The sequence below is a fragment of the Vigna unguiculata genome, chromosome 3 (assembly GCF_004118075.2).
Source record: "Vigna unguiculata cultivar IT97K-499-35 chromosome 3, ASM411807v1, whole genome shotgun sequence".
Taxonomy (NCBI): domain Eukaryota; kingdom Viridiplantae; phylum Streptophyta; class Magnoliopsida; order Fabales; family Fabaceae; genus Vigna; species Vigna unguiculata.
In genome coordinates, this window is record NC_040281.1 from 42,737,277 (window position 1) to 42,881,455 (window position 144,179).

The window sequence follows — 144,179 nt, forward strand, 5'->3', positions numbered from 1 at the left end:
ATTTCATTAACTTCATCGTTCATGTATATCTAGGGGTGGCTATGGACCTGTTCCGGCAGGCCGGTCTGCACGGCAGTTAAAGAAACATGTGACATTAAGCTCGTTGGACCACAAAGGTTCAGTCCGTATAATCCGTAATCTGTATGAGCGATCCACGATCTGCATTAAAAAGAAAAACTTATACTTGGATAATGATTATTTCCTTTATTGAGTGCTCATAAATGTTTTAAATATTTTTATAAGTGACTGTTTTAAATTTTTTATGACTGACAAAGACATTGTTACAGTGTTATGTATTTTTTTAATGCGTTGAGATTTGAATATTATGGAAATATTAAATTATTAATTTATTATTCAATTTTTTTTAAATTTTTGTTTGATTGTGTAAATTTGTTAAAAAATTTTAATTATTATATATTAAAAGTTTTATCATAAATTTTTTTTAAAAGTAAATAAATAAAAAAGCCTACAGACTTTCGTATCAGACTTTTCAATCCACGTCTTTAACATGAAACAGATTAGTCTTATCCGTGTTTTGTGGACCAAATATGAACTGGACTTAAACAAATCGGACCTAAAGAGACAGGACCAATTCGTATGATCACCCTATGTATATCACTTTAATTGTGTATTTTTAATTATAGGTTTTAAACATATAATTTCATTAAATGCTTTTATAAAGTATAATTCATATTGATTACTTATCACAATTTGAAAGTTTAACAAAATTACCTCTTTGTAGAATTTATTTAAACTTTTATGTAGAGTAAGAGCTGAGCGCGAATTTAAGGCATTTGATTTTTGACCATTTTTTTGTCTCTTTGTTTATAGAATGGAACTGCGACAGGTCATATATTAAATGCTTGGTCACTTAGGTCAAGCACTCCTCATAATTCTAATATGTTTGACATATTTTACAAATTTTCTTTTTTATAATTGTCACATATATTCCTATGCTTCTTTTTTCTTTTTACTATTTGTTTTATATTTTTTATCCAATAATTATTTTTTAGTGGTACGGTCTTCAGTATGTTAAATTAATATTATTAGATCAATGCGTTTAAAGTATTTTTATCGCTTTAAAACTTAGCTCTATTACAATTTTATTTTTAAAGAGCACATTAAGTTGAAGGAAAAAAGTTTATTTCAATTACTCAACGTATTAGTTATTTATTTATTTTATGACTGTCTTATGTTTCAGTAAGTATCTCTAGCGTTATCTTATTTAATTATTTTATATTATTTATAACTATAATTTTTTTTTTAATGTCCTTAAAACTCTTATCTTAATTTGTAGTTTATGGTATTTTTTATTATTATTATTATTGTTATTATTATTCCGTGTCCCTGACTTTACACCATCTAATCTTTTACTATTTATAATTATATTTAATTATCATATTTGGTTAAGATGTTTCTAATCTTATTTTATTTATTTAATTATTTTATGTTATGTGTAATTAAATGAAGTGTTTCTAACTTCATTTTGTTTGATTATTCATATTATTTAATAATTCTTAATTATATATATATTTCCTAATTTAATTTAGAATATAACTTGTTGGTTAGTGAATAATTAATTATAAACGATATGTGTATATATAGAAATGTAATAAAAATTAATTCTAAATTTCATGATAATCATATACGGTGATTGTTAATACACTAAAAAAAGTAATGAAAAAAAATTTCAGAAATAATAAAAAGAAATGAAGATTTGAAAGTAATTTATATTTGAAAGTTTTTGACTTGAGAATTTAAGTAAGTAAATATTAAGTAAGATAAGTAATCTTACATATTTTTTAACTATGGCAATGTTTATTTATTCTAATTAGCCAAACACAAATAATATTTTCAAGAATGAAATAAATAAATAAAAGGTTTAATTACTGGTAAGGTACCCAGTTTGGGTCAATGATGTCAATTTGGTACCCGGCAAAAAAAAAAGTTTCAATTTGGTACCCAAGTTATTTTAAGTGCATCAATCATGTACATTTTCATTGACGCCGTTAAAGTCATTAACGTTGATGAATGAACAGGTTGACACAAATATTTGACACGTGGTATGGCACTTATTATTGACGTGGTATTTTCAAAATAACTAATAAAATAATCTGCGTTTGAATTAAAAAATTAAGTTTGTGAGAGTGTTAAGTTTGGAAAGTCGAAAATGTGAGTGAGAAATGAGAAGGTCTGGAGGAAGAAGCGATCGGGGTTTCTGCAAAATCGAAGGGCGAATCGATCGGAGAAGGTGAAATCGTTCGGAGAAGGTGAAATCGTTCGGAGAAGGCGATCAAAGGTACGTTTTTTTGAGACCCCTGTTCCTCATTCTCTTTAGGGCATGGATTTAGGGTTTTTTTATTCGAATGCGTTTGCTTTGAAATTGGTGTGTTGGTATGCTTTAGGGTGTTGTTTTTATACGCGTTTGTCGGTTGAATGTGCTTTTTAAGTAATGCGGTTGGTTGTGTATTTGTTTAATCAATTTTGTGGTCCACCGTTTGTGTGAAAGTGACGGTGTTATAGTTGTGGTCCCCCATTTTAAATTATTTGTTGGTGTGTATGTGGTATTGACTGTAAATTTGGTATTATTGTTTGGGCAATTTTATAGATTACAGATGGACGACCACTTTGAAGTTGTCTTCCACCATGGGGGAAAGTTTATAAATGATGGGTCACTAAAATATGTGGGTGAGAGCAATACCCTTACATGTGACCCAGATAGGTGGAGCTACTTCGAAATATTGTCCATTCTGAAGGAAATGGGGTATGTGAACGTCAAAAAGATGTGGTATTCAGTGGGTGGAGGTTCAGTGTTGGAAGGAAGGTTAGAGTTGCTAAGTGATGACAAAGGAGCATGCCATATGGTGAATATTGCCATACTCAATGGCCAAGTGCATCTTTTTGTTGTGCACATGGTGTCTGAACCTCAGATAGTTCATTTGTTGGAGTATGGTGGTAATGAGGTTGCAGCTGATGAAGAAGTTGATGTGGAAGATGTTGCAGAGGTAGGAGAAGACGGTGGAGTTGGAGCTGTTGCAGTGGTAGGAGAAGATGTTGGAGTTGGAGCTTCTGTAGAGGTAGATGGTGGAGTTGGGATTGGAGCTGCTCTAGTTGTTGATGTGGATGTTGGGATAGGAGGTGGTGCAACTGTTGGAGAGGATGGTGGAATTGGAGCTGTTGCAGAGGTTGGAGAGGTTGATGGTGGAATTAGAGCTGCTGCAGAGGTGGGAGAGGATGATGGTGGAATTACAACTGCTACAAAGGTGGGAGAGGATAATGGTGGCGCAGAGGTTGGGGTTGAAGGTGAGGATAATTCTGCTATAGAAGTTGGGTTGGATGGTGTTGTAGAGGTTGATGGTGGTGCAGAGGTTGGGTAGAAGGTGCAAAGGTGTCTGAGGAGGAATCATCTGAGGGCAATAGTGAGAGCGATGAAGATTTTGATGTTCATAGTTGGAATGAATCTGAGGAGGAATTATTTGCTGCTGAAGGAGATGATGGTCTGTTTGATGTACCTATTGGAGGAGATGATGCATCTGAAGATGAACTTTTTGAAGTCAGAATTAAAGAAGGTAAGGTTGGTGAAGTGAGAGGGTCATCATCCCAAAAGCCCAACCCTAAACATGTGGACCAAAGAGGATTTTCTGATACAGAATGGCAATCTAAAACATTAGATAGTGATACAAGTGATGAAGATAGAGATAGATATGGGAGTTTTAGTATATTTTCTCAACCAAAAAATATGGATGACTATAACTGGGAGGTTGGGACTTACTTCACTGAAAAGGAACACTTCACTGATGCAATTAGAACTTATGGGGTGCATAGTGGGAGGAAGCTGAAAATATTTAGAAATGACAAAAGAAGAATTTGTGTTAAGTGTTTAGGTGCGAAGGGTAAGTGCAAGTGGTAGGCCTACTGTGCTTACAAGGCTGCCCAAAGCACTTGGCAATTGAGGAAAATAATAAACAAACACACTTGTAGTCGTGAATTCAATGTGAGACTAATGACTTCTAAATGGTTGAGTGGACGGTTGGAGAAGACATTAAGGGACAATCCAGGTGTTAAATTGACTGCCTTGAAAAACAAGATTGGAAGGAAATGGAATATAGGTGTTTCTAGGTCTATGACCTTTAGGGCAAGGACAATGGCATACACAAACATAGATGGATCATTTAGGGAACAATATAAACACATTTATGATTATGCAAATGAACTTTTAAGGTCTAATCCGAGGTCAACTGTAAAAGTTCATGTTGAAGAGAATGAGGGGAACCCAATATTCAAAAGACTTTATGTCTGTCTGAAGGCCTGCAAAGACAGCTTTGTGTCTTGTAGGCCCATAATTGGTGTAGATGGTTGTTTTTTGAAGGGCAAATATGGTGGTGAGTTGTTGACAATTGTAGGAAGAGATGGAAATGACCAGATGCTCCCTTTGGCATACGCAGTAGTTGAGGTTGAAAATAAGGAGACATGGAATTGGTTTTTGGAGACCTTGGTGGGCCTGAACTTTGCTGCACTTATACATTTATTTCAGATCAACAAAAAGTAAGTTTCTTGACCTTTTTTTGTCACTTTTCAGATTCTTATTCAACTGCTATTTTTTTAATAATGCACTACCTTACATTACTTTGACAAGGACTGCTCCCAACATTGCAAGAATTGTTACCTGGTGTGGACCAAAGGTTTTGCGTGAGGCACATCTATTCTAATTTCAGGAAGAAATTTCCTGGAAAAAATCTGAAGTTGTTGTTATGGAAAGCAACCTACTGCACACATCCTCAAGCATGAGAGGCAGTCATGAGGGAAACTAAAGAAGTTAATCTAGACGCATTCAAACACTTGTTAGCCATCCCCCAAGGTATGTTGTAATAAGATTCCTGTAGTGTATTGTATATAGTGTGAACTATTTTTAAAGTCAATTTTTTTTTTGCAAAGTAGGTTTTGGTCTAGGTCCAGATTTACAGCCAGACCTGCATGTATTACACTGGTGAATAATATGTCTAAGGGGTTCAACAGTACAATTCTGGATGCAAGGAGCAAACCAATTATCAGTATGATGGAAGAAATTCGGATTTATCTCATGAAGAGATGGGCAAGCAATAGAAAGAAGATTAGTACATTTGAAGGTACAATCTGCCCACGAATTAAGAAGAGAATGGAATAGGAGGCAAAAAAGACTAAATATTGGCTTCCAAGGTAATACACTTTATTTTTTGCCTCCTATTTTTGCAAACCACAATTCACTTTATTTTTTTGCACTCATAACAGCTGGTCAGGACAAAGATTGTTTGAGGTGAGTCATAGGTCAATGATTGGAGAACAATTTGTGGTTGACATTGACAAACAAGAATGCAGCTGTAGAAAGTGGACCATAACAGCAATCCCATGCTGCCATGCGCTGACTGCTATTAGATTTTTAAATCTGAATGCTGAAGACTTCCTTCCACATTGGTTTCTTGCATCTACTTATGAAAAGACATGTTTGTCACTTATATACCCTGTCAACGGACCTCATCTGTGGGAGATCACTACTGCAAATGATGTTTTGCCTCCAACAAAGAGGGTCTTGCCAGGAAGACCGAAAAAGAAAAGAAGATTGGAGGCTTGGGAATTGAGGAAAGATGACACTCAACTGAGACAAGGTGGTACCCGTAAAAAATGTGGGTTATGTAGAGAAATTGGCCACAAAAGAACAAGATGCCCACATGCTCCTCCTGCACCAGCAGAAACTGCTCCATCTGGAACATTACAAAACACAGATGCAGACCCTACTCAACCAAGCCAGAGCATTCTACAAACTGAGCATACTCAACCAAGTCAGCCCATTCCACCAACTCAATGTACTCAACCAAGTTAGACTACAGAAGTCTCAGCCACAGAATCACACTCTTCCAACACAAGCAAGTCAGACTTTACCAATACAAGCAAGTCAGACTACTGCAGTCCATCAAATGCAGTCTACTACAACAGCAACCTACAGAGAAAAAATGTCCTTCAGGAGGGGCCCAATAATGAATCCGTGATTGTGCAATACTATGTCAATTTAAATTTTATTTGCTGTTGTGTTTTGGAAGATCAAATTGGAAGAAACTTTTGTAATCTGGTGGTGTATTTTGGTTTATATTTTGAAAAGCATTATGTATTTTGAACATCCACTTGGTACGAACATCAATTACCATCTTTTGAGTTAGCAGAACAATATTCAATGAATGTGATATTGGGTTATTATGCACACATTGGCTTATTACTGGATGGCAATGTTTTTGGCTTATTATGCACAGGTTGCCTTATTATTGTTGGATGAATATGGTAATCCAGTTTGTGTGCTTTCATGGTGTAGTTTTTTGTGGTTTCATTACAAGGCTATATATGATTGCTGGATGAATATGATGCTCCGGTTTGTGTGCTTTCATTCAATAATCAAATATAGTTCAAATAAAGTGACAGGAAAATTTACTGCAAAGCTATTTTTATTCCATAATCTTAATCCATTACAATAACATAACGTAAATACAAACATTCCAACCCATGAAACTGCATCCACACCCACTGTACTCCATCCAGGTTACAACAAAATCAAAAAATTTTGCTCAACTTAGAAACCAATATTACGTTCACTAGTCCCAGAAAACATATTACCCATGTTCAAAACTTAATCCTTTTTTCAGACACCATAATTGATTTTTCAAGAGCATATATTTTTCTCCTTTGTCTTCCTATGGTTGCATCTCTTTCATTCCCATTGTCTTCGTTGAACCACTTGAAATAATTGCATCCTTTAGATTCTTCATTGCCACCACTTCACTGGTTACAGGAAATGAAACCCACAAAAATGCTTACCACCAACAAACATTATGGAAACCAAAAATTTAAACAATAATTCATACCTTGTAGTTAGAGCACCCAAGAAATTGTTTTCCAAAATTCTTAACTGTTTTAGCAACTCTCAACGCTGCAACCTCCCCACAATAGCACATTTGGGTTCCACCCGCACTCCTATACGAAACAATAGGGGAGGAGACACTATTTTTTTGTGATGCCCACGAAGAACACAGACAACCCTCACTACGAGACATTGAATAATTGATTGGAAGAAGAAGACACACAACAAGAAGCAACCTCTTCAGCTCTAAACCTGCAACCGAATGGAGAGGAAGAAGAAGATGAGACATTGACGAATTGATTGGAAGAAGAAGACACAAATCAAGAAGCCACCTCTTCAACTCTGAACCTACAACCGAATGGAAAGGAAGAAGAAGATGATATGGTACTATTAAGAGTTAGGGCAAATTTAGACTTCACCTTTCATTAAATCACCACTGCACACTGTACAATTATTTTTTTTACACGTCTTCTTCTTTCAATGACACATATCCGTTATCCATTTCAACGCCGTTCCTGACAATCTAACGGGATGTACCTGATTGATGCACTTAAAATAACTTGGGTACCAAATTGAAACTTTTTTTTCGCTGGGTACCAGATTGACACCCTTGACCCAAACTGGGTACCTTACGAGTAATTAAACTTAAATAAAATGTGTAAACGATATATATATATATATATATATATATATATATTATCTAATTTATTTTCACTTTATTTTTTTTATACGAAATGAAATGAAAACTCAAATTTAAGTACATGAACGTGCTAAAGTATCCAAATCTATTATTTACTACAATCATTTCAACAATATTTTCTACAATAGACTCATTTATCCCACAAATCTTATGAGTTAGGTTAAATTAGACCTTTTTTTTTTACCGAACATAAAGTGAGTTGATTCAGGCCTAATGACTTAACTTGTATTGGCAGTTCTTGTTAAACATATAGTCAACATAAACATCATTAAAGTTCAAATGAAGGGAAAAACTTTATTTGAACTTGATGAAAGAGAATCCAAAGAAAATGAAAAATATAAAAAGAAAGTTTAAAATTAAAAAGAAGAGTATGAAGATGCATTTATCTAGAGAAGCTTGATGTCCAAGAAGAGAATAAAATGAAGAAATGTTAGATCAAGTTATTCATTTAGGACTTACCAAAAGTTATATGTAATAATTAGAATGTAACTTTTTTTTCATAAGAACATAACAATCCAAATATTACGATTAGATTATAACTTAACTCTACTTTAGTTAGCAAAAATACGGATGTCACCTCCAACAAAAGAAATATTTACCTAATGACAATCATGAAAGGAAGTTTAATATTACTGTTATAGAATTAACAAAAGTTAAAGATGATAAAATATAAATATTTAGATGAATAAGATTAACTTTAATGAAGAGATGGTTCATGTAAAAAAGTAATGATAATAATTACAAGTAAAAGAAATAAAAATAATAATATGAGAAAGAAGATAATGCTATCCAAGTGGGATTTAAATAAATAAATAATGTTTCGGTGAATATTTAGTTCTCTTTACACAAGATTAGTTAGTTTTTTTGTTATTATGAGATTCTTGTGACTATTTTCTGGTCCTAAAAAACTTGAGAAAATTTTCGTTTAAATGGACACTAGACATAAGGGAAATAAACATTAAAATTTTATACCCTTAAATCCACTTTCTTAGTTTAGTCCAGCCCTAACTAGAACGAAAACTAAATTTCAAACTTCAAAATTAAACTAGGAGAGAATATTAAGAAAAATAGAAATGTTGCAAATATATGCTCAAATAACTGTAATTTTAATTAGAATAAGTTAGTTTTTAGAAGTTTTTATTTTCTTTTCAAATCTTGGATATTAATTGAAAAGGCAACGATAAGATCTTATCATTTATTTAGATTTAGAAAAATATTAATTTAAATTTACGATTAAGGTAATGTTAGTAGGTGAATTTGAGCTAAATTTAAATAACATCTTTAACTCTATGCAAGTGTTATCAGCATCCTTAATTCTTAAACTAGAAAAATGTACAATCTGTGAAAAAAATTTGAAGACAAATACCTAGTGACTCGATAGGACATTTTGGATATTTTGAATGGTTTCCTTGTGAAGGTGTTATCTCCAAAACGTAGAACATTAGAATGAGCTTTAAGAGCAATCCATCTCCGTTGAAATCGATGATACCTCAAACACCAAATAAGATTAACTTATGATCATACCTTCAGTTCCGCAAGCAAGCCATTCCTTACCTCTATGTAAAAAAAAAACAAAATGTCAAAATTAAGGGATAAAGATGTTTTATGATTGAAATTATAAATTTATTAAATCATTATTGAAGGTTCTATACAAAAACATAGAAAGCTTTTAACTAGAAAATAGTATGAAAAAAACTCATGGTAGGTTTTAATTAGGAAGCATAGACTTTTCTATACTTATAAACACCACCACGTACTTGTCATATGCAATTAAATCAAATTTAAGTTTTCTTAATTATTTTCTTATCTTGTTCTAACAACTTCGTCTCTACATCAAATTGCAGAGTCTAGAGAATACTTCATAGATTCTTCAAATGTGAAACTCGAGATATGTGAGAAAAGGTTTATAAAAACTAATTGTTCACTAGTTACTATGCATTCTTCTATGCACAGAAAGGGCAGTTCTCAATTATTAGGTAAGCACATTGTACAAAAGAACTCTGTAACTTGGAATTGCAAATCCTGATAAACTCTTTACAATCAAGCAGCAATTGAAGTTAGAAACATAAAAAAGAGATGAGATTGTTTTTAGAAGGTTGAAAAAAAAAAAGAAATGTCCTATGTTAAATGGAGCCAAAGGGGGAAATTTTACATGGCCAAATCAAACTTCCTATAGAATAATTTGCTTTGACAATCAAAGCTTACAAAATATTCTTCATACTAGTTGTCCAACCAAAAGATCTCCTTTTTGGGGTCCGGGGGGCAAAATTGAGCCCAAACATCTCCTTGAAAGCCTGATCTGGCTCTACTGAACCAACCAGCTTTGCAACAATGGTGGCACTCTCTCTAATGTGGTCCATGTCATCTGTTTTTGACCACAAGCGATGGGATAGCTGCAACCTTCTATACTTTGAACTTAGACTAACTCCCCATTTAATATACAAATTCTCTCTTTCAGATTTTGACAGCTTCTTCTCCATTTGTTTGCTCAACATCTGTCTCTCAGCTCTCAGATACCTATGGCTGTTTGCAAAAGAAAGGTATTGTAGGTTTTGTAATTACAGAAAACGTGAAACTTGTTTAAATACAAATTCATAAATCTTTTTAAAGAAGATTAATGCTTCAAGTCTTACCTTGTGTCAGCGTTAAGGATATATCCGTCTTCCACAGTCTGATTCCCTTTGGCAAAAGTTTGCTTGAGATAGAACAGCCTTCTGAGCTCTACTTCCATATAGATAGAATCTGATGGGTCTCCTTTGAATAGAAGGAAAAAGTAAGTCCTGTGAACCAATGAAACATGACAAGCATCCCAGAGTCCAATAATCTGTTTCTGCAGCCGCTTAAATTCTGAAGACCATTCCACCTGTTTTTCTTCCTCAGATTGCAATGGGTTCGAACCAACATCTTTGAACTTCTTTGGAGTATTATCGGACTGCAATTCATTCGCTGGAACCTGCCATGCAAAATGACTCAGAATCATTGGTTGAATTTTCATTTCAAAAAGGGTTAGGCATGCTACTACCATCATTTGCATGGTTGACCAAAATACAAAACGGAATCGGTATATTAGATTAGAAGCATTCATAGTTGGATCAATGGAAGACACATAGAAGCAAATTAAGGAAGAAAGATGAACAACTAGAAGCATACCTCGGGGTTCGCTTGCAGATTTGAACTTTCAAGATCATCTTTTTCCTTTTTTCCCGGTGGTAATGAATTATCGTCACAACTTTCGTTATCAATGTAGGTTTTCGTATTCTGAATATCTGCAGTACTTTCCTGGGAATTCTCGTGATCATCCCATGATAACCTCTCAGAATTGGCATTATAATTGGGTGTCGAAGTCTTCTTCTGAGGGTCCTCTGGTGCTCGAGTGAAGTCTTTTTCGGTTCCTATTGGGGTTGTGTTCTGAATCATTTCTTCTTGGTCAAACCAATCTGAAGATGTATCTCTCATGAGAGTCTCTTTACAACTTCTACTTCTGGTTAATTTCACGGTTTTAGAACTAGATGCACCACTTTGTGTCAGCGATCGAGATATTTTCTCTGAAGAGGGAACAACAAAACGTTCTTCTAAGCTGTTTATTTCTTTGTTATCCTTTAGCCCAGCTGACCACAAATCTGGTTTTTCTTTGTCTCTGTTATCAACTTCGGTTAATCCTGAGACGGTTGGAGATGATACAACAGACTCTCTGCATAAAATTTTACTTATATCTGCTGAATTTGAATGTTTATGGGTGTTTGTAATTATGTCCTTTAGCCCAGCTGACCACATATCTGGATTTCCTTTGTCTCTGTTACCAACTTCGGTTAATCCTGAGACGGTTGGAGATGATGCAACAGACTCTGTGTATAAAATTTTACTTCTATCTGCTGAATTTGAATGTTTACGGGTGTTTGTAATTGTGTCTTCTGACCCAATGCACGTAACTTCCCTGCAACCTTCCTCTAAATTATCTTGGTGCTGTTCTTCAACACTTTTCTGATCCAAATCATTCTCTGCATCATCAAGACTTTCAACAGAAAGCACAGGAGAAGAAATCCTTACGGGAAGACTCTTTTCCAAATCAGGGAGTTGGAAATAGTTCTCATCAGAACTATTGCTATGTCCATCCGAATATTGAGATGCATCAAAAGATCTGATACTCTCAATGCAGTCAAAACTTAACGAATTTGGTGGCTCGGTAGTTCGATTTTCAAAGTCAAATGAACTTCGCACACGTAATTTGGGATACTGATGACCCAAACTGTCCTGGATATTGGGTTTGAACATAAAATAAATTAAAAAAGAATGACAATCACTACTTTTAATGCTTTAGAGTAGCAAATACAGTACTCATACCAATTCACTTGAGGACGTATCGTCTCCAACCACTTGAAGCATATCCTTAATTTGAGAATTAGCAAGGTCCCGCTGCATCCTCAGATCCATTACCTCTCTCTTTAACTGCAAGAACAGAGGAACAGCAAGATTCATATTTACAGCTTAAAAGGGAACTTAAAAGGGAAACACAAGCTCAGACTTAAGGAAATTATTGTGCCCTCATTCACCATATATTCTAAAACTCATCTTCTGATTGGGCGTAAATGATCAGTAAATATACATAATAGTGGAAAACATTTGAAGTTATCTCACCAAAATGCATTTTTTTTGTACATAAAAAGACCAACTGAAACTGGCTGTTCTGTGAGCACTTCAGGGACCGTTGTTGTCTAAGAATAAAAAGTCTACAACAGGGAAGGTGTGGAATAAACCCTGAACTGCAGAACATTACAGGACTAGTAACAAATATTTTTAAGGAACCTACTACCTTATAAACAGCGCAATCTACTTTTACCTTTTAAGGAAATGCACTTACATGATGTAACATTATGGTGAATATATTTCACTAGCGTAAGAAATTCTACTTTGACAAACGTAACGAATCTTAGTTCTGAGAATGTTGATCCTTACCATCTCAATTAGGAGATCTTTTTCCTTCAGCAATGCTGACGAATCAGGTTTCGTTGGCCTTAAAATTTTCAACTCACTTTCCAGTCTAGCCAACTCTTTTTGCAGTTGCTTGACCAACAACTTATCAGACATCACTACGTTGACTCTTGCATTGGTTGTCACTTCTTTAGCACAACTAGCAAATAAAAGGGTGTTTCTGGTTTGTTCAACATGGCTCCTTGCAGGGCTCATGGTGCAGATGATTGCAGTTTTAGCATTGCCTGCTAATGAGGACTGCAGTATGCGGGTTAGCTTTGAATCTCTGAAAGGAATATGTCCATTTCTCCCCTTGCTGCCATCAAATTAATTGTTTTTAGGGTAAGGCAGTGTTTCTAAAAAATGAGTATAAAAGATTCTTAATATCTCAAATATTGATTATATTGACGCATTCGGTAAGTTCATGAAAAAAAAAGTCCGAAAAAGTTTCTTCTCTTCATAATTCCTAAAGTAATAATTGTAACAGAATCAGTTGGCATGATTATTGCATAATAATAATAATAATGTAAATTAACGATTAAGTAGTGCGCTATAGTTTTGGGCATTAAATGGTAAATATTTGTGTTTCTTTCATGTGTTTTCAATATTTACTATCTATAATCTTTTTGTACCACAAGTAGAGTATATCTTTAAAAACAGAGAAAAAGCTGATCCGTTAATCTATATGAAAATGCATAAAGGTGAACGGTGAAATGACAGATGATGGAGAAAAGAAAGGCGACAGAACCATTATGGTGGTTTCCTTTTTTTTATGTAATACAGTTTTGCAGGTTCTGCCGTTAGAAAGATCGGTAAAAAAAATCACCACAAATTTGAATTTTGAAGATGGGTTAAGAAATCACCATATTCCATTATAAGAAAAGTAAACCTCATATAGCCGAAAAAACTATATGTTTATAAAAATGAACACTCTTCCAACCTCTTTAAATCCAACACGTATCTCTGCTATTTAAAACTTGTGGTGCAAAGTTCTGGATACGGCAAAAAGTATGTGGAGACAGTATGCATTTAGTTGAGTAAAATAAATATTGAATGCAAACTTCATAAGCTAACCTCAGTTTGCGGATGACAGTTCCTAGAGTTAGTAAACTACGGTTTATGTGGCAACCCTCTTTCAACCTCGTACCAGCTGAATTAGTTTGGGATGCCCGTTCACTCCCAGCAAGATCGACGAAATTCTGTACCCGGGGAAAAGATTTTTAGTTTCAATTACTGTTCTTTCAACATAAAAAAAAAGTAATTCTTCTATATTTTTCTGTGATCTGAGTGAATCAGTCGTACCACAGAAGCGGCAAAGGAGTTCGTATTTCCCATAAATTCACTTGCAGAACTTTCAACTGTCTGAAGAATCACATTAGTTAAGGAATCTTAGCAATGAGGACCTACAAACTTCTCTTCCCTTGGACAAAAATATGAACATACGTACCAGTCTAAGAATCTGATGAGATCTGGAGCTCACTTCATTCAGTGCGGTCTCCCCTATTTGCCTTTGAGCTGAAATATCCAATCAATTTTATGATAACTTAGCAGTCAGCTCAGGCTGGGCAAAAGCTCAATTTGTAGTATGAGAAAAATTAAAAGAAAACAAAAATTGATAGAGAGTAAACCTCCTTAGTCCTTACCTTCACAGAAAAAAATGAGTTCTTGAAAATGGTTCCAGTTCCTTACAGTTTCCTCCGTGAGTCTCTCAACAACTGTCCCTTTCTGTTTAACTTACAAACTGTTAGTACAATGTAGAAGCACCAGCTTTTTTAAAAATCTGATGAAGATATTTACCTCTGGATCATCAAGAAGTCTGAGAGGTGTACTGTCAACGCTAAGGAGATCCCTGACAGATTCATTATAGATCTCCAATGCCGAAAACTTCAACACAAAATCCCTTTCCATGTGCTGTGAAAAATAAAAAATGCAATCAATATAGGGTTTTGACAATGAAAAGGCAATGCGTGATTAATCGAAGAGTTCATATTTCATTTACCTGTTCAATGTAGTTGAAAATATCTGCTACAGCGTACTCTGTTATACCACTCATGGTGTATGTTTTTCCGCTGCTTGTTTGTCCATATGCAAAAATGCTTGCTGATCAAATAGTTAATCAAAGACCAAATAAGCCAATATAGAAATTCCAAGGAAGTTTATTCTTATGAAGGAAGAAAGGCGATGAAGGGGAAACAAACTCACAGTTGATGCCACTGAGAACTGAAAGAGCAACTTCCTTAGCTGCTTCTTCATACACCTGCCTTGTATCGCTGTCAATACTAAATACTCGATCTACAGAAAAAAAGAAAAAAAAAAAAATCAAGGTGGATGAAGAGAGGGAGTCAACTTCAGCTTTTAACCCATGTTTATTTAATGGAATTAAAGCCATGAGTATGGTCTTAATAGAATTGTTTAAATGACAAAAACGATGAACCGCCTTCTATTTCAATGCATAGAAACGACCAGATTTATGACATTTTTATATAACTTTGACTAAACAAAGATCCGATAGAGCCTTTGATGGAAAACCCCGAAAAATTTCATCAACTAGCATCACCAACATCAATTATGATGGACTCCCACCACATTCTCCAAGTTAATTCATTTGGCCTTATCTTATAAATGAAAACCATTCAAAACACCCAACAATTTCACAACCCAGGTAGCCCTGTATGAAGCAAATTAAATTAAGCCGGTGCTTCCACTAACTTATTTTTCAATCAAAAATGTTTTCAGCCCTAAGCATTCTGCATCTCGATTATAAGCAATTCATACATAAACCTAACATCAGCAAATCTACGTATGGATTCGTAAGATTAGCCTCTTCGTACCAAATGTATAAGCTGTTGGATACAGGGACCTTTCTGTAGCTGAAAGGTTGCTCCTGTACATGATGGTTGTGTGATTAATGCATTCCCATTCAGACAGATCATTTCTTAAGAACTCCTTTTCATTCAAAGGTCTCACACGAACAGAAACAAGAATCCTCTCCTCACTGCCTGCTGAGCCTTGCATTGCCTCCTCTGCAATGGAACCCATTTCCTCTACTTTCTCTGTAAAACTTCAATGCCCCCAGTTTGACAATGAGATCATGTCCTGAATACAAAGCACCCCAAAAGGCCACTTCGACGTTCAGTTATTTTATTACTTTTTAAGTTGTTTTCTGAATTTTGTTTTGTACTATTGCTGGGATGGTATGGAACACAAGGGCCACCAAAGCTTTCAACCCCCAATCATTATCTGCGGCTACAAAATAATCAAAAGTTACAACTCCATAAAGAAGAAATAAAAATAAAAAGAATGATTTTGTTCTACGCAGTTTCAAATATAAAATTTTCCAGAGAGGGGCCAAAAGTAATAATTGACCAGCGTGACATGCTCCTATAATTTTACACAAAAATACGGTCTCTACGTATTCTAATGGAAAAATTGGAGTTTTCTGGGATGTTCCCCGAGACACAGAACAGACTGTCAAATTCTCCCTCACATGGAACATTGAACTTTTAGAATTAGTTTTAGAGAGTTACCAACGGCGACAAAGACTGGGGAGTCAAATTTTGCAGGAAATTCTTCACCAACTTGGTGTGCTGAGAAATATAGGAATAAAATATCCGAAATGGTATTGCCAGAAGAAAAGAAAATTTTGAATGGACGTAATTATCTTACTAAAATTCCCAGTTATTTCTCTTGTGTAGAATTGTCTTCTTGTTCTCCTAAATGTAGCATGTAAAAGATAATCCAAACAAAAATGACATAAATTAGAAACAATTTTATATTAAAAATAAAACCATAATGGCAAAGTGCCCTCATAGCTGAACCGTTAATCTGACGCGAATTTTGCCGTGTTTAAGAAGAAACGGTTAAAATTGGAACTAGATGTCCCGAATTAATATCCGAGCTTCATTCAGATAATAAACATTAATCTATTATTATGGATCAAACACAAAGAAATTCACATTTTCAGAACAAACAAAACTCTAGATCAAATTTAAAATAAATAAATAAATAATTATCATAAATACTAACAAATCAACAAAGACAACAATAATCTGAATGATGATGATAACATTCATAAGCCTTAAACAAACAACAACGGAGAAGGCTTTTAGCCTCGGTAGGGTGGAAAAAATACAATGCGGAAGTTGAAAGACAACTTCCGAAAAGAATCAATTGAAAAGCGAAATAAAATTGCAGGAAAAAATGAAAAAATAAAACGTCGAAGCAGCATTTCTTCACCTGCGCAAACGCAATCTGAAATCGAACAGCAAGAGAAGAGAAGGTGACGAAAGGAAAATCGAAGTTGAAAATTGTTGAGCTGCAGCAAGATGCGTAGTTAAAGAAGAGAAAGGAAAACGGTGAAAGCATGAAAATGGTGAGAATGTGCTTTTGAAACAATGAGGAGAAGATATAGCGTCTCCCTCTTAATTTGTTAGTTGCAGTTCACTCTACATTTTTCACCCTTTTTTTCAAACAAATTTAACGACCGCGCTATAAACAAACTCATCTCTCACACATCACAGTCGCAGGAAATTACCAACCTACCCATCACACTGTTCCACTGTACCTGATTCGCTCCTATAACGCGTTCACAATCTCAGAATAACACCCCAACTAAACTAAGTTGTTAATATAAAGATTAAAACTTTCTATAATAGATTACATTGTTAAGTTTGGTGGAAATTGTAAGTAACTTGTAATGACAACCCAAAAGGAAAAGAGTATATATGCATATTTAAATAAATGAATCGCAATGAATGCAGTCTGAATGAAAAGAAGAGCAGAAACAAATGGATGAAACACATGCACGTGGTACCTTCTTTTTCAAACTTTTGCAGGTTCAGTCGTTGACGTGTGTGTATGAAAAAAGATAACCAGTATACTACGGCACTACATTTACCACCAATACAATTTGAACTTCAACACATGCTTTTCGTACAAAATATTTTCGTCTTTTATTTTTACATTAATTTTCAAACATAACAAATTCTTATATTATCAATGCTCAGAAACCAAACTCCTGATGTTTTAGGTTTTTATCGTACGTGTTGATAATTACTCTGTCACAATTTATTTTAAGGAAAACCAATAGGAAACAGAGGAAGCTGTGATGTAATTTGGTTGTTGAGTCTAGGGTATTAGGTCGGAATAGTCAAAGTGTGAGTTAAAAAGTCCTATATTAGATAAAATAGATAAAATTAAATATTATATAAGAATAAAAATACATAATATCATTGTCTTAATATTTTGGTATAAAAGTGGTGTCAAATGTCTTATATATGTAAGACTAATATCATATAACCATATAGAATCACAAAGTTAAACACTATATAAGAATAAAAATTCATAACACCATATCAGTTTAAGGTTTTGGTGTAGAAGTAATGTCAAATGTCTTATATGTGTAAGATTAATGTCATATAACCATATAAAATCACAATCTCTGGAGACGTCTGCGCATCAAGCCTGAGAAAAGAAACTTGTATATTCTTTCATTAGACCACTTAATACTTTTAAAATTATTTTTAGTTACATTATTAGAAATATTATACAAATTATAATAACATTTTCAGGAAAATATTACTACAAATAATACATATATATATATATATATATATATATATATATATATTCGAGTGTTTTTTATTTATAACTCCTTTGCATTTTTTATATTTGTTTCAACATCTTATTTAATTGAATTCCATCCCTATATTACGGAAACACACACACATGAATAGTTTCATCCCTGTCTTAATGTTTTAATAGCTTACAGTAGTTGTACAAGTAATGGGTATTGCAGTTGGGTATTCATATCATGTTATGTTATGAATATGGTAGATAGTTAGTTATTATTAATGTTTCCATGCTACTCGGTTTCACCATAAATTCATGTTCCTGACATAGCTTATATTACTTGTAATGACATAGCGTAATAATGGAATGGTTATTTATTATATCATTACACCAAAATACTACTTATGCCCCTATGAATTTTGACTTTAATTCTCATATTCTTTATAATATTGACCTTCTGAAAAATTAAATAAAGATGATTATATATGAAAATTTATCATTTTGAATAATATATAGATATTAAAGATGATAATAATATTATGGTTTATGTTCTTACAAAAGGTCGATTTGTTCTTAAAAAACCCTTCTTTGTTTCTTTTGGTGTATGAGAAAATTCATTCTTCTTTAATCGAATTGTGAGATGGATACATACAAACACATTCTTACCTTCATGTCAATAATTTTTCAAATATAGTTAAAGATAATAATAAATGAGTGAACAATTTTCTAAGTCTTGTACCTTTTTATATCTATTTCATAAGTCTTTATAAGTGAGTAGATCTACGTCAAGTAAGTAAATCCATTAGGATTGATTAAGTTATCTTAACCTATATAATCATAATTATCTTATTGACATAATCTCAACCTATCTATCTGTATAGTTTTTAAATTATTTTTATAAATATACTAAATCTTAAAATAATTTGTTTTAGTTATATAAAAGTCAATATTATTAGACATATTATTTTGGTTTGTTAAACCAAAAAGTTTATTTTGTATAATTTATTAAAATAGTAATTTACTTTAAAATAAATAATTTAATTATTAGTAATGTTTTTATAATTTTTTTAAAGTTATATATTAGTAATATTTTTATAATGTTGTTTTCATTAAAACCAAATTTTCTCAAATTTTGTAGTAACATTTATGGAATGTTGTTTTCATTATAAAAACTTAAAAATTTTAAAATAAATTTTATAACGTCACGTTTTATTAAAAAGGTTATTTGCAAATTTTAACAATATTTTTAAAACTTTATTTTTCTATTAACAATTTTACTTAAAACTTTTAATAATACTTTTACAAATATTTTTATTAATATGTGTAAACTGTTACTCAAAATTATTAAGTTAGTTAGGTTAATGTCTGTCATATATGTAGTAGATTCCAAACTAATATTAATATAAGCCTCAAACATGTGTGAGGATGTACCAAAAATAAATTGTTAATTCTTTTCAAGAATCTAGCATGTCGTGTGGAATCCTTTCTCTTCATGTTTCTCTAATGTACGAATTCCGCAGCAATATTTCTTAGTGAGGCTAAGAAATTACTTATATATATATATATATATATATATATATATATATATATATATATATATATATATATATATATATTAAAATAGTTTTTTTTTTCAAATCACTAATTAATTACATATATCTATATGAAAAAAAAATAATGTTAACAAAAAATTATTCTTAATAAAAGGGTAACAATATAATTTTGGGTTATCTATATAAATTAATTAATGAGATTATTACAGAAATGAAATATATTTTTTAAATATTTAAAGTGAAATATTTTGACTAAAAGTAAGTAAAATAAAACATAAAACAAACCAGAAACTTGTCTGGATATGTTATAATTGTTATCTTACATGAATTTTATTTACTTTTATGTTTTCTTAAAACTTGAATAGGTTGAATGAGAAGATATCATCCATTTAGTAATTATATAAACACGTATCTGCAAACTCAAACACAGATTATGATCACTATTCAAATTAAAATTCTTTGGAATTGTTTCAATTTTTCACACTAAGAACAGATATGAAATTTTAAAGTGGAACCAAATATTGCTGAATGTGATGGATACTGCATTGCATGGTGTTTTTCACGTTATTCTGACAAACACCTTTTAAGTGTATATGAAAGATGTTCGTTTTGTTTTTCATTAGTGTGAATATTTTGATACTGATTATAAAATTATGTTAGTTGTTATCTCAAAATCTAAACTTTTTGAAAGCCAAAACATGACTTCAGTAATTAGTTAAATTGTTTCATTAACACTGATTTGTGGCCTAACTTATGATTACTATTGGCCCTTTGAGGCTATAGTTTATATAAACCTAAATGAACCTAAATCTCATGTCAATATGCATATACATTGACATTTGAATTGTATTTTATTTCACACTAACCGGGTGGTGCTGTTTTTCATTTCTTCAAAATTAATTTATTGTTAAAAAACAGTAAAAAGTATACTCTTATTTATATATATATATATATATATATATATATATATATATATATATATATATTTTGGATAAAGTAAACCATAAGATAAAAGATCGATATACCAACCAAAAAATACGCACGTCTTAGTCTCATGATTAAAAATATAACTTTTAACACAAAATACCATTAAAATTACAAACATCACTCTAAAACAAAATATTATTTTACATAATATTCAAATATATTCCAATGTACCAAATAAGGTACAGAACAAGGACACATGCTTCACTCTTTTAAGATAGGACTGTTCAAGGCCTGATATTTTTAACCTGCTAGGGATAGGGTTTAAAAAATATGAAGAAGAAAAAAATCACATGAATTTGACCTAAGTAGACCAGTGTGTTTTTTTTTTTTTTCTACTTTTTCACAAAATAAATAGTTAATGTATTTGTAAAATATTGGGATGTATCTTTTTTCTCTCACTATCTTTCTCTTCACTCTCTTTATAAATTATTCACAATTATAAATTCTTTTACATTTCCTATTCATTCCTACCTATCTCCTTTATCACTATAATTTTCATTTTATTTCATTTTTTTGTTTATATTTTATTTTTGTAAGATGGAAAGACCTTGTATGAGAAACTACTTTTAAATGAATTAAATATATTTTTTATCTACAAACTATTATAAAATACTGTGATTCACTCCTAAACTAAATTATAAAATATTTAGTTCTTACATTTTATAAAAGCCATGTAAAACATCCTTTTCAACAAACATATAGAAAGTTTTCCATGTAACAAATAACCTTCTGATGTTGTTTGTTGAGATAATTTTTTACATAAAATTTAATTTATACACAAAACACAATTTTATGAAGGAGGCTTTCCATCATGTAACAAATTACTTCAATTTTTTTTGTTTAGATAATGTTTTACATAATGAAATACTTTAAAATTTAATTTATAGACGAAACACATTTTTTTATAATAATTTATGAAAAAAAAAATATTTAATCATTTTTAATTTATTGTCATTAGCACCCACCAAACTAATGTAAATTAAATTAATATTAAAAATATATATTATTTTATGTCAACTTAGTTGATGCTAATGTACTTTCATTTTAAAAATCATTTAAATAGGATGGTCATTCAAAAGTTGACATATTATTGAATTAGTGCTTATGGTTTTCGAGCAAATTTGACACCATTAATAATATCAAGAGAGACTAGAGGAAGTTGATAATTTTAATAATTAAGCTATTTTATTTGTTTGTGCAAATTTGTGCATTTATGTTAACAGAACTGTAAACTTGGATAATAGTTTAGACGGTTATTATCAGTGATGGAGGGTGTACTTGAATTAGGGATGTCAAAAAAATCAGTACCCGTAAATATCCGCGGATAAAACCCGCAACGGATAGAAAATGGATACTAAAAATTGATACCTGCTACCTGTGGGTACGGGTATTTTTGATACCCGCATGTTAACGGGGCGGGTATGAATATCATAGTATCCGTACCCGTGGATACCCGTACCCGCTAAACTTACACCCCTTGACATTTTTCTTTTTTCTTTCTTTGAAATTGGGCATATACATCAAACCTTATATAGACAATGACGTTTATGGTATGCTTGTTGCCAAATGATGAAATCAAAATAAGAATACATGACACGTGGCAATTGATGTTTATTATTTGTTTATTTTTTAGAATCAATCAGAGAGAATGAATTTGTTGATCAAAACATTAATTAAAGAATTTCCATTGTGTTGAACGTCATTTTATATTTACTTATACAATTATTTGGACTTGTATCAACTTGAGTTTATTTGAACTTTATTTAAAATTTATGACAATGATGTATTTTATTTTATTTTATTTGAATTTATGATTAAATATTTATTTCTAAATAATTTTGCAAACACCCGCGGGTACCAGTGGATACCTGCGGATATGAAAAAAATAGGCGAATACCCGCATAACGGATACCCGACAAATATGGATACGGGTACGAAACATATATTTATCCAGCGAATAAGGTACGAGGAACTACTACCCGTACCCTACCCGCCCGTTGACATCCCTAACTTGAATAATAGTTTAAACAGTAAAAAGATAACTCTTGATCAGCCAGTTGTTGGATAGTCTTTTAATTTATCCATACAATTTTTTTATTAGTAACAGAAGTTTATATATATATATATATATATATATATATATATATATATATATATATATATATATATAATATATATATATATATATATATTAGTAAAAATACATAAGTTATTTACGTGTGTTATTTTTTTAATTTTTATAAAAATTTGAGTTAAAATCAATAAAAATAATAAGAAGTGTATAATTAATTTTTAAAATAATTTTTAAATATGAAATTAGATAAATAAAATATGTACAATAAACTTTTTTTAAAAAAGATAAAAGAAGTTTTTAGATTAATTGTTAAAATGTAAATTATTTATTTATAAAATAATTAATTTTTAAAATAATAATTAAGGATAAAATTGAGTTAAGTATATAGAAGTATAATCTTAAATAGTATAATTTAATGAAATTAATAGTATAGTAATTATTCATTATATATTATTATATATCGTATGTATGTTATGAATATTAAATACTGATTATAATATTAGGCATAATAATGTAATGAAAGATTTGAATGTTACGAGCTTATATTTTTTATGATTAATTAAAAACATTAATTAAATAAAATTTAATAGAAAAACAAAGTTTATGTTAGAACTTAGTATATACAGAAATTTCAGGACTAAAGTTATAAAGATTCATGTTCTTTGTTAGGAGGGTGTGGATTAATGTGTTAACTTATATGCTTCTTGGTTAGTATGTATTCTTAAGGCATGTTTTTTTTTAAAGATAAATATTAAGATAAAAAACTTTTATTTTGATGCATATTAGATAATACTAAATAAATGATAGGTAGATAATAATTATTGGTGATGTATATTTATAACAACATTTTAATCAATTAAATTTGTAAAAGTTGAATCATTATTTTTGTATATCGTAAATGTGTAAGAAAATAATTGTTTATTATGTCAAATAAATATATTCAGTTTGTTAATTATTATAGTTAAAAAAGATGTAAAGATTTGTTTGAAAATGGTTATGGATTTTAATTATGAAATTAGTCTTAATCATGAGTAATAGAAAGTACAATTATATCTAAGGTGACTTTCCCTTAAATATATTAAGTTTTTTTTTAATTATAAACTTTAAAATAGATGATAGATAAATCTAAATCAGTTAAGGTTTGAGATTACTCGATATATAGACATTATTGAAAAAATAAAAAGGAAATGGGATGTTGAAACTGCAATACTCAATCAGTTAAATTAACTTTTTTTTTGTTCACATATAAGTTAACAACCGAACTAATTTTAATATATTTTATATTACAAAACCAACCACACAAAAAAGAGTCTTATTAACTAAAATAGGATGATGGACAAAATATGAAATCAAACTAAAACAAAGTCATCTAACCTCTTGCTGAAATTCTACTGGACTCAACAATTTTATAGTCACCTTCAATGTGCCCGGAAGATATCTTTAAATATACTTCCATATCCACCTTGTCCATTCTTGAGCTAATAATCGAAAAGATAGACATTGTCGCGCATGCGTGCATGTGTGTTCGCAATTTTTAATTTTTACATAAATTTGAGTTAAGATCGATAAGAAATATTAATTACAATTTTTAAAATAATTGTTAAATATAACTTTGAAAAATAAAATATGTACGCAAAAAAAAAATTAAAATAATTATTAAAAGCAAAAGAGGTTTTTAGAATAACGGTTAAATATAAAATAAATATTTTTAAAATAATTATTAAGGGTAAAACTGAAATAATAAAATGTGAACACAAATATATATTATGTGCTCTTCCTTCTCAATATAAAGATGAGAAAAACTTCATAGCTCTAATTTCTTCCTTTTTTTTCTATTATTTCTTCTTTTCATTTCTTCCTTTTCAAAAAGATGTTCATATAAAGAGCATTAAACTAGGCGTAAAGGAAATCTTCCAAAAAAGGTGCTCAAGGAAGGGAACAGATTGAACACCTAAACTATCCAACAACATTATCTTCCACCTAATCATGATCAGCTAGTGTTTTCTTATTTGTTCACACCAATAATGGTGATCACTGCAAAAAGAAATACCAAGCAAACACAAAACACAAATAGAATGGTAAACTAGTGTATTTAAACATTCATACATAAATATAAATACTTAGGTACATCACCCGAGAAGTACATACATGGATAAAAGAAACATTAACTCACAAAATTATATTCAATTAAACATCCAACTGATTATTCACTCGATTATTCGGATTATGCACTTGATATAGAATTCTAAGGAAGTATGTACATGTGTTGATTTCTAAACTCTGTAGGATCTAGCCGCAAGGGGTTATCACCCAATCAATCACAAAATTTGTCCCAATGCGTCTCAGGCTCAAATACCTCCTGAGACTAGGACCTCTTATCTCTCTCACCACATAATCACGCTACTCTACATGAGTGTGAGTGATTATTAGAGTTCACAATATCTTCCTTATGTAGACATCTCATATATCAAGGCACACACTAACCACACTATCACCAAGCATTTCCCTTGAAACTCTTTTATCATCAACATTTCACATGTTATCTTTGAACAATTATCATTCCATGCTAAACACATCAAGTACATGTTTAAAAAAATGCCACATCATTCATGCATAGCTTCATACATCATATTTTTAACATTACCTTATTCAATCACAAGTTAAAATAAGGAATTAAAATTATGCAACAATTCTCGCTTAAGTTAGATGTCTCTCGCTTAGGAGGTTCTCGCATAAGCTGGATTTCTCTGGCTTGGACGAGACTGCTCTCACTCAAGTTACAAATTCTCTCTTAAGCTAAAACTTGAACAGAGAGCAAAGTGGAATTTTGCTATTCTCGCTTAAGCTAGATTTTTCTCGCTTGGATGAGACTAATATCGTTTAAGTTAGAAATTCTCGCTTAAATTAGAATAGCAGATTTTCACATACTCTCAACATGCAACACCAAAATATAAACAAACCACAATTCAACACACTCATCAATCCAACATACCAAGACACAATCAAAGTCCAAGATAAGCAATTTATTTCAAAATCTAATGAAAAACCTAGCTTCCCTTACCTTGGAACTGATACTACTCTTGACGGAAAGAAAGCCCTAAATGTAGATGAGCACCACAACCCCAAAGTAGCCTACGATGCTGAAATACAATAGTACATAGATGAAAATGAGGCTCCTACAAGATCCCAAGACGGAATGAAAGCTTCAGAATGGAAAAACGGGAATAGAACGAAGGTTGGAGATCAACTTACGTGAAGGAAAAGAATGTTCGGTTTGATCTCTAGAGAACTCTGCAACCGTCTCAGTTTCCAACCTTTGTTTTAAGGAGTAATAGTAAAAGAAATCAGAAAAGAGGAGAACAATGGCCGGGAAAAAGGAGACAAGTTGAGAGAAAATGGGTACAAAGGAGTTGAAGAGTCTTTAGGAGGAAAAGGATTGACTTTTTTTTTTTGTTCTGAAGCAACAATACAACTAGATTTTTGAATCCCTATAGTTATTTTGGAAAAATGATGATAACAATTATATTGTTTCACACATACAATAACAATGATAAAGGAATGATATACAACTATTAAAAATAAACTGTGAAAGTGAAAAGATTAATTAGTTTATAAAAATGAAATTACCTAAATTTAATCAAATAAAGTGATTAAGTGAGGTAGTGAACAGCATGTCAAAGTGCTTGAATTGATTTATCAATTATCAATCTTCACGTGTAGTGTTAACAATTCTTTCATAATCAATTTTTACTTGTAATTTGAAGTGTGAATATAACAGGAAGCAACAAGAAGATGAATTGACAAAATCTTCTTGCAAAAAAGAAGAATAAAGAGAATGAGAGAAGATGATTTCATGATAATTAACTAAGTCATTGAAAAGATGGAAAAAATATAAAATAAAGAATGAGCTTTATCTTATTTTAAAAATGAATGTTTTTAGTAATTTATATCAATAAAATTAATTTTGGTTTTGTAAATTTTTAGGCGTTAGAGAATTGTCTTTTTGTTTAATTAAATGTACCACATAATTATTACTATCATACATCAATTGATAAAATAGCATTGAAGTTTCAACTTAGATTATAATGTGTTATAATGTAAAATGTTATACTATTCAACTAAAGTTGAATTGTCAATCAATATAAAGTGTGATATTTTACACTAGTTATATAGTCCCAACTAGTGTTAAGTGTGATGTTTTTTCTCAAGATATGATTTTACCTTAAAATCTTATTGATCTGAACTAAATAATCTTTTTGAGAATTTAACATTTCTTACATCCGAATTCAATTAATAAAATGATAAGACTAATTAACTCCTCATAATCCAAGAGTGATTATGCCTCAAGAGTGTTTGAGTGAGTAGAGAGTTCCAATTAGATATATATAGCATAGAAGATTCGAGTAGGTGTGAAACAAAAAGTAAGTGTCAAAGAGATTTTAAGAGTAAATTATGTTTGAAACGTTAATCTTAAAAATGAAACTAAAAGAAAAGTGAGAAATCTAATCTTAAAATGAATGAATCAAAACTAGGCGATATTATGATCTAAGATTTTGAATTTTGTTGAAGAAAGACACAAATCAACAAAAATAATTAAAATTGAAAAATACAATTTTTCATCCGTGCAACAACAACAATAAAAAAAATACATATCAATGCATAAAAAAAAAAAGTTAAAATACTCCATTAATAACGTTTGTTCAAAAATCTGAATAAGGTCCTAAGATTTTTTTTTAGTCTCAATTAGGTCTATATTTTTTAAAATGCGTAACAATTAGGTTTATTATGTTAGTATGGTGGTAACGGTGTTAAGAATGTGCCACGTGTCAACTCCTTCTTTTTTAATTTTTTTTAATTTTTTTTTAATTATTCATGTCATATGTCACATCAATATTGTGTCACGTATCAAGTCAGTAAGGTGACACGTGTCAAGTTATTGTTTGAATCTCAATTTGGTCCATATATTTGTTATTTTGACAATGACTTTACACATGTTACCTTACTGACTTCACACGTGACACAATATCACACGTGACATGAACAATTTTTTTTTAAAATAATAAGAAAATTAAATAAATAAATAAATAAGGAGTTGACACGTGATACATCTTTAACATAGCTACCATCATACTAACATAATGGACCTAATTGTTACGCATTTTCAAAAATATGGACCTAACTAAAACTTTTGAGATTTTTGAAAAAAAAACAGAACCAATTGAATATTTTATCCTTAAAAAAAACATTCTATTAACACTTATTAGTTTGTCACATATGACACCTATTATTAGACAAAACAAGTATCATGAGTTTAGTATATATTTTGAATCTAATAGCATATTTAGTTTATGAACAGAAGTAAAAACAAAAAGAAAAGAAGAAAAAGTTCGATAGATTGTTAAACTGCTAACCAGAAACAGAAAATTAAAACATGTATAAAATGGAAAGAAAAGAATCCTAATAAAAAAAATGAGAAAATAAGAACTATTAAGAAATTACATGCAGAAAAGAAGTTGTTATAATTTATGTTTTACATAAGAGTATAAGCAAAGATTAAGAGTTTAAGCATAAATAAAGAGCATTAAATGGGTCCCACCCAGGTGCGATATGAGTCGGAGAATAATGCGAGAGGTGCTGTCAAAGCCACACAACACAACACCACACCACACCGAAACAGAGTGCCTTTCGATTTGTGGCTGAGAAGTAATCTCTGAGGCCAACAAAATTGACAAACACACATTTATTGTGTCACTTCTTATGAATTTTTAACAATAAATAAACAAACTCTCACTCTTGGATCATGCAAAACAACACACCTTCAAATTCAAAGCCTTCAACTTCAATTATGCGAACGCTCTGTGATGCTTGTGAGAGCGCCGCCGCTATCGTTTTCTGCGCCGCCGATGAGGCCGCGCTATGCCGTGCCTGTGATAAGAAGGTGCAATTCTCCACTCTTTTCTTTCTTGCTTCATTAACTATGCTTCTCTACTATATGCAAACTCTCATCATTCAACACTTTGTTTTTCTTATTCCTTCATGTTGCTCCCTCAATGCCTGTTATATACTATGTTCTTTTCTGAACCTGTCATGGTTTTTATAAATTCATTTTAGCAATTTTGTTACGTTTAGTGGAAATTTTTCTCTTTTTCATCCACGAAACTTTGACTGAGACTTAACAATGTTGAAATCATTGAACCTTAACCAAGTCGATGGTTCGATCCTCCCTTTAGTATGTAGTTGTAACATCTGGGGACAGTTTATTACTTAGTGGATCAATCTGCTGCGAAGGGAAATTGGTTAGGCCTGTGAATTTTGATACCACCTGGTTGATAACGTGTCTTTTGGTGTCGGAAAATTTCTCGTTGTCGAAAGTACGGAAAAGGGTCAACTATACTTCCGGATTATACACGACCTTATATTTTTCGAGGTAAAAGAGGTTGTTTCAAGATTTGAATCTATTGCGAATCGGTTACCGAGGCGCAACTCTTGTGTTGTGCCGATGCTTGCGTTCTGAATACCACTTGGTTATGTCAAAAAATGTTGGAATCATTGGCTGAACTTGGAGAAAGCAGAAGGTTCCTTGTTAAAAATAAGTACCTGTGAGCTGTTATCTGTAAGTGGTACTTCAAATTGAAGGACTTGAATTTGACTCACCTATTTTGTTATTGCTTCGTGATAGGTAAATGCTTTTGTCAAATTATCTTTCTTTGGACTTGGGTAGTTATGAAATCCAAGTTGGTTTACTTCAAGTCTTGGCTTTTCCTGGTAAAAATCTTTCAAGCAGTGGCTCAAAGTTTAAACTATGTTGGAATGGCAGGTTCACATGTGTAATAAGCTAGCAAGCCGGCATGTAAGGGTTGGTCTAGCAAGTCCAAGTGACGTGCCGCGCTGCGACATTTGTGAGAATGCACCTGGTAGATACTCTTCTTTCACTATCCTTGTTCTGATTCTCATATTTCTTTTTCCTCATTTGCTGTCTTCCTTTGAATCTGGATGCAGCTTTCTTCTATTGTGAGACAGATGGAAGTTCCCTCTGTTTGCAGTGTGATATGATAGTTCATGTTGGAGGTAAAAGGACACATGAAAGATATCTTCTATTTAGGCAGAGAGTTGAGGTATGTATTCCTCTCCTTGCAAACATGAATTGGCCACGGTTTAGGAGGGTCTTAGTGATGCCTTTTGTTTAAAAAAAAGTTTAATGTCTGCTTGCAACATAGTTTCCAGGAGATAAACCTGGTAAGTCAGAAAACCCAGCTTCACAACCTCTGGATCCAGGTGAGACTAAAAGAGGGCAAAATGCACTACCCAAAATAAAAATGGGAGAGAAACAGCAAAATCACAGGATGCCTCTGATTCTGACGCCAGAACCAAATGCTGATGAGCATGCCATGATGGGAACCAAAATGATTGATTTGAACATGAAGCCTCAGAGAATACATGAGCCAACATCAAATAATCAGGTTAGGATGCCTGGAAAGTAAATTTTGTCTGACTAGTTAGAAAGTATGATCTGTTACATAAATGGAATCATTCCAGATACTTGCATATATTGCAAGCTCATCTCCTCTTTCAAGTCTGACTAGATTAATGAATTTATGAAATTTTGGCTCAAATAGCAGAATTTCATCTTACTACAATTGAACCTGGATCATTGCCTCGTAATTGTTGTTGCATTCATCTCTAGTATTGTGTTGTTTTCAAGTAGTTATCGTGTCAACCGATTAACTAAACGGCATTTAAAGCATGGCTGTCATGGCTTCATTCAATCTAGTGTACCTAGTTGCTTAGTGAATAAGCAGTTTAGCAATCTTCAAGGACTATTAGTATGTTTTCCTAGCTGTGGGATGGAAAATCCTTCAGATATATATTGACGTAAAGAAAAGTTACACTGGTAAAAAGGAATTTTACGTACTTTTAGGAATTGCTTCTTCCTTCTGAAGCAGGGACTAGTAAATCCTGGCTAAACATAGAAATTGATTTCTCTATCTTGTAAGAACCTGTTGTAATGCTTGGTCAATGTTCTGCCAAACAACACTGAAATTTCTGCTCGTCTGTTGCTTAACCATTGTTTGCTTAGAGAGTAGAAGTAAATAATAATACAGAGAACAACTAAAAGACCCTTTTATGACTCTCATTCTATATCCTTGGTCTTTTCATCTGGAGTGCAGTCAACCAGTGACTATGAAAGTAAAGTAGAACCATATAACTTTTGTATGTTACAGTATGCATGACATGTAGTGGCATACACATTTCTCAGGAATGTTTGTCTATCTTGGCAGCCATAAATGCAGTTGCAACAGGATCATACACCAGATATCTTTAAAGAGGAAAGGCTTTATATATTTCTCATGCATTACTCTGTTCACAATCCTATTCTCTCAAATGTGCTGGATCATCAAGTCATTTGAGGAGTATGGTGGAGACCAATTCCTATTTTAACACATCATATGTGACTGCTTAGCATTGTTAACTGTAAATCTTTAATCCCCATGCAATGGATTGTGTGGTAACTTTTAAGGTTTGAAGGTCTTTTATGCCATTGAAAATGCCAACATGTTGAAATAATGCCAATTAATCTTTTTATTTATTCATATATCATTATTTCATGACAATTAATTAGATGTTAGTATCTTTTATATTTCTTACACAAACCACCTATGGTGTTAGAAATTGTCGCATCTGAAATCTCTTATTTTTTTTTTCTTAGTTCTCTGATTGACTGATTGAGACATTTGTTTCAAGGTTGGAAGTAGAAGTAGCCTTGATTTCCTGCTTTACTTGTCTATCTTTGCAAGACACTGTGATGGCTTATTACACATGTGGAAAATATTGAATTATTGAGCACTTGTCTATGTTTGAGAGGCACCATCATTTACTGCTATAATGATGACCCTCACAGTTGCAACTACTTATATATGTGTCTCTCAGCCATTCGGGGAACCGAAACATATTCAGTATCTAATTGTCTCTTCCATTTTTCTTTTCTTTTCATTCATTTACTTTCATGACCCTTATCTCTTTGCTTTGGAGCACATCTTTCTTGAAACTCAAGAAAGGGACATCCTAACAAAAGATGGTGCAAATTTTCTCTCGTTTTATTGTCATGGTCCAAAACACCAACTACAACAACGACTACACGTGGATGAAAAACGTGGAACTTGGTTGGCATTACTCCATTTGAGTCTGTGGCCCCTCCACTTTAAATCAGTGTCCAGTTCAGCAGGGATACTACCCTATGGTTAATATGCTTCGAAAGGTATATATAATGGAATGACAGAGAAACCAGTGTGTAAGCACCATACTTCTCTGTTTTCTTGTTAATGTGAGTTTAATTTTTTTTTTCTTATTTAATGAGAAAATTAATGGGGTCTAAAAAGTCAAGATAATAACAAGTCAAAACAAAACATGCAGAAAAGTCCATTTAGTTTGGTTCAGATACTGATAAAGTTTGAATCAATTACTTCATTCAGTCCTGACCAGAAAAAAAATGGTTTTAAACATATTTGATTTTTTGAATATATTTTGATTTAATGTTACATAATCTGGACATTAAAGAATGATTTTTTTAAATATTATTTTTAATGATAGAATTGTTATATTAACACCTTTAGAGTAATATTTTAATATTATATATTTGTTGGTCTATCTAAAGAATTAAGCTCTCTCTGTATATAAGTATATATAGGTCTATTTACATATTTAAAGAGAATTTTCTTATGTGTAAAAGTGTTACTCTTAAATATACTTTCAATTCTTTTAATGTAAAAGTCAAACCTTTAAGTGGACCTAAATTTTAAAATGCCTCGTAAAACGTATATCAAAACAACTTATTTCAACCTTTATGCTCAGCCAGTTTTTGAACCATAAATTATGTCCCTCTCTCCCTGTTGGATCCTCCCTCTCTATATTATTACTATTAATATTATATTCCAAAGTTTATTAAATTTTTCTTTGAATTTTTTTGAGTGTTTGCTATCTCAATTGAATAATTGATATGAAAATGTTGTTTAAGAAATATCAATGTGTAATTCTTTCTTATTGTCATTTTTATCAAATCATATTTTTCTATATTATTTACTTTTGCAATTTTTGTATTTATATTTCTTATATTTTTATGATTATATTGTTATACTTTATAGAATTTCAATTGAAAATATAAACTATAATATAAGAATTTGGTTTAAAAAAATCAAGCAAAGGATAAATGTTCAAAAAATTAACTCAATCTCAAAATCTCAATGTGGTGTTCTTGATAAAATTGTTACTCAGCGTGAAAGGAATTTAGGTTCAATTGATGAATAATTTAGCGAACAATTAATTATAGATAATATTGACAATACTAATCGGCTAAATTCTAATAAAAAACACAAAGTTTAAACAAATATAATTTATTAGAAAAGTATTAAGCAACATAACCTATCAACTGAAATTCTTGAAACTATATGATTCAAGGCATGGACAAACAGAAAAACTTTGAAGAATTAATTATTGTAAGATTCTAATTAAATATGACAATTTTAAGTTTCTGAAAGATAACAATTAATATTTTATTCATATTTTTGTGCAATGATATTGTCACATGAAGTAATGTATGACAAGAAAATAAATACATGATAAGAAAATAACAAATATTTTAGAGATTTAGATCATTGTATTGTGTTATTTTGAGCTATTTTTCCATGTTGGTTAACTAGTAAATTAAGGGACTAGAGATAAGAAAAATCTTGGTTACAAGTTCAAAAATCATGAACACACGGTCAAATGCATTGAAGTAGTGGAAATATTGAGAAAAAAAAGGACCATATCTGATAATTTGGAAGAATATATATAGTAATAAAGAAAAACAACATAATCAATAATATTTTTCTTCGAAATTCCGATTTTGTCAAACATCTTTCCAAGAAAGCACTTGTTTTCATGGATTGAATCGCTTCCAGGATTTGATCTGATTATTCAAAAATATTATAGGCACTTAAAAATGATGAAATTTCTATATATATATATATATATATATATATAATCAATAATAAAACTTAAAGATACAAGATATTATTATTCTTCGTAAAAACATCATAAAAAATGAATTTCACATTTGACTTAATCGGAATAAGCCAGCTTTTATAATATTCGTGAGTTATTTATTTTGATTTATTCCAAATAACTGCAAATATGTCAGTCAGTCATAACATTTATAAAAAAAAATGAAAATATTTTTTTTTATAAACAAGCCAATACTTTCCTGAAGTTAAGAAACCCATCAACAAGCCATTAAAAACTAACCTTACATTTCTTTTCAAAGAAAACTCATTCTCATACACATTTCATCACAACTCATCCACAACAAAATTTGAAATTTCAACACAAAACAATATCTACATTCTTACATCATATTTAGCAATAGCACAAAACTGAAAACCAGCGAGGAGAAGAGAAGGAAAAGAACAATACCTTAAAGAGAAGAAAACCTAATTGACATTATGTGTGAGGTGTTGTCGTGTCACAAACTTGAAGGAGGAGAAACCCTAAAACGAGGTGAGATGAGTTTTGTTGATGGGTGTTGTTATCTGTTGGTGCCTGAAGTTTAAAGAGTAAGTTTTCATCACCATAGTTGTGACATGCAAGCTTGAATGAAGAGCTTTTGAGTTTTTAATGATAAACTGATATAGGTAAACCTTCATTGATGAGTTAGCAAACCCTAAACCCTGCTAATTATTGTAACATCCTAGGAGGATTTATCCTTAGTATTATGACACATGGACCTTCGCAAAAACTATCTGAGATCAAGTAATTAAGACACAAAACGCTTTATAACACATAAAATATTATATATATCTAATGCATATTATTTGTCACTTAGTTTTCGCATAAAGAATCGTGAATACATTGTTTAATCACTAAGAACATAATATTTTTGACTCATTCAAATTTTCTTATAATTCAACGCTTAAAATATATATAACACATTATACTTGTTCCAAGGGATATATAATCAATGCTCAAAATAGTGAACAACATCGTTATCAAAGTAATGGATTCAAAACTCAAATAACATAAGTTACATTTTTGTTGAGAACACGATTTTTCTTGAGAAGGATTTTATTTCTGTCAAAAAGTAAAGTCGTGTTTAACTAACAATACGATTTCAGTGTATAATAATTATAAATGCTTTGTTATAATTTTGTTGTTTTTATTTTTAAGATTTTAATAATTGAAGGAAATGTAGTTATTTATATTCACGAAAAGTACTTGAAGGAAATTAAAAATAATAAGCATGACATAAAATATATATTGTCATTGTAATATACTGTAATAGAATAACAGAAAGAAAAAACCTTCTTCATTAACAAAGATCGTGTTTTCAGGCACGACTTTCATGAACAAATATATATATATATATATATATATATATATATATATATATATATATATATATATATATATATATATTTGATTTTGAACTAATTATGTATGTATATGGTTGTGTGAGTGTTGCAGATATGATTGTGAGATTATTGAGTTGTGGGATTGTATTTCGAAACATAATGGAAAAAACATATGTTTGAGTACACAAATGTAAGAAACAAAGTTAAATATGTTCAACCTTTGTCAAATATTTTGGTGTCGTGGTTTTGTGATAGTTGAGTTCGTTCTAGTATGATTAGATAATATTTATAATTGACGAAGATAATATTCATAGGAAAAACATATGTTTGAGTACACCAATGTAAGTAAAACAAAGTTAAATATTTTCAACCTTTGTCAAATATTTTGGTGTCGTGGTTTTGTGACAGTTGAGTCCGTTCTAGTATGATAATTGACGAAGACAATATTCATAGGAAAATGGTACTTCAGGTCTTAGATTTATTTGTTCCAATCTATTAATGTACATTGTTAATTATTAGAATATACTAATGTAAAAAGTATGGGAGGCAAATTGGACTAGGGTCAGTACGTCAATCTGAGGCAGATCAGGTTGAGGTTTTCAACCTACCAACCTGTTAAGCTCGACCCACTTAGGCCACCAAATTAGCGAGAGATTGATCCGTTTTTATTTACTTTATTAAAAATAATTTAATAAAATTAAAAATATGCATAAATTAGGTTTCAATTATTAGTTATAATAGAGTAATTTAACATTTAAATATGATAATTATTTTAGTTTATTCAATTGAAAATACTAATTGATCAATTAAAAACTTAGAAAATATTTATATGATTAAATATTTATATATATATATATAAACAAATTTTATAAATATAATTTTGGTTAAATTATGTTATTGGTTCCCTTTTTGTTAGAAAATATCAATTTGGTTTTTTTTTTCTTTATTTGTCTCAATTTTGTCCCTATTTAAGAGATTTGATGTAATCAGACCCTGAGTGTATTTAACAAGTTTTTTCTTAGTCATATCAATAAGGTCATGAAATTTCTATTTATTTTTTATTTTACATATGATGGATTTGTCTGAATCGCTACATGATTTTATTTTAATCTTTCTTGGATCAGGTCTCATATTAGGAAGTCTAGGAGTAGTATTCTTTACGAATTCGATTTTTTCTGCTTTTTCGTTGAAACTAGTTCTTGTTTGTGTATTTTTATTCTATATTTTTTCAAACTCTCGTTTAGTAGTTGCCTCATAGCTACTTATTATGTGGGCGCTATAAATGTTTTAATAATATTTGGTGTGATGTTTATGAATGGTTCGGATTATTACCAATATTTTTGTGGTTTATTTATTTATTTTTTATTTTTTAAGAGAATTAAAATTTTGCCACGTGTCAAGTTGATGTTGTGTTATGTGGCAGTGACAGTGTGATGTATGTTAAGACTTTGGCAAGTGTACCAAGTTGCGCAAGTAGTAACCGGTAAGACCGGGATATCGTTTCCCAAGAGAATCGTATATACTAAATAATTGTGTAATTAGTGACTAATTTAAACTAATGAATAAATTCATAATTTGGGCTTTTGTATGCAAGAAAGTAAATATTTCATAAACAAGTAAAATTGAACTTGGATATTTGAAGACTCTAGAAAATGGTAAAGACTAGAAATGCAATGGATTGATATTGTTGGAGTTAGACTTCACCTACTTCATTCTCATGATTCTCCATTAATTAATAATGTCAACCCACAAGTTTACTCAAACCCTAATCCCTTAGTTGAATGAGCTTAGGTTTCCTTATTTAGAGCCAATTCCTTGAATCCCTAAATAAACAAACCCGCTTTACAAATTAGGGTTTAAGACAACTAATGGATCAAGTTCCATTCCTAGATACAAGTTTCATTAGGTATTTTGTTCCAATTCTAGGTTTCAAGAGATATTTTCCAATACCTAATGACCCAAATATCATGGAATGAATAGTCAAAACAAAGCAAGCTTTAAGCACATCAACAAAGATACTAGCAATCAATGGAAAAAACATTTATATATTCAAATCATTCAAAAATACATGAAAGTTCAGTGGCTACATCTAACCCCAACAAAAATGAGTTTAGCTCTCCATTGTCATGGAGAGCTCAAGCTTACAAAATGGAAATGGAAGAGTTACAAAGAGGAAGAAAGGGTAGTTCCCACTAACCCTAGCAGACCTCCAAGTGCTCCAAATCGCGTTGCTCGAGCTCCAAAATGTCCAAGATTCGTTTTCTCTCGCGAAAACAGAAGAAAAAGGGCCAACTTGACACATCAGCGAAAACTGCTGCCTGGCGGAAGCCTCTCACCGCCAGGCACAAGCCACCAAACAGTGCTGAAACTTTGCGTGTACCGCCCGGCGGTGTCCAGTTGCCGCCAGGCGGTGAGTTGCTGGAAAGCTGATTTGCGCCTGGCTGGCGCCTGGCACTAGAAGAATGTGTCGCCTGGCGATGTCTTTGTGGCGTCAGGCGATTACTGTGTCTTCTACATTTAATGTCTTTTTGGCTTCTTCTTGCTACTCATGATCACTCACTTGTTTGGGTTTTTGGAACAAAGCTTCCCATCTACAAAAAGAACACTAAAATGGGGATTAGTGGTATATTTAGATCAATTTTAATCCAAAATGTACTTATTTACAAAAGTAAGGTAAAATTGAGGATTAAGTAGGTTAAAAGCTTTGGAAGAGATGATTTTGCTAATAAAATATAGCTTGAATAATGGTAAAAATTAACATTATCAATGTGATAGTGACAAGACCACGTGTCACTGTCACGCCATATGTCATTTTCTCAGTCCCAATTTGGTCTCTTCATTTTTATTTTGTTTCAATTTAGTCCTAATTTTTTTGAAAAATGGGCAATTTCTTCTCTCTTTAAATTGAAACAAAATTTATTTTTTATATAAATTTTATACAAATATGTTTATTATATTTTTATTCAAATTGATAGTGCTATTATATATTTTTTACCAAATTAAGGTTATTTAAATTTATACATCACATTCAACTTTATTTCAAATTATTTTCAAATTTTAAAGTTATTTGTTTTAAATGTTATAAAATTATTTAAATTTATTTTAAAATTTTATATTTGAATTTATATCATTGTTATTTTTAGGCTTAATTAGTGATTTAGTCCTCTAATTTGTTGGTTTGGTTTATTTTGGTCCTCTCATTATTTTCTTGTTCAATTTGGTCATTGAATTCTTGAAAAAGGTTCAATTTGATCATTTTTATTAAGTTGATGGTAATACCGTGTCCGTACATGTCACGTGTCATTTTGTGAAACTTTCAATTTTATTTTATTTTATTTTTTTATATATTTTTTAAATTAAACTGCCACGTGTCACATTATGATCGTGTCACATTATGATCGTGTCACGTATCAATTCATGAATTTTTTTTACTTTTGTTATTTTTGAATTTTTTTTAATTCATTCATGTGGCAAATCGTGATTATGTCATGTGTTAGAATAATTGTGGTTGTCTTCAATTTAGTCTCTCTATTTTTTAAAATAATTCAATTTTGTCATCTCCAATTTGTGACAAAATTAGTAATTAAGCTTAATTACAGTTTATATATTCATGTTAAAATAATTTTTTATGATTTATACTAAAATCCTTTCCTAAATACTCATTATTTTATTTCTTACATCTTTTCACTTGTAATTTTTTACTCTTGGAATTTTTTACACTTGTAAAAACCAAAATAATTTGAATATTAAGTGGAGTAATTTAATGTATAAATTATAAAAAGTTATTTTAACATGTATATATAAGCCGTAATTAAGCGTAATTACTAATTTGGTCTAAAATTGAAGAGGATAAAATTGAATCATTTTAAAAAATAGGGGGACTAAATTGAATCAAAAGGGTAAGTAAAGGAACTAAATTGAGAACAGACATCGTTAGCCTAACATGTGGCACATTTTTTAAATTAAAAGAAAAAAAAGGTTAAGTATGTGTTTGATCTCTTAACTTTCAATGAAAATTAGAATTAGTCTCTCTTCGAAACTTTTGACTAATTTAGTCTCCCATCTTTAAAAATGTGTGGATTTAGTACTTTTAACTAAATTTTGTTAAGTTAATTTGACGTTTCAAGCATATTTCATGATAGTATTTAAGTTATTTACATTGTTTGACACATATTCGCTTCAATGTTAATTCAAATACTATCATGAAACATGTATGAAATGTCAAATAAACTTAATAAATTTTGGTTAAAAAGACTAAATTCACACATTTCTAAAGTTTGAGGACTAAATTGGGTCAAAATTTCAAAAAGTGACTAAGACTAATTTAAATATTCACGAAAAGTTAAGAAATCAAAAATATATTTAACCCTTTAAAAAATAAAATCAAAATTAAAAACAATTAAAAATTTCACAAATTGACATGATGTGACATGTGACATTTTTTTTAAATTAAATTTTTTTAAAAAAATTAAAAAAATTTAAAAATGAAAATGTTACAAAATGACACGTGACATGTACAGTCGTTAACGTCAACTTAACAGAAAAGACCAAGTTGAACATTTCTAAAGAATTAAAAGACCAAATTGAACCAAAAAGTAAGATGACTAAAATGAACCAAACCAATAAATTAGAGGATTAAATCACTAATTAAGTCTTATTTTTAAACCAACTCAAATATTTGTATTAAATGAGGATCATTTTAAACATTTGGTAAAAATGAGGACCATCCACAACAAACATTACGAAAATGAGGACGAAAAAGATATTTAAACCTTTATTTTTTATTTTTGCAAAATAATCATCCTATGGATGCACTTAGGGTTGAGTTGTAATCACATTGGTGATAGATCAGAAGTACAACCCATTAATTTTTCAAAAAAGTTTCATTGAGAGAAAATTTAAAAAAATTGTATAAAAAGTCATACCATGTAGCCCAATTATTTGTATATTGTGCATTATCCCAATTATTTGTATATTGTGCATTATCCTATGGAAGTAATTAGGATTCATAGTTGTGAATTGTAATCACATTCATGGTAGATTAAATAAAATTTTAAGTCACATTAGTCATCCAAACAAAATTTACAAATCATTGGTGGACCACAAAAAGTTTACAAAATACACCGATATTATAGAACAAATACAACAAAATATACTGATAACCAACAACTTCATAACATCTACCAACTCGTCACCACACATAGAACCTCCGTCAAAGACAAGAGAAAATGTCGATTGAAGGAATGAGAATGATAATGATCGGAGAATGTTTCACTTCAGAAAAAAAGTAGGTTTGCTTTGTTCAGAAAAAAACAACAGAGAAATGAGAATGACGATGACAATTAAAAAAGCCACGTAAGCTCTGTGAAAAGCGTGTAAAAAATGTGTTCAAATATCATTTTGGCTTTCATTATTTATTCTCTTATGCACAGTGGATTTCAGTGTACCCCCACACGCTTAAATATCATCGCCTTCAACAATATTCTACTTTCACAGGGAAAGAACGAAAGTAGTAATGACGATGAAAGAACATAATTGGTTGATCACAACACCACTGTTAACGTTGTTGCTGTTTGTTTCATTTCCTGCTTTCAGTTACGGACTTGTTTCTCCTCCTACCCTGCTCAATAAACTGTCTCAGGGAACTTTTCTCACCACTCAGGACCTCTGGTTTCACCAAACCCTCGATCACTTCTCTCCCAATGTATCTCTCTCTCTCTCTCTCTCTCTCTCTCTCTATTTCTCTGCAAATGCAAAGTAGAATTGAATCTCTTAGCTTTAAGTTGTGATGAGATTTACACTGCAGGATCAGCGTGAGTTTCTGCAACGATACTATGAGTTTGTAGAGTATTTTGATGTTCCTGATGGACCAATTTTCTTGGTAATCGGCGGTGAAAGTGAATTGAGTGGGATAGAGAATGACTATGTTGCTGTAAGTTGCAAATCTTGGTCCACATCTTTATTGCATGCATTCATGACGCATTATTTAGTCACTGTTTTTTTATTCTAGCTACTTTATTTTTTAATATTTTTTATAATTTTAATATAATAGTTATATAGTTTTGTGTTGTATTATTTTTCTCTCTGTTTTTGGTTTCTTCCATTTTATATGTCTTTTAACATTATTTTGAGATTCTATTTATTTCTTTCTCTATCTAGTATAGTAAATAAATATATGTGAAAATTATTTAAATATTAATGCAAAAATTAAGAGCATAAATAGAAGGAAAATGTTATTAAAATTTTAAAAGTTAAATAAAAAATTCTGTTTTCAAAACTAGCTATTTCCGAGCATTTACTTCTTATGAGGTGGTAGATATACAAAATTCACATGGACTTTAGTAGGAAATAAATGGAGAACGATATTATGATTCAGTTTTAACTTGTCACTTTAATTATTTTTAAATGATTATATTATATTATTAAAAAAATCAAAATAAATAATTGAAAAGCGTATTAAAATAATAAATTAAAAATGAATTAAAAAAATAGGTGAAAGTATCATTGTTTATACCGTATTGTTGACTTATTTTCTCATTTTAGCATCAGGGTTGATTCCCAAAGGCTTTTCCCAATAAAATAGGAAAACTGGTAAAAATTATGAAATTGAGACTTATTAAATAGGCACTATGGAGGTACTGGCAAAGGGCATTACTTGTAAATTTGTGAACAATGGTGCGGCTTTTGCCATGAAAAGATAATATTATAAACAAATCTTCATACCTTATTTTGTTTTATGTATAGGTACTGGCAAAGAAGTTTGGAGCAGCAATAGTTTCTGTAGAACATCGCTACTATGGAAAGAGTTCACCATTTGACTCTTTGGAAACAGAAAATTTAAAATATCTTTCATCCAAGCAGACACTTTTTGATTTGGCTGTTTTTCGTCACTATTATCAGGCAAGTTTGAAGTTGTTTAGATCACTGCAAGAACACTATTCTTCATTATAGTTTCAAATTCTATAGTTTCCAGCGTGCTTGTTTGATTACTGCATATCTGGTAATTCTTCAAGCAATTTCTGTGTTAATATTTCTTCAATACTTTTTTAGCTGTCAGTTTAACATACATCTTTTGTTTGTTTTTTCTCTTCATTTTTATTTGATTTCTTACTGTGATTTCCACGTAGAATTCCTTCAATGCAAAGCTTAGTGGAAAAAAAATTGAAAACCCCTGGTTCGTTTTTGGTGGCTCATATGCTGGAGCACTCAGTGCATGGTTCCGTCTCAAGTTTCCCCATTTAACATGTGGAAGTCTTGCAAGTTCTGCAGTGCTTCATTCTGTTTATAACTACGCAGAATATGATCAGCAGGTGAAGAGGATAGTGATTTTTATTTGATGTCCAGTTTTTCTAGATGCTGAATGAATCATTTGAAGTTCCCTTTTATTTTATTTCAGTCCATTTTTTAGTTGTATCTTTAACATGCAGGTTGGTGCATCAGCAGGTGCTGAATGTAAAGCAGTATTACAAGAAACTACTCAACTCATTGAGCACAAACTTGCAACCAATGGAGAGGAACTGAAGGCATCATTTAATGCAGATGGTGTATGATATGTTCCTCAGTTACTTTTTTTTTTAATGAATCACGTTGCCGAGTAGACTATCTAGTATGATTTTCACGTTGCATTTTCACCTTTTCCCTGTTTTGAAGCTTGAAAGAGATGGAGACTTCATGTATTTAGTGGCTGATGCTGCTGCTTTAGCAGTAAGCTCTATGACTTTAGCTGTTACTCTTGGTCATTTCCCTTTCTTGTATTCAGATTCATTTTGATGTATTCTCCTTTTATGGATTTTTGAATGTTACAGATTCAAAATGGAACTCCTCAAGAATTATGCAATCCTATGGTTAAAGCAAAGAAGGCAAGAGAGGACTTGGTGGTAATTCACTTTGCTTAAAAGAAGTCTTACATCGACTACAAATAAAACTAATTTATAATATGCAAATTTTATTTTACAAGCTAGTTTGGTAGGATTAAGTTAGGTTTAAAGTCAATTTCTTAACATAGTATCACTGTCATGGATTAGAGTTTATCTTAATGAAATTTGTTGTTTGTTAAATCTATTATTATACTTGCTATTAGACTATCTATTAGGGATGACAATATGAGTCTGGTCCGTCGGGCCAGCCCGTAGGCCCGCGAAAAAAATGCAGGACGGGCTAGGATAGTGAACCCGTAGGCCCGCAGTAGTCCGACATAAGCCCGCGCGGGTTGGCCTGCGGCCCGTATAAAAAAAAAAAAACTTGTATTTGTGCATGTTAGTTACTTTTTTTATGAACTCTTGCATTAACGTTCCAACTTTTTGTATAACTAGAAAAGACAAGTATAATATATTTTGTAATGCGCTAAAATTTAAAGAATGCATTGTGTATGTCATAATATGAATATGAATATGATGAAAATGTTAATTATCAATTTATCATCAAACTTCCCAAAGTCTTTACTTAATTTTTTGAACTTAAACCTAAACCTGTGCTCGAGAGATAATTGTCCATATACTGATAAGGGATGTATGAATTCTCGAGAAGAGAGGAGCCGTAGTGGTCCCCCCGGATCGCCCGGATCCCACGAGTGAAGAGAAAGTTGGATCTACATTGGATCTCACCTGAATCGCCCCATCTATCCTCCTGAGGATAAGTTTGGTTTCAAACCCCGGTTCAAACTGGAGAAGTACGCCATGCTAATGTGCCTTGGATGATTCACATCTCAGGGTTAGGCGCCGATGAGCACATTAAACTATCCATGTGGCTGAAAAGTTTCCCAATTTTTAAACATAGAAATTTTTATCATAAGAATTAAAAAAAAAAAAGGGGGGGGGGGGTGAGTCCGCGGGTCCACGGACCAAGTGATGTGCGGGACGGACCTGTGATTGCAGCCCACATAAATTGTGTATTGCGGGACGAGCCAGCCCGGGATGTGCAGACCTTATGTGGTTTAGGCCTAAGTGGGCTGGATCGGCTCGCATGGCCACCTCTACTATCTATTAGTGGCTAATCCTACGTTCAAAATCTAAATGCTTCGACATGAAAATCATCTTACAAGCCTGCTATGTCTGTTGTGATGACATATATTCCTTCCCCTTCCTCTGTCACACTTTGGGGCTAGTTATGTGTTTTTAGTCTAACACATCTGATGGAAACTATATAATTCAATATGCAGGATGCTTATGCCAAGTATGTCAAAGAGTTCTTCTTTGGAACCTTTAGTTTTAATGTAAAGATTTATGACCAGGACTACTTAAAAAAAACTTCTACCAACGAAGACAGTTCCACTAGATTATGGTGGTTCCAAGTTTGCACTGAAGTTGCAAACTTTCAAGTGGCTCCATCAAATGATAGTATTCGCTCCTCAAAACTTGACACAAAGCAAGTTCTTTTATCCTCACTCTTCACTTCATATACTTCTCTAATGACACGATTCTTTGCTCTTATTTAACACATCTTAACATTGTGGTTGTGGGTTCTTTCCCCTTACATCACAGATACCACTTGGACCTTTGCAAACATGTCTTTGGAGAGGGCGTTTTCCCTGATGTGGATGCAACTAATTTATACTACGGAGGCACAAAAATTGCTGGTTCAGAAACTTGCTTATGCCTCGATGTTTATTCTCTTTTTTCCCTTCATTCAAATAATGCATGCAAAAATTTATAAAGAATATGCTTATATGACCCTCATGGTTCCATTATTTCTTGAATTTGACATGATCTCATCTTTGTGTACATAAACAGGTTCAAAGATAATATTTTCAAATGGCTCACAGGATCCTTGGCGTCATGCATCCAAACAAACTTCATCTACAGATCGTGGGTTAATAACACTCTTTATTATTCTTCTTGGCATCTTGATTTTTAAGAAGAGTGCTGAACCATCATCGCCTATTACAGTGATGGAATATATATAATGTTCTGTCTTCATTTTGCAATGGCCATTGAGCTTTTGATTTGTTCAGTGAATGCTATCTAATTGTTATTACACCTTTCAGTGCCTTCCTACACTATCGCATGTTCTAATTGTGCTCATTGCACTGATTTACGAGGATGTCCTCTGTTTCCTTTGTCCCTTGAAGGTATGCATAACATTTGTACTCCAATTGTTGTCATACATGGGTCAATTGTATGATGATAACGACTCTTTTATATTTTTCAGGTAATGAAAAGAACTGCTCCTCCCCTGATGCAGTCCACAGAGTGAGGCTACAGATTTCAAAACATATGGAGTTGTGGCTATCTGAGTGCGATGAAGGGAAGAATTTTATGTGATTGATTACAAGTATCTTCACCATGCACTCACCCAATGTGTTTGCGTATGTATGTACTCAAATGACTTATGACTTATAAATATGCTACCCAAATTCATATTCATCCATAGCTATTATATATTTACAAACATATATATATATATATATATATATATATAAACTTTAAGTGATCATCAAAAGTGATTTCTCTTCCAACGTGAATTTATTATTTTTAAATTGATTTTGTAAAACAACCAAACAACTGATCAACATGATTTTGATAATCACAAGTACATCACAATATTTTGAATGTCTCTTATGTGAAACTAAATATGCACAAAAATTATGAGTTTAAGCATAATTCATTTTCAAAAAATAAATCTTTTTGAAAATGAGAATTATTCTTATATATTATAAACTAATCTTATTTTTAATTAATATGAAATATTTAATTACGATTTATTTAAGAATTTATATTTTTATTATTCATTTATCATGCACATAATAATGTTCCATAAGAAAATGTAAGAAAAAAAATAACTAGTTTAATCCTTAGTATAATCATTACATTTAAATATTTATTAAAATCACTTTTTAGATATAAGGATGGATTATTAACATGGATAATTTTAAAGATAAATTTATAGGACATATATGATTGGGTTTCATTTATATCCAAATATAATTGTAATTTTAACGAGGTGAGTTTATGTAGATTTTGTGATATACAATAATTGTATGCAAATTTCGTTAAGGGTTTTCATTGAGTTATTAAATCTTATGAACTTTACATATAAGGGTAAATGATAGACTCTTTTATTTAATGTTGAAAGGTTCAAGATATTATTTATTACTATATCATAGTTATTTAATATTAGTATGGAAACATGTAAGAGTGTAAGAGTGTGATTACCTATTTGAATATTATATATTATTACATTCTGAAATAGTATAAATATCCTTAATTTAATATGCAAAATATATGGTTAGTTGTAAAACGGATTTAGTAATAATTTGTCATATTTAATTTCATATTTGTTATCACGTAATAACTTATCCTGATATTTTCTTAAATTATATTTTAAATGCAAGATATCATGCTTTGAATGGGTTTTGAGTTTCAAAGTTGTAATAATTCCTTACTCGTTTTTTTTTTTTTTTACATAATACTTCATGGTGTTATGATTTAGTTGAGGAATTAATTTGACTATGTTTTATAATTATGCGTCATATAAATTATCATTCACTTGTGCACATACTTTTTCTTTCTTGCTTGTTTTACTTCATGGTGTTTGACACTCCAACTCAAACTACTTCGGGTTGGTGGATTAGTGGGTTGACTCACTTATGAATATTTTTTTCTTATAATTTATTTTATATATTTATTGTATTATAATAAAAGTGAATTGACTTAATTTATATGTTATAATAGTAGAATCAAAATGTTTACCTAATTCTCGAAATATTATTATAAAGATAATAATCAAATATTAAAGTATCAACATATATAACTTGACAAATAAAACTAATTAAACATTAAACTATTTAAAAATATGAAACTATGAACCTATATAATTAAAAGTAATAAATAATTATAACAAAAAAGATTTTAAAAAATTGTAAAAAAATGTTGGTGGGTTAAGTTCAACCCACTGTTGAAATAACTGAATTTTTCTCAACCCAACTTGACTCGAACCTGTGATAAGCCGGATTGGCTCATAAGTTGGAACCAATTTTGACATCTCTACCTATAAAATAATATGAATTTATGTGTTAGCTATACAATAAATAAATAAATAATTATATATATATATATATAAATATATTATTAAATCAATAATAGTTATGTTATATTTATATATTGTTGTGAATGTGATTTTTTATTGTACAGTGTATTTTTTCTTTATTTATCTTAACCAATTTATCGTATGTTATCATCATTAGAATTTTGGTGATACAAGTTATACATAGTATATTGTAGTTGGTTAGGAATTTTTTTAAACAAAACTCTCTCTTGAAAGTAGATTGTGTTTTCTTATTGCTTCATTTTTTTTCTCTCGTCTTTGTCAAAATCTAACCAACTACAAGGACCAAAATTTGATATATTGTTTTTAAATTATAAAAATATGTCCAATTATGATATATTACGATAATTGAAATAAAAAAATGTCTTATTAAAAGCATTTTTTACATTAAATATCGGCTTATTGAAGTTAAATTTTCACACTATAAGGCAAAACACATTGAAACTAATAGTTAAGAAGTGAACTTTTATTTTAATTCAACTCTACAAAATCGACTTATAAGATGAGGTTTGTACCCACTTATAATATATATATATATATATATATATATATATATATATATATATATATATATATATATATATATATATATATATATATATATATATATATATATATATTCTAAATTGGTTTTATCTATAGTCAATGTGCGACTTCTAGCACATCCCTCACTCGGCGTGAGACTAAATATTAATGGGTGTTCCAATTACAATCCAATTAGAGGGTGAAACAATATGTCCAACAAACAATAAATCTTGTTAGGATATGCTCAGATACCATGTAAAGAAGTGAACTGTTAAACCTAATTCAATCCTACAAAATCGACTTGTAAAGTGAGATTTGCACCCACTTATATATTTTAAATTGACTTTCTCTTTAGTTGATATGAGACTTCCAATACTAATATGTTAGTAGATCTACTAAGATATTAAGTTTTTGAGCTTTTGTATGTGACTCATATGAGTTTGTTTAAGAATTTAGATATATTGAGTTAGTGAGAGCATTTTATTTTATTTTATTTAGATATGTAATTTCATTTACCATTATTTTGGAGCTCGGATTGCTCACATTGTTTAACATTTAATTCACTTGTAATTATTATTATTGTTTAACTATTCATATTTTGATTATTAATTATGTTGGACATATCAAATTGACTAACGAAATTATATAAAAGAGTGCAAACCTTATCTTATAAATCGGTTTTGTAAGGATGAGTTAGGTTTGGAATTTACCTCTTAATATAATATCATATTCCTGGGTTAGAGTTTATCAAAGAGAGATTTATTATTTGTTTGGTTTATTAAGTCACCTACTATCAAGAAATTGGGTTGTTTGTTAAACTTATTGTATCACCCGCTATCGAACCCATTAATGTTTAATTTTACGTTTTATATATATATATATATATATATATATATATATATATATATATATATATATATATATATATATATATATATATATATATATATATATATACCTTGTCAAAATATACAACCAAAATTCCCTCCCAACGATCAAGAAGAGCCTATTTCTAGTATTTTTGTTACACAATTAGTTGTTTCAGTTTAACTTAAGTTTTTTTTCTTTCTCTCTCTGTTTGTGCCTATATATGGCAATCCTTTCTCTTTGGAAAAATACCGATTATTCTTCATTCAATAATATTCGTTATCTCTCTTTCCTCTTTGCTCAAGATTTCCACTTATGTGCATTCACTCTCACGAGGTATTAATGATTTGTTCATACACAAATATCAGGTTTATTAAGATACCTCGAGGGTGTGTGCAAACCTTAATTTACATGTCAGTTTTGTAAGATTGAGTTAGACTTAAAGTTTATTTCTTAACAAATTAATACATGAGATAATATTATATTTAAATATATAATAATTTTATTATATTTTTATTATCATATAACAATTTGATATACGATTATTATCATAATATAATTAGAGATATTTGAATGAGATTATAATAAAATTGGCATATAGGTTTTGGGACTATCATTAAATAATCTGAATATATGAAGAATATAAATAATCATAATATATGAATAGTTATAAATTTGTCATGTAAATAATTTTTTAAAAAGTAAGGAAAAATTCTGAAAAAAGAAAACAGGTTTCATGGTGTTCGTCACCAAGTATTCTATGATTAACTATTTTCTATGTTGTGCGATGCATACACGAATATTGTATTGTAAATTTCTCTTGAATTATGAATACTTATATATTTAAAGGTTTCACAGTTACATAATTAATCTAAGATTTTAAATTTACATAATATAACTAATTTTCTCTTTGAAAATGGTTATTTATCGTAAAAAATGTATTATTTTTAACTTACATTTAAAATATCATTCTCTACCACATTTATTTTTCACCTTAACTCTTTCAAAATATTCCACTAAAATATTCAACAATGGTCTAAGTATTACTAGTTCTTTAAATTTGGTATTTTTCTTGTTAGTGTTCTAAGTAAAAAAAAAAGTCTTTAAAAGTTGTCTTATAATCTCTCATGAATACTGTTATAATAGACACTTGTGAAAACACATAGGTTAATGGGTCTCTGAATTCTTATTGTGTTATTTCATTTTATTGAATTTAAATTTAATTATATTAATATTTTTTGTATTTTACATATTGATGTGTATTTTAGTTTTAAATTTAATATATTTTAATACATTTTTTGTTAATTTTTAAGATATTGATTTAATATATTTAAATTTAAGATATAAAAAATTCAAAGTCATCGGTTGGAAAAAAAATTAAATATGTGAAAAAATACTCCTTTGTACATTGTTATAAATAAATAATTGACTGAACTCACATCACATCCATGTTAACCCTGTAATTAAATAACAACCAATACATTGACATTTTTATTTTATTTTTTCTAAAGCATTTTTCTTGTATTTCACGTTTAAATTCTATTTTACTTTTTCAAATTTAAAATGATTTTTGTCCTTAAAAGTAGAAGTGACCTTTTAGGAATGTTCATAAGTTAAATTTCAGCGAAGAAATTTCTGGTAACTTGAATACAAAGTTTGGATGAGACCTATGTTATTTATTTACTAAATCTGTAACCAACCCAATCAATAATGATTTGGATCAATGGATACCAAATAATAAATATTATTATATATTTTACAAATGCGTTGTTATATAAATTTTAAATGTATATTATATATGTTTTCTTATTAAATAATTTAAATTATATATATATATATATATATATATATATATATAATATGTGGGTGTGAATTAATTTTAAAATAGATGAATCGAGTTTATCCATGTTCTTAAATATCTAAGTCAAACTATTTGAATAGAGTTAAAATGATTTAGATCCATGAGATCTTATCCATAAATATCCTACCTCTTCTTAGCTTCTTAAATTTGAAAGTAATTTTTTCTTTTAATTTCAAAATTCAAAATTTAAAAGTAAATTGTTTAGTCTCTTCAAATTTAAATATGAATTTTTATTTTTTAAACTAATTTTAGCTCTACAAATGTTAAAAAAATTTCTGAAATACCTAATAATAAATTTTTTTATCAAGAACTTCAAACCTTCAAAATAAATCAAAATCAAAACTTCATTAATAAGCACCTTCAATGTGTGCAGAGATTAAGCAACATGCACCTTTTGGGCACGGGTCACACAATAGCACTGGACAAGGGTCACGCAATATGCACCTTCTACGAAGTTTTTTGTTATTTTTGATCTCATGTAACACGATGCATATATTTTAATATTTGAGGTTACAAGACTCTCCACATCATTCCATTCCCACAAGAAAACACAAACTGAAGCACGAGGAAGCAGAGTATCAATGGCGATGAAACAGAAAGATTGGGTGATTGCGACAGCGTTAACGTTGTTGCTGTTTGTTTCTTTTCCGGCGTTCAGTTACGGACTTGTTCCTCCTCGCACGCTGCTCAATAAGTTGTCGGAGGGCAAATATCTCACCAATCAGGAGCACTGGTTCGACCAAACCCTCGATCACTTCTCTCCCTATGTATGCCCCCTCTCTCTCACTGCTAAATTAGAAGCGAAATTTTTAGTGCATTATAGTTCTTTATATGTTTTTTTTTTTTTTAATTGTGTGCTAAAAAATTGGTTGTTTCCCTGTAGGATCACCGACAGTTCCGGCAGCGTTACTATGAGTTCCTAGACTATTTCCGGATTCCCGATGGACCAATATTTTTGTTAATCGGTGGTGAAGGCACAGCCAATGGCATAGCAAATGACTATCTAGCTGTAAGTCGAAATTCTTGGTCCAAATTTGCATTGCACTCTCCTTTTTTTTATTTATGAAATGCGGTTTCATTTTCCTAATACCCAATCTATAATTTCTGTTGCATTAATTGCTTTTAGACTAAAATAACCATAATTAAAAGAGAAAGAAATTGTACTGATTAAAATATAGAAAATAACAAGGGTGGTTTTAAATTATATATAAATTTATGACAGGTTTATTACATCCAACAATAAACCATTTTCTTTAATCTTGATAAATTAGGTAATTGAGTCTTGTAATTAGGCAGAGAGAGAGAGTATTTTCTTTTTTGTTGGAAAAGGGTACTCATCTGTACTAACAAATATTGGGTTGGCCGCTGTATTGGCTGTCTGAGGAGAGAGGTAAACACAGATTTTAAGCATGGCAGCGCTTTAAAAGTTAGGATCCACTCCCCAACAAGACTGATTTTTTCTTTTGTTCCAATAAATAATTATGTTTTTTTTTTGAAGAAACGTAATAATACAAACATATTTCCTTGTTTTTTTTCTGTCTTTAGGTACTGGCAAAGAAGTTTGGAGCAGCTTTGGTTTCTCTGGAACATCGCTACTATGGAAAGAGTTCTCCGTTTAATTCTTTGGAGACAGAAAATTTGAAATATCTTTCATCCAAGCAGGCACTCTCTGATTTGGCCACTTTTCGCCAGTATTATCAGGTAAGCTACATTGTTTTGCTGTTATAGTTGATAGCAATTTCGTAGAAGTGACGCAACTAAAATAGTAGGCCTAAGAAATTTTGGTGAAAAAAACGGTGGGTATTTCTTTGTTTGAAGTTTTTTAGATGACTAAAAGAGCATGAATCATGCAAGCCATTGTTCACATATAAGTTGCAAAGAACCAAATTTTAAAAAGCTATAAACGTTCATCAGAAAGGATTAGTGTGATTGATTGACATTTGGATATAGATTGATTAGTGTGATTGATTGACATTTGGATATAGATTAAGGCACCGGTCAGTGGCATTGAGATGATTCTTGAATGATGTTTTCTGTTACACAGATTACCTAACTTTCATCTATTTAAAATAAGTTGATTTGCATTGAATGCAGTATAAGATATCTTGGATATTCTTATTGTTTCAAAGAAGAAGTAATTGATTTTGCATGGTAAGAATCGGAAATCGGATTGCTCCTTGGCAATTTTTTGTTTTTGTACTTTACTTGCGCTCGGAATATATTGTGATTGTACTTGGAGTTTGAAAATTTGAGGTCAGAGGTGCGTCCTAGGATAATATATGAGAAAGGAAATATCGACTAGACTCTGCATGTCCAAAATAGTGAAGGGTACAAGGCCAAATATCATGATAGAATGATGGTCCATGTGCATAGACGTTCTAACAGACAATATTCAAACAGAATACCTAATAGAGTGCCATCTCAGCAACACAGAATCTACTCATAATAGATGCATACAATGCCTTTATTCTGTTCTCTAATCCTCTTGGGCCTACTAGTTTGGGATGCCTTGTTCTCCGTCATATCACCCTATCCACAACAACCCTGTCCTCAAGATTGTAAGCAGCTAGTAGCTCATCCCAAGTCCCCCCCATGGCATCATCAGGGGATAAGCTATGCCATTGGACAAGGCGAATTTGATAGGAGAGTCATGTGCAAAAGTAGTCTTGGCCCAATATTGCTTAAGGAAACACCACAGGATTGTTGTCAATGAAGAATGATGGAATCTGATCTACGTTAGTAGTAGGTGGACCTGCTGCACGTGCCTTCAAGTTGCAGAAGTAAAAAAAATGTGTATCTTTGTCTAATGTGGCAGTTCTAAGGGTTAGCCACAAGGCCTAGATGCCAAGCACGCTATAAGGACCATAAAAATGCTTAGAAAGATTATGGTTGAAGCTCCACATAAGCCCATAAATGAACCTCAAAAATAAGATAACATGATGCTTATTTGCTGCAGATTTCATATAGTGTTGAATCAATAGTATCATATAGTGTATCATGCAATACTAATTACCATGCTGCAATGAAAAGAACCAGGCTATGTAGTCATCTCGTGCAATCTTACATATTTGGTTATAACTGAGTGGATTTGTGCTAAAATTGGTATCACCCTTCAATTCCACATACGATGATGACCTTGGTAGTCTTCTAAGATAGGATCAAGCTGTTTCAAATATTTGACTCCTTGTACTACATCCAGGCTGCCCATTTCCAAGAGGTAGAGGTTCACAATTAATTGTTGACCTTGAATCAATACTTGTTCCATTTTACAAACTTGATTACATGTCAATTGTTCGCCATTCCCAACCATTGCACATAACAATGAAGTTGGGCTGTAAGTGAGGACCAGAGCATAGGTTGTTGCATCTTTAATGAAGTTATGGGTAGTCCAACCATCAACAAGGATCATTACTGGATGGTGGGGAATTTGTCCCGTTTGATTTGATGCAATTTTAGTGGACAAAACATTAAGGATCAATTGGGCCGATTGGGCTTCTATAGACAATTGAGGTGTAATGCCTTCTAGGTTAAGGCTCCTTGAAACAAGTCAACTTCTTCTGCCACCATATATCTCACTTGGCAACTGTGGCCTTATGCATATTTGTTTGTCACAATTGAAGCAAAGACCATGCTTACTTGGATTTGTTATTTCGACCTTAGTGAGATGCTTAAATCAAGCCTTTGGTGGAGGAGCCAAAAGTAGTGAAGGAGGTCATTGATATATGAGAGATAGTACGGGAGTGGCATGGTGAGTCATGAGGGTGAACATTCTTGTCAATCGCGGAGTTGTTATAGACGATGGTGGGCATTGGTGACCAAGGCAAAAATGATCTTGCAATTTATCTTAATGTGAACCTGTGAGGTGTGACAAGGGTAAGTTTGCTAGGCTGTTGCGTCGACACCTCATGTTTGATTTCTGTACATGAAACTCAACAAGAAGAGGTATTTAACCCCATGTGCGTATAGGCAATGAGGCTGCTGTGATTCAATCTTCTTCTGGAGTTCCATGATAATAGAAGAACTATGAAATCTTAAAGATCAAACCATGAGGGTTGTCACCATCAAATCAAGGGACATCAAGCTTCAAAAAATGCTTGTGTAAAAATTTTACTGAGTCATGCAAAGCAATAGGAGAACGCCCTTCGGAAGCCACAATTCAGTTGACCACCCTCTCCACCTTGTTGGAGATGAGTCAACAGTTAAACAATATCCTCCAACTTATTAGCTCAAGAGCTTGCATTCTTGGTCGAGTATGCCAACCATGGTCAGAATGGAGTGAGGTACTCCCGGTGAAAGCACCAAATGATAGAGTACATATTCCTGAGTTTGAGGTCAAAAGCAGTTCCTAGGATAAGATATGAGAAAAGAAGTATTGACTAGATTGTTCATATCCAAGGTATGAAAGGCTAAATAACGTGGTAGAAGGTTGGTCCATGTGCTAAGATATTTTAACTGAAAATATTCTAATATGCACCAACAGAATGCCATCTCAACAAAACAGAATGCCAATCCTACAAATAGATGTATACAACATCTTTATTCTGTTTACTAATCCTCCTGGGTCTACTGGTTTGGTCTGCCTCATTCTCCGTCATATTAGAGTTGTAGTTGCATGTACATTACTCCAACATCCAAGCCTCAATTTCTAGTTTTACAGTTTTCTGCAAACATGTTTGATTATAGCTCAGGTATTTTTTATTAAACCAATCAAGTAATTTGTGTTAATAATTTTTGGGATACTTTCTAGATATCAATTAATCATATTTCCCTCTTCTGTTTGATTTTTTTTTCACTGTACTTCAGGTTTGTCTATGGCATGAGTCAAATTTTTAAATAATCCATTCCTAGATATGGTGTTCATTGTTTATTAGATTGCAGATTTCCTGTCCTTTTTGTTTGATTTTTTTCTGTCATTTCATGCAGGAGTCCTTAAATGCCAAGCTTAATAGAACAAAAATTGAAAACCCCTGGTTCATTTTTGGTGGCTCATATTCTGGAGCACTCAGTGCATGGTTCCGTCTTAAATTTCCCCATTTAACATGTGGAAGTCTGGCAAGTTCAGCAGTTGTTCTTGCTGTTTATAACTTCACAGAATTTGATCAGCAGGTGAAGATATTTTGTTTCTTTTGTAGCATTGACTCCCTCCATTTCACTTTGTGTTGTTTAAGCTTTTTTATAATTTTTAAATTGATGGTCATTTTCAATGCAATTGTATTCCAATGTTAAAAGGGAGAGAGAGTATTGCTTACAGAAAGATGTAATGTAACCATTATATGTTTAAATGCTCAACAATTACCAGGAATGAAATGGAAAAGATAGTAAGAATATTTTAGCAAAAAGTTTCTCTTCATTTGTTGATCTATTGTTTTTCTTTTAACTATTGATAAAAGGAAATAAAGGGAGCATAAAGTTTTATCTTATTTAATTTCCACTAAATTTTGAGTTATTGGTTTTATTTTTCACGTGCAGATTGGTGTGTCAGCAGGTCCTGAATGTAAAGCTGTGCTGCAAGAAATTACTCAACTCGTTGAACAAAAGCTTGCAAGCAGTGGAAGCAAAGTGAAGGCCATTTTTGATGCAGATGATGTATGATTTGTTCCTTTGTTACACTTTCCTTGCAAAAGCATATTATTAATTTGCCACAGGACATTTTGCTCACTAGGCTTACCAGTTTGCTTGTCATGTTGTGCACTGATTATTTCCCTCTGTTTTGCAGCTTGAAATAGATGGAGACTTTTTTTATTATTTGGCTGATGCTGCTGTTACAGCAGTAAGTATTACGATTATGTTGGTTTTATTATTAATTGCATTTTCGTGTATTTAAATTTCATTAACAGTCTTCTCTTTTTCTGGATCTTTGAATCCTTCAGTTTCAATATGGAAATCCAGATAAAGTATGCGAACCTCTAGTTAAAGCTAAGAAGGACGGAGAGGACTTGGTGGTATGCTTTTCATCTTAGTTCCTTTTCCCAAATATTATGAAACTGGTTGATGGAGTTCTTCTCTCCTTATGTGTGTGTGTGTGTGTACTGGTGGGAGATTTAGTATAATTTACTGACAACCTGATGCTCTCACCCCGTCCAATTGTTAACCCTGTTTGCAAATGAATAGTTTATATAGTTCCTTTTTCCTTTGGCCTCTCTAAATTATAGTTTATAGTATGTAAGATTATTGGTCATTTTATACAACTCAGTCTAGATTTGTTCTATTCCTCACGTTGCATAAAAGGTGGGGTGTAAAGTCTAAATTTTGAATATGATGTACACTGTAATAAGGTGTGGTTCTTCGTTTATGCTGCCCCTTTTATCTGAAATATTTACTCTCAACATATCTACTTTACTAGTTTTCTCTGACTCCAATTACTTCGTTATGTTCGTTTATGCTGCCCCTTTTTACACATATCTATTTTATTAGTTTTCTTAACTACAATTACTTCGTTATGGCCACACTAGCTGATGTATTCAGCCCCTTAATCACAATCTTCATAACTAAACTGTAATTTGGCATTTTGTCACATAGGAATACTCTAGATTTTGAGTGTCTTGTCATTAGCTCCATCCACCTCTTTTCTTATCACATTGAAATGATTTTCTGTTTTGTTTTTCATTTTGTCACTTGTTGTTTTTCTTAAGTAATATGCAAGAGATAGTGCATTTAATCCGTCAGTGGTTGTCTTTATTCTATTTTACATTCATTTGTTGGAGGGCAAGTCTTGGCACAATAGCAAGGTTTCTTCTATCTTGTGAGTTAGGTTGTGCGCATGCACCCTCCCCTACCTGCACCTGGTGGCAGCCTTGTGCATGGGATCACCATTTTAAATTCATTAGAAAGTTGTCTTTGTGGTTTAATGCATCTGATGTAAACAATTATTTTAACTTGCAGGATGCTTATGCCAAATATGTTAAAGAGTACTACGCTGGAACTTTTGGTGTTAGTGTGCAGAGTTATGATCAGAAGTACTTGAAAAGAACAGATATTAATGAAGACAGTTCAGCTCGATTATGGTGGTTTCAAGTTTGCACTGAAGTTGCATACTTTCAGGTGGCTCCCTCAAATGATAGTATTCGCTCCTCAAAAGTTGACACAAAGCAAGTTCCTTATCCTTACTGTTGGCTTTACATACTTCTATTGACAGGATTCTGTCACCACTATACTTTTGATGTTTGTAGTTATTGAATTTTTTTCTTTATAATGTTGTTAATTTGTACTAAGTGGTCTCTCATACAATGCAGATACCACTTGGACCTTTGCGAAAATGTCTTTGGAAAGGGCACCTTTCCTGACGTTGATGCAACTAATTTATACTACGGTGGCACAAAAATTGCTGGTAAAGAAACTTGCCTATGCCTGAATTTTATGTTATTCTCCTCCCCTCAAACACCCCAGTCATTTTAACAACACTTGTACAAATTCATAAATAATATATTTACATGACTCTGACTTCTCGATTATATTATATATACGGTTGTTATTTATCCTTTATTTTTTCATAGATGTCCAGTGAACCTTGATGATTGTTATCCTGAACACGAGCTTAAGTAGTCATTTTGAAAAAAATTATATTCTCTGTTTTCATATTTGAAATTTATAAGTTAGTATGTTAAACAAATTCTTTAGTACAATCTTTTATGTCATCTTATGGTTTTGCTGTGCAAAATATTTCCTGAAGATGACCTGATTTTATGTATTCTATTCTGATGTACATGAACAGGTTCCAAAATAATATTTACAAACGGCTCCCAAGATCCTTGGCGCCATGCTTCCAAACAAACTTCATCTCCTGATAGTGAGTTGCCAGTTACATTTTTATGAATTTAGCCAGTAACTTTTGTTATCCTTGTTATTTCTGTAGGGGTATTCTTGAACCCTATTTCTCTAGAATTCTACATGCATTGTTATTCAATGGTTATCTAGGACAAATGAGTGGCTCATTTCCCATAAAAGTTACATTAAGTAATCTGTAATCTCCCCTGTTCAATTGCTTGAATGTTAGCAACATGATCTTAGCCTACAGCTCAAACATTATCTGGTATTATTTATTTGAGTAATAAAGGGGGAAAAGCAAATATTCCGAATCATGTAGCAACTTGGTAAAAGTAGATATTATTCTGCCTTGGTTGTTCAATGCAAACAATACTGTTATTAATTGAATGCTGACAATTGCTATTAAACCTTTCAGTGCCTTCCTACCTTGTTTCATGTTCTAACTGTGGCCACTGTTCTGACTATCGAGGATGTCCTCAAGCTCCTTTCGCCATTGAAGGTAACTGTCTCATTTCCTCTGCAACATATTGCTCACAATGTTTCTCATTTTCTATAGAAATATCTTGCTTATTAAAAGAGAAGTTGGATTTCTTTGCACAAAGTTTAATAATTTTTTATATAAGAAAAAAAGTTACACTTACCTCTCCTAAGTCATGTTAAATAATACTCATATATCTTTTAGTTTTTAAATAAACATTCACCTTTATTCTGTTTTTAATAAAATGATAGTCACATCTTCTCTAGCTTTCAAACAAACACAACTCTTATGTTTTTAATAAATGACTGAGTTTTTATAAACTGATAATTCATATCCAACTTGCATAGTCATGCTATAATATCAGCCAAATTTTAATTTTTTTATTTTTACAGGTAGCGAGAAAAACTGCACCTCTCCTGATGCAGTTCACAAAGTAAGGCAAAAGATTTCAGAAAATATGGACTTGTGGTTATCTGAGTGCGTGAACACAGGCAGAAGTTTTATATGATTATTTACATACACCAGTTTCACGATGCACTATAACTTTACATTACTTTTTGAATTTCTTTCCTTTAAAAAGATAATGTGTACACCCTGCAATATTTTGTTAAGTGACTTTGTACGACATGACCAAATATGAAGCAAAATATATGTATGCACTGTATGTTTATGTATTTATCTGTTACATGCATGCGAGATTTCAGATTACATTATATAACTAGGTGTAAAGTTTTCTTTACAAATTGGTTTGGGAACGTTGAATTAGATTTAAAATATATTTTTTGATATGGTATCAAATTATATCTTAATTTAAAGAGATTGAAATTCAGACTTCAATTTGAGTTTTGATTGTAAAAAAATTCAATTGAGGTACTTTTATTTCATTTACAACTGGACTGTGACCACAAAGGATTTGAGGAAAAATGTTTATATTGTATAAGGTCAAGGCCTGATACAAAACTCCATGCAATGAATAACCTTTTTAGCATTTTTAATTATGAAAATCCAATTTTGATATCCGAACTTATGTTTCAAATTAAAATCCATTTGACTATTTATTTAGAAAGTTCTCGTAAGATTTATTCACGTATACATTAAATCAAACTAAAAGCTATACCAGTGACGCAGTTTGTAACTAAGTTGATGACTTGACTAATTCTATTATCATAACTCTGAGATCTTTATCATTGCCTCACCTGAAGTGTCTTATCTTACCAATGAACCTTTTAAAGAAAAATTATAAGATTAACTGGAAGGTTTTAAAAGTAGAACAAAAAAACTACACACTAGTTTTGACTTTTAAAAATTAAAACTTACTTACATATTCTACCATTATAATTTCTTTATTTTTACTTGTGTAATGGTATCTTACGAAAATTAATTAAAAGAGGATAAAATTATGGAAATTTAAAATTTGATAATCAGATAAAGGCACAAAGTAAAAAAGTGATATAATTCAAAAAGATGAAAAGTTAAAATTTAAGAAACTGAAAATTATAAACACCAAACACGCCCTGAGATTAATATTATTTTTACTCTCAAGACTGAAATGACATTACTAGTGTATTTTAGGAAATGAACTTGCTTGGAGGGCATGATTGTGTTTGTAAGAATTTTGTTTTGTTTTTTATACGCAAGGAAACTTGTGATGAATTATATTAATGCTTACCCAGAAGACGATCCTTGTAGGGTATCAGAAATGCTTTGATCACACATTTCTGAGTAACAATGTAAACATTTTAGACCCTTGATCCCTAGAAATTACATTAGATCTCTAGTAATTCGAATCACGTTAGATAGACTCGTTCAAGGAGACAAAATTCCCTTTGAAAGAGATATGTCAATTTGAAAGCTAAAAATATCCATACTGAACAAAACTCACTCATTTCCCCTTCTAAAAGAACTTAAGTTCCTTTGCTCATTCAAATATTGAATCTAGAAAGTGAAACAACTGCTTACCAACAAATAAGGTATTTCATTTTTTTTTCTGAGCTATAATTCGAACACTGAATAAGGTAAGCGATAATATTTTGTGAACTTCAACTGCAAAAACTGGTCTTCTGCTTTAAAACCCTCTTCACCTAAGATAGGTCGATGAAACCCATAATAAAACATATGTAATCAATGATGAGATCACTTCAAATGCCCTTGGTCCCTTAAGTATGGTGATAGGAGGAATTACTGACACCATCAAGAAGGTTCCCAACAGCCACGAAATAGCAAAGCCTCCAAACCTGCATAAAAGCACCACGTTATATAAGAATAAATCCGAAGAGAAAACCACAGATCCATCAAATTCTAGAGATAGGCGCAATGATATCAACATCAGAATGTCACACCATGGGAATGTGATGCTTCTAAATGAAAAATAACATACCATGAGCTAACAGAATAACATATATGAAAGAACAAAACACATTTGTGCACTTACCCATATAGTACAGTTCGAATCTTGCTCTTTAGCCGCTCATGTATAAAGTACATTGTAGCGATCAGAGATATTGCCACCTGAAGAGTTGGTCCTTCCTCAGTTGGAAAGAGGACAGTTAAAACTCCAAGTACCAAGAACGTTAGTGATGTTTTTATAATGAATTTTGTGGATGGAGTTTGAAATCTGCCTCTGACTGCTTGAACAAATCGGGATTGATTAACTTCCCTCATTTTCTTCTTAATGTCAATTTTTGGGTTTTTCCGTTCATAGAACTTCTGCATGATTATTTTGTCATGCGCTGATTCAATAGCATCTACACTTGGCTTGTGTCCCGCATATTTTTGAATCAGGAAATTCCTTGCTCCTTGAATCTCATCTTCAGAAGCTTCCCTGCTTATTCCAAGTCGTTTATATGGGTCCTTCACATTAATTCTTGGAAAAACAGCTGCATTTGCAGCAAAGGATCAGAAAAATGATAAGCTATGCAATATATTACTGGTTTCATAGTTTCAAGTCCTGGATAGCTGATGACCTCAAAAAAAGATATAGCAAATACCACGTTCTATTACAGCAGAAGATTTCATTTTGGAAATTGAAATCCCAAAAATCCTAACTTATTTGTTCAAAGGGAGTTTCTACAATCAATAGTTTGCCACTGCAGCCACCTTGCTATGGGGCTGCTCCCAGTCCCAACTGCTCCACCACTAGAGCATGCTATAACCCTGATTGATTCTTTTGTAAGAGATTCAAGTTTCATATGCATTAGGAGAAAAATAATTAATGAAAGAATTAATTACAATGAAATCATCAAGACAAGCAACTAATATATATTTCAATTTTTAACAAGGTGGGGACGTGGGGAAGAAAGGAAATAGCCATTCTGGGTAAACAGTAAAGCATAATCCATTACCTAAAGCAACTAAAAAACTGAAAAAACAAAAAATAGGATTTTGTACCCTCAATCAAAAAATTAAAAACAGTTTTCCACCTTCAATCTCCTACAGTTAGTCAACCTAGCCTCCCAAGTTGGTAGGGTATCATAGCATTTATATATCACATTCCAGTTCTAGTTCTCAAAAATACCCCAAGAGCTATGAACAATGTGCTTAAATTCCTAGTCAACCATTATGAGAGGACCAAACATCCACGAAGATGAAATAATCATTTTCAATTTTAGTTTTATTTATACTAATTTTTTGCTCCAGGGAAAAGCACCATTTACCTAGTACCTAACATACCGGTTTTACATTATCAATGCGTTAACAGTAAAACTTTCTGTATCATATCATATAAGGATTGAGCTTCTTCAAGAAAGAAATGTTACCAGCAGAATCATTAGCCATATCACCATATGAAGCATCCATGGCACTTCTGACCAACTGAACTTGTCGTCTATTGCCTTTTAATATAGGAGAAAAAAAACGTGTTCTGTAAAGTGAAAAGGTGAGGAAACAATGAACTGTTTAACCATTTAACTTGCCATGAAGTTCCAAACTCATGAGGTAATGATTAATAGCGCATACCTTTCCACCTGGAGAAACTCTCTTCCTTGTTTAGATCTCCCAGCCACAGAGAAAGCCATAACCCTGACATGGCGTGATCCCAGGTGACTAAAAGGTAGCTGGGGACATCTTGAGGGACAGCTACTCAACCCAGACACAGTCATTGTTACTAAAATCCTCAGGCAATATGACCTACCTGTTTATGCTTTGTGAGAAATTGAGATCACAACTTGATATTTCAATGTACAAAGAAATAAAAAATAGATAAAAAAAAATCAACATCAATGGACAAAGATTGCAGTCTCAGATACAAAAAGACAACTAGGACAATTATAAGCATATTACAGATACAAACCAATTGCTATCATAATATCATTAATCCATCAATTCTTAGATTCCTAAAGTTAGTATCTAATTTACAAATTTCTGATTCTATATATAACCATTTCCCCCTTTTTCTTGACGGATACGTAGATCCAACTTAACTGTTATAAACTAAAAAATTAGCTCGAGTTATTCGATATAAACACCTGTAATCATCTTATCATCCACATTGCAACTTCAGCACGAATACCAAGGTAACAATTCCATACATCTATTACTACTACCATAAACCAACTTCAGCACATCTAGTAGTTAACCTCAAAAAGATAACATAATATACATACACACCTATTACTCCCATACAGCCCCTAACCACAATTCATGGTTTCAAAAATCTCCCCAATCGCAATTCCGGCCACATTTAATCATTTACCTTCAGTTTTTCACAATTTCAAGCTCAAATTAAAACATTCATGCAAATACAACCGGAGTTCATTATAACAAAAAGAACAATTATAAAAAAAAAAGTGCAGCCACGTGAGGGACTGTAAGGAGAAACAGAAAAAAATTGAACTATAATAGCGGCGCAACTGGGCACAGACTAGAACGTTGTAAGAACCGTTCAGAAAAGAAATAAGCATCATCAAATAGTATTCCAGAACAGCGAAATTAAGTTAATAAAACATCGAAGTATTGCATATACATTCAATTGAATCGAAAGAAGAAGTTGATACGCACGTTACCAGTGAAAGGTGTAAGAAAATGAAAGGGGCAAAAGGCGTTCAGATGGAGCTGGGTTCGTTGAGGTTTAACATGAGAGAGAGTGTGTGTGTATAACGGATAGCAATAGGAGCAAGAAGAGAAGAGAGGCTTATGAGAATACCAAAACCCTGCTCCACCCAATTTTGTGAATCAGTCACAGTGAGTGAAAAAAAAAAAAAAAAAAAACAATAACAACAACAACCTCTTTTGTCATTACACTCTTACAACAATTTTAAACAATAAAAGTAAAAATGTTAAGAAACCGAAAAAAAAAAGAAAAAACTCACCCCTACCTATAAACATTTCAGTAATTTTTAATATCATCTTTGTTTATATTTTTATTTATGACTTTATCTTTGCAGTGTAATTTATGGCTTTCAATAAGAATGTATTTAATTAAAACAATTTGCTAACAATTTGAGTAATGCAGGCATATAATTATTTGTTGTATAAAAAATGTACAGTGTATATATCTAGAAATGTATACTAATAATAGTTATATAATGACGTGTAAATGGAAATCTTTTGCATTTTAAAATATATTTATTATATTTATCATGCAACTTACTATCTATTGAATATTTAAAAGGAAAGAGTAAAATTGAAATAAAAATCAATTTCAATAAAGCCAATGTAAATTATATCTGATTGAAATAATTTTTTTATTAAACCAATTGAATGGGATTGTCATTTAAAAGAATCGAAATAATTAGATAAAATGGTTTTCTCTTCCAAATCAATGCAATAGTTATGAAGGTTACGATTTTCTTTTCAAAGGCATATTTTATAATTTACAACTATGGTAAGATTTATAGGTTAAAAGTGTCACTTTCTCCTTCTATTTTCTTTTTCTTTTTCATCTCATTGTTCTTTCTTTGTTTTTACATAAAGTAAAATGAGTCTTTTATGCTCTCTTTACGTTTTTAGTCTTAGATTTTGACTTTTAACATTTACCCCTTTTAAAACATTTTAGACTCTAACAAGGACACATTAATTTGATTGAATTTTGTAAATTTAATTTTTTTCATGTCTTTTATCTCCCGTTACTCTCGATAGGGATATTTCATAATCTTTCTCAATTTTAGTTGTTGAGAACATGGATTCTCTCAACTAATTCTTATAATTTCTTTAAATTTGTGTTTTGGTTGTTCTTCGTATTACAAGTTTAAAAAGTGAATAAATTTTGGAGTTTTAGATTTTAGGCAATTTTCAACAATATTAGACAAGGGAGTTGTTTTAGCTTCAAATCTATTTCATGTGTTGTTAAACTGAAAATTGAGTAAGTGTCTTTTTATTGCTTTTAAAGGTTAGGTTTTCAATGGCTACTTAATTATGGGTAGTCACGTTTTAATTAAGTTGAAATATATACAATTAGAATGAAAAACATATTAACATTAGAGTTTAAGACTTATTAATAGAGTTAGAATTAATTGTTTAAACAAAATATAATTAGATTGAATTGTGATTTTATGTGTAATTATTAACTTTTCACTTGAATCTAGGTTGTAATACCCTTTTGAATAATAATAATAATAGCCATTATATAAAATCTACATCTCTGATATTTGCTAAATTGATGTGAATGTGTAAAAAGACTTGAAATTAATTCTAGAAAATGTTATATAAGTGTTTTGTTTTGTATAATTTGTTTAGTGAGTGAATCTTGATTACATAGCAAAGTTTTTTCCAAACTAAATTCATCAAACAAATGATAAGCTATTGAACAAACATAAGTGAATCAACTCAATACAATTAAGTTCTACGTATAAATTCCTTAACTAAGGAGCTTGGTTGTGATTTTTCATGTATTGAATTAGTTGTTTGTGTTATGATGAGTTATAAATGGATGATAATATGATAGTTGTGATTTATATGTGGTATGATTATATTGGAATCAGATCGGTTGAGTCACACATGTAGATGACGTGTTTACCTTAGTTGTGTTTGTGATTATTAAATAATGGAATCTACAATATTACAAAAATCCTTTCAATTCATCGATGGTCTATATTATATAAATTATACATCCAGTGGAATAAGCTGAAGGAAAGTTATTACACACTTGTAGATATGTGTGAATATTAATTGTAATGAACTTATGTTAATCCTTGATTTTTGTTGATTCATTTGGATATCAAAGTGATAGATTAGATCAGATGTTGGTATTTGGTGAAACATACTTAATATAAGTCTTACTGAAGAGGTTTGCCTATTGTTGTTTGTCTTGTGTCTAACTATTTGTATATCAATTATAAATCTATAGTGTGCGAAAATGATTAAAATGTAGTTGATTGTTAATAAATGTGTTGGTTTGGAGTTTATTTTAATATGTTTAATTATTTTTAGTTGTAAATCATTTTAATGGTTAAGTAGTTGACCTACTTAATGATTGTTTGATTTTTTGTTGTGATGCCACTTAGTATTAATGCATGGTTTGAAGGCGGTACCAGATCAATATTTTCCATATCAACATCTTTTGTTGGATTATCTAAATATGCATATTTACATTTTTGTTGTTGTTGTTGTTATATGTATCCTAGAAAGATTATGTTTTACAAGCACTTTGTTGGGTAATACTATATAGTACATTAAAACTTTGCTATAGTTTATATAGTGTGTACATCTTTTGCTTCGTATGTGTATGTGTATCAAGTGTTATATTTATGGTATCATAGTTGGTTAACCAATGGGTCATGGATATAGAAAGGATATTTGAAGCTACTTTAAGCCTTAAAGACAAATAGTTAGTTTGCGCTATCTAATAAAGGAGATTGATTTTTGATGGATAGTAATGAGACAAATAATGGAAGGCTAAGGAAAGGCTATCACTTGGATAGTTTCAACACTAGGTTTTTGGAAACATAATTCCTTGACAATGTGAGATAAAAGAAAAAAAATATGAAGTTTATGTAGTTAGTGTAGTGAAATTCATATTTGACTAAGCATGGATTTCACACGTAAGCTATGTTTGAAGCTTGAATATGTAGAGAGTTTGAGTATGGTTTAAAGAAAAGTGATAAAAAAATGATAGTTCTCATGTCTATCAAGTAATATTCGCCTTCAAGTCAAAGACAAAGGTGGTGGAGAACTTGGAGAGTAGTAATAAAGTGCTCAAATTCCATGTTAGGAGATTTTTAATAAGCAAAGGCAAATATTATCAAAGGAAACCTTATGGTAGACTCTAAACATCTAGAAACGATGGATCTAACCTCATTGTCATGTACCATTAGAATGTTTTAGATGTGGAAAACTACATTTTTATAGACACTTTCTACAATCCATTCTTAATGTGATTTGTATTAGATTAGATGTCAATGCCATGACCATTACATGAGATATATATATATATATATATATATATATATATATATATATATATATATATATATATATATATATATATATATATATATATATATATATATTCACACACTCACACTCACACCCATCCACACATGTACACGTGCAACATAATATTTGAATGAATATAACTTAATCAATAAGAGTGTCTATATCATGTGATGTTATAAATGAAAGAAGATTTTTTGTGCATTATGTATTGCATCTTTTTTTTTTTAATTATATATATACTCTTAATGAACATAAGTGTTCATTAAGAGTGACTTATATACTTATATTTGTTGATAATAAGTTCATGTATTCATTTATAATCGAATTGTAATTAGTGAAACTGGTTAAGAATTTCATAAAAAAATTGAACCTAACACAAAAGTTAAGATGAACTAATATAAAATTGTGTCATTCTTAATATATATAAACAAATGACATGTAATTCAATTATTTAGGGTGTGTTTGTTTTCAAAGATGGATTTAAAATAAAATGAGTGAATGAATTTGAAGAAATATAGTGGAGAAAGTAATTTTATTTGAAGGGATGAAGAGGTCAAAGGTAAGGGGTTTGAAGATAAAGGTAATGAAAACTTTCAAAGAATTTGATAGATATTATAAATATAAAATAATATTTTAATAGATAAAATTGTTATATTACAATTTTATCCTCTGTTAAAATTAGTATAAAATAAAATATAATTATTATTATTAGTTTTGGTATTATTATTAATATTATTATAGTTAATACTATTATTATTATTATTATTATTATTATTATTATTAAGTAAAAGCATATTTTTTAAGTTGAAAATTTAAAAAAAAAAAAAAAATTAGGTAAATGCATATTGCTGAACTATTTCAAGCAAACAAAGTTTATCCGCCCTTATCCATCCTATTAAACAATAAATCCCTAAAACCAAACACAACATCACTCTTGATTGAAAAATAAAAATCATGTTTCACTCTATCCTTTAAAGATATGTTTATTTTAATATTTTTTTTAAAAATCCAAATCACTTTTTTATTTTTATTTAATATTGTGCTTACATATTTAACACTTCATTTTTTTAAATTTTGTTAGAAATAAATTTAGTCACAAAGTTCAATTAATTTGGAAGTTGCAATAAATTATTATTTTTTAACTCTAATTAAGTTTTATTTAACTTATTTTTTTTAACGAAACTCAATAAAAAACTTAATATTCACTATATTTCTTTAGAAGTGTTTATTTACATCTATATGTACAGTTTTGCTTTTCTTTCATAAACGACTCTTCAATTATTGTTCTTTTAGAGGGTCACCAATAATAACTTCTCAGAAGTGATTTAATAAGAGTTTAATACAGCCATTAGCAATGATTTTTTTTTTATCAGACTATTCAATGTTGTTACATATGTTTAAGATTCATTTAACTGAATATCTTTACATATATATATATATATATATTATCAAATCTTTTACCTATTTACAATAGAAAAATAGAACGATATATGTAAATTAAATCCTATGTTTTAATACACAAGCTTGACTTTCTATTTTTGGTGTGCTCTTGAATTTTCTTTTACTTTTTTTATTTATAATATTGAATTATTAACTTATAAAAACACTATATATTTGTCCGCCATTAAAATTCTTAAAAGGTCCGATTCGCCACGTCATCCCACACGCCCAACTTTAAAATGGAAACATATTAAAGGCTTTTTCCCTTCGCCTTCCGTTGAAGCGCGTTCCTAATTTCCACTTCCAAACGACGTCGATTCCTCTCCTCTCTCTCTCTGAGATTAGCCTTCGTAAGAAGGAAACAACACTTCATCTTCCCAATCATCGCATCGCACATGGCGGCACCCTCGACGACGCCGCCGTCGCTTTTGTCGCCGACGCAGAGGTATGCTGCCGGCGCATTGTTCGGCCTGGCCCTGCACGAGGCTCAACTCAACCAAACCAATCCGTTGCCGTTACCCGTTTCTGAGGATTCTATCTCCGAGGAGCGAACCAGTACTAGCTCCAGCAGCGACTCGGTTTCCGAGGACCCGGATCTTTGGGTCAACAACAATTCGGGTTTGCTCCGCCCCGTTTTTAAGTACGTGTTAGTTATAATTCAGGGCAAATCCTGATAGTTATTTTGAATCTCTGAATTTGAATCCGAATTTGAACAGGTTTCTTGAAATTGATTCCGCTTCGTGGCTTGGGCTAGAGGAAACCGCTGGTTCTTCTTCAGCTCTGAATCACGTGGGACCGGTACGTTTCACTAGTTCGTTGTCATGCGTAAGGAGATTACGCATTAATTTTGTTGATATTCAAATGGAAGAGTGTTAGCAATATATTCTTTTAACACACAAACACTTTCTTTTATTATATTGAAAACTGTACATTCACTAGTGGGCTTTCGTTATTTAAATAAGGAGTGAGACCTGCACAGTTTTTGTGATTTCTAACGAGTTTCAATTAACAGTTGAAGTTGTGGTGGAAATCGTTTGTTAGAGAGTGTGTAACTGGCAATTTATTTTTCTTCATTTTGATATATTGCTAATAGAGAATAATAATGCTCGTGATTGTTACAGTTCTTGAGATTACTTTCACAAGAATCGGACGGTGGTTCTTCTCAAACTTCAGATCAAGAACTTGCTTTGTCAGTTGCAGTTAATGGCATCACACGTGAAATGGAGAAAAAGTTGGAGTCTACTGAGTCTAAAAGGGAGAAGCTTCGCGAATATGAGCATCAATGTCGTGAGAAGTTCGCAATTGATGAGGTTCAGCCTCATGGTGAAGAGGTAGATGATCATTTGGAAGTTCAGGAGGTAATGGATATTGCTCCTTTAGTTGACTCTAAAGAGCCAGAACATGGGTCTGTTAATTGGAAGATTGATGAGAGACCAATTGAGGAAGTAATGATGCTGAGTGATCAGAGGAAGGTGACAGTTCTATATGAACTTCTGTCTGGTTGTTTGTCAAATTTAGGTGAAGATATAGGCCAGAGAAGGAAGGGCTATGATGCTCGACATCGTGTGGCTCTGCGGTTGCTCGCAACATGGCTTGATGTCAAGTGGACAAAAATGGTTTGTTTGATGAGATTTTTGAATGGAACTTTATATGATTGCCTGATTTCTAAATAACTTGTCATATATTGGAAATCGCTAGATGAGTGCCTTGTCTTGTGACTTACTATTATGAATTGTGGTGAACATTGCCTATATGTTTGCCTTGATTTCTAATCTACCGTAATTCAAGTTGAATGTGATTGCAAATGTTTGCATGTTATAAACTTGCTTTGTATTGTTAGTTATTAGAATCTCATATTTACTGGTCCTGTATCTTTAATGACTAAGATGAGTATTGGTTTTTGTAGGAGGCCATCGAGACCATGGTTGCTTGTTCTGCGATGGCTTTTATTCAGGCACAAGAGTCAAAGAAAGAAGAAACTCAATCAAAAGAAACTAAGTGGACTAAATTAAAGCGGGGTGGTATAATTGGTGCTGCTGCAATAACTGGTGGAGCTTTGTTGGCTATTACTGGTGGTATGGAGATCATGTTATCTTTTGTAACTGTTTATGAAATATAGAATTTCCACATGAACCAGCTCTTTATGATTGTTTTTATTTTGACCATTCAACAGGGTTAGCTGCACCTGCCATAGCTGCAGGTCTAGGTGCTTTGGCTCCAACGTTGGGTACTCTGATCCCTGTAATTGGAGCAAGTGGATTTGCTGCAGCTGCTAGCGCTGCAGGAACTGTTGCTGGTTCTGTTGCTGTTGCTGCATCATTTGGAGGTTTATATTTGCCAATAATATTATTAGATTTGCTAGAATTCAATCATGTCCCGTTTCTGTGGCTTCCTTTCTCTCATTTTATTTTTAAGTTTAGTTTGTAGTTTAAGACTTTTGTTGTTATAATTATCCATTTACATGCTTACACTAACTGCTTAAATAGGATAACTTCCTCTTAGATTGCCATAAGTACAAATGTTACATGAGAGTTTGTGTTTACTTTAGATTGTAACTAACTGGAGCCTGGAGGAGTCATGCGGGCCTATAGAATGTCTAATATGTCCTGTTTTGCGATGACAGTACATTCGATTCCTTCAAAGTACACAGTGGTTCTTATGTGTTAACAAATAATATTATTATTGTTATAAAAGTGGCAATCTGTAGGATGGTTGATTCCTTGATCTTGCATTTCTTTATTCTTTATTATGTCAGTCAAATTCTTTTTTAAACAATGAAAATTTTTATGTATCTCTTTGTTCTACTTCTTCCAGCTGCAGGAGCAGGACTTACTGGAAGCAAAATGGCTAGGAGAGTTGGGGGAGTTGATGAGTTTGAATTCAAGACTATTGGAGAAAACCATAACCAAGGCGTAGGTTTTTATATCTTTCATCTTCCTGTTTTCTTCTGACTTTGCTTGCTTAAATTGAGTTATGGACTTTGCTTCTGTGTGCATTTGTATGAACTCTGCCCCACCTTTCTTATAATACCAAAAAATACATCTGTACCGGGTTAATTTTTGAAATTAATTTCTTGTTGAACTTCTGCTTGCAGAGGCTAGGGGTTGAGATCTTAGTATCTGGATTTGTCTTTGAGAAGGAAGATTTTGTAAGGCCCTGGGAAGGTCATAATGACAACTTGGAGGGGTACATAGTGAATATTACCCTTCAATGGTCACGGATACCTTGGAAAGCTTGATGTTGATAGAAAGTTACACTCTTCTATTGAAATCAGCTTTTATTTGTAGTTCAGTTTATCTTGGAACTGTAGTGTTAATATTCTTATGATTGATGGTGATCATCCTTGCCAACAGAAATGACCTTTCTTGTTAGGTATGCGCTGCAGTGGGAGTCCAAGAATCTGATTGCTGTGAGCACTGCAATTCAAGACTGGCTTACTTCAAGTGGGTTTTGAGATTTGGGATTCTAATAAAACTAAGTTATTAGTACATAAGTATCTCTTTCAATGATGTTTATATTACTGTGACTTGCATCAGAACTTGCGATGGAGCTGATGAAACGAGGGGCTATGATGACTGTTTTGAGTTCACTCTTAACCGCTTTGGCTTGGCCAGCTGCATTGCTTTCAGCAACCGATTTTATAGACAGTAAATGGACAATTGCTATCGACAGGTGTGTTTTGTCTCCTGATTCTGTCTACAATAGAACGTTGCTTGGTAGTGTGGGAAGAAGCTTCTTCCTGTTTCTTTTGTTACGAATATCATGTATGCAATTCAAAGTGCTAAATGGTTAAAATTTCAGGAATTATGATTCTTATTGTTTGGGCTATGCTTGTACTATTTGGGCTATTAAAGTTACTGATCCTAGAGTGTTATTATAAATTGGTGGATAAGGTGAATTTTTAAAAAAACATATCACATGTAATATCAGTGTTCAGATTTTCAGTTCAAGGTTTCAACTGTTTTTGTTGGATTGTGGAATTAGTGAATTAATCTGACTTGAATAACCGAGTCCTGGTATCTGACTTAAATTTCTGAGGGATTTGAAGTTGCCCCCTTTTCACCACTAAAGATATTAGAAAATTATATTTGACGATTGTATTGTCATTTGATCATCATGTTCAAGTTTAGTTTGATTTTCTTTTAGCTTGGTAATTGTACAAGTTATTTGTAAAGTGTCAATTCAATTGATCATTAATATTAAGTGTATTAATATGCAAATCTGAAAGCTGATGTCAAGGTGGTTTGGATTTGGCATGTGAAGGAGCACCTAGTGTTTTTTTTTTCTTGATAAAAGGTGTTGTTCATGTGATGGCTTCACCAACTCTGAAAAATTTGTTATGATCAGTTTTGTTTCTTTGATTAGTTTTAGATCTACGTGCTGAGTTAGTCTTGATTTTCAGATCAAACAAAGCTGGTAAGCTGCTTGCTGACGTGTTGTTAAGAGGATTGCAGGGAAATAGGTATTTGACGAATTCCAGAGTTTCTTTTAGTCCCGCTCCAAGAAAATTGTAGATTAATGTATTCGTATTGATGTTTGAATTTCAGACCCGTGACACTTATAGGTTACTCACTAGGGGCGAGAGTTATTTTCAAGTGCTTACAGTTTTTGGCTAAAACTGAAAACAGTGGTAGGTATTTCAAGTTTCACCCCTTTCATTTGTTCATCCTTGATGTGTTTAAATTATTTGACTACACATCAGATAATTTCCTGTTCTTTTATTCATTTATTAATTCCAGTGGTGGTTGCATATAACTTATGTCCTTGGTACTCTAGCCATCTTTATTCATTGAATGATGTTACCTTATTACTTTTATTGTTTGCCCTGCTTATTGGCAGCTGAACTAGTAGAAAGAGTTATACTTCTTGGAGCACCCATTCCAATCATGGACGAGAACTGGGAAGCAGCTCGAAAGGTTTGCGGGGCATTTAATTTTCCTAGTACAACTTTCTTATCCGTATAATGAGAATAAATCTTTCTAACGTCACGGTATTGTGTAGATGGTATCAGGAAGATTTGTAAATGCTTATTCGAGGAATGACTGGATGCTTGGAGTGGCCTTCCGTGCCAGGTATCTTGAAGTATAATTGCAAAATATTCGTAAAGTTATGTATTTCAAGTTGACTCGCACTACCATGACCTCAGGACCTATAAACTTGATAAAAGAAGCCCATAGCATGAAATTGCATAATTTTGTTTTTACGTGAGAAGTTTCACACTACATTGCTCATCGGTAAATTTTTTGGTTTGTATTTTTATACGTGAAGTGGGAGTTGGTAAGTATGAGCAGATAACTGCGTTTCTTGTATATGATTATGTCGGGTGTGTCATTGCCTGCCTATAACGTATAAGGAGATAGATATATATTTAAAAATGTATACAAACTCTTATAACATGATAAATATATAATTGTAATTGTAATTGTGAGTATCCAAACTAAAATTATATTAGTTGGATATTGTCTAAATAAAAAAAATATAAAATATTTTATTATAAAAGTATATGTTTTGTTGATTAGATATTTCATTGCACTAGGACCGATGCTTTTGGAGATGAGGTGTTACAACTGTATCACGATAATTTTTCTACTTATTATGTGTGGCTAACCAGTACAGTTCGCAGTTGTTGTGATTATTTGCCTTGCCATTCTTTTAGGAAAATGTAAAAGGTTTGATCTTAATAGACAGAAATCAAAATAATTATTTAGCATTATATATATTTTTTAAATTTGTGCAGTCTACTTACGAAAGGATTAGCTGGAATCCAACCTGTCGATATTCCTGGGATCCAAAATGTAAGATGTTTCTTCATACAAAATGACGTACAAAACTAGTTTTCTAAGTTGCATTCTAAAGTTATGAATATTTATGTTTTAATAAGTGTTCTTGGTTTGCAGGTCGATGTGACAGATCAGATTGAAGGCCATTCGTCTTATCTGTGGGCTACCCCAAGGATCTTAGACCAACTTCAATTGGAAACATACTATCCTGTATATAACAGCATTTCTTGCATATAGGGTGAAGTTTTCATGACGGTGCTTTTCTTGCATACACTTAAATTTAAGTATGACACTATTCAGAAGTTATGCATCAAATTTATTAGCGATACTATAAGGATGTACTACTTTTTTAGTTTCAAATGTAAAAAATTGTATTTATGTTGTTTTTTCTTATAAATAAATTCGGTATATTTATTAATTGGATGGAGGTTTCTTTACCTATTAATGTTATTCTTCATCGCATAATCTCATTCGGGTCCTAATAGCATTAAAGGGCAATGCTCTTTGTTACTATAGAAAACAGCACGAAATGCATGAAGACACATTATAATTAAAAATTAAAAGGAGAAAAATAGGATTTAATAATGGATAACAAAAGGAACCCATTAAGATTGGCTTAACAGAGTTTAACAGGTTGTAAACTTAATTTTTGTTGTCATTATTATGTATACAATAAAATAATGAAATTCAAAAGCTTTGTGAAGTTTTCTGAAAGGTGTTTCTGATAGCAGTTTCATTACATGGAATTCCCTAAAAATGAAGCCAAATCTCGTATTATTTTTAATATACGACAAAGGCCTAAGGTTTTACTGACAAATAAAAATTAAGATATAAAATTAGCTGATATTGTGGTTCATATTACTTTTGGTGCATACGCAATTAACTAAAGCATGAAAGATTAAGAAAATGATCTTAAAATTCAATACACTAAACTCTAATAATATGAAATTCCAATTATTTATTTTTTAGAAACTGATAAATCAAAATCCACATTCGAAAATACAACGTGAAATTGTGATTGTCATAACCCGTACCGTTTTTGCACTTGAAGGATGGTGTCGTGAACCCCAAGACATTCGCTCCGTTATTTTGGTTCTCTTTGATAAGAGAAAAACAACTGCTTTTGTTTACGAACACCATTAGTATTAGTTTCTTCGATTTGATGACTCATCACAGCACCACCACTGATTAACGACGTGGAGCAGCTTCTCTCTCATCCTCCTCCTCCCATTGGTCATTGGTTGAGGTAACCGTCCATTTTACACTTCCCCAGGTCGATCAATCTTTACCTTTTCCTCTTTTTTAATATTATTTCTCACCCTTTCTATTCCCATCCCATTTCATTCATTACTCAAAATAAAAAGGATAAGAGAGAGAGAGACCAGAAACGTGGTTTTTTACGAACTTCTCTTCGTGCGATATAAATCTGTGGTTTCGTTAACTGTTCGATTTGTAGTTAACTTGCTGCCAAGGTTGAAAATTGTTGTGCGGCTTTTGGGGTTTGCTCGTGGAATCGGAAATGGCCGCGGTTCGTAAGCGGATGTGGCAGTTATCTGGAATCGGAGCTTTTGGGGCTTCCAAATCCAAAGTGTCGTCGTCGTTCGAAAGAGCAATATTCCATCCATTTCCTGTTTCGGGGACAAGGCATGTTTCTCAATTGGTGAAATCCAACGGAAAACACTTGTTTCTCGTTGACACTTTAGCCCTGGTAATAATTTACAGTTTTCCTCTCATTTGTTTCCCTTGTTTGGATTTCACTTTTATTTGCGATCCTAAACAAGGGTGAATGATTTGCGATGTTGCAAATTGTGTTCTTCAATTTATTGGCTTGATTTGCTTGTTTGATTTTTTGCGTACAGGTTAGAAAACTAGAGGGGGAAGGATTGCCCTCGAAACAAGCTGAGGCAATAACCGCTGCCATAACCGAAGTTTTGAATGACAGTCTCGAAAATGTGTCTCAATCGTTAGTATCTAAAGGAGAAATGCAGAGAGTAAGATCCTTTAGTGCCGACCATAATCTTTGTTTTTGTGGATTTAAAATTCGCCTTCACTTTATCCCTTGTCAGTTTTATAAATTTTATAACGATACAGTTGGTACTAATATTGTTTTGGTCAATTTTCTTTTTAAGACCGAGATGATGCAAGAATCCAATCTGTCCAAGTTTAAAGCAGAGGTGCAGAGCTCACAGGTATTTCTTAAATATGTGGAATGTTGTGTGTAAACTTTGACGGTTATGATTTTGGTGCATGTGGATGTCTTAGGGCCTGGTTCTACTGGTAGTTAACATGGTAGGATTGAAGAAAGGATTTTGTGTGGTGGTTATATTCATGCCGGCATCCTATTTTACTGCCATAAATTTGACTTCCGTGGATTATAATAACTCAGGATGAGAAATACCTTGCACATTTGCTTATTTATAAAGCGTCGAGCATGGATCCTCCAGAATATCTTGGTGAATATGTGCATCCTGCTTCTCCATTATTAGGATTGAGAAGTGGCCGTTGTTGACTTTGTTTCAAATGCAACAATAAAACATGCTTATGACATTGTTTGATCATGTCCTCTGAAGCTGAAAGTAGTTAGAATGAAGATATAAGATTAAGTTGATCACAAACTTTCTTGGTGAATATGTGCATCCTGCTTCTCCATTATTAGGATTGAGAAGTGGCCGTTGTTGACTTTGTTTCAAATGCAACAATAAAACATGCTTATGACATTGTTTGATCATGTCCTCTGAAGCTGAAAGTAGTTAGAATGAAGATATAAGATTAAGTTGATCACAAACTTTCTTCACTGTGCTTCTTTTCTTTTGGGCTAGCAGTTCACTTTCTTTTCTTTTCTTCCCCTTCTTTCCGTTCTATTCTTCTTTGTAGATGATCTTCTCAGTTGTGTCTAGCATCTGAAGCATAATGTACCTTCTTAGTAGTCCCTCTTGCAATTGGTGTGATCATGGTCAATGATTCATTGTTGGATTTCTAGAAGCACTTTGATTTTGGGATTTTATAGAAACTTATGATCTGGTAGTATGTTGTCACATTTCATAATGATATTATTTATGTAGTTATTAACTTCGCCGCATAAGATGGTCAGTCAGCGACATGTTCAACCTTCTGTGGGGAAGCTTGCTAACATGGTGTTTGTAAACCCTGTTACAAAATGTAAGGAATAAAAGCAAACACAAATTTTAATTTAGAGACAGAAAAGAAAGATGATATACTAATTATCCATTGTTTATTAAAATGGTTATTTTTTTAAGTTTCGACATCTGTTTTGTAGTGTTTTATTGTTTAAGATAAACTTATGAAGTCCCTTTGTCCGGTTAACCTATATGTTTGAAGATCTTTAAATTAAATGGGCTCTGTGTTTCTGAAATTATTCATGGTTTTCTAGCTGTGGTAGGATGCAAGGTTATCGAACTTAAGAGTGTATTAAACTGGTAAAGCTTCTAAAGACTTGAGTCATGCGGTTGAAAGATAACATAAAAACTTCTACTATTGACATATTTATAACATAATCCTTTTAACAATGCAAGAATTAAAAATTTCAACTCCATTATAAAGCAAATTACCAGCTTACAATAGTCTGTGATAGTAATAGCTACTACATAATATCAAACTACATAAATAATCACATCATCCACAGATTCACAAAACATATATTCTTTAAGTGAAAACATTTCAAAAGAGTTAATTTCTTCAAATCATTTGGGCCCTCGGAAAATGTTATATTTATGTTGGCTTCAAAAACAATGCATGAGCTATATAGAGCACTGTCACTTTGGAGTCAATATCGTGCAAAAATTGCATTTGATTTTGAAATCATTTACTTGTTTCTTGATTCAAGAATTTAAGTTTATATGAACTTATCCGAGTAAATCTGATAGCGATTTAATTCATTTTTCCTACTTAGAATCATAAATTTCTAAGAGTTTTGAGTTAACATGAGAGTTTGACAACGGTGATAGGATAATGATTGTCATCCTCCTCCAGTTTTATCTCATTTATTAATGGGAAACCATAAGGTTAATTTCTAAAATGTTTGGTTGAGAAATAATTATCTTTTTCATTTATTGTTTTCACTTTTAATTACAAAATCTCTACCTTATTTTAAATTTGTTTCTTGTTACCAAATATTCGTTTAGAGGATAGGAAACATGAGAACATTGCTTTCAAATGCAAATGTGGCATTTTTGTGATTGAAAGTGAAAACGAAAAAACTAATGGCCCTTAGTTTTTTTTCCAAATGGAAAGGTCCAACTCATGCTCCGTAAATTGTCGATACTGCTAATACTCAATAGATATGTGGAGAATGTCTTTTGGTTCTCCATTTGACCATAATTTTTAGGGGAATAATTGAAATGGTTGCATCATAATTCATGTGCTGGCAAATTACATGCAAAACATTTATGATTGTTTCTGTTGCATTTTGTTGAGACATTTATGCTGGGAGTGCATTAATTTTATATTAGAAACCTTTTTTCCTAGGTCTTAAAAATTTCACGTTTTCTTTATCCTTGTAACTTTATTTACCTCAAATTGTATGTTACATTGATTGATGCTGATGAGATTGGTTTTGTTTGACTGATGCTATAATATGCTGAAAAACTTGTAATTCAGGGACACCATTTCTCTCTTTTACAACATGAGACAGAGAAGCTTAGGAATGATATAGAGAAGATGCGTAGTGAGTTGAGGTATGGTTTTTATCACTTTTAGCAACTGGCCATGATCAAACTATTGTCGTCTTTTGTTTTGTTACGATTTTATGGTACAAGCACAAGTTTTGCGATGCAGGTATGAGATTGATAAAGTCACTGCTGGGCAGCGATTAGATTTGAACCTTGAAAGGGGGTAAGAGTTCAGAATAAATTGGTGATTGTTAAAGATTACAGAACTTTTATTAGATTGAAATTCCTATTACTCCTGACGAGTCACTGAAAATGCAGGAGAATAAGGGAGGAATTGTCTAACCAGAATGCTGAAACTAACAACCTGACAAACAAACTTGATAGAGTAAGCAATTATGTGACATTCAGAGGTTGCCATTTTCAACCAAAGCCAATTTAGCAATTTGCATTCTGAAAACCCTTTGCTCTAATTTATATGCAGGAGATCCATTCTTTAAGAGCACAGCTAGAAGCAGCCAAGTATGATGTCATAAAATACTGCATAGGAACACTGGTTTCGATCTCTGCCGTTGGTCTTGCAGTATTACGTATTTTGATGTAAACGAATTGTATTCCTATGAGATTAAAAAAGAGGTGGAAAAGAATCAAGGTACCTAGCTGCTTTGAAGATCTGTCTTCTCTCAGAAACAGTTGCATTACAATTCTGGTTCAACCTTTTTTTTTTCCATTATTTTTCTTTGGTCGGTACTAGTGGAGCAGAAAGGACCTAGCTCCAAGTAGGAACGAATTGGGCCTGTTTTTTAAGCCCCATTCCATATTCTTTCTGTTTATTTATTTGCCATGCCTTTGGGGATATTTGTGCATTTTGTGCATTTTGTGCGTGGCTGTGGTATCAATACAACACAAGCATCTTGGATTATAAATGCTTAAGCGGAAGAATTTAAATGCATGTTCTTATAGCATCTTCAAAGTTGTTTATGAATAAAAATATTACTTTAGTATAGGTTCCACGTATTTAGATTGGACCTAAATGTATAAAAGTTAGATTGAAATAATGCTTCTATTCGTAAATGACTCCTGTAAGGAGATCTCTAATTTGCTTTCAATTTGGGGATATTTTACAATCGGTTTTTAGGCATAGTTGTATACGTAATGTTATAAGCCAATGTGTTGTCACAAGAACTTCAAATATTTTGTTGATGTTTTTTCTAACTACAAACAAATGAAAATTGAGGATTAATTCTTATCGAGAGAATATTAATAAGAGTTCCTTGCAAGGGTTTAACTTCATAAAATGAAAGTTATAACAATATTTATTTCCTTTGCCTACTAATACAAATACCAAGACACGTAAAACATATAGTCCATACAATCCTAGGAATTATTATTTTTTCATTATCACACTAAAGGTAGTTCCTATTTTCCACAACACCGTATACAACTATAATCACAATTTGACTTGATTATAGTTGACTCGCCTAATTCATATCACAAGAAAATTTATGTAACCTTTATATGATAATATTTGATTCCAATAATTTCTTTTCTTTTTTATATTTAATTTAATTATGGAGATGTTTTTATAAAATTTATTTGTAGTAATAATATAGTTGTAAAATAATTGAATACTTTTATATTTTGCATTTTAAAATAAAATAAAAAAGATAGTTTAAATAAAAATTTCTCATTCAATTTTACAAATTATTCAAATAAAATAAGAAATACCTATAAGTATGTTATAATCAAATATCTGATTATAGGATGGGTTAAACACTAGTTAAAAATACTTAAACAAAAATATATTTATAATTGTCATTTTCTTAACGTGATGTCAAAATGAGTCAATATCACACAGATTCACTTACTACAGAATTATCTAAAAATAATTTAGCTCAATTTGACTTCCTTTTTGCTAAAGCAAAAATTCTGCAACCTAGTTTGACCTGCTATGGGTTGGTGGGTTGACCTACTTAAAGATGTTTAGTTCTTCCAATTCATTTTATATATTTATTAAAATACGATCAAAATGGATTTACTCAACTTATTATTTTATACCATTATTTTATAACAGGACAACTAAAGTGTTCACCTATTTTACTTATTATAGATAGTAGTTGAAAGTTAAAATGTTAACTTACATAACTTCGATAAACAAACAAATTAAACATCTTAACTATTTAAACATTATTGAATATCATTCTAGTATTTAAACATTATTGGACATTATTTTAGTATTTAAAAAAATCAAATTATTAACCTACATAATTAGAAATAATAAATAATTATACTAAAAACTTGTAAGAAGATGATAAAAAATTAATAAATGATTGTTGTTGGTAGGTTCTAAGTCAACTCACTTTTAATCTTATTTAAACTCGTTTAACTTGTAAGTATAAGAGAATTAAATCCAACTTAACTGATGATAAATTAAATATCATTTTGGTATATATACTTGAAATAAATAAATAAATAAAAGAATAAAATTTGTGTAGTGTGGTAAATTCCTTAACGTGAGTCTCCAGCATGAGAGAATAAAGAGGACCCACAATAGTGTTACTTTTCAACTGCCTTCAAATATTAATTTTGAAATCTGACCTAAACCCCTTTATTTTCCTCTCCTCTAAGTTTCCTCCTTATGTCATCTCAATTAATTAACCACCAATTGTGTTATGCACCTCTCCAACTTCTTCATCCAAATCTATAAGTAAATTACGTAATCACAACAACTTCACCTTTCGTCATTTCTATAACTTCAAAGTGCCATACTAATTAAAATTAACATTTTCTACTTCTTTTAATCACTCATACTTCCTTTAATAACTTGCTTTAATAGTATAATAATACGTATACATAGTTAAGAAAATAATTTTTTTATATTTTTAGTTATTAAGTACGTATATTTCTTTCATTAGATGCCAAAAATATTATCACTCAATTTAACACGATAAAATTACTTAAATTTAAGTGACGGTAGACTGAAATGACGTTTTTATAATATACAATTCACACCAAATTTGAAGAAGATAAAAAACAAAATATTTTAACGTTTGATTAAATAAAGTCTGTAAACGAAGAGTAACCATTGATTGATATTGCAACAATTATTACTTCCTTCTGCTAAGTAGAAGTAAACTATTTATTAACTTCTAATACAAACTATATAGTTATATTTATCATAAAGAATAATTGTATTAAAATTAAAGTTTAATCAGTAACTATATTTTCAAAATAATCAACAGTTTTTAAAAGGTTTAATTATTATTTTGGTCTTTGTTTTTGTTTAAAAATATCAAGTTGGTCATTCAATCTTTTTTAGTTTAAAATTTGGTCATGATTTTTAAAAATTTGATGTAATGTGATTTTTTTATTAAATTTCCTAAAATAAGGGACAAAAAAAGTAATTAAATCTTTTTAAAAATAATCTTATTTGAAGATGCATTCACTACACAGTATTTGTAATCCAAAGATACTTTAAGTGAGTGAAATGAAAAATATATATATATATATATATATATATATATATATATATATATATATATATATAAAGTATGTTTTTAGTTCATAAATTTTACGTAAAATTGAAATTCGTTTTCATGTCTTAAACTTTTATATGTTTTAGTTTTAAAATTTTAAAAATGAATCTATATAGTCTTTTTAACCCAGTTACATAAAATTTTTTAATACGTCAAACACATATCATGCTAGCATTTGAGTTATTTACATCATTTGACACGTTCTCACTTCAATGTCAGCTGAGAGGTGTGTTTGACACGTCAAAAGAATTTAACTTAATTAGGTTAAAAGGGTTATATCTATTTATTTTTAAAGTTTAGAAAAAAAATGTATCAAAATTTTGGATAGGAACAAATTTCTTTTTTTCGTCAAAGTTAAGAGACTAAAAACATATTTAACCCTATATATAAACTTGATCATTAACATACATAATAAAATACAAAATTAGTTACATTTGTTCATACTCCTCCCAGTAGTTCCAACTTCCACATAACTCAAGAGTCAATATTCCACAATTATGAAGTTACTGACACCTCATTTCTTAAACACCTCCATGTGATACAAGAGTATTCAAGAATCTAGAACTTCATCCACATCATCAACACTTTGCTTAAGGTAAAATATCAGTGTAGTCATTAAGTTTGAACATCATTTAAATGATAACTCACACTTTGAGGTAATATCAAGCTTGAGAGGAGTTTAAATTCAAAGTCAAAAGCTTCAACATGTATATTTACTAAATTCTGTATTCAATCTATCTAAATTATCAAATAGCACTTTGCTTAAGATAAAACGTGAGTGTAATCATTATATAAATTTGATCGTCATTTAAGTGATAACTCACTTTAAGTAATATCAAGCTTTACAACAATTTAAATTCAAAAGTTAAAAACTTCTAATCATGTTCCAAAAACATACCAAATGATACATATATTAATCTCCATACAGATATAATCATCCAACCAACACATGTATCAATAAACAATCAATAACTGATTGAATCAGCAACAATGACGTTTTGGCACGTAGATCCTCAATTCTACTTTACATTAATCCACACTGTCACGAAATGTAATAATATCCCCCAAACATTCCTCCACCTATACTCGGGGAATAAAAACATTCAATAAAACAAATAAAAGTCCCCAAACACTTCACCACCATTGTTTTTATAATATTCATTTGATGTTACACTTTCGCTACTTTTTCTTCTTCTTTGCAAAACAAAACATTATAAAGGACATAACACACGTTTGGATGGAATCGCCACGAGTCGACTCGCCATCGGCGCGGTGAGTCCGAACACGTCACTCATGTCCAACTCGCTGGGTTTCATCCCATCGGGTAATTCCCACGTGAAGCAGTGAAGCAAGTGCGCCACGGCCACTTCCAGCGCGTAAAGCCCCAGTTGCATTCCGGGACAGGATCTCCGACCCGACCCGAACGGAATGAACTCAAAGTTGCTCCCTTTGAAATCCGGCACGGTCGGATCCAGAAACCGCGACGGCTTGAACGCTTCCGGCTCCTCCCACGAGTCCCCGTTCCTTCCAATGGCCCACGCGTTTATCATCACGCGCGAACCCTTCGGCACGTGGTACCCGCAAACCACCGCTTCCTCCGCCGTCTCGTGGAGGAGAAGCGGAATCGGCGGGTGCAACCGCAGCGTCTCCTTCACCGCGCATTTCAGAAAGACGAGCTTTTCGAGGTCCGATTCCTCCACGCGCCGGTCCAGGCCCACTACGTCGGCTAGTTCTTGGTGCACGCGCCGTAGGTCTTCTGGGCTTCTCATTAGCTCCGCCATTGCCCACTCAATTCCTGATGCCACCGTTTCGGTCCCTCCGAACATCACGTCCTGCATGTTTTTCCATTGTTATCAATTTTTTTGTTTTCCATTTTGGGTTGAAAACTTGAAATTGAAATGCTGGAGGCCATGGACGTGCTATTCTTTTGAAAATTATGCATGCACTTTCAACTTATTAATCTTTTTGTTATAGACTGAAAGCTAAAATTAGGAACAGGTGATAGATTCTGATTCTCAGTAAAGTACAATAAGTACAAATCTTATTTAATGATTATTATTTATCACAAAAACTTTTCGTGTGTACAAGGCCGCCTTTCCTAAAAAAAGTATATATGGGAAATGATACTTTCAAAAAAATATCTCAATTTTTTATTTTCATCTTCCATTCCCGTAACCTTAAATTACGTCAGAAAATAAAAAAATACAAATTACAGTATCATTATCCTTTAAAAGATTTGGTTCGACAATACAAACAATCAACTTTTGATAAATATTTTTTAATATTTTATTACTTAATTTTTATAAAAAATTATTGTATTTAATAATTTTGTCAACTTTATTAATAAAATGTTCATAAAAACTAATTTTTAAAAATACATAAATTTTCAGAAATTTAAAAATATGAAGCAGAAAATGAATATTTTTCATATTTAGTTTATTCTATCACAAAAACTTTTCGTGTATACAAGGCAGCGTTTGCTAAAAAAAATATAAAGTTTTCACAATTTTAAAAATATAAAATAGAACACGGATATTTTTCGTATTTAGTTCATTATTTAAGGAACTATAGTTCCGGAAAACATTTTTAGCAAAATGGTTTTTTAAATTTTTCGCTAAACTGTTTTTAACAAAGAGAAAAGATTTAATTGTTTATCATCTTTTTCAGAGACAAATAATTAAAATTAGAAAGACAGCATTTCTCTACAACTAAATACAGGCTTAAAAAAAATGACCAATACTCACTCCATTTGAAAATCATTTTTTTCATCCGTGAAAAATGTTTAAAAAATAGTATATATATATATATATATATATATATATATATATATATATATATATATATATATATATATATAATAACTTGAATTTAAACGGATGAATGCCCCGCTATAAACCTATCTTTGAATACTGTTTCCCAAATAATACCGTTGAAATAATAATACTGTTCCTCAAATAAATAATAGTTATAGACAGAAAGAAAATTTAAAAGAAATTGCAGGAGGATACCCGTTAATAAGAGAAGTTTTAGAAATGATTGGAATTATTATATATAAGTATAATAGAAGAGTTAAAAGTACCATGATGATGGCTTTGATGTTGTCTTTGGTGAGTGTGATGGAGTTATGCAAGTCGTTTGATTCATTACTGAAACTGGGGTTTTGGTTTTGGCTGTAAAAATTCAGCAACTCATCAACCATGTCACTTTCATCCTCACAGCACTTGCCGCTCCTCTTCTTCTCCACGTGCTCCTCAATGATGTTATCAATGAAGCTATCCAAGGCGGCGCGTGCCTGGACGAGTCTCAAGTTCAGACCCTGAGGATCAACCCACCCGAGACAAGGCACAAAGTCCGCAATATTGAAGGCCCCAAACAACTTGGAAAACTCCTGAAGAATTGAAATGAACTTGTCCTGTCCCTGTCGGGAACTGGACCCGAAAGCGGCGCGGTAGATGATGTTTTTCGTGAGGTTAAACACCAGTTCCCCCACATTAACGGGGTTGCCCACGTTCGCCGCAACGGTGCGGACGATGGTGTCGACTTCGTCTCTGACGGAGTTCCAGGACTCGGCGCGCTTGCGGCTGAAGAGTTTCATGACGCAGATTTTGCGCATCTGGCGCCAGAAGGGACCGTAGTGAGCGAAAGCCATGTCGGCGCGGTCGTAGGTTAGGTACCTGATGGCTATGGTGGCAGGGCGGTTGGAGAATATATTGTCCTGGACTTGGAGCACTTCACGCGCCGCTTCCGCGTTTGAAATGGCAACCATGGGGAGGAACCCTATTCGGAGGTGCAAAACGCCGCCGTATTGCTTGGCGAGTTTGGCCAGGCCTCTGTGTGTGAGCTGGTCCATCATGTTCATGTTCCCTATGATGGGAAGGCCTTTAGGCCCCGGGGGATACGGCGCCGTTTTTCTGCGGATTCGAGACAGTAAACACCACAGCACTAACGTCACCGGGATTATGAACAAGATCGTCGTGTGGAACGGTTGGAGTACGGTTTTCAGTTGCAGGAGTAAATCCATGGTGTCGGATTTTGGTTACAAAATCTTATCTGGTATTGTGCTGTGATGATTATGATTGGGAAGGAAAGAAGTAAAGGAGAGTAGTTTGAAGAGTCTGTGTAAATTGCAACCCTGTGTGTTGCTACCATAAGCCAGAAACTATGGCGTTTATATGGTCACAAGTTGGTGTCACCCCAATTTTCTTGAAACATAAGGCTTGAAAAAAGACAAAATTTAGCGAGAGTAACAATACTGACTCGATTAATAAAAGAATACCTTAAAGACATTTAATCACGTGACTGCAATGTATGATTTTATTATTTAGTATTTAATAAAAGAAAGTTTCTATTAAGAAATTTATTTTTAATAGATGTACGGGTCTATGCATTATAAAGGGTGTTTGTTTATTTTCTTAAAAGATATTATATATTCTAAGTGATGTTTTGATTGTTTTCTCTTGATTCAAATGAAAGCAATGGAGCCATGGAGACTATTACATACAAGAGAAGAAGGAAAAAAAAAGATAATAAGAAGGAGGAAAGGAAGACAAGGTGGCGGCAACAGTCAAGGTGACGAAGACAAAGGAGAAGAAGGAATAAGAGTCACCAATGAAAAAAAATAAAAAATAAAAAGGATAATAAGAAAAAATAAATAAAATCATGATATTTATTAATAAAATTTATTAATGATTAAAATACGTTTAATATACTAATGAAATCTTAGACCATAGATAATTATTAACGAAATTTTATGTTCTTTTAATTTAATTTACGATAAACATTTTATCAATAAAATTTTATTATTAGTAAGTTTTAATAATTTTGATTTAGTTAGCAAAGCTTTATAATTAGTATGGGTTATTAAAATAGTCAAATAAGATACAAAATTATAATTGTTCTCTAAATTTGTTTTTAAAATTTAGTTACCAATGAAAATTGGTCACTAAATATTAGTCATTAAAGTTTTATTACCAAAGAAATTGATTTTTAAATTAGTCTATAATAAATTAGTGATCAATTTAGTGACCAGTTATAATTTTTTATTCACAATATTATTTTAGTAATCAATAATTTTTTATTTTGTAAATTGGTATCTAGATTGATCATTACAGTGACTAACAACTTTTGGTCACTAAAATTGGTAGTTAATGGACAGTTTCTTGTAGTGAAAGTGAACAATTTAAATATTAGTGGTAACTAAAATAGTTTCTATTTTAAAGAAAAAATTATAATTGCTTTCTAAATTGGTAACTAAAATAGTTTATATTATAAATTAGTATTTAAATTAGTCAATAATGTAACATCCCGTTTTCATAGTTTTTAAACTATTAAACAAAACATTTAAATTTTAATAATTCAGAAGTAGGCGATGACGTAGGCCAGTAAATATATAATACAGTCATCCTCAAAATAACCATAATTATACTGATTAATACATACCACCCATACACAACTAAAGGGTTACAAAACATCCGATCAGTTAAGCAAAAGTAAAGGGTACATCTACTACTAATACGTCTAGCATAATCATCTCCAATCCCGGAAGGGTGTATCCTCACCTGCACCTATATCTGCTCACGCCATTCAATATGGACGATCATTGCAAAAACAGAAGACACAAGGAACACACGACATACAAGAAGGGTAAGCTAACTTAAACCAAGAGTAATTCATGCAATTGTTACACTTAGGCAGAAAATAGGATTTATCACGCAATTTATCAAAATCATTCAATCAATCCCAACCATACACCACACACCCTTCTAGACTCGATATTCAGATTACGTAAGTGGCATTGGAGCTCTTGGTGACTTGCACTTGAGATGGTTCCCAAACTCTGTAGAGTTTTAGGCACAAGGGGTATTCACCCAACCACTCCCAAGGTAAATCCCATCACCTCTATGACGGATCGGATTCATAGACCAGGACCTCCTGCTACTCCTCCTGACGTAATCCATCATACTCTATTTGAGTCATAGTGGTTACTAGGAGCGTCAGGATGCCACCAATCTGAGTCCTCATGCCCTTACATTCACTAAAAACATATTCCTTAGGATTTCCCTTGAAATCCTAACTCCAACATATTCCCATTCACATAAAATTCGCACTCAATTCCATCACACAGTCTAACATGCATAAAGATCACATACAAGATCAACCATCACCATCTTAAAGCAATCAATATAGCATCCTGTAAGCAAAACAGTGAGAAAACTAACTTCTGCAGGAAATCTCGCTTAGGCTAGAGTGTCTCGCCTAAGCTAGAGGGTTTATCTCGCTTAGGCAAGTTGATCTCGCCTGGACGAGACATCATACAGTGGCGAATTAAAAAAAAACCTGGGCGAACTCTCGCTCAGGCTAAACTGGCTCGCCTAGACGAGATGTTATCTCGCTCAGGCGACTCCAGCTCGCCTAGGCGAGATTTCGCGCAGTGACAGGGTGATCTTCTGGTATTTTCGCTCAGGCGAGAGCAACTCGCCTAGGCGAAACTACCAGGACATCCTCCCTGTTCTTCACATGCAAGCTCGCTCAAAATCATCCCCCACTCAAATTCACACACCAGCAGTCTCAAACACCAATTTAACAAGCAATCATGCGATTAAATCACACACGAACACAATTCACATCAAAATGAGTTAAAGAGTCAGCTTCCCTTACCTATTCTTGAGTTAAAGCTTGGGTGAAGACAACCTAGTAGAGGGGAGCAGAATTCCTCAGTCCAACCTAGAAGAATTCATCATCCAATCACACAGAAAGGATGAGCACTGGGTTAGACTCTGAATGAAAACAGAATTTCAAGTTGAATTTTGAAATCAGACTTTAAACTGCAAGGAAGACTTACCTAGGAGATGAGAGGCTATGAGTGGAGGCAGCAGAAGGCTCAAGCGTGGCTTCCTCTCTAGGACCTGATCAAGAAGCAAGGTTGGTGAGATAGAGGCAAAGGTCAGAGAGTGGGAGATAGAGGGGAGAGTTGAGTTTGTAAAAGAAGAAGAAAATGAGAGTGGGTTTGGCTCTATTTCTGGAAAAAGAGGGGTGTTGCATTCTCCCCAACAACAAAAATTTTCGACCCGAAAATTGAGACTTACCAGAGAACAAGTGTGGATATGACTTTCTCACATCTCCTTCTAATTCCCGAGTGGAATCACCTATCCTCTTGTCCCAGATGACCTGGACTAGTCTGGTGGATTTCCCTCTGAGCTGCCTCATCTGAACATCTCCTAAACCAACGGGCTGAACTTCTATTGTAAGATCTCCTCTAATCTGTAGATCTTCCATCTCAAGTATATGGGAAGGGTCAGACACATACTTCCTGAGCTGGGAAACATGGAACACTGAGTAGAGGTTGGCTAGAGGAGGGGGTAGGGCAATCTCATATGCCATTGGTCCAGCTCTTCTCAGAATCTGGTATGGACCGACGAACCTAGGAGACAACTTCTTCTGGTGGATGGCTCTTCCCACACCAATAGTCGGGGTAATTCTAAAGAAAACATGGTCCCGTGGTTCAAACTCTAAAGGTCTTCTCCTCTGGTCAGCATATGATTTTCATCTTCTTTGAGATGCTTTCATTCTTTCTTGTATGAGCTTGACCTTCTCAGTAGTCTGCCTTAGAAGCTCTGGTCCCACCACCACTGATTCCTCATCCTGATACCAGCATAAAGGCATTCTACATCTCCTGCCATAGAGGGCCTCATAAGGTGCCATGCCAATACTGGTGTGAAAGCTGTTATTATATGTAAACTCCACCAAAGGTAGGACCTCATCCCACGCACCCAGATGGTCCAGCACGCACGTCCGTAAGAGATCCTCAAGAGATAGGATGGTTCTCTCGGACTGCCCATCGGTCTGAGGGTGATAAGCGGAGCTCATAGCCAACCTGCTACCCATAGCATCCTGTAGTGTCTGCCAGAAGCGGGAGGTGAATCGTGGGTCTCTATCAGAGACTATACTCGATGGCACACCATGTAACCTCACGATCTCATCGATATACAACTGAGCTAGCTTCGCCATAGACATCCTCAAGTTTACTGCTTGGAAGTGAGCACTCTTGGTGAGACGGTCTACTATCACCCATATAGCATCGTGGTTCCTCACGGTCCGAGGTAAATGGGTGACAAAGTCCATAACAATGCTATCCCATTTCCACTCGGGTATCTCAAGCTGTTGAAGCATTCCCCCTGGTCTCTGGTGCTCTATCTTAGCCTTCTGACAGGTTAAACATGACGATACATATTGAGCGACATCTTGCTTCATACCCGACCACCAGAACGATTCCTTCAGATCATGATACATTTTAGTCATGTCTGGGTGCATGCTAAAACGACTCTTGTGCCCTTCCTCAAGAATTATACCCTTCAGCTCTAAATCTTCAGGTATGCAAACCCTGCCTCTGAATCTCAGTACCCCATCACCTCCCATCAAGAAATCCTTGGCCTTCTTAGTGCCAAGTAACTCTACTGTCCTCTGTAGCTTGGGGTCCGATGGCTGCTTCTCCTTTATCAGATTAAGGAAATCATTAGACACAGTGAGATGGTTACATCTAATGACTCCCTCATCTAAAACCACCTGCAACTGCATATCTCTAAACTGCTCCACCAAATCCAGCTCCCTGACCATCATGTGAGATGCGTGAACCGCCTTTCTGCTTAAGGCGTCAGCCACCACATTCGCCTTCCCCGGGTGGTACAACAACTCGAAATCAAAGTCTTTTAGGAATTCCATCCACCGCCTCTGCCTCATGTTTAACTCTTTCTGGTCAAAGAGATACTTCAAACTCTTATGGTCACTGAAAACCTGGAATTGTGCACCATACAGATAGTGTCTCCAGATCTTTAGTGCAAACACCACTGCTGCTAACTCTAAGTCATGTGTGGGGTAGTTCTTCTCATGATTCTTCAACTGTCGTGAGGCGTAAGCTACCACTCTTCGTTCTTGCATCAGAACACATCTCAATCCCTGATGAGAAGCATCACAGTAAACCTCAAAGGGTTTACCGGTATCAGGAATCACCAACACTGGAGCACTAGTCAACTTTTGCTTTAGCTTTTGAAAGCTCTCTTCACACTAGTCGGTCCAAGCAAAAGGTTGATCCTTGCGGGTTAACTGGGTCAAGGGCGCTGCTATCCTGGAGAATCCTTCAATGAATCTCCTATAGTAACCTGTCAACCCCACGAAGCTCCTTATTTCAGTCATTGACTTAGGGCGTTCCCAATTTAGCACAGCTTCTACTTTAGACGGATCCACTGATATGCCCTGAGCCGAGATCATGTGCCCCAAGAACTGAACCGAAGTCATCCAGAACTCACATTTCGACCGCTTTGCATACAACTACTTCTCCCTTAGTATGCTCAGAACTATCTTCAGATGCTCTGCATGCTCTTTCGGAGTCCGCGAGTAGATCAAGATGTCATCTACGAAAACCACCACGAACTTGTCCAAAAATGGCCTGAAGATTCGGTTCATGTAGTCTATGAATAAGGCGGGGGCGTTAGTCACACCAAACGGCATCACCATGTACTCGTAGTGTCCGTACCTGGACCTAAAAGCGGTCTTCTACACATCATCAGACTTGACTCGAATCTGATGGTATCCTGATCTCAGATCAATCTTGGAGAACACTGCAACACCGTGCAACTGATCCATCAAGTCGTCAATTCTTGGCAGAGGGTACTTGTTCTTGATGGTTAGCTTATTCAGCTGCCTGTAATCCACTTAGAGTCTGGAACTACCGTCCTTCTTTTTAACCAGCAATATTGGCGCTCCCCAAGGCGATACACTTGGCCCGATAAACTGTTTTTCTAGCAGCTCTTCAATCTGCTTCTTCAACTCCATTAGCTCAGCAGGAGCCATTCTGTAGGGTGCTATCGACACTGGCCTTGCTCCTGGCACTAGGTCAATGGAGAACTCTATCTCCCTAATAGGAGGTAGGCCAGGCACATCCTCAGGAAACACATCTGAGAAATCCCCCACTACAGGCGCCTCCAAGGGTCCAATCTCAGTCTCAACGGACAACTGAGTCAGAATCAAGAAGCATTGAGACCCTTCCTTCATTGCCTTGTCCACCTACTGTGAGGACACCAACAAATCTTCATCTTCTAAGCTAGGAAACAACACTTTCCTTTCGTTGCAGTCAATGAGAATGTGATTGGCAGATAGCCAATCCATCCCCAAGATGACATCCAGCCCCACTAAGGGTAAACAGATGAGGTTCACCCTGTACTTGCGCCCCTCAACCTCGATCTTGCACCTAACACACACGGTCGAGGTCTTGACCAACCCAGAAGCAGGTGTGGACACCACCAGGTCATACCGGAGCTCCTTCACTAGAAGACCCAACTTCACCACTCTAGATTTCGACACAAAAGAATGTGTCGGCCCCGAATCAAACAGAACATGCAAGCTCCTACCAGCTATCACACAAGACCCGATGATAAGGTTACCTGATTCATCTACCTCGGCACCAGTGACAGCGTACACCCGACCCGCTGCCTATGGTCTCGCACCTCCCCTCAACGGCTGTCACTGAGGCTGTGGTGAATGCCTCGGCACTGTACTCCTGTCAACTGGGCAATCCTTGATGAAGTGGCCCACCTGGCCGCATCTATGGCATGCCCTCCTGTCAGAAAGCTGGGGGCAAGCGCTCCTCAGATGGGGCCCCCTACAGTGGAAGCACTGCGGCCTAGAAGGCTGGGACTGCTGGGGCTGATGTGAGAACCTCCTGGGCCTCTAGGGCTGAGGCCTAGAGTATGGATTTCTCTTGTCATCGTGTCTACTCATGGACCTAGATGGTCCTCCCACCTTCAACTGAGACCTCTGCTGAGCTTCAACTTCAGCTTTGAGCTTCTCCATCACTCTTGCCTTCTCTACCAAGGGAGGGAACTCCGTGATAGAGAGCGAAGCCACCATGAGCTTGAGGTCACCCCTCAACCCATTCTCAAATTTTTTACACTACCATTCCTCTGCCATCTTCAGGGTGTGGAATCTACCCAAGTGTTTGAACTTTTCAGCGTACTCCGACACTGACATTTCTCCTTGCGTCAGCTGCAAGAACTCGACCTCCTTCGCATACCTCACACTGGGAAGAACTCAACATAGAACTTCTTTTTAAACAGTTCCCAGGTGATGGTCTCCTAGCTGTCCCCCAACATCATCTTCATGCTGGACCACCAATGCACGACCTCTCCAGCAAGAAGATACTCAGTGTATGCCAGCCTGTTCTCTGCAGGACATCTCTTAGCATCAAAGATTCGTTCCATGTCCCGCATCCACTGATCAGCTCCATCCGGGCTAACTTTGCCATCAAAGCGGGATGGATGGTATTGTAGGAAATCCTCCAAACTCCACTCTTGCACTCGTGGCAGTGAAGCTTGGGAAGAACCAGCGGCCAAACAGTTTTCTCCTATCTGATGCAGAGCTTCCAAGTGCCTCTACTGAGTCGCTTCTGCTGCTAGTCTTGCAGACTCCATCTATTGCAAGGCTAGATTCTGCTGATTCACCATGTTAGCATTTTGTTGCTGCATGGCTGCTATCATTGCCTCAATTGCTCCCACCAAATGAGGATTATCTGGATTTGGAATAGGAGGTGGAGGAGGTCTAGGTGCCATAGTTCTGATCACACAAGGAAGGAACCATCAGATTAGTCAACAGGTGCTACAACCATACCAAACACGTTACGAGGAACACGCAACAGAAACTAAGCAAGCTCACACCTACAAATCCTAAAGGAATCACTGCTCTGATACCAAATTGTAACATCCCGTTTTCATAGTTTTTAAACTATTAAACAAAACATTTAAATTTTAATAATTCAGAAGTAGGTGATGACGTAGGCCAGTATAATATATAATACAGTCATCCTCAAAATAACCATAATTATACTGATTAATAATACCACCCATACACAACTAAAGGATTACAAAACACCCGATCAGTTAAGCAAAAGTAAAGGGTACATCTACTACTAATATGTCTAGCATAATCATCTCCTATCCCGGAAGGGTGTATCCTCACCTGCACCTATATTTGCTCACGCCATTCAATATGGACGATCATTGCAAAAACAGAAGACACAAGGAACACACAACATACAAGAAGGGTAAGCTAACTTAAACCAAGAGTAATTCATGCAATTGTTACACTTAGGCAGAAAATAGGATTTATCACGCAATTTATCAAAATCATTCAATCAATCCCAACCATACACCACACACCTCTTCTAGACTCGATATCCGGATTACGTAAGTGGCATTGGAACTCTTGGTGACTTGCACTTGAGATGGTTCCCAAACTCTGCAGAGTTTTAGGCACAAAGGGTATTCACCCAACCACTCCCAAGGTAAATCCCATCACCTCTATGACGGATCGGATTCATAGACCAGGACCTCCTGCTACTCCTCCTGACGTAATTCATCATACTCTATTTGAGTCATAGTGGTTACTAGGAGCGTCAAGATGCCACCAATCTGAGTCCTCATGCCCTTACATTCACTAAAAACATATTCCTTAGGATTTCCCTTGAAATCCTAACTCCAACATATTCTCATTCACATAAAATTCGCACTCAATTCCATCACACAGTCTAACATGCATAAAGATCACATACAAAGATCAACCATCATCATCTTAAAGCAATCAATATAGCATCCCGTAAGCAAAACAGTGAGAAAACTAACTTCTGCAGGAAATCTCGCTTAGGCTAGAGTGTCTCGCCTAAGCTAGAGGGTTTATCTCGCTTAGGCGAGTTGATCTTGCTTGGGCGAGACATCATACAGTGGCGAATTAAAAAAAAAAACTGGGCGAACTCTCGCTCAGGCTAAACTGGCTTGCCTAGACGAGATGTTATCTCGCTCAGGCGACTCCAGCTCGCCTAGGCGAGATTTCTCGCAGTGACAGGGGTGATCTTCTGGTATTTTCGCTCAGGCGAGAGCAACTCGCCTAGGCGAAACTACCAGGACATCCACCCTGTTCTTCACATGCAAGCTCGCTCAAAATCATCCCCCACTCAAATTCACACACCAGCAGTCTCAAACACCAATTTAACAAGCAATCATGCGATTAAATCACACACGAACACAATTCACATCAAAATGAGTTAAAGAGTCAGCTTCCCTTACCTATTCTTGAGTTAAAGCTTGGGTGAAGACAACCTAGTAGAGGGGAGCAGAATTCCCCAGTCCAACCTAGAAGAATTCATCACCAATCACACAGAAAGGATGAGCACTAGGTTAGACTCTGAATGGAAGCAGAATTTCGAGTTGAATTTTGAAATCAGACTTTAAACTGCAAGAAAGACTTACCTAGGAGATGAGAGGCTATGAGTGGAGGCAGCAGAAGGTTCAGGCGTGGCTTCCTCTCTAGGACATGATCAAGAAGCAAGGTTGGTGAGATAGAGGCAAAGGTCAGAGAGAGGGAGACAGAGGGGAGAGTTGACTTTGCAAAGAAGAAGAAAATGAGAGTGGGTTTGGCTCTATTTCTGGAAAAAGAGGGGTGTTGCAAATAACATTAACTTTTTTGGATAAAAAAATTTGTCTATAATTAGAAAATTGATCCCTAAATATAAATTTTATTTTCTTTACTTTAAACATATTTTAGTGTTATGCTTTAGTTTTAAGATCTATTTGTTTTCTTTTTATCATTTTTACTGTTTTTTTAGAATAAAAGTTATAAGGTTTAAATATTATTTTTGTGATTGTTTTGATTCGGTTTCTTTACTTTAAGCATTTTATAAATAAAATTTTATTATTATTAAGTTTTAATAATTTTGATTTAGTAGCGAAGTTTTATAATTACTGTAAATTATTAAAATAGTCATTATTATGCATAAAAGATTATAATTGATCTTTAAATTTGTTTCTAAAATTTAGCTATCAACGAAAATTGGTCACTAAATATTAGCTATTAAGATTTTGTTACAAAAAAATTGATTTCTAAATTAGTTTATAATTAATTAGTGATTAATTTAGTGATCACTTATAATTTTGTATTCATAATAATAACGATTTTAGTAATTAATAAATTTTTATTTTGTAATTTGGTATCTAAATTGGTCATTGTAATGACTAACAACTTTTAATGACTAAGATTGGTGGTTGGATGAAAAATTATACTAGAGTGATAGTGAACAATTTAAATATTAGTGATAACTAAAATAATTTTTATTTTAAATAAAAAACTATAATTGATTTATAAATTAATAACTAAAATAGTTTTTATTATGTATTAATATTTAAATTAGTCACTAATATTATCTATCAAAAATTTTTATACCAAAAAAATTAATATATAATTAACAAATTGATACTTGAACATATATTTTATTTTCTTTACTTTAAATTTGTTGGAAGCATATATTTTAGTGTTATGCTTTAATTTTAAGATCTATTTGTTTTTTTTCTTATCATTTTTACTGCTTTAATTTTAGAATAGAAGTTATAACTAATAATCCGTGCAAGAACACTTTTTCCAAAAGTGTAACAGTCCACATATTATAATTTAATGGTAACTTAGTCCATTTAACTTCTACCCAAAATAATTAATATACAATACAATTTCATCATCACATCACATACAGTTTTTCCCCCGAAAAGATATAGTTTATCTAGTGATCTTCTTTAGTTTGAGGATCTTAGTTGCATTTTTTTTTCTCGCAGATTTAGATTCGTATTTGTGTTCTGCTGCTGATGTAGAGTAAGTGACACAATTTTGTTAAAAATATGATCTGACATCAAACAACTTGACCAATATGAAAGCACGCATGTCATAGTTTTATTAATTCAATTAAAAGTGAACACCAAAAATGGAATAATCACCGACTAAAAAAATCTAATATTACTGTACCAACCAACGCAAAGGGATAAATCTGTGGATTTAATTTTTAATTTAAAACAGTATTCTTATTATACTTTCATATCAACACATCTCCATCTTCTCCTTCATCTCTTTTCTAGCTGTCTCAGTATGACAATATGTTTTAATTTGATTATTTTATTTTTGATGATAAACACAGTTACCAAATCCTATTATAACGATTGAAAAACAAGTGACAGAGAAAAGAAAAAGAAAAAAGGAGCTGGAGAATAACGACTGAATGGTTTGAATACTGAGCTCTTTAAGGAGCTGAAAAATTCTTGTAGAAATATAATAATGCATCAAAATGACACTTGTGGAGTCGTCTCTGTAAATTTAATATATAACACCAAAGATGACATACTGGTCATCACAAATTAATGGAACCTTCAACGTTGATTCATTAGTTTTTATTAGGTCTTTCTTCTTTTCCTTATAGTTCCAACAAGTGTGTCCATCCAATATCAAATTTCTTCAACCAATTAGTAAGCAAGACAAATGTCTCAAACATATGGTTAGCTTCATCTTTATCTTTTTAATACTTTATAACTATTTTGATTTTAAGTTCATTCAGATGATATGGTTAAGATGTTATATTTGAGATATTGTTTATTATTGAAACAAGAATTTAGTCGAGATTTAAATAAAGAAAATGATAATTTATATTTGAATTTTTTTTCACTTTTTCGATTGAAAGATTATTAAGAAGTATTAATTTTCCTGAATAACAAATGTTTGTTTATAAATAAATGTTTGTTTTTGAAATTTTGTTTTTGTTTTTACATATGACATCCAATTTCAATTCCATTGAAATAAATCGTTAGGGTTATTTAATGTTGATAATTTAAGTATGAATTTAAATCTCACATCAAATAAAGAAAGTTAAGCATTACATAAGTGATAAAAATTCATAAACTTATTATATTAAAAATTTAAGTTAAAGGTGATGTTATCATGTGTAAGCTCATATCTTGTTGTTATTATTGACTATTAACTCGTAAATAATATAAAACTATTGAACAAACTTTTTATTCTATAATTATGTATAATGACAATTATATTATCATCAATCATATTAATTATTTATTATAATGTATAGGACTACGGTCATCTAGCCTATAGGTAGAATCTTTATATGCAAACGAGGATCATGTTATATTGACCGGTCAAGATTATCTCGACTTATATGACATAATAATATGTCAATTTAACGTTAATAGAACATTTATCATAATATCTAAACTTTTTTATAATAAATGCATTCTTAAAATGGAGAGGATAAGTTCACGTAAGGATTCAAATAGTAAGCTATATAAAAGTGACCCACAACCAAGTAAAAATTACTTCAACTTAAATATTAACTAATTTGAGTGTCAAAGTTATTACATATATCACAACCCTTCTAATTTACTCAAGAACTACGTGGAAATATCTCAAATGTTTGGAAGCAAATATGATCTTGCAAAACAGCTTAGTTCATTCATGAACATTTATCTCTTTTTTTCTCTTATATTTCTATTGATGTATGCATCAAAATGGTTGTTTAGGAATCGTTTTCCTTTTGAATTTGCATGTTGATGGAACATGATACGCCACGTTACTCATTAAGCTGGTTACTTACGGAAAATGAAGTTAAGGGATGCTTTTTGTTGTAAATTTTATTTCCTTAAATAATTCAGGCTTGACCATCTCTCCATATAAAATTATAATTAACATAATCTTATTACTCAACCTCCTTTTCTCGTCTACATTCTAAACTTCGCTTTTATAAAAAGAGACAAAGTAAATTATTGTTTAATACATTTTAAAAATAGGAATAAAAAAATATATAAAATATGTCTGATAGAAAGATTATAAACACCAAAGATAATTTTTACCCTGATGTACGCAAACCAATTTTCTTGTATGCTGGTTGCACAAAAGAACAAGTATTTGCCATTTTGAACTATATTTATTTTTTCAGTCCAAATACCTTCTTAATCTTTTTCTTTCAACGTCAATTGATATTCTCATCTTCTGATGAAATATCTGATGTAACAAGAAGGTTATATTTATTTTATAAAGTATTAATTTATTTATTTTAAATCATATTTGTGTATTGTATTATTTTTAAGGTCTTTTGCAATTTTTTCATAATATAAAAATTTTATGAGGCTCACCATTTAATTCGTATTTTATTTAATTCTTACCAAAAATATTTTTTTCAAAAATAAAAAATTATTTTTTATAGTCATATAATTTAAGGTCTTAAAATTTATATTAAGTCAACATATTCCAATGAACAAGTTTTTTTGGAAGCTTTAAAGTCTTAAATTTATAATTTTGTAAATGATACTCTGAAATCAAGATGTTCTTGTCGATCACATATACCTCCTTATTGTTTGCAGTAATTTGGTTTTCAATAACTTGTATTTTTTTTCTAACAAATTTTAGAATGTTGATTTTACTTTAAATCAGAAATTTAACATATTTATTAAAAATACATGTCTTTAGTATTCACGAAAGACTAAAATTACATTTATTTTAATAAAAAATGGAGACAAAACTTATTAAATTTGTAAATAATTTAAAATTAATATTTAAAAATATTTTAAAGAAAAATATATTAGTGTTTTATTTGAACAGTTATAAATACTTCATTTGCTTAAGCATGACGCGCAGATTTAGGAGGACCAAATTTGTCGGAAATAAATTGGCCCTTGGCAGTAGGTAAAAGCTACCTGATCAAAATGAGATGAATAGGTTTACCTTAATTTGTATGTTTTTGGAAAGTTAATTAAAAAATTGTTTATACATATTGACGTGGGAATAGAAAATAGTTTTTGATGAAAATAACATTTTTTTTTAAGGTTTTGTTTCAACGTGAGGAGGATATGGTGATCTAGTTTGTGCAATGAGAAGTTGTGAAACGTTTAATTAGTTGGAATAATAAAGACGTCCATAACGTGTAGAATTAGGATGAACTATGATTTACCCTTTTCCAAAAGATAAAAGCTACCTAAACAAATAGGATTCCCATGGAAGCGTCGAAGAGTTTTATTCCACAGAATCTTCACACGCTACTCGGATAAATTTCTTTCAAAGCTCATTTCAAAAGAATCCATAACTCATTGAAAAACCCTAATTCGTCTCAAGAACTCTTTAAATAAATTTCACTTTTTCATAAAAATATTTGGATCACCAGTGCATATTCGTCAAGAAAGTGATGAGAGCATTTCAGTCGCATATACTCTTTTTCTTATCTCGGAAGTGTTTGCACACTTAGTACCAAAAGCAAACTTTACTAATAAAATCACCTACATTTATAACAAAATTAACCCTTCTAAAACCTATTAAAATATGGTTTACCAACTCACATGTTCAAAGTATTCACTACCAAATATAGATATTCCTGACCATCAAAATCCGTCGAAAAGTTGGTAACAATTTTACTTTTAACCGATAGATATTTGGCCAATAATTCTACAAATAACTTTATCAACTAATATTTCTGGTAGTAATTTAAGCAATGATATATGTTGATAATTTTGTCAAAAATTTGCTGTTATCAACAAATTTAAATTTAACAGTAAAAGTTTGTCGGTAATAATTGATTTTTTTATAGTGATTAGACTCTAACCATTAAAACACAATTTGACAATCCGATACTATTTTCAAGTTATCTTCATCATCTCAAGAATAGAAAATATGTCGTTAACAAACCCTGCAACAAATCTATTTAAACAAAGATGAAATATCTTTTTTATACATTAATAAGAGAATAACATATATCTATAATGCACAAATTTTGTAATCTAACCATATCAATATGTTTTACTGTTTGTTCATTTTTCATCATCAACTATAATATTATTTTAGTGAGAATTACAATAAAATAATCTTTTCAAGTGAGAGTAGATCCCCAAATAAAAACAAAAATACAAATAAAAGTACATTGTATATCGTGATTCATTCCCTTTATACGTTCACAACTACTTAACGAAAGTATTATTATTCTATCTACACTTTTTTTTAGAAAAAAACTACAAATTTTCTTATACATTTTCTTTTACAAAATTCCTAAATCTTATGGAATTTTTGTAACAAATAATATAAACCTTCTCAAATAATTTTTTTTAGATAAAATTGTAAACCCTTGTTAACATACAACTGTCCAAGTTTCCTCCTATAAAATAAATTTATTACAACTATCAAATAAATGATTTTTATAGTAGTTGTGTACTCTCTTTTTTTTCTTTCATATTGTTTTACGTTGAGACTTTATTCACTTAAAAATCAATCAATATATTTTTGTCGTAAAATCTGTTTATTACATAATATGCAGTTGTATTTTGGTCATTATAGCTGGATCAGTTTCAATCTGGTCATTACAACAAAATATGACTGTTGTTGAGCTGTTACAAGATATTCGTAGTGAGCTATGAGATTTTAACTCATCATCATCTCTCATTCATACCTATAAATAGGTGGTCCTGTGCTTCCCTAAAACACACCTTCTCACAATTCTTTTGGTTGTCTTCTCTCTCTTTTATTTTCTTTTATTGTCCTAGGTTACTTCTTCTATCAAGAGGAGTATCTTTTATCTCTGTCAAAATAGACCGAGACAAGTCTGTCTGTGTTAAAAGGGACGAGTCGTTTTGACTAAGCCAATCCAACTTATCAAGTTGAAGGGTCAAAATATGAGTCAATCTAACCCAATCTGTTGGTTCTTTTTCTTTAAATAAAAAATATTTTAAAAGATTAATCTTTTTATATTATATTTTTTTAAAATTGTAAATATTTAATAATATTGTAATTTAAATCATTACCACTTACAACTTAAATTCCAATTATTAGTTATAATATAATAATTTAACACATAAATGTAATAATTATTTTAATTTATCTGATTAAAAACATTAACTAATTAATTAAAAGTTTAAAAATATTTTATATGATTAAATATGTTTTTAATATTTATTTTTTATGTCCATATAAACAAATTTAAAAAATTGAAAAGAAATTAAAAAAAAAAAAAGGTGACAATCAGTGAGTCTGATCCGATAACCTATTCTGAAATGTGTTGTTATTATTAAAATGTTTCTGATTGACAACTCAACCCATTTTTATCAGGCCATTAACAAACCGGATCAAAACGGATAGGTCACTGTCAATGTCATTATACTTTTAAATCTTCATAACTCCAACATTTTAAATGCGAAGATTATGCCATAACCTTTATTTAGTGAGGCACTGTCTTCAAGAATGCAAGTGGGAAGGCCTTTGTAGGAACTTTGCACTGTGGATGGATCACAATAGTTGACAAGTCAAACACAATGATGAACAAAGCGATGGTGGTTACTTATAAAGAGTTAAAGACTCTCATCCATATTCAAAAGTTGAAGCTAATTCAGGTTTCTCTAATCTTACCAAAGGATTAATTATAATTGTTAAATTTATAAGTGCAACCCATACATGTGCATTGTATTTTATTCAATGTTGGGTTGTTGGGTTTTCTTTTTAATAACACATTAAGCAAAAGGATATAGTTTATTGCCTTTCTAAGTTTGCTTTATTGAGAATCCATGTCTTCGTCAATTTGTTTTTTCTCTTTTTCTCATAAAAAGAAATCTGTGTCAATTTGGTTTCTTAGGAAGATTTTTTTATGATATAAAGTTTAAATTGCTTGTGCATCTAGCATTATATATTTATATGTGCATGTTGTTTATTCTTTATTGTTTATGAGGAGAAGTGGGAGGGTGAAGAGAAGGGTCTAAATGTGATTTGCAGCACAACATATATAAGGTTTTCTGAGTTCCTTATATTTTAATCCTAAGTTTATCAACCAAGTAAGAAATAAAATAAATGCATATGAATTGTTTAACACGCCTTTCCATTTTTAAAACATTGCTCCTTGATTTAAATCATGATTAAACACTATATCCTGAAATTGGTCATTTAATTAATAACTATGATTACACGAGGATCGCTAACAAATTTAATAAATAATAAGACTTTACGACAACGGAATTGACAAACTCTTTTAAAGTGCAAAGAAGAGTGAGAGAAGCATGGATATTATAATAAAAATTAAGTTTCTTGTAACTTTAGACTAAATTAAAGACTAAGTAAGATTCAGAGACCTAGTAAACAGGACGAAGTCAAAGTAAAATTTTATTTCGTTGCGTCACTAAATTAGTTTAAAGTATTTTTTTATTTGATTGAATAAAAATGTTAACCTTTTGTTATAAAAACGAAAAGAAAAATAGATATCATTAAGAGAAACATTTTTTAACGAGACAAAATTAACTAAGTGATACCTTTTAATATATATATATATATATATATATATATATATATATATATATATATATATATATATATATATATATATTTATAAACATAAGTAGACATATAAAAGAAAGTGAAAAAAAACTTATTCTATTTTTTTACACTATATATAAGGCTAATGGAATTAATGAAAATAAAACAATCAATCGGCATCATTAAAAGTTGATTAGTTTGATGAAGGAACTTATTTAAATCTATAATTTGTGCAATTAATTTGTCACACCCGTATGTAGCACTTTTTATTGGGAATATTATTTGTTAAAAAAATTATAAATATAAGTGTATCAGATGGTCTATCACCAGATCATCGGTCAGGCGGACTAAGGACAAGCGGTCGTAGGCCGCCCGCTACAAGTGGACCTTTCCTTGAGATATTGAGGTGGCAATCTCTCCGGAGTTCTTTAAGGGAGCTTGCAACTAAACGACCTCCACGTTCATTTTCAATTGAATTTTGTCTCCACCTCTGTGAAGACATCCTCATTTATGCCAGGACGCACGATCCTCTGGTCAGGCGGCCTCACCAAGACTGAATGAGTAAGTTAAAAATGAATTAAAATAATACAAGTCACTAATCAAATTTAAAAAACAATTGGGTCATGATTAAGAAACTCTAATCACAGGCACATATCAAAAACTATAAATAAAGACCCAAGGTAAATTGGTAAGGACTTTTGACTCGCATTTATTACAACATTTATTGACATATCCCGATCAGACTTGAACTCACTTAAGCATCCGAGTCTTTTAGACAGGTACCCCGATCTCCCGACAATCAGCCAAGCGGGAAGAAGCAAAGGAATTGAACTGGAGAAAGAACTGAACAACTACCTAAGGAGAACATCAGATAAAAGAACTTAAAGAGTAATTTGTTGAATGTTGAAAATAGGTGTTTGGTCACTATACCCGAAATATTAAGCTAAATTTTAACGTTTCAAATTTAAAAAGATTAAATAAAGTTTATTAAAATCGAATAAATCTAATTTAAAATTGAAAATCAAATTTATTAAATTGTAAATTTTGAAAAATTGGAGTTTAGGAGTTAAAGACTAACCCAAATCCAATCATACAATACATTATATTTATTTATATTTATTGTTTAGTTTGTGTTTTAACTAATGGTTGTTTAATACGTAGCAAAATTATATTGAAATCAGTAAATAGTATCAACTCAAGCTGAAAATTTTGGTTTGATAAAAATTTCATTAATGTTGACGAAAACAAACAATTCCATACACTCCTTTATTTTTTATTTTTTTGGATAATTTTTAGCCTAAACCTAATGTAAATCATACCATATACCAATCATAGATTTAAGTAAATGAGATTTACATTAAAATAATATTTTATTCACAACTAATCAAAATAAAAGGAGTTTTTATTTTCTTTACTGACCTATTTACAGTTTACCGTCGACAATAAGAAAATTTGCTTTTAAAAATCAAATTATTAGTCACTAAAATAATAAATAATAAAGTTAATAACTAATTCAATTGGAAATATTTTTTTATTAAATAGTTAATATTTTGGTAAATTAAGAAACCAATTTTATTAATTTTGATAGTACTCTTTTTAAGAAGAGATATATTAAAGAAATTTGACACTAATAAATCATCACTAATGCAACAAACATTTTTTATAATACTTAAAATAAGTTTTTATGATGATTTTGGAACCATAATAGATACAAGTGACACAAAAAACACACTTTTTATGATAGTTAAAATATACTTTTTATGATGATTTAGGGCTTAACCATCATAGAAAACGACGATGATTGTTATTGCTGCAACTAATATGACAAATGTTACATCCGTAAAAAGAAAGAATTACTTTCTAAGTTAGTAGTACCACCAAGTGACGTGACAAATATGTGTTTTTTTCTACTTTCATGATCATTCATTCTTCTATCCATATAACAAAACTTGCACGATAATTATCGAATTCTAATTTTTAAATATAATCTTAATATGATTAATATATGTTAAAATATTCTAGTGGTCCTTATCGTACCAAAATCTAAATTTAGTTCTCATATTTTTATCAATCTAAATTAAGTCAACATTTTTATAAATAATTAACAATTAGGTTATTTCCATTAGTATGAAACTAACACCGTTAAGTAGGTGTCATACGTAAGTTTTTCTTTTTTTTATAATTTTTTAATATTTTTTAAGAAAATATTTATGTCACCTGTCACGTCTGTAGTGTGTCATGTGTCAAGTTAGTATGATGACATGTTTTAAATTATTGTATCAATATGGTTCCCATATTTATTAATTTGATTAATCCCAATTTTTTTTTGAAAATTTTCAATTTCATGTGCTCCAAATTTATATCAAATTTAACTTTTATATAGATGTCATGAGGTTATTTTTTTTTGAAAAGTGATATTTCTACTACATATTTTTAACAATACTAAGTTTATTTAAATTTATATTTTATATTAAACACTACTTAAATTTTATTTTAAAATTATAAATATATAGATTGATAAATTTATATTCGAAATATTTGTATAATGTTATATATCAAAAAAATTTATGCAAATGTTAGAGTTGACTTGAAAATAAAAATTTTATAAATTCAAATGTACAATTTTAAAACATTTTTATAACAAGTTAAAATAAATACTTAAAAATTTAATATTAAATAAACTTAATAATATTAAAATATTTAATAAAAATATGAATTTTAATAAAAATATCATTATAACATTTATATAAAAGTTAAATTTGGTCTAAAGTTGAAGGGATGAAATTGAACATTTTTTAAAAAGTTTGGGACTGAAATCAAATTAAATTAGTAAATATGGAGACACTTGACATAGGGTCTCCATATTTTTTAAAAAGTTGAGATTTAAATAATTACTTGACACATGTCCTCTTATATGTTTGACACATGACACACTACAAACGTGATATGTGGCATAAATAGTTTTTTAAAAAAGTTAAAAAGATTAAAAAACAAGGAGCTGACACTTGACACCTACTTAATGATGTTAGTTCCATACAAACTGAAAGGACCTAATTGTTACTCATTTACAAAAATGTGAACCTAATTGAGACTGATAAAAATATGAGGACCAAATTGAGATTTTGGTACCAAAACGAAGACCAATAAAATCTTTTAACCATAAATATATGATCATTTAATATATTGTACTACATATTAAATTATTAAATTTAAAATGCTCATAATCTTAACATGATTATTTACTATAAATATTTAAAAGAATTGATGCATACCACTCCCAAACTTCTAGTAAGACTTTAACTTGTCTATTCCACTTTTAAATTTTATTGACTTGAATAGACTATTATAATTTTTTTTTCTCAAACTAGAACTTTTACTATTCAAGTACAATTTTATTTTGAAAGATTAAACTCTCGTCATAACGAACAATGTTTATGGATAAGATTTTATTCACGTGTCTCATCACATAATATCCAGAATTATAACTCTCCAAGTAAGTTAGATTCAAAGAATATAATATATTTGATAATTGTAATTTAATAGTCCTAAGATTAACTATTTTGATGCAATGTAATGTAACTTACTTCTAATAATTATTTAAAAGATTATGTATATTCAAATTGTATTAAGTATTAAACGTAACAAAATTAAATTATATAACTTAAAAAAAAATACGCGTCAAAATATATTTCTAATTCTCGCTCTATAAGTTCATTTTTTAATAATCACGAAAGAACTAGAGATTGTTGAGGAACAATTATTGTTAAGCATATGTAATATTAGCAGCAACTAAATGCAGTGACGGATCTTTAATTAATATTTTTTGGGTGCTAAAATTTTGGTTGAATTACTCAGTTAGTCCATTTTTTCGTCCAAAAATGTCAAGTCTTATATACTATTTTTAGGTCTGAATTTGGTTCCGATTTTTTAAAATTGATGTTATTTGATCATTTTCGTTAATTTTTTTGAAGTGAAGCAAGTATGTTTCATCAAAATTGACACTAGGATTATGTCAGTTACACTAACAAAACAAACCATCATTGTTCACAATTTCAATTTTGTTGAAAAAACCTTGATTTGATTCAAGAAATTTAATGAAAAATGACAAAATTGGGACAAAATTGAGACTAAAAAGCACTGAAAGACCAGCTCCATATTTTTGAATTAAAATGGGAACCGAAAAGTAATTCCAATTTTTTTATATAAATGAGTAAAAACATTGTATTTAATTTTTTTATGATAATAAAAAGATAAAACTATAATTGTCGTTATTATTATAATTATAAAATTAAATATAAATAATTTTTATAAATTATAATAATTAATTTTCATTTATAATAATTAACTTTTTTTTAAAAATAATCAAATAAAAAAATAATTAAATTAAAAAAATATCACTAAAGATAATATTAATAAAATAATTTTTTTATTTAAAAAACATTTAAAAAGTAAAATTGAAAAGTAAATATAGACAAAAAAATATATTTATATATATATATATATATATACATAAATATATAAATTGTTTTAGAATATAAAATATGTAAAATGTATTAAAAATATTTAATTTTTAAAAAATATATTTAAAATTATATAAATATAAAAAAAAATGGGGACATGACCCTTGGTAAATACTATATTCTGCCATTGACTAAATATTGCATAAATGTGCATTAATTAATTTATAAAATATATACAAGAAGATTAATATCTGTACAAAAAGATGCGATTATATATGGTTTTGATTGTAAGAAATATACAATAATAACGTGGAATGAAATACGATCTGTGTCGGGAGTTTTCCGAATTTAGAACGCATTTCAATAATTTAGATAAGAAACTACCCCGATTCCGAATCAAAGACTTCAAATAATTTTATTATTTTAGTCTAATAGGAGTCAAACAATTGAGTGTGGTTTGGCATTTGAATACTTTATACAACACATTAAAAAGTGAGTTTTTTTTTTTTTTCAGTGCTTTGCTGTTTATTTGGACTGTGTGACTTATTAGTCCACTTGCCTGCCAGAAGTTCAAATATTTATTGAGAATTAATAAAATATTAATAATTTGTTGGAAGATGCCAATTAGTACCCAAGGAATTCCTTCACATGTGACAGAAGTCCAACGCAGAGGTTTTTCATTTTCACACTTTTATATTCTTGGTTGAGTTTTGTTGCCACGTTGGGTGATGGAAAAGTTCATAATATTATTTTCTTGCACCCTCGTCTGTAACAATTTTGTGATCCATTCTCAGTAAAAGGTTTCCAAACTAAAAAAATATTTTATTTATGAAATTTAAACGCTCATCAATTCAGAACGAACCTAATACCTTATATTTTCTTTACCTTAAAATATTCTCAAACTTTTTTACTTAGATCTAAACTTTGTTCGAAATTTTAATGAAGACATCGTGTTTGTTATATTATTTCGCGTCTTTTTTTCTTTTATTTCTGATGAAAATTTAAGTGCGAGTTTGCGTTTTATATTAGATAAAAATAAGATAATGAAACACTTTATAAGGATGAAGATCCATAAACTTATAGTCTTAATAAAATTTTGGATTTGTAAGTGATGTCAATTTTTTATGTGATTAGATTTACCTTTCAATGTTGTATCTCTTCAGTGAACTTTCAATGTTGTATCTCTTCAGTGAACTAATGAACCATCAATGTAAAGATAATTAATACATCTCTTTCTTCATACATTATGTATTGGACACCACCTATGCTATATATTGAAGTTATGGAGGTAGATGTTTATGGTGTTTGTGGATGTTGATCACTTTGTCCCTCCTCATAATTTGGAAAAACAATATACAAAAAAGACAGCCTAGCTTTATCATTTGGAATCAATAATGGAGAAAGATTAGCTAAAAATCTTATTACTCAACCACAGCCACTCCCCACTTTATCTCACTAGTATTTGGATGGTATTTTTTTCAATACTTGGAGCATTTTTATTTTTGTTTTCAATTGAATGGTGAGTTAAAATCTTAATTCAGTAACTTGATCAACATCTTAACTTGTAAACAATCATCTAAATGTAATTTGTTAAACTCGAATTTGATAATATAATGGTTTTACGCTTTTCAAGTGTGAACTTTTGTTTATGAATAGTATTGGCTATAAATGGAAACTTCATGCTTTTAGTGATTTCGTGATTTCGGAGATATTAAAAATATAATCATAACTTGAACCTTGTTCTTGTTCTATTAATCGGGTAAAAGTAATCTAAGTTGAAATTAAAATAAATGACCACTAAATTGATTAAAGTAATCCTTCAAAATCATTTTGAAAACACAATTAATTACTTGTACGGATACTCTCTCAATAATAAAACTTTTTCATTCATCAAATTGGTTGACGAGTCTCATTCCTCGCTCTTGATATTGGAAAACTTGTGTACTACCTTTCCTTTCAAAATATTAATAAATATCTTCAAGACATTTATAGATAATTTCTTATAATATGATAACTAATTATCGGATTCTAGGTAACATAAAAGATAACCAAGTGGCTTAATAGTCTTTCTGGTTCTCATATTTGTACTAACAATTTAATATTTCTTCTCAAATTTTTATTCAATGTGATCTCTATCTCTTCAATTAGGTTAATATTGTTAGGTTTAAAGAGGGGGTTTCATTAGGGGAGATACAAATACCAATGACACATTAATCCAATTATATAAGGGATTAACATCACTCTCAACCCAAAAACAATAAGATTATGGGTCTTTCTCCTCCTTATATAGTGCTCTACTGTCTCATTTCTATTCAATGTGGGACTTAGACTCACACTTGGATTCCTAACAATCTCGCCCTCAAGGGTGAGTCCCTTCAACCATATTGGTGCACTCCCCTTCTAGCAAAAACATTATTCCCAACAACGAGTACCCCTTTTCGTACTGTCGTTCATCTTAACGGAACACGCTTATCTGAAAGCCTTGCTAAGAAGACTTTCCATATAGGGACTGCATTCATCTGAGTCGATTTTAACTATCAACTCTGATACCACTGTTTTGTTCGTAGGATTAGATAATAAACACATAAAAAGAATGCATAATTGTATTAATAGATGTCAGCTCATATAATCCTCTAAACTACAAGGATCACATTAAGTCTTAAAAAAAACATAAGAATCACGTTAAATTAAAAATAAGTGGGGAAAAACTTGACATAATTGCTATAGAATATAGGGGGTCAAAAATAATTTTAAAACTAACTAAATATACTCTTTATCCATGGGTTCAAATCGGAGATACCAAACTTAGTCAATTTTATTTCTTTACTCATTTTTATATTATTATTCTATATTTAACTATTTCCTTTAAATTCTTATTGACTTAATCAAAATTATCAACTCAATTTCTGAAAGTCTCATTTCGAAAGTATTCCACCCAAATTTGATAACATGTAGAAAAACAACATCATTGTTCAAAAATGTTTTTTCAACTATCTTTACAAGATTGTTCTCATTGAAAATGTTGGAATCTAACTTTCGCATATTGAACAAAAGTATTACTATAGTGAAATCATTTCTTCTCGCCAGTTCTAAATCACCATATAGAAGTTATGAATTGACACAGTAAAATAATGGTACACCCTTTTCTAATGACAAACTATCATATATGATAAATTTACTCATTCTATAATAATTATCTCAAAATCATATCAATGACAAATTGTGAATGAATGACAAAACTAAGAAGCTGTTTACACCACATGATCATTAATCACTTAAAACAAATAAAACGGTAAATAGTTAAGTTTTTTATTATTGAAATTAAACTTCAACATATTTGACAATTAGGAAAAAATAATAAATATTTATTTTAGCAAATAATTTTTATTCATTTTAAGATTTATAATTTTCAAAATTTATATTTTAAAAAAAATCATATGAAAAAGGGGGCTTCTCCCTACACCTCCAAAGACTTCTACTACACCTCCAAAAATTTCAAAATTCCAATAATATCCCTCTGAACCTTTCACTGTTCAACGATAAAAAAAAAGTTAAAAAAGATTCTCTGCTCTTAACTCACGGCTGTCATAAATCCCTCCTCCACTTTCTCTTCAATAAAAGTTACCTTTATTAATCTCACACCCCCAAATTGAAAGCAAAGCTTCTGTTGCTAGGAGAGACCCTTTGCATCCAAACCCACACCAGCCACTGCACTGAAGATCTGCAAGGAAAGGTTCTTTCTTTTTCCAAGAGTGATAAATTATTCTTCTATTTATGATTATTGTTTGAATATACTTGTATTTATGATTATTGTTTGAATATACTTGGAGATGTGAATGAATATGCTTATTGTTTGAACATGGAAAAAATATATCGTGTAACATCGTTTATAGCATCGTCCTTAGAAGTTAAAAACGGATTTGGGTAGAACGGGTCTCGAAACACGGTAAAATATTTATCCGGCTTTCTAAACCTGGTAAAAACTTTAACTTTCGTAACCCATGGTGCACCAGCATTTGAAATCCAGTGAGTGATTAAACGGAATTCAAACTCCGTTTTATTTGTGGACCGGCATTGGAAACCCGGTTTAATTTTCAACCGGCATTCGAAGGCCGGTTTAATTTTCTACCGACAATCGAAGCTCGATTAAGAAATTAAAAATTTTCTTTTTAACCAGCATTGATAGTCCACTGATGATTTAAATTTTCGTATTTTTTTATTCATTTGTTTATAAGTTTTAATTTCTATTATTTTATAATTTATGTATTAATTATTTAATTTTAGATTATTTATATTTTATATAAGTAGGTTAAATAAATTTTTATTATTTTAAATTTTGTAGTTATTTTTACTTTGATAATTTTTAACTAATAATGATAATTTTTTATTTAAAATATTTTACTTTATAATATCTAGATTAATAATATTTAATTATTTTTGAATAATTTTGACTTATTTATTATTTGTTACCTCTTAATGTTTTTATTTATTTATATAATTTTATTTATAAGATTTAATTTCAAAATTTTTATATTATATATTAATTATTTAATTTTTATTCTATATTAAATAAAACTATATACCGGTGATAGAAATCCAGTACGTTAACTATTTTTTTATTTAAAATTAATATTTGTGTACCGGCATTTCAATTCCGTTAATTTTTTTATTTATTTATTTTACATATAAAATTTAATTTTAGTTTGATTAATATTATTTAGTTATTGTTTAATTGTTTTTAGAATATATTTTATTAATATTTATTATTTCTTGAATTTTAAACTTCAGTTTTTATGTATTTATTTTTATTTTTTAATTTGTTAATTTTTTTATTCATTTAATTACTTTAATTTTATTTTTATTTTTCATATATTTTTTAGTTACATATTTTATAGTTATTTTTACTTTGTTAATTTTTAATTAATAATGATAAATTATTATTTAAAATATTTGTCATTATAATATCTAGATTAATTATATTTAATTATTTTAAAGTTATTTTTAGTTATTTATTATTTGTTAGCTTTTGATGTTTTTATTTATTTATCTGATTTTATTTATAAAATTTAATTTCAATTTTTTATATTTATATATTAATTATTTAATTTTAAATTGTTTATATTATATATATAACTATATTAAGTAAAATTATATATCAGCAATGGAAATCCGGTTGATATTTGTATACCAACATTCCAATTCCGGTAGTAAAATTATATGATACACAATAAAAAAACTTTAAAAAATAAACAAAACATAAAAAAAAATATTATTAAAACAATAAACATTAAATATAACATTTTAAAAAATAACAAATAAAAAATTATTAAAAAATTATTTAACATTAAATTAAAAGGAAATTAAATTTTCAACCAATTAATAAAATTAAAAATAAAAATATAAAACAAATACGTTAAATAAATAAAATATTATACCTAAAGCTAAATAAAAAAAATCCAAAATAAATACCGAATTTCGATTTCCAGTTTGTATAAAATGAAATCCGTGGGTATCATTACTACTGGAAGTTTGGTTTGTATTAAAAATAAATAATTAAAGATTTAACGAAATATTTTATTTTTAAAAGTTGGAAAAAGAAATATAAATTAAATAAAATATATAATGAATCACAAAAAATATAAACAATTTAAAATTTTAACAATTGAACCATTTTCATAAAAATCGGATATCGAAATCCGTGTAATTTGGGAAGCGGATTTCTAAATCCGTTTTTGGTTAACCGGATTTCGAAAGTCGGTGTACGTGTACATAGAAAACCGGATACCAAAATCCGTTTAAATTTTTAACCGGATTTCTAAATCCGTTAATGTATGTGTACAAATTCGTTTTGTGTAAAACCAGATACCAAAATCCGTTTAATTTTTGTACCGGATTTCTAAATCCTTTTTGTGCATAACTGGATGTCGAAAGCCGGGTGTATGCTTTCTAAGTTTTTTTCTTTTTTCGATCTCGTTATCTATCATTGTCTAATTGTTTATCAGCATCTTCAAACACAAATCAACCATTCATAACCATTCACAAACATGCATTCACTATATACAAAACTTTCAATTCACCTAATTCAGTAAATATTTTAATTACTTTTACCTACTTAAGAGAGAGGTGAGTCAGAAGGGTAAAATAGACTGTGCAATTAATATTTGGGGGTGCAGTAGAAGTCTTTGGAGGTGTAGGGAGAAGCCCCTAACTTGAGCATACCCTAACTTGAGCCCATGTGTATATTTTACTTTCTACACACCCGTAATTTAGGTTTGATTAGTTGCTGCATCTTATATTCTGGGCATGTTAATGTTGGGCTATGATACAATTTTTTACTTGGGTTTATGTATTGGATTAGGGTGGTGGTGTATATTACAATTCCATTTAGGTTAATTCTTCCTTTACATTTATTAATGGATAATTTTCTTCATAATATAGTTTTTATGATAAGAAATGTGTAAAAATAAATACAATATTTAATTCATATTTTAGTTCTTAAATTAAAAAAAAAACGTTTTTCATTCCCTCAATACTCAATTTGAGAAATTAAAAAATATCAATCATGTAACCAACTCTGTAAACCAAAAGTATTGTATCTTCCCAATATCCCCTCTGTAAACCAAACATAACCAACTGATACACACATCTATAGAAATCTTGGAATACTATTGTTAATAAATAAAGTTGAAGAAGGGAGATTTTATGAATTCTTTCGGAAAACATAATATTACATGGCTTAGCATCCTTCGTATCGATTTAATTCATATACAGACTCGTTTAGAAAGAAATTTTCAATATAGGAATTTACTAATTAAAGTTGTATAGCTTCTAAGGTTAGTGTATGCATAGTCTAAAAATATTAGAAATTTATTTAGTTGAAAGTTGCATGGTCTATAAAGTAAATATAATATTAGATATGACTTTAGGTTTATTTATATATTACGTTTTAAAGGTGAATACTCATAATTGAGTTCAGTGTAATTGATAATACCCTTTAAAATTGATGTTATGTTTGATAAAAGTAGTTGTAAATAAGGAAATAGCCTAAAATAGTAATTTGGAATGTGATTAATTATTGAATGGAATATTTACGTAAGGTAATTATATATTTTTGATAGTTATACATCTCTATATTTTTAATTTATTTTAAAAACTTTATGATCTAAAATACATAAATTAAATTTGAAACAACATAAAACTTCATTTTTTTATAATTCAAAATAGTTATTGAAAATTTCAATTTCTAGAAACATTCTATCTATTTCATTCATCCGTATTTACATCCGCCTATCTATACCCACACCCAGCTTTATATCCACCTGCTTTCACATCCACCCATCCATGCCCACACCACCCCACCCACCGTAGACCCACCAACTCCCACCTCACCCCACCCATGCACACACCCCATCCACACCCACATAAAATTATCATATTTTCATATCAAATAATATATATATATATATATATATATATATATATAATTATTATTATTATCATTATTTAGTATATCATTGTTAAATACGGTCACCTAAAATATTATATGTTCTTGTATAATAGATGATTATCACATATTAAAGATAATGTAAACCACAATAGGGTTAGTTAGTATTGTATTAAAATTACCATACACTTATAAAATCAAAATTTAACACATTTTCACACCTCATTCATCATCTAATTAATATCATTCAATAACCACATCATTTAACCTTGGCTATGCTTCCAGGGAATTCGTGCATTAAGTATATTCATTGATCATGCACCTTTCATACTATCTTCGCTCACAAAGAGTTATACGTCAAGAACTAAGTCCTTTTCATATGATTGGGTAAATACCTTACAAGCTACCAGATACGATTTTTTTAGACATTGTACTCCAAGTTTTAGGAACCTCTATCAACTCTCAAGACTTAATATCTTCTTCTATGTGAATCCAATATTAATAGAGTCAATATAATCTCTTATAAAATCACCATTCCATGCATAACCTATTATATCAACAACTCAATTATGGCCACACGTCGTGACTCTACTTGCCCTCATACATATACAATTAATAGATTATGGCTACACCCCTGATCCTACTTGGCTACACACACATAAATAGTAGATTGTGGTTTAATCCCTAACTCTACTCAATCTCACACACCACCATCAAGCATACATGTATTCTTATACCTCACAATTCATCATTGATAAAACCTAGAACATTTAAACACATTTTTGAAATTAATTTCATTTATTATACTCTCTCAAAAATATCACTTCTCACTCAGCAAGCTCCCCTGCTCACCTAACAAGACAACTATAGGAGTTTTTTTAAAACTAAAGCTCGTCTAGCGAGACCATACTCTATTAGCGACCAATCTCCTATGAGCTCTCTGAATCTTTATCAAATAAATTTTGCTCATTGAGGGATTTGACTTGTCCAACAATAAGGTACTAGGAGCTCTTACCAAATTAATTCACTCAATGAGACCAGACTTATCCAATGACCAAGTCATCTCCATTGGTTGCTACCCATTTTCAGTTTACAAACCACACAAATTCTTTTTAGTTTTCAAACCCTTAAATTCTAATTTATCTAATGTCTTCACTTCTCATACTTTTTCTTATTGTTGTATAACATAGTATTTCTATTGTTGTTCTTGACGTAGGGACTAACACAGAGATGTTTGTCAAGACAATAGTTATTGTACCCTTTAAATACCCACATGTTATTCTTTCCTTCGTCCCTTTTTTCAATTATCCTTACTAACTCAAGTAAAGCCTACTAATGTTGGATTTTAAATGTCCTTACTACTCTGATTTAGCCATGTGTATTTAGATCAAAATAACTCTTTTTGTTGGTGTCGCCATTTACCCCCCTTTGCTTTATGTTCTAAATTAAGCTATGATGAGTAATTGTTAATCCCAACTTAGCTTTTGTTGAAAATCCATGTGATTATAAGTTCCATATAAAAATGAGAAATTTGAGCACCGTATAAAGATGGAAACCCTTAAATCTATTAACTTAAGGGTTTTGGTTAAAAGTGGTGTCAATCCCTTATGTGTGGGTTGAGCTCATATTTCATTAGTATTGTATCTTCATGATAATCCTCCCTTAAAAGACCTATCAACTTCTTACATACAACACTTCTTTAATTTAACATTATTTATCCATACACAAATTAGTTGAACACATGATCGCTGAACTATTAAAAGTATAGAAAAGCTTAACATCACAACACAAAATTGCTAGACTATTAAAAGATTGACATTAATAATGCCAATCAGGCTAGATGCCCCGACACAAGAGAAACACAACTGGTTGGTGCATGTTTTTAGGCGATTGTATGATCTCCTGGAAGTGCAATTGTATGATCTCCTGGAAGTGCAAGAAGCAAGACTCAATGTATAAATCTCCTACTGAAGTAAAATATCATGCAATGTCTACAACATGTTATGAGATGATTTAGTTGTGTGGTTCTTTCAAAACTTGGCATCTTATAATAACAAGACCAACTCTATCATATTGACAACACAAGTTCCATACAAATTGTAGCAAATCCTCTATATCATGAAATAATCACGCACATATAGGTAGATTGTCACTTAATCAAGAAAGCCTATGATTGTTAAATTATGACTTTGTCATATTTCTCTACACCGGTTCAACTTTCTAATATATTCATCAAATTCCAATGATTTCTAATTAGGAAATTGTTGATTGTTGACTTACGACCATCAATTTAAGGGGGATATCAAAAATTTGATTTGGTCAAATATTTGGAATTTATTGATAGAATATTATCTATTACTAGTGTAAATTAGTTCATAATTTTACAATTACAATTATATTACTATTACATAGGTTAGTTTTAGGATTAACATTTATATCATATTAATGCTATGATATTATAGAGATTGTATTATTATTATTTAAATGAGAAATCTCTAGAAGGAGAACACATAATTTTCAACTCATTTTCTTGTAAGCTTACTACACGCAAATCTCTCTTAAGAATCAATAGTAAAGCTAGTTTTGAGTGTTGGAAAAAACGCATCATCAATTAAGACGTTATCGTCTTTACTCTCAAGAATCACCTTAAATCACCTTATTAACATAGAAATAAGATAAAAATAAGGAATACAAGAATATGATGTGGAAATTCCAAAAGCAGAGAAAAAACCACAACCATTGTCCAAAGACAACTAGAAAATAATCACTATGTAAAAATTTTTACAACACACATAAAACACTATGAACCCTTTGATCTCAAGTACACTTACACTATCTAGAGCAATAATTTAACTACTCCTCACAACACCCTAGTACAAGAGTATAAGAAAAGTCAAACACTAACTCGAAGTTCTTTGACTTTGGATAATAAACACCATTGATTTAGAGACCATTATATAGTCACAAACATCTATTCCCTAGTTAATCCTAGATGTTGTAAGACTTTTCAAGACGTATTATTTTCATTGGTTCAAGTGTGAGAAATTTGCTTAGGAAGGTTAATAACAATTTGAGTTTTGTGTAAAAGGAAGATGAGAATGGAGGAGTCACTAGTGCAGGGAAGGGAAATGACAACGATTATTTTCACCTTTTGACTTCGGGTTAAATACCGAGGCATATACTACCGAGATAAAAAGCTAGTTCTTTATGCCTCAGTTATGAACCCGAGGCATATTAAGTTGTTACTGCCCCGGTTTCTGTCAAATCGAGGCCTATTGTGTATCAGAAATAAAAAAAAAATGTGTAAACCCTAATCCCTTCCGCTCTCGCTGCTCTCGAGTCCCTCTTCCAGGAAAAGCTCGAGCTCGACAAGGATGACGAGGCGTCAACCTAAGGCCTTTCAATTTGTGCAGACAGCAATATATAAAAAATAATAAAGGTTGGTGGATCCATTGTTGGAGCAGCAAGATGCAAGAAGAAGAAGTGGTTCTGGTCCGCCATCGCCCTCCTCCTTGCATTCTCCACAGCACGTTCGTTCACTTGCTATTCGACGTGGTTCTGCATTGGCCATGACTTTGGCCACTACAACGTCATGCTCAACCGCCACCTTAACCGCGCCGTGCAGATCCTTTCTGGCAACGTTCTCCCCGGAATCAGCATTGCCTGGTGGAAGTGGAACCACAACGCGCACCACCCGCGTGCAACAGCCTCGACTTCGACCCAGATCTTCAACACCTGGCACCGGAAATGCCTCTTCGACGGTGCAACAATGGTGCGACGGCGGTGCAACAACGATGGAGGCAGAATGGGACGACGCGCAGTGGCTGGATTCTCGAAGAAGAAGAAGGGACGACGTTGTGCAGTGGAATGGTTTGGGGTTTTTTAACCCTACGAAGCCCCACTTCATATTGCCTCTTTAATTTTTTTTTATTATTATATAAAGCTAATATGCCTTGGTTGGCAGTTTGACTGAAGCGTAAAGGTTTTGCTATCTCGGTTCAATTAGAACTGAGGCATATTCAGTGAGGTAAATGAAAAAAATATTAAAATACTGCAACTTAGCTGCATCAGGTGAAAAGTGACTGAAGCAGAAAGCATATTATGCCGCGGTTGAAGAGTACCCGAGGCATAAAACTATCTTATAATTTTTAAATTCAAAAATAGTGGGAATTGTAAAAAATTTTGAAGCTATATGCCTCGGTTAAAATCATAATTGAGGCATAAAAGTTGAATTTAATTTCAAAAATGCCATCGCATGTTTATATGCTTCGGTTGCTCAAGAACTGAGGTATATACTGCAATGTAAAAAGTCTAAAATGCACTAGTGAGTTATTTCATGCTTTAAGATTGGCCCAAAAGAATCTCCTTGTGTGTAGGGAAAAAATATAGTTCAGCAAGCAACAAGAGAGTCGGTGTTAAATGATGTTATATAAGTAGGATACAACTATGTATTTATCAACTAACTAACTTGAGAATTAAGTTATAGATTCAAACTTATGATTAAGTTCTATTAATTCAAAGAAAAGGGTGGTTCTGAATTCTTCATATTTCTCCACCATAGAATTTCCTTTTGCCTTTCTTGATATACATTTCATCTGACTCAACTAGTTTTTTCAAAAACACTTTTTAGAGAAGAAACACAAAATAAAATAGAGAAACTATACAAGAAATTCTCTACAAATTACCTTATGCAGAGCTAATTTAAAAAAAAAATCTTTCAAGTGCTTATGGATAAACTTGCCCAAATAGATTAATAGTTCACTAGAGGATTGTTGATTGTCACATTTTCTCTAGCAGTTCTGCTTTAATACATAAGGAATGGAGATTTACACATTAATCGTTTGATGCTGCCTGGTTCTTGTATTGAGTTTACAATTAGATTGATCATCTTGTTATTAGGCTGACAAAACGAGACTCAAGGAGTTACTAACTGATCTGAAAGACCTGAAACGGGTGTTAGATGCCATTGAAAAATGATGTCAGAAGAACTACACTAAATTTGAATTTTCCTATTCAAATTGCAAACAACTGAAAATTATCTAAAATTGTTGGTTAAAAAAAACTTATTCAATCATTGGTAAAGGTCTTTTTAGTTTATTATGAGGTTCCTCGTGAACATGACGGGCAATAGCGAGACAACTAGTTATGGTTGGATCATTCTTATTCATGATTGAAAGAGCGGAATTCTATCCGAATGTGAAACATCTAGCATGATTGAAAGATGAAGAATACTGTACCCAAAACCAATCAAAATTAGTCTTTTATTATGATGGAAATAGCATACAAAATTTTTGTATAACAAGACATATCTCACTCTTCCCTATTTTAGGTTTTTCACCAAATGTAAATAACTAATATTAGGGAAACTTCAACTCATAGAAATTTTATTGGCACAGGTCATATAACATAGTAATTAAGTAGAGAAAACACAGTTTATTCAGAACAAAGCCACACCTACAAATACTTTGGTCATTCAAGAGAGCAATTAACCCTTATCCCTTAGAATTTGTTGACCCAATTCCATTCCTTTCTTGTAACTTCTTCTTACCACATCCCCACACCCAACATCTCACACTGCCATTTCCTCCACCACCTCCTCCACCCCAACCCCAACCCTCACCACCACCACCACCACCTCCTCCTCCTCCACCTCCACCACTACCTCCTCCTCCTCCCCCTCCCCCACTTCCACCACCACCTCCCCCTCCTCCACCACCCCCACCTCCTCCTCCTCCTCCACCACTTCCTCCACCCCATCCATGACCTTGTCCATTTCCTCCTCCTCCTCCTCCTCCACCACCTGAACCTCCTCCACCCCCACCTCCACCGCCACTTCCTCCACCCTTTCTTTTTCGTCCTTTATGTTCAGCTCCTCCTCCTCCTCCACCTCCACCTCCATTTCCTCCACCCCCGCCACCACCTCCTCCTCTTCCACCGTTCCCCCCACTGAACTTCATTTCACCTAATAAAACTTCCGACGAGTTCGTCCCACTCACACCAACATCTCCCACCAAACCACGAGAAACTTCAGCGGTAGAGTTGGCCATGCCATTGCCACCCTTTAATTCATGAAAATCATTTCTCACATTACCTGAACAAGGCCCTACAATCACAACAGTCACCAGAAACACCCCAAACACACTCCTCACACACCCCATGTTTTGGTTTTCCCACATCACAATGCATAGCACTTACCTTACACCACCCTTTTATACCCTTCTCATAGCACCGGGAACACTCGTGTATTCCATTCACAAACCTAAATGAAGTACAATATAGTCCCCACCCGTAACCCTTCCACAAAGCTGCAAAGGTTAGGCCACAGTGATGATGATGATGAATGAAGACAAGACCTGCAACTTTGATTTCCCTTCAAGTGCAATTTGTCCCCACCTCTATTTTCCCAGCAAATTTGTTTGCACTCCATGCAATCCAGAAACATATTATTGATAACACTAGTACGTAAAATAACTTAGTCCCAGTTCGTGTCTATCACACATATAATTACTCGAACTGAAAGTTCTTAATCACTTAGCTGACTTATTTTTGGAAAATGTTTCTTCATTATTGGAGCACTCAAGCATGAAATGCCTCATTGGTTTAAGCAGGCTATTGTCCAATTAAGAGCATATAAAATGTGGTGTAATAATGGTCAAATTTTTTATTTGACTTTTCATGGATCACGTAGGTTTCCATACAATTTAGAAACTTCAACCCCTTTCGACAACGTAATTAATTATCCTTGATTTCATTGTATTTATATTGATTTCTATGTTAATCTATAAAATAAATAAATTCTGACATCAAAATTTATTAATGTAGTTCTATTTTATTTAAAGAATAAATTTGTTCATAAGGATTATACTGTAATTGATAATTTATTTAATCGAGAAAAAGTTAAAAAATAATTAAATAATAAAATAATTTTAAATGTTTAACGCTTTATTATTTGTGGTTGATATACTTATAGTTCTTTAAATCTAAGAATGCATTGTCTTATGAAAGACACTAAAGTTATAAACATACACTAAGAACTAGGTGATGATGTCTAGATCTCCAAATGCCTTCCTTTCTTAGTGTATATGTAAAACAAATCATGTATATATATATATATATATATATATATATATATATATATATATATATATATATATATATATATATATATATATATGATAACACATGATGCTTAGTCTGCATTGTGTTTGATAGCAGTGCACTAGAGTGTTGTATTTTCTGCACTAGATTAGTTTAAATTTCTGAGCTAACTGCATATGCGTAGCACTTTGTGTATTACAGTTGATATATCCATTAAGTAAAGAGATTGACAAAGAGATTGACGATACTATATATGTATATTGCGTAAAGCACATATGTTGTTGGGTGGGGTGGTGTTGGCTTTTTCTTGAAGATTAGAATTTTGGTGGAAGCTGTGGTAGTGGCCGCGTGACAAAGATTGCATGTGGTGGACATCAATAAAAACAATATCGAATACATGTCAAAAGAAAGATTGATAGTAGTGGAAGTAATGTCAATGTTGCATATTGGTGCAGTTTCTTGGATTTTTGAAGTGCATTCTTAGACAGAAAACAGTTCCAATATGTGGGTCTTCATTTCTTCTTGTCTGTTATCATTTCTAAGTATGGAGCAAAAATTTCGTTCTCCTTCGGTGGTGGCTTGTGCTTTAGCCTTCCAGAGGCTCTCATACTAATAATCGTTTCACGGAGAAACTTGACTAGTGATTTCACGAAAATGAAAACGACAAATTAATTATAATATATTTATTAAACCAAGATAAGTACGGTACATTTTAATTATAAGATTGTGGAATTTGTTACGAAAGAAAGTTGATATTACCAATATAATAGCACTATATTTTTTTTTTTATTTACCACAGTTTGTGGTCACGACATAGCTGACGCAAACTATATACATACTACATAAAATTAGGGTTAAATATGTTTTTGGTCCTTTAACTTTCAATAAATTTTGGAATTAGTCCATTTTGAAACTTTGGATCAATTTAGTCCCTCATCTTTCGGAATACGTGGATTTAGTCTTTTAATCAAATTTTGTAAAGTTTATTTGATATCTTGTACACATTTTAGGATTGTATTTGAGTTGTTTATACTGTTTGACATATTTTTGCTTTAATGTTAAGTCAAATACTATTGTGAAACACGTTTGAAATGTCAAATAAACTTAACAAAATTTGATTAAAAGGACTAAATCCACGTATTTCAAAAGATGAAGGACTAAATTAGTTCAAAGTTTCAATATAGACTAATTCCAAAATTTACTGAAAGTTAAAGGACCAAAAACATATTTAACCCCATAAAATTATAATGGTTGTGATAAAAATTAATTAATAAATAATTCTGATAAATTTTGGGATGAATAATATCATCTTTTATTATGCCATTATTAATAAATTTCATAAAAAAAAACATTTAAAATGTGTCAAATTATATGGAAAATGATATTTTTGTAACGATAAGCATCTCACAAAATACTATTACATAATTTGTCATAAAAAGAATGTAGTTTAAGTCTATGAATTTTTGCTTTAAACAGATGAAAATATGTCCATACATTAAGAATGGTAAATTAACTCGTCCCGACAATCCCAAATTTTCAGAAAAGCCTTTTATCTCAAACATTAATTTTTCATCGATCATCTTCCTTTTTTCTTCCAAATCCCTAACACATTCACATGCTTTTATAAAAATCCAACACGAATGGAGTCATGTAAGCGAAAAACTATTAAAACCTCTAATCGATCTCTCATTGTAGGTAATTTCATTTTCTGCCATTTTGCCATTTATTTCTCGTCTCTGCATGCAACTCTTTTTTTCTCACTACATGGTGTTTTCCTTCTTTTTTTTTTTTTAAATCTCCTCCGACAGAGATACTAAAATTGTTCCTTGATCGTCGATTGGGTCTTTGATTATGTAAATAAAATGTTTTTCACATGTGACATTGTTTAAAGGAGAGAACTAAACTAGACAAACATTATCACGTAGGAGAAGCTAATTTAATTAAAAAAAATTAAGGTCTTATGGTTGAATTTAGAAATCTATGGTGTGAATGTTGTCTTTATATGTTTGTTGAAATTTGGAAATAATCTTTATGGTAAGGGTGATTTTATTTGAACGGTGAAATTATGAAATTGTGTTGAGAAACTATAGTTTTGGATAGATTAATTTTTTTTTTTAAATGGAGTGGTTATGAATGTGATTACAAGAGAAATTGACTTATGAGAAAAAAAAATTGATAGTTAAGCGTGGTTGATAATTTATTAGCGTGAAATTTCATATGTATGGAAGAGTTAGCCTATAAGATGAGAAAGGAATGAGTGTAACTTTGATGTTATTATGGTAAGACTATTGTTTGGATTTGTAGGACTGGATGTTTTTGGGTGGTACAATAATTTTTACAGTAATTGAACACTTAAGTTTAAAGAAATTAAAAACATGCGAACTTTAGAATATTGCTACAAAAGTTATGAATATGTTTGATTGAATGTTTGTATTACAATAATGTATTATAGAATGTGGCATGGTATTTGTATTTTGAGATTTGTGATATGCCCATATGATTGTTATAAAGTGTAATTAGAAATGACTTATAGTGTTGCTAAATAGTTTTCTTATAAGCTACCTAAGATAATTATGATTGTATAAATTTATGTTTGCTAGTGTATGTGTATATGTAAAGTTTTTAGTGCGTGTGATAGTAAAGTTAGTATTTTCTAAGGAAAATGCTAATATAGGTTAAGTTTAAAGGTACATTGAAGAGGACTTTGGGAGTAAGACTATCCTAACTCAACTAGTATCTCATTCACATTGAGTCGGTATCTCACTCACATGTTATAGATGAATTTTTTATTATAGATTTCATTTTACAAAACTCAATTCTATTATTAAGAATTATAATGCAATTAGTTGGCACATAATTATTAATGTTGCAGGACTGATTGATAATTAAGCAATATTAAATGTTTGTCTCAAATTTATGGATGGTTGCATTTTGAGTTCAGTTTATAAAAATCAATTCTATTATTAAAAATTATAATGTGAATTAGTAGGCACATAATTATTAATGTTGGAGGGATTGTATGATAATTAAGCAATATTAATTGTTTGTCTTAAAATTTTGGGTAATTACGTTAGTAATGGTAACAAGGCACTAAATGGACAAGTTTCATTATCTCAGTCACATTTAAAAATTCATACACATCCACGTCCTAAAGTAAAAGTTCATATTCATTCAAGTTCTTTATCAAGTAAGTATAAAGTTTTTGTCTCATTCTCATCTTCATCAAGTAATATATATATATATATATATATATATGCACTTCATATCCACTTTTTTATAGTTTCAATATCAATTAGTTACTTTTATAAAAAAAATATCACAAAAAAAAACATGATATTTTTAAATACTCAATATCAATATCAAAATAATGTATTCAATGAAAAGTATTTAAAATAAAATGATAGTTATATAAATTTAAAATTAGAGTACCAAATAACAATGAGAAAAAAGTGATAAAATTATATAAAATATTACACAATTACACATAAATAAAATTTCATGACAACCAAAACATTCAATTAATTTTGAAAACATGAAATCAAGTTAATAAAGTTAATTTTTTTTTAAATTATAAAAAGAAAACAAATATTCAAGTTTAGAAATATTTTAAATATACCTTTACTTCCTTTTTTATAAATTATAATGAATTTTTTTATACACTAATAAAAACTACAAATACTTAAATAAAATCACACATAGAAAAAGAATAAGCTAGTGATAATTAAAATTTATACATAGATCTTTCCTCTTTTCAACTTTTTGACAATGCCATTAAGTTATTATATTATATTACATTAAATTAAATGTTTTTATACAATTATGGTGATTAAATTACATTTATGAAATTGACTTAGAAAATAAAAAATAATTATATAACAAAATTAAAACAATATTATACGAGATAAAAAAATATCAAATAAAAATATTAAAAATAAGTAAAAATGATAAAATGTGTGTCTTGATATATAATTGAACGAAATTGCACACACAAAAAAAAGAAATATAATTAAATGTATCATAAGATATAAAGTACTCTTCATATATCGATCTGTTAAAAGGTAGTGAAAATTATTTGAGTGGAAGAAAAAAACTTTAAATGAAACAGAAAGTAAGGATAAAAGAAAGAGAATAAAGAAGATAATTTTTTCTTATATTATCAAGTAAATGAAATATTTACATGATTGAACACTTAAAATTGAGAAAGTCAAACATTCTTATGTGAAAAAAATAAATAAAAAATAAAAAATACTAAAATGGACTAGAAATAATTGAATGTGAAACTTAAAAATTATTTGATTCACTAAATTGATAATATGTCATTTAAACATACATAAAAAAAAGTATAATCAAGATTACGATAAGAGAAAAGTACATATAAATGTAGATGAATTTTGTGGACGTAAATCAAGTTAAATAATTAGAAGAGAGAACCAAAAAAATTGTGTAGCCATCGATAAACCTTAATGGTGAGGTGACATAGGAGAATCTTGACTCTTCCAAATTGTTTTGGTTTTTTTTTTTTTTTCAAAACTTAAAACAAATACTTTACATGTTCTATTCCTGAGTTGACTCTGGATTTGAACCTAAATTGAACTTAAAAAAAATCTATATTTTTTTACACCTATAATTTGGAGCAATATTCTCTATTTTATGCTATTTTTTAAATTTGGAATTTTTTTATAATATTAAATGAACCTTTCGAAGTATACAATTTAAAAAATATTTGTAGACGGTATAACCTTAATTACATTGAGAATTTCAGATCTGACTATCAGCAAAAATAAATCTTATTCAATTAATAAATGTAAGGATTATATATGCAAATTGGACTATCTTAAAAATAAGTTATACCCTGCCATCTATTCCTGAAGAGTTAATCCAAAAATATTCTTTTATTCTAAAATAATTTCATACATAAATATTTTTTTCATTCAAAAGAATTAATTTCGAAATAATATTTTTTATGTGGCGGAGTAAAATGTTTTTTTTTACTATTTCACTTGTTTACTACTATGTACTGACATTTTTTTTTTGTAATCTTTTTTAAAATTTGTCTTGAAATTTTATTTATATACTTAAATTTATGTGAATCTTATTGTTACGAGTTATACATGTGAAATATATTTTTGTTAAGAAGGTTGATTCAACACTTCTAAAAAGTTTAATCTGAAAATTAATAATACAATAAAATAACAAAGATATTATATTCTTTTCTATTAAGAGTGAGATGTTCTTAGTGGGACTTAGTGAGGGAAGGAAGACCAAGAGTTAAAACTCCCCCTTAAACTCTTTAGAAATTTAAAATTGTCCAAGTTAACATGTGATCTAAATAAACCAAAAAAAGTTAAATGAATAATTGTAAAAAAATATTTAACTTTTGTAAATAAAATTAGTTTAATTTTAAGATGCAATGATTTAATACATAAACATGCTTAAATAAAATACCATTACTTTTAATATTTAACTTATAATTATTATTTTTAAAAATTGTTTGGTATAAACTTAGTTAGGTCACCAGGTAAATAAATATTGTCAAATTGGTTAGTTATTATTTATTTTATATTACTCAACCATTTTATTATAATTTATAATGTTACTTTTTAAAATGCTATTCTATTTCCTCAATTTTTAGTTTACTTAATATTATTCTTTTCATTTTCAATATAAAAATTTGAGTGAATTTATAAACAGAAAGATTTTAAATAGTTTTAAATATATAAATATTTATAAACAAGGATTTTTTTTTTATTATAAATTTATTTCATGTGTAAACTAGGTACAGAAACCAATTAGTTTATTTAGGCTTATTAAACCCAAATAAGCTATGGGTATAAGTATTGGAAGGCAAAGTAACAGAAAATTTTAAAGTTTATCAGGTTCAATTTAATTAGGTCTTCAAATTCTTGACCAAAGAGTTGTACATGAAGACAAGGAGTGCATGCAAGGATGCAATAGAAATATGATACTAGCAAAGCATGCTCAAATTTTTATTATTGTCTTTTTTTTTCTTTAATTTTGAATTTTAAATTTATCCGTCTTTGTAACTCAAATTTTAGGCTAAGATTTGAATTTTTATTTCATTTCTAAGATTGTATATGTAATTTTTAGATTTAAAGGCTACATAAGTAACTTACTCTTTTTTATAAAAGAATTTAGATATATTGAATCAACTCAGAAGAGTATTTTTAAAGTTTTTTGAAAATTGGAATTTTTTTTTAAATCTTTTATTTAATCATTAGATCAACTCGTGACTACACCAACATTTACCTTGAAACATATATAAGTATTTTGACATCTTTCATTCTCTTATAAATTTCTCTTTTTATTTTTGTCATTGGCCAGTGATCGATCCCGCCATGGGCAAGGTACACATCCAGAGAATGCACATGAAGCCTCTCACATCCCTAGAAGCTAAGACTTGAGGGATTGTGTGGTAGTAGATCCAATGGTAGATTTGGCATTGGTCCAATGACCAATCCTGCCAAACGATATTAGGGAATAGGACTTATAGGGATATAAGCCAATGACATAGTCAATATTCAAAATTAATGTTCATTAGAGGAGGCATGACATTATTGAATTGAAATCGTCTAAGATGAAAAAAAAAAACAAAGAGATTGAAACCCCTACAAAGGAAAGACAAGGATCCCAGGAAAAAGGTTAAAAGGGAATCTGAAATTACGAGAAGGGAGATCACATTTTTTAGTATTTCTAACTGATCGATCTTAATACCTTTTGTTAGAACAATTTTCATTTTTTTTCCTTTCAATTGTTGGTTCTACTTATTTTTATTTATTTATCTTTATTTTATTCGTTTAATCTTACATTCATCGTCTTCTCTTAAACTTTTATATGTTACATGTTACATTCTCTTAAAATAACAAGATTTAAGAAGATCTTATTCTACACTTTCATTTGTTATTATTCTATGTCCGTATTAATCATTCACAACTTTCTTCTAGTTTATTAGCTTAAGGTTAATCTCGTTTTTACATTATAATCTTTTTATTTGCAAAAATTTTACATACAAAAGAAGTTAAAGACATAATTTTCACTAAATATATTGTCTTCACAACTTATGGAGACATGATACTTATCTATTATATAAACATTTCAGGTTATTAATTTTTAATTTTCTTCTTGTTTTTATAATAGTTGTATTCCTTTACATTTCCTTTCCCTCAAGTGATCTAGAATTCAAACTCTTGTATATAGTGGACATAGATAACATTTAAATTTTGAACTATCAACTAAGTTTTTGAATCATTTGAATTTTTGAACCATCAACTCTCTTCACTGTATTTTCATCCTTCTTTCCCTCTTTCTCTTTCTTCGTTTAGACATTTTGCTATTTGAATAGTAAAACATTTGTTTAAGATTTTCAACTTCATCATCACACTATGATTCTATTCTTCTTCGTTGTTGTTGTCATTAAATGATAACAGTATCTTATTATAGTTTAAGAAAAAAACATCATACTCATTGATTTGTAACTATGTTAGTTTATAATCTATTACATCAAATTGTTTACAAGCTTTTTATTTATTTATTTTCTGAATCCAAATAATTTCTTTATCTATTCTCTTTCCTTCTTTTTATTACAATCCCATATTTTCACAAGATCATGAAAGTAATGTAACAGAAGGATTAATCAGGTGGTTAGAAAAAAATAGTCCGAGATCTAAATTAATCTTGAATTATTATTTTTTGAAATTTCTTTTTCAAACTTTAGAGATAGTTTGAGACGGAAGGGGACAAGAAGTAGGCATACGTAAGCAAAATTATACAGTGTGCAGATGGAATCCTTCAGTAGTAGCAGCCATCTCGATGTGAAATTTCGTTTGCTATTTATTCTCTTAATTTTTCAGCTGCGATTAGAGACCACGTTACGGAAGTTGTTGGGAACGGGTGAGATATTGTCATCACGTGATTGTCACGAAACAATAAAGGGTTTTTATATTTTTGGTTAGTTTTATTTCGGGGAAATAAAAGGCCACAACTTTTATAATACGCACTTCTGGAAATCATTGTCATATCAGTACATTTCTTCTAAAATAATGCTTTCTACACCTATCATCATATCTTTACACACTCTCATTTACCCATCCATACTTGCATAATCAACGATCAGATAAACAACGTTGACTCTCTTTTTTTTTTTTTTGTTACCAATTCGTTTCAATCCTTACCCTAAACCTAATATAACGTTTTATTGAAAGAAAAGAAAAACTTTACTTTCGATCCTAGTATACTCCATTTTACTAGAAAAACCTTCTTCACATTTTTCATAAGGAAAAAACTCACTGGACTGTTACCTTGCGCTATGTGGGATCCATTACAAGGTACAACGTTCTTTTTATTCACTAGTTTTCCTTTTCATAACCGCAATAATTAAAATTACAAAATCACTTTACAATGTCTCAAATAAAGCTTAAGATACGGTTAGCAACTAAACATTCAAAATTTCCGTTCTCCTTTGTCTTTAAGCCGCAAAACATGGCAAAGGAAGCTTCAAAACTCAAATTCCTTGCTTTATTTTTGTTAGATTTTCTTTTCCACAAAAAAGAATAGTAAAATAATGGAGACCAATATAAAATTGAAAATAAAATAAAAAAGCAAAATGTGAAAATTCACCTGTCAGAGGGTGTGCCCCGTGGATCAGGCAGCACCAAAATCTAGTTAATCGCAAAAGTCCAAATGAAAGGTTTGGAATTGGTAGCCCGAAGCACAATTCTTTTGTTGGAATGGAAGTGATGTCGAAAGGTTGAGTTCATGACTCCTTCCAGCATCTTGCGTGCAACTTCCACATGATTCTATTTCAGTATACCCACTTTGCAAACAAACCCTTTAACCACTTCTACGCTCTTTCCATTCATTAACTACATGTTTTCCAACCAACACTTCCCACTTCCAAACTCAACCGCAAACACAATGCATCCTTTCTATCTCATTACATAAATCACACTGCAATTTTTCATAATCAAAAAACAAAAACCAACTTCAATATCCAATCTCCTAATCCATAACTCCAAATCAATATCAATAACAACATAATTTAATGTCTATCAGCTAACATTAACAGCTACCTACCGCACCCAACAAGGTTAAAATTAAATTATAAGAAAAATTATACACACTAACTCAGGGGCCCACGGAACCGGCTCCGTTGGTTTATCTCTTCCTATCTAGCTAGTCTCATAAAAAAATACAATAAAAATTAATAATAATCAAAAACCGGGAACCGACGGTGGCGAACCGGTGTCCGGTCCAGGCTCCGCCTCCTTCTTCTGCCGCATCTCCAAAACCTTCCGGTGGTGGTTCGAGTGCAACTCGCTCGAGAAAGTAGGGCTACACGCGGGTCTATATTCGGGCAATAACCGACCCGACTTGTACCGAACTCCACAGGCATTGCACAAGGTCTTCGCCCCGAGCGGTCCGGTTCGCCATTGGGGTGTTTTCTGAACGCCGCAATGGCTGCACCGTCTCGCCGCCCCCCCGTCCGACGCGGCCCGTTTCTTCGCCCTCTTGTCCTCCGGATGCTGGCGGTGGACTTTGGACGTGGCGGCGCAAATTAGCAAAGGGCTGAAGGGAGACGACGTGTTGGTGAAATACGAGGGTGACCTTAGCGGCCAAACCCGAACACCGGTTCTGGTTCGCTTGCTCCTTGGCTTCGCCGGAACGAGGGTTTTAAAAGTGAAACCGGCGTTTCCCGGTTCCGGCGGTTTCTCAGCGAGGCTCTGCGTGACGGTTGCGGGGAAGGAAAGAGAGTATTTGGAGAAAGAATCTTCGATGAAATGAGACACCCATTCCAGGTCCGCAACTTCCTCCGCCTGTAAAAATGAAGACTTTGGTGAAAACAGAAGCGAGAAATTTGTTAACGCGAAATGGGAAGACAAGACAAGTACCGGAAGAGTGAGTTCGGCATTGAAATTGTCGTTGAAGGAGGGTTTGCAATTGTGCATGGTGTGGTTGTTGTTGTTGTGAGGGGAAACAGAGGTTGAATGGTGGCTGTGTTTGTGTTGGTCGGGTTCTTCGTTTTCGAGGAGCGAAAAGTCGAGGAGGTCGTCGACGAAGAAGTCGTCACAAGAGGTGACGTTTTGCATGTTAAGGTCCTCCGGGAACGCTTGGGGGCTGAGTTTGAGGGCCATTTCTTTTCTGAAACTGCTCTTCAACACTTCTTCCAAACACTCCATTGCAAGCTAAAACACAAGTGGGTTGATTAATTTTTACGAAAAATTCAAAATTGAAAACAGAATTGTGGAACTGTGGTTGTTACCTGAGAGAGAAGAGAGGGAAAGGTGAGGGATGAAATTGAGAGAGAAAGAGCGGAGGATGGTGAGTTGGTTAAGGCATCATTGAATGAGGGCTGAAATGTGCCTCTTTCTTTGCCCCAACAATAAATAATAAATAAATGAATAATTTTACTTTTTTCCTTTTTTTTATCAGTCTCACCACCAATGTTGTCCTCCCAACTCTTCACCCTTTCCATCACCATTATACAACTTTGTTTTACACATTAAGAATAATAAATAATAAAATAGCAACGGTAGATGCTCTTTATTAATATACAAACATTATTTATAGGATTAAACATAAGTAATTTTTTAATTGAAGTTTTATTAAATGTTTACGGATATCATATATGATAATTATGAGGTTGAGGGTTTTTTAAAATAAAATGAAATAGTTTATAAGTTAGTAAATTTTAAAACAATATTACTAAACACTACCAAAAACTCTCATAAGATTTTTCTTACAAATTTATTAAAAAAAATATAAGAAAAGATTTTTTTTCTGTCATTTTTATTAAGAATTTTAATTTGTAATTGATTCTTTCATGGATAATCATTTCTTACAAAAATTATTAAATTTGTAAATATTTTTTATAAAATTTGTTGTAAAAAGTATTTTATAAAAAATATTTTACAAAAATATTAGTAGTAATTTTTTATAACATTTTTTTCACAATAAAATTTAAAATTTATAAATATTTTTTAAAAAACAACTCAAATAAAATTGATAGGAAATATGAGTTTTTTAACGGGTGAAATGTGTATTAAAAAGTAAATTATATTAAAATATTATATCTAATGGTATAATTGTTAGAAAAATGGGACGTTATATTTTCCATAACATTTTAGTTTAATTTTGTAAGAAGGTTGGCTTTTTAACATGCTCCAAATTAAGACAAAAACAAAAATAAAAATTTGTGGTTGTTGTTATAATTTTAAATTTGAAATGTTAATTTGATTATCGATGTTTATAATATGAGCTTATTATAGTCTTTTCATAAAGAAATCACCATTATATATTTCATTATTATTATTTTATTACTTTTGTTATCATTATTTAATTATTTTTGTTTTATTTATAAATTGAAAATTTTAAATCTATAATTTTGATTAAAATTAAAACTTCACGCCTCATAATACAACATTATATACATAAATTGAATAAAAAATAATATTTAAAATATGAACATGATTTAAAATCTATTATCTGAAATAAATACAAAATTGAAATTTTAAAAATCAATGTTGAAAGAAGAAAAAACATCTTCGTTATTTTAATATTTTTGTTTTTCAAAATTTTTAAATATTATTTAATTTTAATTATAGAAATAGTAGTATTTAAAATTTAGAAGATAAATATAAATTAATAAATCAAAACATGGAATTCAAATTTAACTTTCAAAAATTGAAATCATAACAAATATATTATTATTAATTGTAATAAAATACTAATCATAATTATTGCTACCTGAATTTAAACTTGTAAATTCATTATTTGTATACAATCAAAACGGTTAAATAAATGAAAAAAAAAAATGTCTTGCGTATAGCAAAATAAATAATAATGAATATAGTTTTAATTGATATATTTATGTAATAAGTTACGTATAAAATATATGTTATGTACTAAATAGCATTGATACAAGAGTTCAGATAAAATTATTATTATTTTCTGAAACTTAACATTTTAAACTTTGAAAATTCGAGAGAAATTTAAGTTTACAATTTAAAATAATTATTTTTATATATAATTATTGTTATAAATTTTAAAATTTATTGCATAATTAAGTATTGTAAACAATCATTTGTCATATTAGAATAAAATAAATAATTATAATTGAATTTTTTTATTTTATTTTAAAATAATTATTCGTACCAATAAATAGTTGTTTACTAATGTAACCGACATTTTTTATGAAATTAAAATGAATTTTTAGTGTAAGTCCCATTTCTAACCAAATGCCTTTTTTCCATTTGTAGATTCTATCCAGTTCTCAAAATAAATAATTAATAAATTAATATAATAAGAAATTAAAGATAGAGAAAAAAACAGAAGGCATCGTGCTCATCTTTTCGACCTCGAACTTTTTCTTTTCTTCAACCTTCCACCCTTTTCATTTTACTCTCAAATTGATCTCCCTTTTTCATCTATTTAAAAAAATCAGAGAGTAATATATAAAAATTGAAGTTCCAAGAACTAGAAGTGATCATGGATTCAATTTTTAATAATCTGATGTACATTTATTTTGGATCCAAATAATTGAATTAGATTTTCGATCCAAATCTATTTTTTCAAAAAAAAAGTATATTGAATTTTTTAATAATCCAGATCCAAATATTTAGATCAAGTTTAAATCCAGATCTAAATATTTGGATCAAGTTCAAAATCCAAAATTCATTTTTCATAAAATAAATTCAAATTAAATTTCTTAAAACTTGTGTCCATAGGGCTGACATCATCGAATTTGGCAGATTTTTTGTTGGGGCCAATGAGGCCAAATTTCAGCATGGGATTAACTTGGATGACTTTCGAACGAATTTCGGTCGAGGACGACGTGACCAAATTTGGGCCAAGGTCGACTTGACAAAATTTCAGTCGAGATCAATTTGACTGAATTTCGGTCAGGGCCGATTTTGCCTAATACGACCAAATTTTGGCTAGAGCCGACTTGGCCATATATGGCCACATTTAGGCCAGGGCCTGATCAGTCAAGTTTCGGTCAGAGTTGACTCCACTAAATTCGACGGTCGGGAACGACTTGACTGAACATGGCCAATTTTCAATCACAGTCGACTAAGTTGAATATAGTCAAATTTCGTTCGGGACTTTGGTCATGACCAACTCGACCAAATACGACCAAAATTTCGTTCGGGACCTAAATTTGGGATAGTGTTGACTCGACCAAATTTTGGTCATGACCAACTCGACTAAATTTGGCCAAATTTAGGTCAGAATCGACTCGCCTAAATATGACCAAATTTCGGTCGCGATCGACTCTAACGAATACGATCAAATACAAGCCAGGACCAACTCAGTCAAATTTTGGTTGAGGCCAACACGACCAAATTTTGACTGGAGTCGACTTGACTGAATTTGGCCGAATTCCGGTCGTGACAGACTCATTTGAATACGACCAAATTTCATCCTAGGCCGTCTCAGCAGAATACGACCAAATTTTGGTCAGAACCGACTCAGCCAAATCTCAATCGGGGCCAACTCAATTGAATTCGACCGAATTTTGACTAGAGCCAACTACGCTAAATACAACCAAATTTTGGTCGTGGTTGTCTCGGCCGAATACGGTCAAATTTTGTCTAGGTCGACTCAGCCCAATGCAGTCAAATTTGGGTCGGGGTGAACTCAACCGAATACTTCCAAATTTTGTCCAGGACCAGTTGGGCCAAATTTCAATCGGGACCGACTTGACAGAATTTGGCCTAATTCAGCCAAATTTTGTATAGGGTCACGCCAACTCAATCAAATACGACTAAATTTGGGATAGTCCGTCCCAACCTTGCCTAACCTAACCAAAAATATAAACTGAAGATTTGGATTAGATATTTTGGATTATCCATTTTGAAAATATAGATTTAGAGTATGGATATACAATCCATAAAATATATAAAATGTAGATCAGATTGATATTCAAATCCAATAAAATGGATTGGATTTTTAATAAAATGAATATTAAATGGATTGGATCATAGCAAAAATGGATTGAATCATGAAAATTAGATTTTTTGCCTATCCTTAGTTTAACTTTTTAGATCATCCTATGCTTCCTTCCGCTCATTTAAGAGTTCAATAAATATAAATTATTGTTGTTATCCTCATAATTTTTATTTTTATATGTTCAACAAACATTAATTATTACTTTTACCCCCATATTTTTATTCTTTCACTTTTATACGTATTTAATATATTTTTATTAATACATTTTTTTACAAGAGTATAATTTAAATTTGTTAGAACAAATTTATTGATATATTAACAATTCTTTTCTTAAACTTCTGAAATTTTCAATTAAATTGTAAGGTTTAAAGTTTATGAATATAAATTTCAAGGTTTAGTGTTTACTCACGTCGCACGTTGTATGTCTCTCACGTCTTACGTCTCATGTCCCACGTCTCACTTGTCACGTCTCACGTCCCACATGTCACGTCCCACGTCACACGTCTCACGTCCCACGTCCAACGTCCCACGTCTCATGTCCCATGTTCCACGCCTCACGTCCCACGTCTCACGCTCACGTCTCACATCTCACTTTTCACATCCCACATCGTCTCACATCCCACGTCTTATGTCCCACGTCCTACGTCTCACGTTTCACGTCCCACGTATCTCGTCCACGTCTCACCTTCCACGTCCCACGTAGCACCTCTCACGTCCCACGTCGCAGGTTTCACATTATTACACTGAAATTGTGACGAAAAAAAAAATCTAATTACTTATTTATTACATTATACTTATAAATATTTAGAGGCAAAAATTTATACACTAATATATAATTATATTTAAAATATTCACATTTATATATATATTTACAATACTATATACTTCCTATATCCACATTGTTTAGTACATTTTATATTTCCTATACTGGAAGAGGAAGAAGGGTTATTTATTTACAGTTTTCCCCTCATATGCGGTTTATCAAACAGGTGGAGGGAAAATGTTATGGATAGGATTCACTTGGACTGTTAGGGGTAAATAAAAGGTAACTCCGATTTGTCCTTCGATGACAATCGGTGCATTCGAAGCAGAGAGAAAAGTAATGGTAGAGTTTCCCGTTCCCTGAAATGTTACAGAATTATTCACTACATTGGTTTGCCATGCATTTCCCGGAAAAACAACCACAATGTCGGCAAAGAAGGGATCAGGCTTGTTCGGAGCAGCCATCTATGATAATGTTGTAAAATTTTGTTTTTCGCACACAATCAAAAGAAATAGGGAAGTGAGACAAATATAAAAAAAAAATAACGTATCATAATAAAATAAAATGAAATAAAAATTCTCCCAAATCCATGAAACTGAATTTTTATTATACTTTTATAAAGATATTGATTAATTTTGTAGTGACTAGTCAGGATAAATGAGCTTATGGCCAACAAAGTAACTCAAGAACATATCATCTTGAGTAATACTAACTCGTTTAAATCCCCAAGGTCATACCTCCAACTACAATAATCAAATCTTTATTTATCATAAATTTTACTTCAATATTAAATCATATAATTATATAAATAAATAGATAGGATCAATGAATAATTAAAATATATATAAATGAATAAAAAGGGTCAATACGTAACTAGAGATAAATATAAATAAATAAATGAAAGTAAATATAAATTGAATAAATAGGACCAGTGCATAACTGGAGATGAATATAAATAAATAAATAAATATTGGGAACTAAATATAATTTAGAATGAGGTTAGGGACACCTCACTTAGGGTAAATATCGAGATAAAATAATTACGAATAGATAAAAAAAAATAATCAAAGTAAAAAGATAAAGTGATGGATGTCTCCTTCCCTTACCTTATTTATCGTGAAAATTATACCAAGGTTGTACTAAGACTTTGATGATAAATTAATTTTTCTCCTTTTTTTTTTCTTTCTCCTCTTTCTTCCTTCTCACCCGCAGAGTTTCTTCTTCTGTTCCTCTTTTTTTTTCTTCTGTGGTTCTCAATATCTCTTCTTCATTCTATTTATACTCCTATGTGTAATGATTACTTTAGTTCAACATTAACCTCATTTTCTTTGGTTTTGCTTTTTACGTTCCAATTCAACTACTCGTTCGCAGATCTTTTTTTTTTCACAATAATCTGATAAAGTGGCATTTATTGTCATGTTATCCTTTCATATTTTATTATTATTATTATTATTTTTTCAATAGCTTTTACGTTATCTACTTATCACTCTTTTATTCTCTATACATATATATAATCTTTTTTTTTTCTTTAACAGAATTACCTTATACGGTAATCATTTATTATTAATTCCAATTATAAAGTCTGATAGTTTAATTTAAATATATATATATATATATATATATATATATATATATATATATATATATATATATATATATTTAGATGTTACACTTACAGATTTTGTTTAAATGAATTTAATAGTGGTATGAATAGGTAATCTTATTTACAGTTGTGCATGTACAAAGAAAATAATTATTTTTAACAACTCCAATGAAGTCAAATATCTAATAGAATATTTATCAAATAAAAATTTCACTACAGTGGTAAAGTTGCCGTGTTTATAAGTATCAAAATGTTGATAAAGTAATTTCAACTTTCATGTCCTTAATTTATCAAAATGTTTATATTATTATATATATATATATATATATATATATATATATATATATATATATTTGGATATTACAATTCTCTCCTACTTATAGAAATTTCGTCCTCGAAATTTTATTTTATTTTATATATATATATATATATATATATATATATATTTTGACTAAAATAAATGAGGATAAATTCCTCTTATTTTTTCTTCTAATTCCCATGTAATATCTCCATTAGCTTCATTCCACATGACCTTCACTAGAGGGATTCGTCTGCCTCTCAATTCTTTGATCTTCTTGTCCATAATCTGTACAGGCATTGCGTCAAACGTAAGGTTATTCTTTAATTGTACTGTATCAGGTCTTATCACATGAGTTGGATCAGAAATATATTTTCTTAATTGAGACACATGAAAGACATTATGGAGATTGGAAAGGAACGGAGGTAAGCAAATTTGATATGCAACAAGACCTATTTTTCTAAGAATTTGGTAAGGGCCAATAAACCGGGGAGTGAGTTTCTTTGATTTCATCACTCTACCAATTCTAGTGGTTGGTGTTACTTTCAAGAATACATGATCACCTTCTTGAAATTCAAGAGGTCGTCTTTTCTTGTCAGCATAACTTTTTTGTCTACTCTGAGTTGTTCTCAATTTTTCCCTAATCATTTTGATTTTCTCAGTTATATGTTGAATCATGTCAGGACCCAACACTGAATTTTCACCGGTCTCAAACCAACACAAAGGTTACATTTCCTTCCATATAATGCCTCATAGGGTGCCATACCTATGCTAGAATGGAAACTGTTGTTATAGGTGAACTCAATCAAAGGCAGGTATCGATCCCAACTATCAGAATTTTCTAACACACAAGCTCTCAGCAAATCTTCCAAAGATTGAATGGTTCGTTCGGATTGTCCATCAGTTTGGGGATGATAAGCTGAGCTAAGGTGAAGCTTGGTACCTAAGGCTTGATGTAAACTTCCCCAAAATTTTGAAGTGAATCTAGGGTCCCTATCAGATATAATACTTATTGGAACTCCATGTAACCTGACAATTTCTCTTATGTATAAATCAGTCAATTTTTCCAATGAATACCTAATGTTAATGGGTAAGAAATGAGCAGACTTTGTTAACCTATCCACGATAACCCATATGGAATCAAATTTTTGAATGGTTCGTGGGAGGCCAACTACAAAATCCATTGCTATACTATCCCATTTCCATTCAGGTATATCTAAGGATTGTAGCATTCCCGCTGGCTTTTGGTGTTCTATTTTAGCTTTTTGACAAACTAGACATTTTGCTACATATTGCGCCACTTCCTTTTTCATTTTGGGCCACCAAAACATTTTCTTGAGATCTTGATACATTTTTGTTGTGCCCGGATGTATGCTTAATTTGCTTTTATGTGCTTCTTCTAGAATCATTTCCTTAATTTCCTCATTATTGGGTACACACATCCTGTCCTTAAATCTCAAAGTTCCGGTTTTATCTATGCCAAAATTCTCCCCACCCCTTTGTCCTATCAATTTCTTTTTCTTATTAATTAACTCATCACTTCCTTGTGCCTCATGGATTTGCTTTTGTAAATTGTTAATGACTTGAACGGAGTTTAATTGCATTTTATCATGGCTTAGGGTGACCGAAAAATTCATGTCTCTAAATTTTTCTAACAAATTCATTTCATGATTCATTAGTGAAGAGACATGTAAAGATTTTCTACTTAACGCATCTGCCACTACATTTGCCTTACCTAGGTGGTACTGTAATTCAAAATCATAATCTTTCAAAAATTTCATCCATCTTCTTTGTCTCATATTTAATTCTTTTTGGTCAAACAAGTATTTGAGACTCTTATGATCACTAAAAACTTCAAACTTTCCACCATAAACATAATGTCTCCATATCTTAAGTGCAAAAACAATGGCAGCTAGTTCTAGATCATGGGTTGGGTAATTTTTCTCATGTGTTCTCAGTTGCCTGGAACTATATGCCACTACCCTTCTATCTTGCATAAGAACACAACCTAATCCCATTTTGGAAGCATCACAAAATATAACAAAGTGTCCAGTAGGATCAGGTAATGCTAAAACAGGAGAAGTGATTAATCTTTTCTTGAGTTCTTGAAAACTATTTTCACATTTTTCTGTCCATACAAAAGCTTGGCCCTTTTTGGTGAGTTGGGTTAAAGGCAAAGCTATTTTAGAAAATCCCTCAATGAATCTCCTATAATATCCTGCCAAACCGAGAAAACTGCGAATCTCAGTCACCGTTTTTGGTGGTTCCCATTGTAAAACTGCTTCTACTTTGGTCGGATCCACTGACACTCCGTTATTGGAAATCACATGTCCTAAGAATTTAACTTCCTCTAACCAGAATTCACACTTAGACAATTTAGCATATAATTTCTTTTCTTTCAAGATTTGCAAGACAATTCGAAGGTGTTCCTCATGTTCCTCAAGAGTCTTAGAGTAAATAAGAATGTCATCTATAAAAACAACCACAAATTGATCCAAAAATGGATGAAAGATCCTATTCATGTAATCCATGAATATTGCAGGAGCATTGGTCACACCAAAAGGCATCACTTGATATTCATAATGACCATACCTAGTTCTGAATGCAGTTTTTTGTATGTCTTCTGCTTTTACTCTAATTTGATGATATCTGGACCTTAAATCTATCTTAGAAAATACAGAGGCTCCTCTCAATTGGTCCATCAAGTCATCTATTCTAGGAAGAGGGTATTTATTCTTTATGGTGAATTTATTTAATTGATGGTAATCTACGCACAACCTAAAACTTCCATCTTTCTTTTTAACTAACAAAACAGGGGCTCCCAAGGTGACACACTAGGACGAATGAACTGTTTTTCAAGTAACTCTTCTAATTGTTTCTTCAATTCTGCTAATTCAGAGGGTGACATCCTATATGGTGCCATAGAGATTGGTCCAACTCCAGGCATCAGATCTATGGAAAATTCAATTTCTCTGTTAGGTGGTAAACCAGGAATATCATTGGGAAAGACTTCAGGAAAATTTTGAACAACTGCTATATTTTTCAACTCAACTTCCTCTTTTATTTCCATAGAAGATAATAACAAGTACCCTTGAATTTCATTCCTTAAAGGCTCACTTTTTGAATTGGTAGGTGATTTTAGAAGATTCTCAGAGTTTGGAAATATCACTGATTTCTTAGCACAATCCAAAAGGACTTGATTGGAAGATAACCAGTCCATACCTAAGATTACATCTAATTGAGATAAAGGTAGACATATTAAATTTACAAGGAATTTTGTATTCTCAATGAACAGTGGGCAGTCTAAACAAACTCTATTGGTTATTACTGAGTCATTTGTAGGAGTTGAAACAACCAAACTAGTTTTTAGAAAAGAGGTCGACATATTAAGATGTTGAACACAATGATTAGAAATGAATGAGTGAGTTGCACCTGAGTCATACAGTACATTTAAAGTTTTTCCTTTAATAAAACAAATACCTTGAATTAGATCATGGTTTTTAGCAGCTTCAGCTCCAGTCATGGTGTACACTCTTCCTGTTGTGGTAGGTCTTGTCTTGGTTGCAGTTGGATTGAAATGTGGCTTTTGTTGTCCACACTCAGAGAATATGTGACCAGGTTTCCCACACTTGAAACAGACTGGTCCTTTAAGGTGACAATCTTTAGCATGATGACCTTGTCCGCATTTAAAGCATCTGATATGATCATATACAGGTCTACTAGAATTTCCTGATGAAGATTGGTTGGATTGGGTCCTCCATTGTGGGCGATTGTAAGGTTTTCCCTCATTGCGTTTATTTTTATTTGTCTGGGGTCCAAAATACTTTGGTTTGATATTTTGGTTGTTCTCAAAATCTTCCAAAAATCTACACTTGTGAATAAGCATAGGAAAATCAGCAATTTCTAGTATCCCTACTACTTTTCTCAACACATCTCTAAGTCCATTTTCAAATTTTATACATTTCATCCTTTCCTCTGGGTGATAAAAGAAAGTAGAGTATTTTCCTAATTCTTCAAACTTGGAAGCATATTCCCCTACAGTCATACTTCCTTGCTTTAACTGCATGAACTCTATTTCTTTTGCTCTCCTCACATCATTAGGAAAATATTTTTCTAAAAACCTTGTTCTAAATACATCCCAGGTAATAATTATTCTTCCTCCTTCAAGTAATCTCCTGGTACCATCCCACCAATATTCGGCTTCTCCTATTAACATAAATACAGCATAATTCACCTTTTGGTTGTCAGCACAGTTCATAACTCGAAATATTTTCTCCATTTCTTTAATCCATAATTCAGCCTTTTCTGGATCATATCCTCCAGAGAATTGTGGGGGTTTGTTTCTCCTAAATTCAGCTAATCCTTGTGATTCAGGGTTTCCTTCAGGTCTTTGATTCCTCATTAGAGCAGCAGCCATGTCTCGGATAGCTTGCATTGCTTCAGTTAATTCATTGTTTCTTCTAATGTTTGCCATCTGGAATTATATGAGTTAGAGAAAAAAAATAATGAGCACATTTCACAGATCTCGCATGAAACGTCGCTCTGATACCATCTAATGTGACGAAAAAAAAAATCTAATTACTTATTTATTACAGTATACTTATAAATATTTAGAGGCAAAAATGTATACACTAATATATAATTATATTTAAAATATTCACATTTATATATATATATATATATTTACAATACTATATACTTCCTATATCCACATTGTTTAGTACATTTTATATTTCCTATACTGGAAGAGGAAGAAGGGTTATTTATTTACAGTTTTCCCCTCATATGCGGTTTATCAAACAGGTGGAGGGAAAATGTTATGGATAGGATTCACTTGGACTGTTGGGGGTAAATAAAAGGTAACTCCGATTTGTCCTTCGATGACAATCGGTGCATTCGGAGCAGAGAGGAAAGTAATGGTAGAGTTTTCCGTTCCCTGAAATGTTACAGAATTATTCACTACATTGGTTTGCCATGCATTTCCCGGAAAAACAGCC

At 31.4% G+C, this 144,179-nt stretch overlaps 13 protein-coding genes across 21 annotated transcripts; 6 read left to right on the forward strand and 7 right to left on the reverse strand.

Annotated features, from left to right (window-relative positions):
• Nucleotides 1-4,003: 4,003 nt before the first annotated feature.
• LOC114175462 lies at nucleotides 4,004-5,857 on the forward strand. The gene is made up of 2 exons (XM_028060220.1): nucleotides 4,004-4,545; nucleotides 5,269-5,857. Exons 1-2 carry the CDS (start codon nucleotides 4,004-4,006, stop codon nucleotides 5,855-5,857), a joined length of 1,131 nt encoding a protein of 376 aa, XP_027916021.1.
• A 3,721-nt stretch (nucleotides 5,858-9,578) lies between these two features.
• On the reverse strand, nucleotides 9,579-17,095 carry LOC114176707 (kinesin-like protein KIN-7E). Of its 3 annotated transcripts, none has more exons than XM_028061831.1 (14): nucleotides 16,788-17,095; nucleotides 15,383-15,791; nucleotides 14,754-14,843; nucleotides 14,551-14,651; nucleotides 14,349-14,462; nucleotides 14,195-14,276; nucleotides 13,999-14,066; nucleotides 13,854-13,913; nucleotides 13,626-13,750; nucleotides 12,537-12,867; nucleotides 11,925-12,029; nucleotides 10,734-11,834; nucleotides 10,217-10,536; nucleotides 9,579-10,106 (listed from the first exon to the last, which is right to left on the reverse strand). In XM_028061831.1, the coding sequence occupies exons 2-14, from the start codon at nucleotides 15,588-15,590 to the stop codon at nucleotides 9,785-9,787; spliced, it is 3,027 nt and encodes a 1,008-aa protein (XP_027917632.1). In that variant the 5' UTR covers nucleotides 15,591-15,791; nucleotides 16,788-17,095; the 3' UTR covers nucleotides 9,579-9,784. The 3 variants fall into 3 exon arrangements, with proteins under 3 accessions (XP_027917632.1, XP_027917633.1, XP_027917635.1); XM_028061832.1 differs by having other exon boundaries at nucleotides 15,383-15,797; XM_028061834.1 differs by lacking the exon at nucleotides 16,788-17,095 and adding an exon at nucleotides 16,079-16,171 and having other exon boundaries at nucleotides 15,383-15,797.
• Nucleotides 17,096-28,392: 11,297 nt separating this feature from the next.
• On the forward strand, nucleotides 28,393-32,077 carry LOC114176173 (B-box zinc finger protein 18-like). 3 transcript variants are annotated; one of them, XM_028061120.1, is made up of 5 exons: nucleotides 28,393-28,674; nucleotides 29,554-29,650; nucleotides 29,736-29,851; nucleotides 29,954-30,196; nucleotides 31,479-32,077. In XM_028061120.1, exons 1-5 carry the CDS (start codon nucleotides 28,537-28,539, stop codon nucleotides 31,575-31,577), a joined length of 693 nt encoding a protein of 230 aa, XP_027916921.1. In that variant the 5' UTR covers nucleotides 28,393-28,536; the 3' UTR covers nucleotides 31,578-32,077. The 3 variants fall into 3 exon arrangements, with proteins under 3 accessions (XP_027916921.1, XP_027916922.1, XP_027916923.1); XM_028061121.1 differs by having other exon boundaries at nucleotides 31,444-31,580; XM_028061122.1 differs by lacking the exon at nucleotides 31,479-32,077 and adding an exon at nucleotides 31,016-31,428.
• Nucleotides 32,078-40,581: 8,504 nt separating this feature from the next.
• LOC114176174 (probable serine protease EDA2) lies at nucleotides 40,582-45,470 on the forward strand. The gene is made up of 12 exons (XM_028061123.1): nucleotides 40,582-40,823; nucleotides 40,926-41,051; nucleotides 41,864-42,019; nucleotides 42,247-42,429; nucleotides 42,547-42,663; nucleotides 42,770-42,823; nucleotides 42,925-42,996; nucleotides 44,277-44,482; nucleotides 44,599-44,693; nucleotides 44,848-44,922; nucleotides 45,102-45,185; nucleotides 45,266-45,470. Exons 1-12 carry the CDS (start codon nucleotides 40,635-40,637, stop codon nucleotides 45,376-45,378), a joined length of 1,470 nt encoding a protein of 489 aa, XP_027916924.1. The 5' UTR covers nucleotides 40,582-40,634; the 3' UTR covers nucleotides 45,379-45,470.
• A 5,338-nt stretch (nucleotides 45,471-50,808) lies between these two features.
• LOC114175253 (probable serine protease EDA2) lies at nucleotides 50,809-59,341 on the forward strand. Its single transcript, XM_028060024.1, has 12 exons — nucleotides 50,809-51,181; nucleotides 51,298-51,423; nucleotides 51,960-52,115; nucleotides 55,338-55,520; nucleotides 55,884-56,000; nucleotides 56,131-56,184; nucleotides 56,285-56,356; nucleotides 57,297-57,502; nucleotides 57,647-57,741; nucleotides 58,126-58,200; nucleotides 58,594-58,677; nucleotides 59,049-59,341. The coding sequence occupies exons 1-12, from the start codon at nucleotides 50,996-50,998 to the stop codon at nucleotides 59,162-59,164; spliced, it is 1,470 nt and encodes a 489-aa protein (XP_027915825.1). The 5' UTR covers nucleotides 50,809-50,995; the 3' UTR covers nucleotides 59,165-59,341.
• Nucleotides 59,342-60,417: 1,076 nt separating this feature from the next.
• Nucleotides 60,418-63,825, reverse strand: LOC114175017 (protein CHAPERONE-LIKE PROTEIN OF POR1, chloroplastic). 3 transcript variants are annotated; one of them, XM_028059770.1, is made up of 5 exons: nucleotides 63,652-63,825; nucleotides 62,611-62,785; nucleotides 62,412-62,515; nucleotides 61,088-61,532; nucleotides 60,418-60,890 (listed from the first exon to the last, which is right to left on the reverse strand). In XM_028059770.1, exons 2-5 carry the CDS (start codon nucleotides 62,751-62,753, stop codon nucleotides 60,734-60,736), a joined length of 849 nt encoding a protein of 282 aa, XP_027915571.1. In that variant the 5' UTR covers nucleotides 62,754-62,785; nucleotides 63,652-63,825; the 3' UTR covers nucleotides 60,418-60,733. The 3 variants fall into 3 exon arrangements, with proteins under 3 accessions (XP_027915571.1, XP_027915573.1, XP_027915572.1); XM_028059772.1 differs by having other exon boundaries at nucleotides 62,611-62,794; nucleotides 63,652-63,824; XM_028059771.1 differs by having other exon boundaries at nucleotides 63,657-63,823.
• A 4,902-nt stretch (nucleotides 63,826-68,727) lies between these two features.
• Nucleotides 68,728-74,664, forward strand: LOC114179139 (transmembrane and coiled-coil domain-containing protein 4-like). Of its 2 annotated transcripts, none has more exons than XM_028065368.1 (15): nucleotides 68,728-69,106; nucleotides 69,183-69,264; nucleotides 69,588-70,082; nucleotides 70,373-70,541; nucleotides 70,640-70,792; nucleotides 71,281-71,378; nucleotides 71,561-71,652; nucleotides 71,839-71,909; nucleotides 72,003-72,138; nucleotides 72,869-72,928; nucleotides 73,014-73,096; nucleotides 73,306-73,382; nucleotides 73,468-73,538; nucleotides 74,204-74,261; nucleotides 74,364-74,664. In XM_028065368.1, the coding sequence occupies exons 1-15, from the start codon at nucleotides 68,862-68,864 to the stop codon at nucleotides 74,481-74,483; spliced, it is 2,010 nt and encodes a 669-aa protein (XP_027921169.1). In that variant the 5' UTR covers nucleotides 68,728-68,861; the 3' UTR covers nucleotides 74,484-74,664. The 2 variants fall into 2 exon arrangements, with proteins under 2 accessions (XP_027921169.1, XP_027921171.1); XM_028065370.1 differs by having other exon boundaries at nucleotides 68,948-69,084.
• A 600-nt stretch (nucleotides 74,665-75,264) lies between these two features.
• Nucleotides 75,265-79,836, forward strand: LOC114175751 (protein FMP32, mitochondrial-like). Of its 2 annotated transcripts, none has more exons than XM_028060540.1 (8): nucleotides 75,265-75,492; nucleotides 75,703-75,954; nucleotides 76,106-76,237; nucleotides 76,376-76,435; nucleotides 78,864-78,940; nucleotides 79,041-79,097; nucleotides 79,193-79,259; nucleotides 79,356-79,836. In XM_028060540.1, the coding sequence occupies exons 2-8, from the start codon at nucleotides 75,766-75,768 to the stop codon at nucleotides 79,473-79,475; spliced, it is 702 nt and encodes a 233-aa protein (XP_027916341.1). In that variant the 5' UTR covers nucleotides 75,265-75,492; nucleotides 75,703-75,765; the 3' UTR covers nucleotides 79,476-79,836. The 2 variants fall into 2 exon arrangements, with proteins under 2 accessions (XP_027916341.1, XP_027916342.1); XM_028060541.1 differs by having other exon boundaries at nucleotides 75,300-75,519.
• Nucleotides 79,837-83,359: 3,523 nt separating this feature from the next.
• LOC114176860 (cytochrome P450 84A1-like) lies at nucleotides 83,360-86,609 on the reverse strand. The gene is made up of 2 exons (XM_028062041.1): nucleotides 85,487-86,609; nucleotides 83,360-84,239 (listed from the first exon to the last, which is right to left on the reverse strand). The coding sequence occupies exons 1-2, from the start codon at nucleotides 86,426-86,428 to the stop codon at nucleotides 83,619-83,621; spliced, it is 1,563 nt and encodes a 520-aa protein (XP_027917842.1). The 5' UTR covers nucleotides 86,429-86,609; the 3' UTR covers nucleotides 83,360-83,618.
• Nucleotides 86,610-92,466: 5,857 nt separating this feature from the next.
• LOC114175463 lies at nucleotides 92,467-93,309 on the reverse strand. Its single transcript, XM_028060221.1, has 2 exons — nucleotides 93,202-93,309; nucleotides 92,467-92,892 (listed from the first exon to the last, which is right to left on the reverse strand). Exons 1-2 carry the CDS (start codon nucleotides 93,307-93,309, stop codon nucleotides 92,467-92,469), a joined length of 534 nt encoding a protein of 177 aa, XP_027916022.1.
• Nucleotides 93,310-93,351: 42 nt separating this feature from the next.
• On the reverse strand, nucleotides 93,352-94,007 carry LOC114175464. The gene is made up of 3 exons (XM_028060222.1): nucleotides 93,900-94,007; nucleotides 93,571-93,806; nucleotides 93,352-93,478 (listed from the first exon to the last, which is right to left on the reverse strand). Exons 1-3 carry the CDS (start codon nucleotides 94,005-94,007, stop codon nucleotides 93,352-93,354), a joined length of 471 nt encoding a protein of 156 aa, XP_027916023.1.
• A 26,363-nt stretch (nucleotides 94,008-120,370) lies between these two features.
• Nucleotides 120,371-121,613, reverse strand: LOC114175466 (putative glycine-rich cell wall structural protein 1). Its single transcript, XM_028060223.1, has 2 exons — nucleotides 121,118-121,613; nucleotides 120,371-120,399 (listed from the first exon to the last, which is right to left on the reverse strand). The coding sequence occupies exons 1-2, from the start codon at nucleotides 121,611-121,613 to the stop codon at nucleotides 120,371-120,373; spliced, it is 525 nt and encodes a 174-aa protein (XP_027916024.1).
• Nucleotides 121,614-131,477: 9,864 nt separating this feature from the next.
• On the reverse strand, nucleotides 131,478-132,957 carry LOC114176768 (GATA transcription factor 5-like). Its single transcript, XM_028061920.1, has 3 exons — nucleotides 132,830-132,957; nucleotides 132,459-132,752; nucleotides 131,478-132,383 (listed from the first exon to the last, which is right to left on the reverse strand). Exons 2-3 carry the CDS (start codon nucleotides 132,744-132,746, stop codon nucleotides 131,781-131,783), a joined length of 891 nt encoding a protein of 296 aa, XP_027917721.1. The 5' UTR covers nucleotides 132,747-132,752; nucleotides 132,830-132,957; the 3' UTR covers nucleotides 131,478-131,780.
• Nucleotides 132,958-144,179: the final 11,222 nt, after the last annotated feature.

Coding starts and splice junctions, on each gene's coding strand:
- LOC114175462 (XM_028060220.1), top strand. CDS start 4,004: ATGACTTCTAAATGGTTGAGTGGACGGTTGGAGAAGACATTAAGGGAC. Junction 4,546..5,268: donor TTATTTCAGATCAACAAAAA/GTAAGTTTCTTG, acceptor CACTCATAACAG/CTGGTCAGGACAAAGATTGT.
- LOC114176707 (XM_028061831.1), bottom strand. CDS start 15,590: ATGGGTTCCATTGCAGAGGAGGCAATGCAAGGCTCAGCAGGCAGTGAG. Junction 14,067..14,194: donor ACTCATTTTTTTCTGTGAAG/GTAAGGACTAAG, acceptor TGGATATTTCAG/CTCAAAGGCAAATAGGGGAG. Junction 13,751..13,853: donor ACTCCTTTGCCGCTTCTGTG/GTACGACTGATT, acceptor CCCCGGGTACAG/AATTTCGTCGATCTTGCTGG.
- LOC114176173 (XM_028061120.1), top strand. CDS start 28,537: ATGCAAAACAACACACCTTCAAATTCAAAGCCTTCAACTTCAATTATG. Junction 29,651..29,735: donor CATTTGTGAGAATGCACCTG/GTAGATACTCTT, acceptor ATCTGGATGCAG/CTTTCTTCTATTGTGAGACA. Junction 29,852..29,953: donor TATTTAGGCAGAGAGTTGAG/GTATGTATTCCT, acceptor CTTGCAACATAG/TTTCCAGGAGATAAACCTGG.
- LOC114176174 (XM_028061123.1), top strand. CDS start 40,635: ATGACGATGAAAGAACATAATTGGTTGATCACAACACCACTGTTAACG. Junction 41,052..41,863: donor TAGAGAATGACTATGTTGCT/GTAAGTTGCAAA, acceptor TTTTATGTATAG/GTACTGGCAAAGAAGTTTGG. Junction 42,997..44,276: donor AGGCAAGAGAGGACTTGGTG/GTAATTCACTTT, acceptor TTCAATATGCAG/GATGCTTATGCCAAGTATGT.
- LOC114175253 (XM_028060024.1), top strand. CDS start 50,996: ATGGCGATGAAACAGAAAGATTGGGTGATTGCGACAGCGTTAACGTTG. Junction 56,001..56,130: donor CCATTTTTGATGCAGATGAT/GTATGATTTGTT, acceptor TCTGTTTTGCAG/CTTGAAATAGATGGAGACTT. Junction 58,201..58,593: donor ACAAACTTCATCTCCTGATA/GTGAGTTGCCAG, acceptor TAAACCTTTCAG/TGCCTTCCTACCTTGTTTCA.
- LOC114175017 (XM_028059770.1), bottom strand. CDS start 62,753: ATGACTGTGTCTGGGTTGAGTAGCTGTCCCTCAAGATGTCCCCAGCTA. Junction 62,516..62,610: donor GAGTTTCTCCAGGTGGAAAG/GTATGCGCTATT, acceptor TTCACTTTACAG/AACACGTTTTTTTTCTCCTA. Junction 60,891..61,087: donor ATTCGAACTGTACTATATGG/GTAAGTGCACAA, acceptor GCTTTTATGCAG/GTTTGGAGGCTTTGCTATTT.
- LOC114179139 (XM_028065368.1), top strand. CDS start 68,862: ATGGCGGCACCCTCGACGACGCCGCCGTCGCTTTTGTCGCCGACGCAG. Junction 69,265..69,587: donor CTCTGAATCACGTGGGACCG/GTACGTTTCACT, acceptor TGATTGTTACAG/TTCTTGAGATTACTTTCACA. Junction 70,083..70,372: donor ATGTCAAGTGGACAAAAATG/GTTTGTTTGATG, acceptor TGGTTTTTGTAG/GAGGCCATCGAGACCATGGT.
- LOC114175751 (XM_028060540.1), top strand. CDS start 75,766: ATGGCCGCGGTTCGTAAGCGGATGTGGCAGTTATCTGGAATCGGAGCT. Junction 78,941..79,040: donor AAGATGCGTAGTGAGTTGAG/GTATGGTTTTTA, acceptor TTTGCGATGCAG/GTATGAGATTGATAAAGTCA. Junction 79,098..79,192: donor GATTTGAACCTTGAAAGGGG/GTAAGAGTTCAG, acceptor CTGAAAATGCAG/GAGAATAAGGGAGGAATTGT.
- LOC114176860 (XM_028062041.1), bottom strand. CDS start 86,428: ATGGATTTACTCCTGCAACTGAAAACCGTACTCCAACCGTTCCACACG. Junction 84,240..85,486: donor ACATCAAAGCCATCATCATG/GTACTTTTAACT, acceptor AAAAACATGCAG/GACGTGATGTTCGGAGGGAC.
- LOC114175463 (XM_028060221.1), bottom strand. CDS start 93,309: ATGGTGGCTTCGCTCTCTATCACGGAGTTCCCTCCCTTGGTAGAGAAG. Junction 92,893..93,201: donor AGCAGAGGTCTCAGTTGAAG/GTGGGAGGACCA, acceptor GCGAGACCATAG/GCAGCGGGTCGGGTGTACGC.
- LOC114175464 (XM_028060222.1), bottom strand. CDS start 94,007: ATGGCACCTAGACCTCCTCCACCTCCTATTCCAAATCCAGATAATCCT. Junction 93,807..93,899: donor AGCAACAAAATGCTAACATG/GTGAATCAGCAG, acceptor GCTCTGCATCAG/ATAGGAGAAAACTGTTTGGC. Junction 93,479..93,570: donor GCTGGAGAGGTCGTGCATTG/GTGGTCCAGCAT, acceptor AGTTCTTCCCAG/TGTGAGGTATGCGAAGGAGG.
- LOC114175466 (XM_028060223.1), bottom strand. CDS start 121,613: ATGGGGTGTGTGAGGAGTGTGTTTGGGGTGTTTCTGGTGACTGTTGTG. Junction 120,400..121,117: donor GGGAGGGGGAGGAGGAGGAG/GTAGTGGTGGAG, acceptor CACCCGTTTCAG/GTCTTTCAGATCAGTTAGTA.
- LOC114176768 (XM_028061920.1), bottom strand. CDS start 132,746: ATGGAGTGTTTGGAAGAAGTGTTGAAGAGCAGTTTCAGAAAAGAAATG. Junction 132,384..132,458: donor ATGCCGAACTCACTCTTCCG/GTACTTGTCTTG, acceptor TCATTTTTACAG/GCGGAGGAAGTTGCGGACCT.